The sequence below is a fragment of the Ranitomeya imitator genome, chromosome 1, assembly GCF_032444005.1.
Source record: "Ranitomeya imitator isolate aRanImi1 chromosome 1, aRanImi1.pri, whole genome shotgun sequence".
Classification (NCBI taxonomy): Eukaryota; Metazoa; Chordata; class Amphibia; order Anura; family Dendrobatidae; genus Ranitomeya; species Ranitomeya imitator.
The window spans coordinates 401,764,838-401,909,016 of record NC_091282.1 but is presented as its reverse complement, the minus strand read 5'-3'; the positions used below and the strand labels follow the sequence as shown (position 1 = coordinate 401,909,016).

At 43.8% G+C, this 144,179-nt stretch overlaps 1 protein-coding gene across 1 annotated transcript; it reads left to right on the top strand.

Annotated features, from left to right (window-relative positions):
• Positions 1-27,685: 27,685 nt before the first annotated feature.
• On the top strand, positions 27,686-123,752 carry SPTLC1 (serine palmitoyltransferase long chain base subunit 1). Its single transcript, XM_069762340.1, has 15 exons — positions 27,686-27,807; positions 36,984-37,091; positions 38,966-39,060; positions 60,958-61,051; positions 63,623-63,695; positions 65,029-65,161; positions 73,818-73,947; positions 77,341-77,430; positions 81,117-81,224; positions 85,933-86,028; positions 108,381-108,477; positions 109,694-109,748; positions 116,137-116,254; positions 120,377-120,450; positions 122,485-123,752. The coding sequence occupies exons 1-15, from the start codon at positions 27,754-27,756 to the stop codon at positions 122,576-122,578; spliced, it is 1,419 nt and encodes a 472-aa protein (XP_069618441.1). The 5' UTR covers positions 27,686-27,753; the 3' UTR covers positions 122,579-123,752.
• Positions 123,753-144,179: the final 20,427 nt, after the last annotated feature.

The window sequence follows — 144,179 nt, the reverse complement described above, 5'->3', positions numbered from 1 at the left end:
TCTTTCCTGCGGGGTGACCCTCAGGATTGGGCATTTGCATTGGCACCAGGGGACCCTGCGTTGCTTAATGCGGATGCGTTTTTTCTGGCATTGGGTTTGCTCTATGAGGAACCTAAACAAGAGATTCAGGCTGAAAAAGCTTTGTTGGCCCTCTCTCAGGGGCAAGATGAAGCAGAAATTTATTGTCAAAAATTTCGAAAGTGGTCGGTACTTACTCAGTGGAATGAGTGCGCTCTGGCTGCAAAGTTCAGAGATGGCCTTTCTGAGGCCATTAAAGATGTTATGGTGGGGTTCCCTGCGCCTGCTGGTCTGAATGAGTCTATGACTATGGCTGTTCAGATTGATCGGCGTTTACGGGAGCGCAAACCTGTGCATCATTTGGCGGTGTCGTCTGAACCGTCACCTGAGATAATGCAATGTGATAGAATTCAGTCCAGAAGTGAACGGCAAAAGTATAGGCGGAAAAAAGGGTTGTGCTTTTATTGTGGTGATTCAGCTCATGTTATATCAGCATGCTCTAAACGCACAAAAAAGGTTGATAAGTCTGTTGCCATTAGTACTTTACAGTCTAAGTTCATTCTGTCTGTGACTCTGATTTGTTCATTATCATCCATTTCCGCCGCAGCCCTGAGTCTTATGGATTGGTCATTTGCCAATCGCTGTGGGTTTAGTCTGGAGCCTCTGGAAGTCCCTATTCCTTTGAAGGGAATTGACTCTACACCTTTGGCTATGAATAAACCTCAGTACTGGACACAAGTGACCATGCGTATGACTCCCGTTCATCAGGAGGTGATTCGCTTCCTGGTACTGTATAATTTGCATGATGTTCTAGTACTTGGTCTGCCATGGTTACAAACTCATAATCCAGTCCTTGACTGGAAATCAATGTCTGTGTTAAGCTGGGGTTGTCAGGGGGTTCATGATGATGCACCTCCGATTTCTATTGCTTCATCTACTCCTTCTGAGATTCCTGTGTTTTTGTCTGACTATCGGGATGTTTTTGAGGAGCCTAAGCTCAGTTCGCTTCCTCCTCACAGGGATTGCGATTGTGCTATAAATTTAATTCCAGGCAGTAAATTTCCTAAAGGTCGTTTGTTCAATCTGTCAGTGCCAGAGCATACTGCTATGCGGGATTATGTTAAGGAGTCCTTGGAAAAGGGACATATCCGTCCATCTTTGCCCCCTTTGGGAGGTTTTTTTTTCGTGGCCAAAAAAGATGGTTCCTTGAGGCCTTGTATAGATTATCGTCTTTTGAATAAGATTACCGTAAAATATCAGTATCCTTTGCCATTGTTGACTGATTTGTTTGCTCGCATTAAGGGGGCTAAATGGTTCACTAAGATTGATCTTCGGGGTGCGTATAATCTTATACGAATAAAGCAAGGTGATGAGTGGAAAACCGCATTTAATACGCCTGAGGGCCATTTTGAGTATTTGGTAATGCCTTTTGGACTTTCTAATGCTCCTTCAGTCTTCCAGTCCTTTATGCACGATATTTTCCGTGAATATCTGGATAAATTTATGATTGTGTATTTGGATGATATTTTGGTTTTTTCTGATGACTGGGAGTCTCATGTTCAGCAGGTCAGGAAGGTGTTTCAGGTTCTGCGGGCCAATTCCTTGTTTGTAAAAGGCTCAAAGTGTCTCTTTGGAGTCCAGAAGATTTCTTTCTTGGGGTATATTTTTTCCCCTTCTACTATTGAGATGGATCCCGTCAAGGTTCAGGCTATTTGTGACTGGACGCAGCCTACATCTCTTAAGAGTCTACAGAAGTTCTTGGGCTTTGCTAATTTCTATCGTCGTTTTATAACTAATTTTTCTAGTGTTGTTAAGCCTTTGACGGATTTGACTAAGAAGGGTGCTGATGTTGCTAATTGGTCTCCTGCGGCTGTGGAGGCCTTTCAGGAACTTAAGCGCCGGTTTTCTTCTGCTCCTGTGTTGTGTCAGCCAGATGTTTCGCTCCCTTTTCAGGTTGAGGTTGATGCTTCCGAGATTGGAGCGGGGGCGGTTTTGTCACAGAGAAGCTCCGATGGTTCAGTGATGAAGCCATGCGCGTTTTTTTCTAGAAAGTTTTCGCCGGCTGAGCGGAATTATGATGTTGGTAATCGGGAACTTTTGGCCATGAAGTGGGCATTTGAGGAGTGGCGTCATTGGCTAGAGGGTGCTAGACATCGTGTGGTGGTCTTGACTGATCACAAAAATTTGATTTACCGTGAGTCTGCCAGGCGTCTGAATCCTAGACAGGCTCGTTGGTCACTGTTTTTCTCTCGTTTCAATTTTGTGGTTTCATACCTGCCAGGTTCAAAGAATGTGAAGGCGGATGCTCTTTCTAGGAGTTTTGTGCCTGACTCCCTTGGTAATTCTGAGCCCTCTGGTATCCTTAGGGATGGGGTGATTTTGTCTGCTGTCTCCCCAGACTTGCGACGTGCTTTGCAGGAGTTTCAGGCGGGTAAACCTGATCGTTGTCCGCCTGAGAGACTGTTTGTTCCGGATAATTGGACCAGTAGAGTCATCTCCGAGGTCCATTCTTCTGCGTTGGCAGGTCATCCTGGAATATTTGGTACTAGAGACTTGGTGGCCAGGTCTTTTTGGTGGCCTTCCTTGTCGAGGGATGTGCGTTCTTTTGTGCAGTCTTGTGAGGTTTGTGCTCGGGCTAAGCCTTGCTGTTCTCGGGCCAGTGGATTGTTGTCACCTTTGCCTATCCCGAAGAGGCCTTGGACGCACATTTCCATGGACTTTATTTCGGATCTCCCTGTCTCTCAGAAAATGTCCGTCATCTGGGTTGTGTGTGATCGCTTTTCTAAAATGGTTCATCTGGTACCCTTGCCTAAGTTGCCTTCCTCCTCTGAGTTGGTCCCTCTGTTTTTTCAGAATGTGGTTCGTTTGCATGGGATTCCTGAGAACATCGTTTCTGACAGGGGATCCCAGTTTGTGTCTAGATTTTGGCGGACGTTCTGTGCTAAGATGGGCATTGATTTGTCCTTTTCGTCTGCATTCAATCCTCAGACGAATGGCCAGACTGAATGAACTAATCAGACCTTGGAAACTTATTTAAGGTGTTTTGTATCTGCTGATCAGGATGACTGGGTTATCTTTTTGCCGCTGGCCGAGTTTGCCCTTAATAATCGGGCTAGTTCTGCTACCTTGGTTTCTCCTTTCTTTTGTAATTCGGGGTTTCATCCTCGTTTTTCCTCTGGTCAGGTGGAACCTTCTGATTGTCCTGGAGTGGACATGGTGGTGGATAGGTTGCATCGGATTTGGAGTCATGTGGTGGACAATTTGAAGTTGTCCCAGGAGAAGGCTCAGCAGTTTGCTAATCGCCGTCGCCGCGTGGGTCCTCGACTTCTTGTTGGTGACTTGGTGTGGTTGTCTTCTCGTTTTGTTCCTATGAAGGTCTCTTCTCCTAAGTTCAAGCCTCGGTTCATCGGTCCCTATAGGATCTTGGAAATTCTTAACCCTGTGTCGTTTCGTTTGGATCTCCCGGCATCGTTTGCTATTCATAATGTGTTCCATCGGTCGTTGTTGCGGAAGTATGAGGTACCTGTTGTTCCTTCGCTTGAGCCTCCTGCTCCAGTGCTGGTGGAGGGAGAATTGGAGTATGTTGTGGAGAAGATCTTGGATTCTCGTGTTTCCAGACGGAAACTCCAGTATTTGGTCAAGTGGAAGGGTTATGGTCAGGAGGATAATTCTTGGGTGGTTGCCTCGGATGTTCATGCTGATGATTTGGTTCGCGCTTTTCATAGGGCTCATCCTGGTCGCCCTGGTGGTTCTCGTAAGGGTTCGGTGACCCCTCCTCAAGGGGGGGGTACTGTTGTGAGTTCTGTTTTTGGGCTCCCTCTGGTGGTTACTGATGGTACTGGGTGACTTGTCTTTCCTGGGTCTCTGGGTTCCACCTGTTCCATCAGGATATGGGAGTTTCCTATTTAACCTGGCTTTGCTGGCATTTCCTCGCCGGTTATCAATGTATCCAGTGTGTCTTGTTACCTCTGCTCCCTGCTCCTAGAACCTTCTGGTCAAGCTAAGTTTGGATTTTCCTGTTTTGGCGTTTTGCTTTATTTGGTTTTTAGTCCAGCCTGCAGATATGTGATTCTTGCTGCTGGTTGCTCTAGTGGGCTGAAATTGCTCCTCATGTACCATGAGTTGGCACATGAGTTCAAGTAATTTCAGGATGGTTTTTTGAAGGGTTTTTCGCTGACCGCGCAGTTCACTTTTGTATCCTCTGCTATCTAGCTTTAGCGGGCCTCATTTTGCTGAAACTGTTTTCATACTGCGTATGTGCTTTCCTCTCATTTCACCGTCATTATATGTGGGGGGCTGCTATTTCTGTGGGGGATTTCTCTGGAGGCAAGAGAGGTCTGTGTTTCTTCTAATAGGGGAAGTTAGATCTTCGGCTGGAGCGAGACGTCTAGGATCATCGTAGGCACGTTCCCCGGCTACTTTTATTTGTGTGTTAGGTTCAGGGTCGCGGTCAGCTCAGGTTCCATCGCCCTAGAGCTTGTTTGTATCTGTGCTTGTCCTTTAGTGATCCCCTGCCATTGGGATCATGACAATATTGGTCAAACAAGTCATCCATTACATCCAAACTTAAAAACTTACCAACATGACATTCTGACTGCATCATCTTCTTGTACCTATCATTTTGGAACAAGCAGTATGCCACACTCTACAGCTCCAAGGAGCATTTAGCAAACACAGCCTAGAAAACTGCAATGGTAATGGGTGGCTTTTGCTAGAGTTCTGTGCAGAGCAGCAACTTACCTGTTATGATCAGGTGGCCTTGGAGCAGCATGAAATGACCTTCACTGGAGCAGTGGTAACTATACTGACCGCAAACCCTGATCCTATCACCGCAACTAGAAGTAGCCGTGGGGTGTGCCTAACCAGACCTAGACACCTCGACACAGCCGGAGAACTAAATATCCCTAAAGATGGAAATAGGAAAACTCTCTTGCCTCAGAATAGACCCCCAAAGGATAGACAGCCCCCCACAAATAATGACTGTGAGTAGGAGAGGAAAAGACACACGCAGACTGAAAACAGGGATAAGCAAAGGAAGCCACTTCTACCTAGAAAGGAAAGGAAAGTACAGGATACTATGCGGTCAGCATAAAACACTACAAAATATCCACAGCAGAAAAATACAAAAAACTCCACCACCTAATTAAAGATGTGGAGAGTATATCTGCGACTCCAGCGAATCCAACTAGACTGAGAAAAACATCAGGCACAGTCTAGCAGGAACAAAATAGAAACAAGATAGCACAGAAAATAAACACACAGCAGTGTGTCTAAAACAAAATGAAGCAAACACTTAACTTTGCTGAATTGGCAGCAAGCAGGAGAGGCCAGGCAGGACCAACACTTCCAAAGGAACAATGGACAACTGGCAGGGACTAAAGAGTCCTGCAAAGCTATATACCCCAGTCAGTTTTGCAATTAGCAGATACACCTGTCCAATCCTGCAGTCCAGGCACAACTGCATTACCCTCTACAACCACCGGAGGGAGCCCAAAAGCAGAATTCACAACACTTACCTTTACCAACACTTCTCTTACAGCAGAAAGACAGCCTAAAAATAATATGGATGCATCCTAAATCTAAACACTGGCTTCTGATAGACTATAATTTAGAACGCCTGATAGACCAACACATCTGAGTGATACCCAGTGCCAAATGTCACACTAAGGCAGGGGTCACACCTTTGAGTGCAATGCGAAAAAGTCAAGCAAGTCTCTCGCCTCAATACCCGCCACTGTCGTCGGCACTCGTGACCGGAACGTGAGGCTGCATGTGTTTCTATGCAGCTGAACGCTCCGGTCCACCGTTTTATGTGCTGCAAACTCAGGCTGCACTGAACACCAAGGTGAAAGAGTTGTGGCATCCAAAGAGAAATATTCCAGATAGTCCAACTCCAGTCAACTGCTCAGAAGACTCGCTTCCATGTGACCCTCCAGTCTAGACCTCAGATGTCCCACAGACACCTCCATAGAAGTGTTTTAAAAACATGTAAAAATCAACATCAAGCAGACCTCTAAAAAATCCTAGGATTCTCCTCAAAGAAGACCAAATACTGTTAGAAGAAGGGTCAGTATGTATAATTTCTGAACCTCACTAAAGAATTCGACATAGTGAGTAAGAATGGCCTGTGGCAAATGATGGAACAACTAGGATGTCTTCCAAAGTTCTTCAACGTGATTATCCAACTACATAACAGTCAACATGTTCGAGTCAAACACAAAAATTATCTTTCAGAGCTAGTGATGAGCGAGTGTGCTTGTTATTCGAGTTTTCCGAGGATGCTGAGTGTTCTCCGAGTATCATGGGTGTGCTTGTAGATTATGTTTGTGTCTCTGCAGCTGCATGATTTGCGACTGCTGGACAGCTGAACACATGCAGGGATTGCCTGTTTGTTAGGGAATCTCAACATGTGTTCAGGCTGTCTTACAGTCACAAATCATGCAGATGTGTAGACACAAACATAATCTACAGGCACGCCCAAGATACTCGGAGAACACCTGAGCATGCTCACAAAACTCAAGTAATGAGCACACTCGCTCATCACTACCCAGAACCCATTCTAATAGAAACAGTGTAAAACAAGGCTGAATACAATCACCAACTCTTTCACCATTTTTTTTTTAGCATAATCTTAATGGGCCACAGCAGACATTGAAGATGAGGATACATTCTACATCCAACACTGCACTGAATGTGACTAGGACTCACACAAAGATCCAATTCTAAATTATTAGGTGTATCAGGGTTCAATTTGATTCAATTTTAAGAACAGGAGAAAAAGTGTGCCAAATTCATTAACCCTTTCAAAACCTTTGAGGTACATTTATGTCAAAGGTTGTGTCTCTGCCTTTGATATGGGCTTGCACCGGACAATTCAATAAAGTAAAAAGTGATAACGTTTTTTTTAAAAATAAGGAAAAAATAAAAAAACACAAATTTAAATCACCCACGTTTTTGCCCCATAAAACAAAACTATTAAAAAAATTACACATATTTGGTAATCATTGTGTTCGTAAAAGTTTAATCTATCAAAATATAAAATAAATTAATCCGATCAGTAATTACCGAAACAAGAAAAAAAATCAAACTGCCAGAATTACAAAATAGTATCAATAAAAACGTCAGCTCAGGGCACAAAAAATAGGCCCTCACACTGCCCCATATCCCAAAAAAATGAAAATGTTACTGGTCTTGGAAAATGGTGACATAAACAAAAATATTTTTCTTATAAATTTCCAACTTTTTTTTCACCACTTAAATAAAAAAAACTATACATGTTTAGTATCTTCGCAATCATACTAACCTGAATAATCATATTGCCAGGTCAGTTTTACCATATAGTGAACATGGTAAGTAAAAAAAAAACAAAAAAACTATTGTGTGATTTTTTCCCGCTTTTCAGTGCATCAAATGATAAAATGAATGGTGCCATTCAAGAATACAACTCGTACAGCAAAAAAACAAGCTTTCATATGGCTGTGGGAATGGAAAAATAAAAATAAATTATGGTTCTTGGAATAAGGAGAGGAAAAACAAATGCAAAAACAGAAAATTGCAAGGCCATGAAGGGCTTAATCGGCTCATGCTACTTAATGAAGTTGGCACATCTTATTAGTGGTGTGTACCCCCATGTGCTTTGCCAGAAATGTTACTAGTAACATTTGTGGTGTAAGAAAATCTGCCACTTTTGATTAATTTGGCGGGTGTAGTAATGCCCCATTCCGACTCTTCCACAGCTCTGCCAATTTTGACCGGGCTGTTTGAAACCAGTGTGAAAATGAAAAACGTAACAACATTTTTTTACAACTCCGTACTGCACAAAAATTTTACAACATTTCAAAGGATATTATGCTGTTTTTTTTTACGAAAACACTTTGGCGATTCGCCATTTTATCTTTGTGGAGCTAGTGTGATATGCAATCTGGATATAGTCTTATGGAATGTCTAATTACCGCTTCCTCTATAAGTGGAACGAAGTCTGGTATCCGATACTGTGTCAGAAGAACACACTTTCCGTAGGTGGATGTTTGCAGTTTGTTCTATGTCAAACTCCTTGTGTTCAATTGTGATCCTGAAAAATCTGTTCCTTTACAAAATTATTTTGAAAGCTGAAAACCACAAGAAACTATATATACAAGTTTATGGGTGACAACTTGCTTCCACTCTCCTGACATTAACTATGAGTCACTCTTGGTATTTGTAGTGATGCCATGTGGCAGAGGATTTCACACGGTTTTCACCCGTACCTGTGGTCCAAAGGCACAAGATACATTACATGGGGCCAGAGTCACACTTATCGTATGAAAAATCGGTCAGATTCTCTCGCCCGAGAGCCACACAAATGTTCTCCGTATGGTCATCCGTATATAATGCGTTTGCAATGCGATGATGCGATTTCCTCGCACCTATGTATCCGTATGACATCCGTTTGACATGCATATGGCTTTACATTTCACACTGATTTTCCCCAATGAATTGAACGGTTCAATGGGCTGAAATGAGGAAAATGTGTGCGTATTTCTCGCAAGTCACACTGATGGTCCATGTTGTGCCCAATTTTTTCTCACACCCATAAACTTAGATTGGCGAGACTCAGGCGATATATGCGTAAAATCACAGTATGTTGCGATTTCACTTGCACGCAGAATACGGCCGAGAAAAAAAAGCGGTGATGGGTGCTGCCCCATAGATTAATACTGGTTCATGCAGCTTTACATGAACACCTGAGCCTTACACTATGGCTGGTCCGAATAACTAAAGCAATTGTTACCATCCACCTCTCGTGTCTCCCCTTTTCCCCATAGTTTGTAAGCTTGCGAGCAGGGCCCTCACTCCTCCTGGTATCTGTTTTGAACTGTATTTCTGTTATGCTGTAATGTCTATTGTCTGTACAAGTCCCCTCTATAATTTGTAAAGCGCTGCGGAATATGTTGGCGCTATATAAATAAAAATTATTATTATTATTACTGGTCCGAGTGCTATGCGATTTTTCATCGCATAGCACTCGCCTATACTCTACGGTAGTGTGACCCTGGCCTTAGGCCAGAGTCACACTAGACCGTAATACGGTCGAGTGCAATGCGATAAAAAATCGCATAGCACTCGGCCCAATGTTAATCTATGGGGCAGCTCCTATTATCCGTTGTTTTCTCGGCCGTATTCAGGATCTGAGTGAAATTGCAGCATGCTGCGATTGTCAGCGTATCTCGGCTGAGAATCGCCATTGCAAGTCTATATGTGCGAGAAAAAAATGGACTACACACGGACCATACGTGTGACTTGCCAGAAATACGCACTGGTGTTCTATAGAAAAGCCGGTAATTCAGCGCGGTGTACAGTAAATTCACATTGACAGGTTAGAATAGAACAAATAAAATTAATGTCTACACATAGTATAGGTATATATATATATGTCAGTGAGACACATATACACTGTGTTCCAAATTATTATGCAAATAATATTTCCTCATATTTTCTCTAAATTACCTATCTGAATTGCAGTCGTTGTTATTTTCCAGTCATCTACTATTCTAGTATAATTGCAATGTTTTGGAACAAACTGCCTATGAAAACAGTATCTTTAAAAAAAAAAATAAACACTCAAAATGCATGTTCCAAATTATTATGCACATTAGAGTTTTCAACCTTTTTTATTTAATTTTGAACAAAAAAATGGTCAATTGTGAAGTTATAAGCATTATCAGCTTATTACAAAATGAAATCAAACAGTTTTCAAGTGAAAACTTTATTCTAGGTGATATTACATTTGCACATAGGACCCCTTGTTCGAAAGAAGCTTCTGAACTCTCTTGTCCATTGAATTTGTCAGTTTTTGGATGGTTTCTGCTTCAATTGTTTTGCATGTGCACAGAATACCCTCCCAGAGCTGTTGCTTAGATGTGAACTGCCTCCCGCCATCATAGATACTCCTTTTGATGATGCTCCAGAGGTTCTCAATGGGGTTGAGGTCAGGGGAAGATGGTGGCCACACCATAAGTTTGTCCTCTTTTATGCCCATAGCAGCCAGAGATGCAGATGTGTTTTTTGCAGCATGAGACGGTGCATTGTCATGCATGAAAATGATCTTGCTGCAGAAAGCACGGTTCTTCCTCTTGAACCATGGCAGGAAGTGTTGTTTTAGAAACTCCACATAGATTATGGAGTTCATCTTTACCCCTTTAGGGATCATAAAGGGGCCGACAATCTCTCTCCCCATGATTCCAGCCCAAAACATTACTCCACCTCCTCCTTGTTGGCGCCTTAGCCGTGTTTTCATAGGGTGTCCATCAACCAGCCATCCTCCACTCCATCCATCTGGCCCATCGAGCGTTGCATGACACTCATCGGTGAACAAAACAGTTTGGAAGTCAGTCTTCATGTATCGTTTGGCCCACTGGAGCCGTTTCTGCTTGTGTGCAGTGGATAGAGGTGGTCGACAGGATGGCTTACGCACAGCTGCAAACCTCTGAAGGACCCTGCATCTTGTTGTTCTGGGGACGTTGGAGGCACCAGCAGCTTGAAAAACTTTGCTGCTATGACAGGGCATTTTTGCAGCTGCTCTTTTAACCTTACGCAATTGCCTGTTGGAAAGAGTCCTCAATTTTTCCTTATCAGCCCGCACACGTGTGTGCTGGGAATCAGCTACATAATTCTTGATTGTGCGATGATCACGATGAAGTATCTTGACAATGTTGATTGTAGTCATGCCTTGACCTAAATACTCCAAAATTTGTTGCTTCTCAGCAGCCGACACATCCTTTTTCTTTCCCATTTTGGCCAAAAATGTAGGCTGCTTAATAATGTGGAACAGCCTTCTTAAGTAGTCTTGCCTTTATTTGGACACACCTGCCAAACTAATTTGCAAAGGTATCTGCTTTCAGTGATATAAAGAGCCCTGACACACATCACCATCAATGAGTTTAAATGACAAACAAAAAAATTCTAACCTTATCACTCCTAAACTCTTTGTACATAATAATTTGGAACACAGTGTATATACATATATTTATATTTCATATACCGCTAGATAGCAGAAAAGCTGGCATTTCAATTGCCGGCTTTTGCTATCTCCTTCCCAAACCTGACAGGATATGATACATGGTTTACATACAGTAAACCATTTCATATCCCTTATTTTTTTTACATATTCCTCACTACTAATGTTAGAAGTGTCTGTGTGCTAAATTTGGGGGCTCTAGCTGTTAAAATAAAGGGTTAAATCACGGAAAAAAACTGGCGTGGGCTTCCGCGCAATTTTCTCCGCCAAAGTGGGAAAGCCAGTGACTGAGGGCAGATATTAATAGCCTAGAAAGAGACCATGGTTATTGGCCCCCCTGGCTAAAAACATCTGCCCCCAGCCACCCCAGAAAAGGCACATCTGTAAGATGCGACTATTCTGGCACTTGGCCACTCTCTTCCCACTCCCATGTAGCTGTGGGATATGGGGTAATAAAGGGTTAATGTCACCTTGCTATTGTAAGGTGACATTAAGCCTGGTTAATAATGGAGAGGTGTCAATAAGACACCTCTCCATTATTAATCCTATGTTCATAAAGGGTTAAAAAAACACACACACATTAGGAAAAAAGTATTTTAATGAAATAAAGACACATGTGTTGTAATAGTTTATTAAATGCTCAATCCAATTGAAGACCCTTGTCACCTGAAACAAAGTTAAAATAAAAAAACAACAATATCCCATACCTCTCCGGCGTTACAGTCATATACAATCATCAGAAGGGGTTAAATAATTTTACAAGCAGAAGCCTGCTAATGCGTGTGAACTCGAGCGTGGGAATTTTTCTGAATATTTTCTCACGCTCGAGTTTATATGAGTTTATGCCAGCAGCAGGCGAGGCACCGCAAGTCTAGGCAGCTACGTTCCCCTGCCTTCATTCATTCCCCACTTTTTACAGGCAGGAGCACAGCTGCATTAGCAGGCTCCCGGATGTAAAATTATTTAACCCCTTCTGATGGATTTACAGCGTGGGACATGACTGTAACGCCGGAGACGTATGGGATATTGTTATTTTTTTATTTTAACTTTGTTTCAGGTGACAAGGGTCTTCAATTGGATTGAGCATTTAATAAACTATTACAACACGTGTCTTTATTTCATTAAAATACTTTTTTCCTAATGTGTATGTGTTTTTTTAACCCCTTATGAACATAGGATTAATAATGGATAGGTGTCCTATTGACACCTATCCATTATTAACCAGGCTTAATGTCACTGTCACGGGGCTACCGCGACACAGAGGTTCCAGAGAACCGCAGCGCTCTGGGCCTTGTTCACACACAGTGAACAGAAGCTCTTCTCCTGTATTTTGACCTGGCTGCTTTGTGCCAGCAGTGCAGGAGTTAATCTTGTTGCTGAGTTGCTGTGAGCTGGGTCTCTCAGCTGAAGGTGATTTTGTAATCTCCTCCTCTATATAGACCCAGCCTTGACTTCAGCTATTGTCAGTGATCAGTTCAGTTGCCTGGCTTGGAGGGTGAAGGAGTGTGGTGTATTATGAGCTTGGAGGTTTATTTACAGAGATTGGTGTCTGCTGTTTTGGTTGCATGTTAAACCTGTTTTCCTTCCTAGTTTTTTCCTTCTCTTTCCTTCTATGTGTTACCTCTGTGGTTGTGTGAGCATTTGGGTAGTTTGAGACTTTAAGTTACCTTGTCTGTATACCCTGTTTATTGTTGTATTTATACACTGGTGCAGTCCACCTCCTTTGGGGGGTGAGGGGGCTATTGATAGGGCCTGCACAGGAGACAGGGATACGCTGGCGGCTCAGGCCTCCTAACCATCATAGGTACCCCTGAGATAAGGGAAAGTCAGGGCCCCATTATAGTGGCAGGGACAGGTGCGGGTCCCAGTACGCCGTCCTGCCCCTTTATCGCCGTTAACGGCGTGACAGTCACTTTACAATAGCAAGGTGACATTAACCCTTTATTACCCCATATCCTACCGCTACAGGGGAGTGGGAAGAGAGAGGCTAAGTGCCAGAATAGGCGCATCTTACAGATGTGCCTTTTTCTGGGGTGGCTGAGGGCGGATGTTTTTAGCCGGGGGGGCAATAACTATGGTCCCTCTCTAGGCTATTAATATCTGCCCTCAGTCACTGGCTTTCCCACTCTGATTTAACCCTTTATTTTAACAGCTAGAGCCCTCAAATTTTACACACAGACACTTCTAACATTAGCAGTGAGGAATATGTAAAAAAATAAGGGATATGAAATGGTTTACTGTATGTAAACCATGTCTCATATCCGGTCGGGTTTGGGAAGGAGATAGCAAAAGCCGGCAATTGAATTACCGGCTTTTCTGCTATCTAGCGCTATATAATATAAATATATGTATATATATATTTGTGTCTCACTGACATATACTGTATATATATAGACTGTATATATGTTTTTACGAATATTTGAGGCCATGGATCCATTTTATGTCCATTTTGCAAGCCGGCGAGAAAATCTCGCCGTACGGATGCCATACGAATGCCATACGGATGACACACGGATAATTTTTGGAGAAAAAATCGCATTCTCGCATTGAACACGGATCACTGTTCAGGAAATTTTCTGCGTATCTCGGCCATCAAAAACGGACCGTATTTTTATACGTTGTATGTGACTCCGGCCTTAGTCAGATAAACCTGCCAATTTCTAGAGGACTGAACGACAAAGTAAAAAACCTGATGACAAATTCCCTTAAAAAAAACACGGAGGCTCAGTGGGCTGAATGTTCAAACGCATGGGGAAGGAGGGAAGTTGGACGAGAAAGGTGTTAGCAAAACAAGCGTTCAGACGACAGCTATCGAATATGTATGGTGACACTAAACAGCACATGGAAAATATATTGCAATTCAAACATTGTTCATAAAAAAATTCAATAAGTTGTAATACATTTTCTTATACAAGCATTACATTTTACTATTAATATATAAGAAAATACCAAGTATATAATTCCTTTTATACTAGTTTAAAGCATCATATTGCTTGTTTGCCAATATTTTGGAAATAAATAACAATATGGTTGAAATAGCATAGCTCCCTTTGGTCCATACCTTGATGGACTTTGGAAATTGATGCCTCAATAGAGCAGAAATCTTGTGTACATTACGATTATCATTAAAAGAGCATCTTATTTAGCTATAGTAATCAACATAGTCAAATATTTATTTTTTTGTATGGAGAATTCCCCCAAAGCAATTGTCATAAAGGATGAGTGGCACACATACATCGCTAATTGGCATGCTGCAGCAATTAGTCGATAGACTTTACAGGAAGTAAAGAGCACATTGCATGTATTTATAACCACAATTAGTTGATACATTTCATGCAGATAAAATACGGTAATCTATAATATAACGCTGGGAGCGTCACTCTGTCCGAAGCCTCTATAGACTGCGCAAGCGCAAGCGCCGGCGCAGTGTGGGCCTCACAGAGTGACGCTCCCAGGAGATCGCGGTATGCGTAAACACTGAACGCACACTGCGATCTCCACCGGAGAGGCAGGGACCGCCAGGAGGGTGAGTATATTCACCTGTCCCCCGTTCCAGCGCTGCGTGCGGCTCCGTCTCCCGTCTCCTCTGCTGTGACGTTCCCAGTTCAGAGGGCGCGATGACGCGCTTAATGCGCGCCGGCGCCGCCCTCTGACTGAACAGTCACAGCCAGAGGAGCCGGAAGGTGGCGGCGCGCAGCGCTGGAACGGGACAGACAGGTGAGTATAGCAAGTGCTGGGGGCCTGAGCTAGCGGTGACTCCGGCACCTGACCCCCACAGCGCGCCGGTGTCCCCGCCTGCTCAGGCCCCCAGCACTCGGCGCCCAGCGACGATAGGTGAGTATGGTATTTTTTTTTTTTTTATATATATATGGCAGCAGCATACGGGGCATATATAATGGAGCATCTTATCGGGGGCATATAATACAATGGTGGCGCAGGATGGGAGCAGCACATGACAGAACGGGCGCAGGATGGTAGCAGCACATGACAGAACAGGCACAGGATGGCAGCAGCACATGACAGATCGGGCGCAGGATGGCAGCAGCACATGACAGAATGGGCGCAGGATGGCAGCAGCACATGACAGAACGGGCGCAGGATGGCAGCAGCACATGACAGAACGGGCGCAGGATGGCAGCAGCACATGACAGAACGGGCGCAGGATGGGAGCAGCACATGACAGAACAGGGGCGCAGGATGGGAGCAGCACATGAAAGAACGGGGGCACAGGATGGGAGCAGCACATGACAGAACGGGGGCGCAGGATGGGAACAGCACATGACAGAACGGGCGCACGATGGCAGCAGCACATGACAAAATGGGCGCAGGATGGGAGCAGCACATGACAGAACGGGGGTGCAGGATGGCAGCAGCACATGACAGAACGGGCGCAGGATGGGAGAAGCACATGACAGAATGGGGGCGCAGGATGGGAGCAGCACATGACAGAACGGGGGCGCAGGATGGCAGCAGCACATGACAGAACGGGCGCAGGATGGGAGCAGCACATGACAGAACAGGGGCGCAGGATGGGAGCAGCACATGAAAGAACGGGGGCACAGGATGGGAGCAGCACATGACAGAACGGGGGCACAGGATGGGAGCAGCACATGACAGGATGGGAGCAGCAAATGATAGAATGGAGGCGCAGGATGGGTGCAGAACATGTCAGAATGGAGGCGCAGGATGGGTGCAGCACATGTCACAATGGGGGTGCAGGATGGGAGCAGCACATGACAGAATGGGGGCGTAGGATGGGTGCAACACATGACAGAATGGGGGCGCAAGATGGGTGCAGAACATGTCAGAATGGGGGCACAGGATGGGAGCAGCACATGTCACAATGGGGGCGCAGGATGGAAGCAGCACATGACAGAATGGGGGCGCAGGATGGGTGCAACACATGACAGAATGGGGGCGCAGGATGGGTGCAACACATGACAGAATGGGGGCGCAAGATGGGTGCAACACATGGCAGGATGGGGGCGCAGGATGGGTGCAGCACATGACAGGATGGGGACGCAGGATGGAGCAGCACATGTCAGAATGGGGGTGCAGGATGGGAGCAGCACATGTCAGAATGGGGGTGCAGGATGGGTGCAGCACATGTCAGGATGGGGACGCAGGATGGAGCAGCTCATGACAGGATGGGGACGCAGGATGGAGCAGCACATACCAGGATGGAGACCATATACCAATATAGATGCTAGCCACCCGGGCGTAGAACGGGTTCAATAGCTAGTAAATGTTTATCTAGAAAAACTAATTGCTAGAGGAAACTGTAAAATTAATAAGTTCATTGAATTGTCAAAGTTATATAGCCTGGCAATAAAAGGCACAATTGATCTGAACAAGCACAAAGCCTTAAATTATATACCTAATGCCCAACACAAGCCAATAGCCCATGTGCCACAAGAAGTCACCAGTTTTATGAATGGCACATAGTAGGTGGCTGCCTTGTTACAGATTTTGCATTTTGGCCAAGGAACTACAATGCTTAAGGCTGGCATAATTGCAATCTCTTCTCTACTGTACTTTGTATACCTTATGGGCTTCCATCTAGTCTGCAGTAAGTATTGGTTGGTATTCCCAACGCTGTGCCAACACATGTAGACAACTATCTGTTATCTGGCCACATGTTATGTTGAATTTTTCATGCAGTTGGTTGGCCATAACATGCCATTGCCTTTGCATCATGACCTGCTCAGGGACCTCTGCTACCTGTCTAGGGTCTCAGGGACCTCTACTACCTGTCTGCGGTCTCAGGGACCTCTGCTACCTGTCTGCAGTCTCCTGGACCTCTGCTACCTGTCTGCAGTCCAGGACCTCAGCTACCTGTCTGTGGCCTCCAGGACCTCTGCTACCTGTCTGCAGTCCAGGACCTCAGCTACCTGTCTGCGGTCTCCAGGACCTCTGCTACCCGTCTGCAGTCCAGGACCTCAAGTACCTGTCTGTGGTCTCCAGGACCTCTGCTACCTGTCTGCGGTCTCCAGGACTTCTGCTACCTGTCTGCAGTCCAGGACCTCAGCTAACTGTCTGCGGTCTCCAGGACCTCTGCTACCTGTCTGCGGTCTCCAGGACTTCTGCTACCTGTCTGCAGTCCAGGACCTCTGCTACCTGTCTGCAGTCCAGGACCTCAGCTACCTGTCTGCGGTCTCCAGGACCTCTGCTACCTGTCTGCGGTCTCCAGGACCTCTGCTACCTGTCTGCGGTCTCCAGGACCTCTGCTACCTGTCTGCAGTCCAGGACCTCAGCTACCTGTCTGCGGTCTCCAGGACCTCTGCTACCCGTCTGCAGTCCAGGACCTCATGTACCTGTCTGTGGTCTCCAGTACTCAGCTACTTGTCTGCAGTCTCCAGGCACTCTGCTCCCTGTTCCTGGTCCCCCCATACGTCTGCTACCTGTTCCCATGTCCCCACCCGATCTTTGAGACCTTATGCTCATGGACATTTTTATAAAGATCCATTTTCAAAGATCCATAAAGACCCATCCATCCAAAATACAGACCTGTACACGTTCTAATGTACAAGCTACATGAAAGCATCTATGCTTTTTGCATGTGTCCATTGGCTGAGCTCCACAAAGACGGTGCTTTTTAAAGCTTCTCTATGGAAGCCTTAGGCGGGTGACTATGCTCCGACTGTTAGAATATGCATGCCTGACACCAGTCCATTCATTCTCTATGGGACTGACAGATATAACAGAGTACAGCACTTTTCTCTCACAAGTGCAACTCTGCATTTCAAAACACCATTTTAGGATTTGGTGAGGTTCGGACAGCAACACATGTTATAAAAGATAGATGATACATTTTTATGATGGGAATAACCCTTTAAAGGTGTTGTCCACTACTAGGACAACCACTTATTGATCGAAATGTTTGGCCCAAATAAAATAATAAAGCATATACTCACCTCTTGTGCTGGTGCCATTCCTACGGTGTCGGCAATGGTCCACCCGGGGCTCCTGTTCTTTTGTTGTGACACGTGATGTCGGCGCCCAATCAGCACTGGTGTCAGTGTCCCCGCCTTCGGACAAATCGAACATGAAGAGGAAGTCTGGGCTGCAGCTGATCCATCACTTCCTCTTCATTTTCGATTTGTCCAAAGGCGGAGACAGTGACGCCAGAACTTATTGGCCGCCAGTGTCACAACAACAGCACGGGAGTCTCGAGAGAATTAGTGCCAACACTGCAGGAACTGTACCGGCACGGGAGGTAAGTATAGGCTTTATAATTTTATCATAGCCAAGCAAGGGGTATCGGAAGTTGTCCAAGTAGTGGACAACTTCTTTAAAGTTAAATGGATTGTCCGATCCAAATCGATAAGTCTGCAGTCACTCTGTTTGACTGCAGACTTGTGAATCCTCCCAGCACACGCACTGTGTGCTGCAAGGATTTGCCAGTTTCTGAGCCGAGAACGGAGGGTAACTATGTGTTATGCATAGTCCCAGTCAGGGCCTAATTTGTATACAAGTGTATGGAGCCAAGCCATGCACACTGAACGGCTCTGGCCAGGAGTATGTATAAGGGCGCAGACAGACAGCTGTGCGAGGATCGCATGATAGTGCACGGACTGGCCCGGCAACTCTCCTAACCTGAGCGTGACAGCATGATGCATTTCTATGCAACTGTCATGCTCAGCTCAGGAGAGCCGATGGTCAGTCCAAGGGTTCCAATGCAATCCTCACATGAGAAATACGGCCGTCTGTCTGCCCCCTAACAACACATACATACCATCTGGTCCCGTCTCTGAAACTGGTGAATCCTCACATTGCCCAATGCATGTACTGGGGGAATTCATAAGTCTGCAGTCACACACAGTGGAAGAAGGAAAGATTGTGGCAACCACAAAAATGCGACACTGTGATCCAAGAAGTAAATGCAAAACGTCTTTATTAGAACATAGAATGGAGCTAATGGGGCACATGTGCAAATAGCATGCAGAAAGTGCAACTGTGCAAAACAACGACGGTTGGATAGGAATCCACCATGCATAATATTAATTTAACATAAATCACATATACAGAGTTAGGCAAAAAGTCAATAAAGGTATTACAGGATATCACCCCACATACACATAGGAGAAAATATATACTGAGACAGTACGATGTTAGAATATAGATTAAGCAAGTGTCCAAAATATATCTACCTATGTCTCAATCCAGTAACCATATTGGGGTAATAAAATAAATGATCAGCTGTCTCAAAGAAAACCTATCATTACAGGTGGGTCCCTGGTGATGTTAGCGGTGACACATGCCCCCAAGGGGGGGGGGGGGGGAACTAATAATGGGAACTTACCTGAATGCCGAAAAAGTTGGGGATCAAAAGCCGCTCGTCAGTCCCACATAGTGACTGCAGACGTATCGAGTTGAACCGCACAGCCCCTTTAAAATCTGTCCATGGCCAACAAAAGAAAACATAACTTAAATTGCCCATTTGTTCTGATGGTGCTTAGTGCTATTTCAAACCCAATAGTATACAACTGTATACCTCATATAATGTGACTTTGAGGCATATTTTCATAGAATAATATTTTCATAAGTTAAAGTTAAACGTTATAAGTGAAATATGTAGATAAGTGTTGTTAATAGACTAACTAAGTAACATACAACTGGAGGAAGTCAGAATAACATAAACAAACCCCCAAATAAAATATACTCTTTATTAATATTATTTAAAAGGCAAAGACAAACCACCATACTCCAAAACCAAAAAGGAATACTTAGTGGTAAATGGCCCCAGGACCACAATCAATACCCACTATTTTGCAAAAATGTTAGATAAGGGGAGGGTACAATACTTTCACTCAATAGTATACTCACCCTACCTGGCCACAGAGATTTGGCGCCCCTGCTCAATGTCGTCTCACTCTAGGACACCCTAAAGAAGCCCTAAACCACATGGGGTCTCTATTTTTTTATAACCAGTGCAGGCAAAGATGACAGCGGCAGTCACCAGCTGTCAGCTTTATCTTTATTGGATATCAAAAATAGAGGGGTCCCTACGCTGTTTTTTTTTAATTAATTAAATAAAAATGTTTAAAAAATTGCTGTGGGGTCCCCCCATTTTTGATAACCAGCCAAGCAAAAGCAGGCAGCTGAGGGCTGTTACTCATAGACTGGAAAGGGGCCTTGTATATTGGCCCTCCCCAGCCAAAAATAGCAGCCTGCAGCTGCCACGGAAAAGGTGCATCCATTAGATGCCCAAATTCTGGCGCTTTGCCTATCTCTTCCCACTTGCCCTGGTGCGGTGGCAAGTTGGGTAATATTTTGGGATATTTTTGTAATGTCAGCTGACATTAAGTCCAGGTGTTACTAATGGAGAGGCATCTATTAGAAACCGGGCGAGGTATCACTAGATGTGCTGCTGAAGAATATTGACAGCTAGTTGGTATACTTTGAAAGCTTTATTGAATAGGTTTTAGGTCAATGCGTTTCAAAGTCAACACAGGACCTCTTCAAGACAAAACCAGCCTTGCTTAGGTGCAACTTTAAATCATCCTATCAAAAAATCTTGGATATTTTCTTAATAAAATCAACAATTCTTTATTAAACACAATAATTAATAAAACACATAGATTGTAAGTAGTACATGATTAGACAATACATGATACCTTCAAGAAGTGATACAAATATTAGGGTACGTTCACACTAGCGTTGCGCCGCCCTGCGTCGGCGACGCAACGCGCGACGCATCGAAAAACGCGCGCAAACGCGTGCGTTTTGCGATGCGTGCGTCGTTTTTGACCAAAATCGGACGCACAGAAAATGCAACTTGTAGCGTTTTCGTGCGTCCGACGCCAGCGTCGGAAACGACGCACGTGGCGAAAAACGCAACCAAAAAGACGCACGCGTCCCCTATGTTAAACATAGGGGCGCGTCGCCGCTGCGTCGCCGCTGCGTCGCCGACGCAACAGCGGCGCAACGCTAATGTGAACTTAGACTTAGATAGTTCGTTAAAAATACATGATTATTCTCACGAAAACACCATCCTCATTATATTGGACTATGGAACTATATTCACCATAACGTTCTCAAGAATTGCAATCACAAATCTCCACAATTTATTCATACAAAATTAATACAGAAATTTTATATATATAGGGTGATTTTTCCTATTCTTTTATTATTACACTGCCATCTAGTGGGATGGAAAGATTTACATACTATTGGTGATTTAAACCATATACACTGCTGCAATCATTTCTATAGTTCTTTATTTGCAGATTAAGCCAAGCAATACCCATATATATCTCCTTTAAATTTCTATCATAATCACTGCAAAAGTGCATAAAAAAGAGGAATTTTTTTAAAGTGCAAAGTGCAATATAGTAGTATTATATTGGTGCAAGGCAATCCCCATAGCAAAAAGATGCATATAACCCTTAGGGCTCATACTCACTTGCGTGAAATACGGCCGAGTCTCTCGCATGTTAAAACCCGGCTCTGCCGTGGCACTCCAGAGCGGAGCGCACGGCCGCACAGCAATACATGGAGCTGCACGCTCCGCTCCCAAGTGCCGGCGGCAGAGTCGGGTGTTACCGAGCGAGACTCGGCCGTATTTCACGCAAGTGATTATGAGCCCTTAGGATGACATACCACTGAGTCAGATTTAAAGGACCACGTGTGGGAACCCCCTAACGCACATTTCGTGTTCTTGCTTCTTCCGAAGGGGTGTACTATGACCTCAGCTATTGATCTTTTATACCCCTCTAATTACCTCTAGTGCTGTACATGTTCCTAGTTTTCATACCCTCATCTTCAATGAAAAAACCATTTACTGTAAAAGCGTGGAACAATACATAGTATGCGAAATATATGGCAAAAGGCCACTAACAATGACTCATGACTCATTTTATAAAATTTAAAATTCCAGAGACCTGTCACATTTCTCCAGACACATCCACAAATAGCTCTGTGAATTTCCTACAAAGAAAACAAGACACACAATTTTATTCCCGTAAGATCGGAAATTCAACAGATCACTGATATTTATATCAGATGTAAAATAAGCTAGTACATTTATCAGCTCACATTTCAAAATGAAGTAATTGTTCTAGAGTGTCATTTTACATATTAACCCTTTTAGAACCAAACTAACATCAGTGTATAAAGGGTGTTCTAAGCAAAACATGCTTGTGACCTGAGGGTTGGATTCTGTAAAAATAATGTGACACTAGCCACTACTCACGGACAAGCCGTTAGGCTGGGTAGACAAGATGTCCGGTGTCAGATACCAAGAGGGCTTGTCATAAACAAAGGGGAAAGGTAAATGTGTAGTCAGGCCACAGTCCAAGGTCAGAATTTCAGGAAGGTAGCGGATCAAGACAAACGGATGGTCAAAGACAAAGTCCAAGGTCAGGCAACAAGATAAAAATACAGGAACACAGAGTTCAGAGCAAACACACACCACTTCACAAAGCTACAACTGGCAGTAATTGGAGGCAGTGAGCCATTTATATAGCCAGGTAATTACTCCAAATCAGGAGACACATGGAGGAAGCCTCAACATGCACCAGCCTCCGACTGGACGGCTGAGATGTTCATAACCGTATCAACAGCTCAGCACTCCACTGCCCTAGATTGGGCTGATGAATTGTCACTCACTGCGTCCAAACACACAGATAAGTGGAATTATGACAGTACACACTCTTCTAGGGTAGCCATCGGACCCAAGGTTTAACAAGACACCTCTGATGGCAGGCCCTGACCAGACAATCAGCCTTCACGGAGCGAGCTGTGCCTCCTCCGATGAACAAGATATTGGAGAGAATTTTGGACATTCCGAGAATCTACAATCCTCTACACCTCATATTCCATTGCCAAAAACAGGAGGCGGAGACGAGGCAGACACCACTGACGGGACAATCGCTTGCAACAGGGATCTGTAGAACACATTTGGGATGTGAAATGTCAGAGGAAGTCTTAATCTAAAGGCCACTGCATTAACTACTTCCAAAATCTCACACAGGCCAATAAATTTACTACCGTACTTTGCTAATGGTACTTTCAGCTTAACGGGAATCTGTCACCTGATTTTGGGCCCATAAACTGCGGCCACCGCCATCAGGGGCTTATCTACAGCATTCTGTAATGCTGCAGAAAAGCCCCTGATGTAACCTGAAAGAGAAGAAAAACAAGTTAGATTATACTCACCCAGGGGCGGTCCTGGTGCGGGGCGGTCCCGGTGCGGGGCGGTCCCGCTGCGGTCTGGTCCGATGGGCATCACAGGTCTGGGTCCGGCGCCTCCCATCTTCATACGATGTCATCCTCTTCTTTGCTTCCTGTAGCGGCTCTTGCGCAGGCGTACTTTATCTGCCCTGTTGAGGGAGGCATAAAGTACTGAAGTGCGCAGGCGCCTGGTCTCTCTGACCTTTCCCGTCACCTGCACACTGCAGTACTTTACGCTGCCCTCAACAGGGCAGATAAAGTATGCCTTGCACTGGAGCAGCGACAGGAAGCAAAGAAGAGGACGACATCGTATGAAGATGGGAGGCGCCGGACCCGCGACACCCATCGGACCGGACCGCACCGGGACCGCCCCTGGGTGAGTATAATATAACTTGTTTTTCTTCTCTTTCAGGTTACATCGGGGGCTTATCTGCAGCATTATAGAATGCTGTAGATAAGCCCCTGATGGCGGTGGCCGCAGTTTATAGGCCCAAAATTAGGTGACAGATTCCCTTTAATAGTTTTGGATGTTTGAGGTTCTCAATAACAAGCTTCTAAGGTGCTTATTGCAAAACCATCCTATCCTATATTCCACGGACCCCCCCAACATACATAAGGGAACTTTTCCTCCACCCCTTCGACATAAAGGAACTTTTCCTCCACCCTTTCGCCCAATAATTTCCGGCAAAGGATCTCTTAACAAGAACCTTAGGGATTTTCTAGATGAGCATTTGCAGAAGGGACAAGGGGCAGGCAGGGTTAGCACCTCCCTAGGGTGCTCCCACCTGCCTATCTGAAGGGGGCGCAGGCACGGAGGTGAGTGATGTCAGTCACTGAAACAGCTCACCCCTCCCTCTGTCCTGTGCCCTGGCCGTCGCTCCCTTCCTGCTCTCAATTGCATTTGCGTCTATCAGACACGAATGCAATTGCTGTGAGCCGCCACCGGCACAGGAGCAGAGTAGCAGTCATCTCAACTGCTCTATCGGGATCTCTAGCAAGTAGCAGGCCACTTTCGGCCTGCACCGTGTTGGAGAAGATGTATGTAGGGGACGTTAAATCGCGTGGTGCAGTGAAGTCATCGCGCCATCCAGCGTTCACTGCTGTACAACACAAAGGAGATGGAAGATGGGAGCCGGGTTTAGGTAATTATGAGGGTTTTTTAAAATTCTTATATTACTGTGCAGAAGGTACTACTGATGGAGGAATAAAATTAGTGGAGGGGCTATGCTGATGGTGGATAAAATGAGGTGGGGGCTGTGCTGGTGCTGATGGGGGAATAAAATGAGATGAGGGGCTGTGCTAATATGGGGTAATAAAATGAGGTGAGGAGCTGTGCAGTTGGGGGAATAAACTGAGGATCTGTGCAGAAGGGGGAAGAAACTGAGGGGCCGTGTAGATGGAGGTAATAAACTGACGGGCTGAGGAAGGAACGGATTCTGGCAATATTTTTGAGTTGGAGGTGACATGAGGTGGCAAGAGCTTGGACGTGAGGTTTGAAGGACACGGCAGAGTCGAGAGTTACTCTGAGGCAGCGGATTTCAGGTGTGGGAGAGAGCGTGATGCCGTTTACCATAATAGATAGATCGGGTTGGCTAGAATTCAATAGTTCCAATTAACAGGTTAAACAATGAGCAATCAACAATGTATGACAAAGTACAATAAAATATATCAAATACAGTACAACAAAGTGTTTACTAGTTAGAGTCCTCTTGAAGGAATCTTACAGAACAGTGGATTCTACTTCTCTATCGGGGGGAAAAGTTTGTGGATGGAGTTCCTGAGGTATCTACTGTACCTCTAGTATGTGTAGAAAGGTTAAGCATATACAATTAGCAATTAACAACACAGTGTTAATGATCAATTCAAAATGGAAGGGTAGTAAGAGAAGGAAAGCACAACAAAATGAGAACAAGATAGGTATATAGCATATTAGCTAATGCCCAAGAGCTAAGTTGAGAGTGGTGAATTCAGTTAGGAACCGTCTTATGAATTGTGAAGGAATCTAGTTCAACGATTGGTGTTAGAGGGCGGGTTGGTCTTTGAGTAGGGGACTTCCATCAAGGAGATAAAATTTGAGTGCTTCTTTGGGTGTGTAGAGAGGGATTTTTTTCCCTTTGAAGAAAACAAGCAACTTTCCATGTCCCTGAGAGAAGTGGTGGCTTTGTACAAATTAGATAACCCGGGTGCACGTCTCTAGTTAACATGAAACAGGGAGGTGCAAAAACCAGTAGTAGGGAAAATCAGTATGAAAGAAGGAAAGCACTACTGTAAAATATGCACACTACTCCTGAAAATCATAAAAAATTATGAGAAATCTTTATTGGCACACGAAACAGCAAGTGACATTAAAACATAATTAAAAAGAAATGCGGGTACAACCACTCCATAGTCCTGAAAATATAAAGATGAAGAAAACAGCAAATTGCAGTGTATATAACCCCTTATTAAGCAGGATATCTAGTATCATATACCAGGCGACACGTCTCCTTACTATTGGTTGGCTCACAGATTTCGGATCTCCCTCCAGTATAGTTTCTGGTAGCAAGTCCTGGCTCTTCCAGGTGACAAATAACACAATGGAAGTCCATGTAACCAGGGGAAACAATCCTCAAGAAAGTTGGGTGAAATCCAGATGACAGATCCCTCAACCGTAGCAGGGGGACCTAGCCCAGCCGGCAACTCATCTCCAAAACCCCATAGGCCCATTATCTACGACTCAAGGACCTCTGCCTAGATCCTGTCACCTCAACGTCGCTCCAACTGCTTGACTAAACATGCGGCTTCTTTTCCTCACTCCCCCTTAAATATTTGCTTTTGGCTCAAATAATGAAGAATATTCCATAAGCCCCTCACCTGGGACTGCATGTGAACCCCCTGTAGTGACAGCTTCATTGGGTAGACGAACCCCATCCACACAATGGGACTATTGGCTGGAAGAGCAATGGAATGATAGAGTGCCTTGATTACTAATCTTGGGTTTGGCCTTATGTATGCATACTAACTAGCCTGCATTTCTTCCTCTCCTTACTGTCAATGACTGGAAACACTGATTCTTGTGGCTGAACTGACGAGCAAGCAAATCACTAGTAAAACAGAGCAAGAAAGTCTCTGATCATCAAAGACAATGGTGTTCCGTGCTGGAAAGTCTGCATTCCCTAAAGCCGTGGACTCTGATTTCAGTCCATTTATCCAATAGTCTTTAGTAAGTGGCCAGCTCCTCATATGTTTAATCCAGGTCTGGGAGGAGATCCCTCAGGAGACCATCCGCCGCCTCATCAGGAGCATGCCCAGGCATTGTAGGGAGGTCATACAGGCACGTGGAGGCCACACACAGTACTGAGCATCATTTCATTCTCTTGAGGCATTTCCACTGAAGTTGGATCAGCCTGTAACTTCATTTTCCACTTTGATTTTGAGCATCATTCCAAATCCAGACCTCCATAGGATATTAGTTGTGATTTACGTAGATAATTTTTAGGTTTTATTGTTCTTAATACATTCCACTATGTAATGAATAAAGATTTACACCTGGAATATTTCATTCAGTGATATCTAGGATGTGGGATTTTAGTGTTCCCTTTATTTTTGGAGCAGTATATGTTGACCTGTCAAATACTCCACTACTCTCATAAATAATGGTTCACACAGATTGTCCCCATAGACTTGCATTAGAAGCGGAAAATGTGCAAGTATTGTGTTTTTAGTGCTTTTCCACAGTGGAAACTCATCAAAAATGCATATGACGGCATCAATAAATATGTGTGATGGTAAATATAAGGAAGTATAATAAACAAAGCAGCTTTATTAAAAAAAAAATGACATAACAAAAAAACCGCAGTCAAAAACATGATGAAAATGAATGTAAGATAAAAAACGCACTAAAAATGCAATGAAAAGATGCAAGTAATTTACATAAGGCAACGTGCCCACAGGACTGCGGTGTAAAAGGTGAAGACACAGCGCCCCCGGCACTTCAGGCTCCTCCTGGAAGCTGGTGCCACTAATTGCCATGTTGTGCCCAAGAGAGCTGCAGCCACTGCAGTGAGATTTGGTGCCAGCGTTGCTCCAGAGCCCCCACCCTCACAAGAACACCACAGACCCCGCCCCATACCAGGACAGACCCCGCCCCATACATGACTAGAAGCCGCACAACTCGCTGCCACAACCCGCCATGTGTGGCCTTAGCCCAATGACAGCCTGCTCTACGCCGCCTCCGCCAATAGCAATGATGGCCAGCGAACCGCGACAACCAATGAGCGCACACATCGGCAGCTTGGAACTTCCGCTTCTCTCCGTTACCACGGCAACAACACACCCAGCTCTACCGCCCGCCACTTCCGCCTCACCTCACGGCAGTCAGCATTGGGCAGCGCCAGCGAGGCCCCGCCCTATTCTCTCAGGATGCTCAGCTCCTCGCCTAGGTCCTTCCGTGTGATGACGTCACTTAGTAACCACCAATGGCCACAAAGCTTCTCCCAAATCCCCGCCTACCGACCTCTGTCACTTTCAGTCCAGGAAGCGTCCGGCTTCTTGGAGCTTCGCTGCAGCGCGGTGTGTCGGGAGTCATGGCGGCGAGTCAGCAGTGGGTGTTGGTGGAGATGGTGCAGGCGTTCTATGAGGTGGGTGGCGCGCCCTGAGAGACCCCGGTGGCGTCCCGGCCGCATTGTTCCTACTTCCGAGGAACTTCCGTGACAGGTGTGGGGAGCGGAGGCCGGCAGCTGCCTCATGGGGCGAGCCGGTGCAGGTGTCCGCCAGGGGGCAGGTCTGTGCGGTCCCTAAACTTTGTCCCTTTCCTGCTGAGCTGGCTGAGGGCTTGTTCTAGAGCTGACCTGTGGTCTTCCTCATTACCCCTCATCATAGTCAGCCCACCGGCCTCCTCAGGAGCCTGCGGCCACTGGACAGGAGCCGCCTGTGGCGTGACGGCTTCGCGGCTGCTGGGCTGGCGAAATGTCATCATACCACACCATGAAGTCACGCCAGCCGTCTAATGAAGGGACACTGATGGCAACAGGTAACGCGCTGGTCACCGCTCCTGTCCAGCAGCCACCGATTACCGGCGTGGCCAGTGCCACGGATTACATCAACGCTGATCATTGGGGGGTCCATTACACTTTATGAACTTTAGTTTAACCTTCTCATGGGACACATATGTTTGTACAGTTACATGTGGTAATACAGAAAACATAAGTTTTTTTTGTTTATATTAGCTGAAAAATAAATAGAAATATATATATATATATACTTTTTCATTATCTATTGGACCCTCTAGGGGACTTGAACCTGCAATCACTTGATGGCTTGTTCAGTACTGTAATATGGTGAAACCACCGATGAACCACAGGTCACACGCCGGCTGTACCGCAGATTCATAACCATTACAGGAAGTAATAAGGAAAAAGTGGCGGTATATGGCTTCATAGGTGTACAAACATGGCAGCGCCATCAGGGTCCCGTAGTCATGTTGGGGGGGGGTGCCAATGGGTGTCTGGACATTTTCACTTATTTCCAACCTCTTAGGTCACGTTCCCATGGTGACTGACCTACGGTTCGTGTTTCACATCCTCAACATGTTAATCTCTCTTGTGGAAATGCTGCGTTTTACCTGCAGATTTTCCCCATAGAGTTCCATTTAGATGTGGAAAATCTGCAAATTTTTTTACCTGCAGATTTTCCACATCTAAATGGAACTCTATGGGGAAAATCTGCAGGTAAAAAAAAACAAGGCATGTAATCTGCAGGTGTTTTTTTTTTTTTTTCACTAACCAAATCAACATGTGAAAATAAAATCGTAGCGTGCGCTAGTTTCTTCTGTAAATCGGAAACCCATTCAATTCTGTGTATGTGAAAGAAAGTGGATGAGATTTCAAGAAATCCCGTGCCCACTATGCACACACTCCAGATCACCTGCGTAGACAGACATGCGGTGCGTCTTTCCAGACCGCAGCATGTCTATTTATCTTGCGGGGACGTGAGCCTAATACAATGTATTGGACGCGGTGATTCAGCATGGTTCAGTGATCACATGCGAAATCATCTGTGTTCAATAGACAGCAGCGCTTTGGACGGAGCGGACATGTGCTATGTCCAAAGCGCTGCCAATTACTGACCGTGGGCACATAGTCTAAATGGTCCTGTAATAGATTAATAGCGACTGCTGTAAAACAAGATTGTATACGGACTGCACATGGAATGCACATGGATGACGAGTGAGAAAAAGTAGTTCTACTTTTCTGGATGAAACTCTGAACGATTTTTTTTTTTACGTTCGTCTGAACCTGTCCTTTGACTCTGGTATCAGTAAGTGAATGAGATTTCTGAAATCTGATGCACATGCTGCTTATTTTTATCGTGCGGCTTTTAACCATCAATGTGTTTTTTCAAACATGCAACCTGTCAATATTTTAAGCTTTTTTGCAAAGTTTTTCACCCATTTAAATGAACGGGGGGAAAAAAAAGACCAGTACTAATGCTCCGAAAAAGCATATAAAATGCAGTGTTTTTCAGTGCGTCATGAAAGGCCTGGGTTACATTACGAACATGTTTTATGGTATGACCGGTCCTTTTTATTTAAGGTTGCACTTGACTTTAAGAAGCACTGCTCCCATCAAAATTGTTATCCTGTTAATATATTGCAATCATCTTATATAGCACTGTGTACTTACAATTGCTCATTTTGCCTTTCTACCCAGCTAATTCTTCTTTTCCAGTAGGTCTATGACATCAAGTGATTAAAAACCGACTAGCTGAATCCTTCTACTCTCTTTATAGAAACAGGAGGTCAATTTTCCCTGTATGAGTTATTAGTCACTGAAAAAATCCCTGACAGGAAGAAGCGGAGCAGCTGGGTCAGGAGTTGGAGAGGAAAATGATAAACGCAGGGACAAGAGACTTCCTGTTTCTGTATGGAACAGAGAAAAGAAAATAACTGGGTAGAAAGGCAAAATGAGCAATTGTAAGTACACAGTGCTATATGATATGATGATTGCTATATATTCGGAGGATAAAAACTCTGATGGGAGTGCTTCTTTAAGACCCTGTTAAGTATAACTACTCCTTAAATGAAACTGTAACCCCTTTCTGAGAGTGCGAAGTAGTACTACAAGGCATTCATTCTTGTGGCAGCAGGAGTCACTTCCCATTCTCGTTAATAGGAGTTTCTTATGATGTGGTCTTGTGGGAAATATCAGGGTACTCCTGGGTGAACTCCTGTATTGATTGATCTTCCTGAAGTTGAGTCATTTTTTCCATGTTTTTCTTGAACTAAACTAGTAATTGATTAGAGGAACGTCACGCTCCGTCTATGGTGTATTCACTACTGTACGCAAAAGCTGACGAAAAGAGCATTCTAAACAAAGGGATCTCCAGAAAGAAAATGATTTAAATAAGTTCTTAACGCAAGCTGCAACAAATGGTTAATGGTTCACTACTGTACAGAACCTCACTAGGGGCAGGACTTCTACTTTCAACTTTCTTGGCTCATTTACGTAGGGCTGAGTACGTACAATAAATTATAGCATATCGTGTAGAACCGGTGAAGAAGGCCATGTCTTGTAATGTGTTCTGCTCTGTGCAGATTGGATCAGAGCCCCTACCTTTAGTGTATAAATGGAAAAGTCCCCCAGCATTTTTGTTAAAACGTATTTATAGGTCTCCATGCACCCAGTAGAAGCCCAAAAAGTGCCCTCGTGACTTCCATTGGGGTGCTAATGTCTGATTTTTCTTTTGTATAGGAAAGCAAAGTAGTCTGTACTTTCCTAAAAGTATGCTACGCAGCATCCATTACTTACACTGGGACCCGTATATATGTACATGTCATACCCTGCAGGTGAGACTCGGACTCCGTGCACAGTGGTGTAGAGATGCTGAGTGTAGTGCAATGGGAAGATCAGCAATGTGCCATAAATATACAGGTGGCCATGCTTTTTTTATGGGGCAGGCAGGAGAGATCTTATTAGCTTGGGCAGCCTGGTCATTACTTCATGCTGATCTGAATTTCTGTCATCCGGTTTGCTGGATAGTCCTGTTTTTGGATGTTACTTGGATTGTTCGGAGGTTGTTGTGCCCCGGCCTTCATATTGGGTGGGGCATTGTTATCCCAGTTTCACATCTTCATTCAGATTCTGGAATGTGTGCTGCTAGCAGCCTAAGGCTGGTTTCACACGTCCTGATATTATCAGGGCCGGAGATATGTGCTGTGCTGTGAACTGCTGTGACCTCATCACTTGCATTCTCCCACGGTCCTGAGGTCACGGGAGTTCATGCCGGCAGCGAGCACATATTCAGTGACGTCACCGCTAATTAATGAGCCTGCGCCCGCTGCGTATCATTCATTCCCCAGTAGTTTACACTGGGGATTCAAGGGAATCCAGGGATTCAAGCTAGAGGAGGCTAATTTGCATATTCCAGGAGCCTTCTGGGAAAAGCAAGGAGTCTCCCTAAGCTAGAAGATCGTTGGGTACAGCCGGGACCAGCTGCTTGGAAAGCATCACCAAACCAGGGATTCAAGCTAGAGGAGGCTAATTTGCATATTCCAGGAGCCTTCTGGGAAAAGCAAGGAGTCTCCCTAAGCTAGAAGATCGTTGGGTACAGCCGGGACCAGCTACTTGGAAAGCATCACCAAACCGCGCGCCGTAAGGCGCGCAAATTTTTGCCTGTAGGACATTATTGCAAGAGAGCTTGGCTGAGTAGATTACACAAGAAGGAAAACACACAGCAAGTCAGCAGGATCTAGGAGCAACATGGCAGATGTGACAACCTACATGGTGAGCTGCAGCATGTGCTACATGTTCACAGATCGACCAGAAGAAGAATCAAATTTCACCTGTCAGAAGTGTAGACTAGTGGCCCTTTTAGAAGAAAAGGTGCGGGGTCTGGAAGAAAGAATAGCAACTTTGAGACTCATCAAAGAGAATGAAGACTTTCTAGACAGAACAGAAGCATCTCTACTGGTCACAGAAGGTGAAAAAAGTTTGAGAACCTCCAAAAGCAGATGAGTGGAAGCATGTGACCAAAAGAAGCAAGAAGACCATGGAGAAATCACCAACCACACAACTGAAGAACCGATATCAAATCTTTGTAGAGGATGAAGATGGCACACCTAAGGATGAAGCAATACCAGCAAGCAAAAAAGAAAAGGGCACACAGCAACAAGTGACAGCAAAAAGTACAGCCAAGAAGCAACGAAGAGTGGTGGTGGTGGGAGACTCACTACTGAGAGGCACAGAAGCAGCCATCTGCAGACCGGACATAACCGCAAGAGAAGTATGCTGCCTTCCAGGTGCGATGATCAAGGATGTGACCGATAGGATACCAAAGCTCTGCAGCTCCAAGGACGTCCACCCATTTCTTCTGATACATGTTGGCACCAATGACACGGCAAGGAAGGACCTGCCGACAATCTGCAAGGACTTTGAAGAGTTGGGGAAGAAAGTAAAGGAACTGGATGCACAGGTAGTTTTTTCTTCTATCCTTCCAGTAGACGGGCATGGCACCAGGAGATGGAACAGGATCCTTGATGCAAACAACTGGCTAAGACGATGGTGCAGACGACAAGGATTCGGATTCCTGGACCACGGTGTGAATTACTTGTACGATGGACTCCTCGCCAGAGACGGACTACACCTCAACAAACCTGGGAAACACACATTCGCCAGAAGACTCGCTACACTCATCAGGAGGGCGTTAAACTAGAAGAAGAGGGGATGGGAAGAAAAACATTAGACTTGAACAAAGAAGACCCAGGAAAACATACTCAGAAGGGAGGTAAGAACATTTCTAAATCAATCCACAGCGAGGAGATTGGAACAAAACAAAATCCTCTAAACTGCATGCTCGCAAACGCCAGAAGCCTGACAAACAAGATGGAAGAACTAGAAGCAGAAATATCTACAGGTAACTTTGACATAGTGGGAATAACCGAGACATGGTTAGATGAAAGCTATGACTGGGCAGTTAACTTACAGGGTTACAGTCTGTTTAGAAAGGATCGTAAAAATCGTAGAGGAGGAGGGGTTTGTCTCTATGTAAAGTCTTGTCTAAAGTCCACTTTAAGGGAGGATATTAGCGAAGGAAATGAGGATGTCGAGTCCATATGGGTCGAAATTCATGGAGGGAAAAATGGTAACAAAATTCTCATTGGGGTCTGTTACAAACCCCCAAATATAACCGAAACCATGGAAAGTCTACTTCTAAAGCAGATAGATGAAGCTGCAACCCATAATGAGGTCCTGGTTATGGGGGACTTTAACTACCCGGATATTAACTGGGAAACAGAAACCTGTGAAACCCATAAAGGCAACAGGTTTCTGCTAATAACCAAGAAAAATTATCTTTCACAATTGGTGCAGAATCCAACCAGAGGAGGAGCACTTTTAGACCTAATACTATCTAATAGACCTGACAGAATAACAAATCTGCAGGTGGTTGGGCATCTAGGAAATAGCGACCACAATATTGTACAGTTTCACCTGTCTTTCACTAGGGGGACTTGTCAGGGAGTCACAAAAACACTGAACTTTAGGAAGGCAAAGTTTGACCAGCTTAGAGATGCCCTTAATCTGGTAGACTGGGACAATATCCTCAGAAATAAGAATACAGATAATAAATGGGAAATGTTTAAGAACATCCTAAATAGGCAGTGTAAGCGGTTTATACCTTGTGGGAATAAAAGGACTAGAAATAGGAAAAACCCAATGTGGCTAAACAAAGAAGTAAAACAGGCAATTAACAGTAAAAAGAAGGCATTTGCACTACTAAAGCAGGATGGCACCGCTGAAGCTCTAAAAAACTATAGGGAGAAAAATACTTTATCTAAAAAACTAATTAAAGCTGCCAAAAAGGAAACAGAGAAGCACATTGCTAAGGAGAGTAAAACTAATCCCAAACTGTTCTTCAACTATATCAATAGTAAAAGAATAAAAACTGAAAATGTAGGCCCCTTAAAAAATAGTGAGGAAAGAATGGTTGTAGATGACGAGGAAAAAGCTAACATATTAAACACCTTCTTCTCCACGGTATTCACGGTGGAAAATGAAATGCTAGGTGAAATCCCAAGAAACAATGAAACCCCTATATTAAGGGTCACCAATCTAACCCAAGAAGAGGTGCGAAACCGGCTAAATAAGATTAAAATAGATAAATCTCCGGGTCCGGATGGCATACACCCACGAGTACTAAGAGAACTAAGTAATGTAATAGATAAACCATTATTTCTTATTTTTAGGGACTCTATAGCGACAGGGTCTGTTCCGCAGGACTGGCGCATAGCAAATGTGGTGCCAATGTTCAAAAAGGGCTCTAAAAGTGAACCTGGAAATTATAGGCCAGTAAGTCTAACCTCTATTGTTGGTAAAATATTTGAAGGGTTTCTGAGGGATGTTATTCTGGATTATCTCAATGAGAATAACTGTTTAACTCCATATCAGCATGGGTTTATGAGAAATCGCTCCTGTCAAACCAATCTAATCAGTTTTTATGAAGAGGTAAGCTATAGGCTAGACAACGGTGAGTCATTGGACGTGGTATATCTCAATTTTTCCAAAGCGTTTGATACCGTGCCGCACAAGAGGTTGGTACACAAAATGAGAATGCTTGGTCTGGGGGAAAATGTGTGTAAATGGGTTAGTAACTGGCTTAGTGATAGAAAGCAGAGGGTGGTTATAAATGGTATAGTCTCTAACTGGGTCGCTGTGACCAGTGGGGTACCGCAGGGGTCAGTATTGGGACCTGTTCTCTTTAACATATTAATTAATGATCTGGTAGAAGGTTTACACAGTAAAATATCGATATTTGCAGATGATACAAAACTATGTAAAGCAGTTAATACAAGAGAAGATAGTATTCTGCTACAGATGGATCTGGATAAGTTGGAAACTTGGGCTGAAAGGTGGCAGATGAGGTTTAACAATGATAAATGTAAGGTTATACACATGGGAAGAAGGAATCAATATCACCATTACACACTGAACGGGAAACCACTGGGTAAATCTGACAGGGAGAAGGACTTGGGGATCCTAGTTAATGATAAACTTACCTGGAGCAGCCACTGCCAGGCAGCAGCTGCCAAGGCAAACAGGATCATGGGGTGCATTACAAGAGGTCTGGATACACATGATGAGAGCATTATACTGCCTCTGTACAAATCCCTAGTTAGACTGCACATGGAGTACTGTGTCCAGTTTTGGGCACCGGTGCTCAGGAAGGATATAATGGAACTAGAGAGAGTACAAAGGAGGGCAACAAAATTAATAAAGGGGATGGGAGAACTACAATACCCAGATAGATTAGTGAAATTAGGATTATTTAGTCTAGAAAAAAGACGACTGAGGGGCGATCTCATAACCATGTATAAGTATATAAGGGGACAATACAAATATCTCGCTGAGGATCTGTTTATACCAAGGAAGGTGACGGGCACAAGGGGGCATTCTTTGCGTCTGGAGGAGAGAAGGTTTTTCCACCAACATAGAAGAGGATTCTTTACTGTTAGGGCAGTGAGAATCTGGAATTGCTTGCCTGAGGAGGTGGTGATGGCGAACTCAGTCGAGGGGTTCAAGAGAGGCCTGGATGTCTTCCTGGAGCAGAACAATATTGTATCATACAATTAGGTTCTGTAGAAGGACGTAGATCTGGGGATTTATTATGATGGAATATAGGCTGAACTGGATGGACAAATGTCTTTTTTCGGCCTTACTAACTATGTTACTATGTTACAGCCGGTGGTTGTTGCATTAGCTACGCTCCCGGTTGTAAACTGTACATTCCCCAGATATGGATTACGGCATGGGACTGACTGTACCCCGGAACAGGTATGAATTTGTTGTTGGTTTGTTGTTTTTATTTTTTTTTTACAGGAGATCGAGGCTGTCGCTTGGATTACCAGTACAATAAAGATGGGAAAACTGTGTGGTGTATGATTTCATTAAAATACTTTATTTAGCGTGTGTGTGTTTATTTAACCTTTTACCAGCCAGAGCAGGGGACAATGGATGAAAGCCACGTTCCGCACCACACGCAGGGGAACAGCGCCTACAGTAGCACAGTGCTTGATAAAGGTCAGGTCTGTTGACCGAAACGTCGCTACAGGAGGCAGAATAAATGTAAGCTCTTATTTTTTCACCATCCATTGTGGCGCTGTCTTTTTGTTCTATGTGCATAGACCCATTCTTTTGAATGGGTCTACATTTGTTGGTGTCTTTGGTATGTGAGAAGACTGTCACCAGACGTACCGGAGGCACTGATGTGTGAAACCAGCAGCTTGTCCTGTGTGTATATGTAATTTGTGCACTGGATTTTGTTAACGTAATGCTTTGTATAGGGTGAAGTTTACAGCAATTTTGCAACTTAATGCATTGCGAGACCTGCATAACACCACCAATGGATTTTTCTGTATTTTTCTGCTCATGTGTGTGGGACCCTGAATGTACCTACTTCTGGACTCAATTCAAATCTTCCTTAGAAGGAATTCAAACATTATAATGTGATTTATGAGACTATAGGATCCACTATTAGGGTAAATTCACACTAATCATTTTTCAGGGGTATTCGTGGCAATGCGGCTGAAAATTACCATTACACAGTACGGTAATTGCAATAGATACAGCAGGGACATCCGAATTTATACATTCTCACTATTTTGTGGATTTTCCTGTAGTAGTTTAATGAGTAGTTTTAGGAATAATTGTGCACTAGGAAATGGCAGTATGTCAAAAATAATGTCTGTATTTTTTAAAATGTAGACATTTGACAATCTTGCTTCCTAAAATGTGACTTTTCTGCCAATTTTGTATTTTTGTAGGCACCTGCATATCACCTTATACTTGAAGGAATTCTCATCCTATGGATTATTAGACTCATATTTTCGAAAACTTACAAACTTCAGGAAAGGTCTGACCTTACAGAAAAGGTAATAAAAATGGGATACATTTTTGGCCTATTCATGTGTATTGATGGCTGGATTAAAATCTGCCTAAGGCCGGGTTCACATTTGCGTTCAGGAGGGCTGCGGATGGCTGTTTACTTCCTCCCTGAAGCCCCGCCTACTTCTGAATGCATCTTGCGTTTCCCTGTGTACCTATCTTTAACATTGGGTACGCAGGGACATTAATTGTATGCGGATGCATCCACATGGGGTGATTTGACGCGGGCGGCGGCCGCACAGGAACACACAATTTTGTGTTTCCTTGCGGTCGCCGCACACCTCAAATCGCTGTATGCGAACACATCTGCATACAACACATGTCCCTGCGTACCCAATGTTAAAGATAGGTACACAGGGAAACGCAAGATGCATTCAGAAGTAGGCGGGGCTTCAAGGAGGAAGTAAACAGCCATCCGCAGCCCTCCTGAACGCAAATGTGAACCCGGCCTTAGGCTGTGTTCACACATTGCATTTTTGCTGCTTTTTATGCAAATTATAAGCTGCATTTTACAGTACCTGCAAAAGCTATGAGATTTCTGAAATCTCATGCACACACAATGTTTTTTTCCTGACTGATTTAGAAAACTGCGTTTCTGCAAACGGCAGCATGTCGCTTTTTACAGCGTTTTTTTTTTTCACCCACATAAAGCAATGGGTAAGTTCAAAAACACAGTTATCTTTTTTTGGGAGAGGGGTGGACACTAAAATGTATCAACATGCACCAAGTGACTAAAAATGCAGCAAAACCTGCTTTTTTAAAGTTGCTTCTTTACTGCCAAGAGAACAGGTTTTGCCTGTGGGGGGAAAAAAAACGCAACATGTGAACATACCGAACAGGATTGCTTCAGGTTTTTCTAGAAAATCTGCATCGCAAAAGGCACCAAATCTGTAACGTGTGCATAAGCCCTAAAAGGGTATTTTCACCTGTTGCTTTTTCGTTTTTGCTGCCGAAAAAAGTGTTTTACAGTAGCGGCAAACTGAGTGACATTTCTGAAATCTCCTGCACATTCAGCTTGTTTTTTCCTGTGTAGATTTGAAGCAGAGTCATGTCTGCAGCATATAAATTCAGGCCATGCATAAACAGATGCACTTACACAACATTATGCCCTCCAAGAGACACATTTTTGGTGCAGAAATGCCAGCAGCCAATTCTTAACAAGGGCAGCTACCCTTGAAGGGGCTGTCCGGTCTAAAATGAAAAGTCTGTAGTCGCTCTGTGTGACTGCAGACTTATTAATCCCTCTGGAGGTTCTGTTCAGAATGCGATGGGAAATAAGACTTCTTTTCTAATCTAATAGTGGAATATGTGCTCAGATCGGGGCAGAAAAGATTCCAGCACTCTTGGAATGAACCACGTAGAGCAATAATTTAATCGTGTGGTCCAATGCGGTGTATACATCACGTGACACTTCTGTCAATCTAACCTTCATTAAACATGCACAAGTGATAGCGGACCATATCTGGATGCACATATCTCTCAGCGACGGCGGATGTAGTTTACATGGTGCTTCCTCCTTATCCTAATGGTCACTTGTGTATGTATGATAAAGACCAATTTGACCAAAGCATCATATGATTTATACTCTGTATCGGACCATATGATTAAAGAATTTCTCTACATACCGTAATTCATTCAAGCGTGTTAGACTCTTTTGTACATGGGGGAGGGAATAATTTTCCAGGGTTTTCCTGAGTGTCTTGTCAGAAGACAGATGGCGCTTATCGTCTGTACAATGTATACCATGAGTGGCTGGACGCGTCCGTGCTGACGTTTGTGCATAGCAATCGTATACATTTCTGTTGTAAATGTGGGCAGTAGTCGCCCTCCTGTAAACTAGGTCCTGTTATTGGATTTGCAGGAGAAAGAAGAGTTAATAGATGAGTGGCACCCTGAACCCCTTGTCCCTCCTGTCTCTAAAGACGACCCAGCTCTCAGTTATAATATTGTTTCCGGGTAAGTTGCTCTTTAATTAGTTATATGGATAGTTGCTGTTCTAAGTTAATATTGATCTAATTACCTGTAAGTGTATCACCAAAAGGCAGAATTTCAGGTCTTGACTATGGCAGGACGTTCAGTCCATTGTCCTGTCAAATTTGAGAAAAGAATCAAGCTCTACGGATTCGGGTAAAACCAGCTTGACCGCATGATAGAACCTCACTTTTCTACAATTGGAATTCATATGTTAATCATGTACGTCCTTATGTGTTAAGGCTTTATGATAGCACGTGCCATAAATGACTCATGGCAACGTATAGTATGTGGACACGAAGTTCACGTCTGTTGCCCACGGCATTTGAATAGATCATAACCTCCAGTACTCGGCAGCGGCCACAAAGCAAGGTTCGGAGCTGCGGTGTTCCTGTACTCTGCACATTGCTCAGGTAGGGGACTGAGATATCAGCTGATCAGTGGCACTACCGGAGATTTCTTCCCCCACCATGTTATTTAATAATATCTTAGTTCCAAAAAAAAACCTGAGGGTGGTTTGGGAGTGAAGATTCTTTACCATCCTGGTCTTAATTACCAAGTGTGTCTGATCACGGGATTTGAATACAAGGCTTTTATGTGTTGGCATTTCATTCCCATGCATATAACACCAATACTTAGGCAGATATTTTCCACACATCGAGGCTTCTGCCTTTTAGGGTATGTGCACACGTTCAGGTTTTTTTGCGTTTTTTTCGTGTTTTTCCGCGATAAAAACACTATAAAAACCTCATTAAAAACGCATACATTATGCATCCTATCATTTAGCATGCATTCTGCATGCTCTGTGCACATGGTGCGTTTTTTTCCGTGAAAAAAACGCATCGTGGTAAAAAAAGCAGCATGTTCATTAATTTTGCGGATTTTCAGCGTTTTTCCCGCTATTCTATGCATTTGGAGAAAACGCACAAAAACGCATCAAAAACGCATGCAGATTTCTGGCAGAAATGTCCGGTTTTTGTCAGGCTATGTGCACACGTCAGGATTTCTTGCAGAAATTTTCCTAAGTCATGAAAAACAAGATTCAGGCAGATCTATCAATGGGTCATAAACTTTAAAGGGAGCCTGTCACCAGAAAAAAAACCCTATTAACCTACAGATATAGGGATTGCAGGTTATTAACCTGCCCGGTGCCCGCAGTTAGCTGAACGCTGGGAAGGGAAAATTAACTTTATTCCCTCGGCAGTGTTCAGTCACGTGGGCAATGCCAGCGCGGGTTCGGTCACCGCTCTGTGTATAGAGAGCGGCGGCTGTAACCACTCCCCAGGGCCTTGACTGGCGCTGGCTTTGCATTGGGGTCGGCTGTCAATCGGGGCCAGGGACGCAGTTATAGCTGCTACTATGTATACTCAGAGCAGGGCCTGAACCTGTGCAGCCAATGCCCCCCGTGACTGGAGGCTGAACGCTGCCAGGGAACTGAAGTTAATTTTCTCCCAACAGTGTTCGGGTAAGTGCGACCATCGGGCACGTTAATAACGCTATTAACCTGCAGATTAACCCCATGTCTGCATGTTAATAGCTGTTTTTTTTCTGGTGACAGGATCCCTTTTACCCCTTCAAGTCACGGCCCTTTTTCATTTTTGCGTTTTCATTTTTCACTTCCCTCCTTCCCAGAGCCATAATTTTTTTATCTTTCCGTTAATATGGTCATGTGAGGGCTTATTTTTTGCGGGACGAGTTGTACTTTTGAACGACACCATTGGTTTTACCATGTTTTTTACTAGAAAACGGGAAAAAAATTCCAAGTGCGGTGAAATTGCAAAAAAAGTGCAATCCCACACTTGTTTTTTGTTTGGCTTTTTTGCTAGGTTCATTAAATGCTAAAACTAACCTGACATTATGATTCTCCAGGTCAGTACAAGTTCATAGACATCTAACATGTCTAGGTTATTTTTTATCCAAGTGGTGAAAAAAAATTAAAAACTTTGCTTAACCCCTTCATGACCAGGGGATTTTTCGTTTTTCCGTGTTCGTTTTTCGCTCCCCTCCTTCCCAGAGCCATAACTTTTTTATTTTTCCGTCAATTTGGCCATGTGAGGGCTTATTTTTTGCGGGACGAGTTGTACTTTTGAACGACATCATTGGTTTTAGCATGTCGTGTACTAGAAAACGGGAAGAAAATTCCAAGTGCGGTGAAATTGCAAAAAAAGTGCAATCCCACATTGGTTTTTTGTTTGGCTTTTTTGCTAAGTTCACTAAATGCTAAAAATGACCTGCCATTATGATTCTCCAGGTCATTACGAGTTCATAGACACCAAACATGACTAGGTTATTTTTTATCTAAGTGGTGAAAAAAAATTCCAAACTTTGCTAAAAAAAAAAAAAAAAAAATTGCGCCATTTTCCGATACTCGTAGCGTCTCCATTTTTCATGATCTGGGGTCGGTTGAGGGCTTATTTTTTGCGTGCCGAGATGACGTTTTTAATGATAGCATTTCGGTGCAGATACGTTCTTTTGATCGCCCGTTATTGCATTTTAATGCAATGTCGCGGCGACCAAAAAAACGTAATTCTGGCGTTTCGAGTTTTTTTCCCGCTACGCTGTTTAGCGATCAGGTTAATACTTTTTTTTATTTGATAGATCGGGCAATTCTGAGCGCGGCGATACCAAATATGCGTAGATTTGATATTTTTTTTATTGATTTATTTTGATTGGGGCGAAAGGGGGGTGATTTAAACTTTTATGTTTTTTTTATTTTTTTCACATTTTTTTAAACTTTTTTTTTTAACTTTTGCCATGCTTCAATAGCCTCCATGAGAGGCTAGAAGCAGGCACAAGCCGATCGGCTCTGCTACATAGCAGCGATCTGCTGATCGCTGCTATGTAGCAGAATTGCACGTGTGCTGTGAGCGCCGACCACAGGGTGGCGCTCACAGCGACGGGCAATCAGTAACCATAGAGGTCTCAAGGACCTCTATGGCTACAATGGAGACGCATCGCCGACCCCCGGACATGTGACGGGGGTCGGCGATAACGTCATTTCCGGCCGCCCGGCCGGAAGCGGTAGTTAAATGCCGCTGTCTGCGTTTGACAGCGGCATTTAACTAGTTAATAGATAAAAGCATTGACCCTTGGTCTTAAGTGAGCAAGAACTAATCTTTCCAAGGCCTTCATAGCGTGAGATGTTAAGGCTACAGGACGATAGTCATTTAGGGTTGCAGGAGAAGAAGTCTTGGGTACCGGCACCAGACAGGAAGTTTTCCATAACACAGCTACCCTCTGTGTTTGTATACTTCCATTAAATAGGCGTGTAAAGACAGTACTGGCGTTTCGGAATTTTTTCTTGCTATGCTGTTTAGCAATCAGGTTAATGCTTTTTTTTATTGATAGATCGGGCGATTCTGAACGCGGCGATACCAAATACGTTTAGGTTTTTTTTTTTATTGCTTTATTTAGGATGGGGCGAAAGGGGGGTGATTTAAACTTATATTTTTTATATTTTTTTCATATTTTTAAAAACATTTTTTTTACTTGTGCCATGCTTTAATAGCCTCCATGGGAGGCTAGAAGCTGGCATAGCCTGATCGGCTCTGCTACATAGCAGCGATCATTAGATCGCTGCTATGTAGCAGAAATGCAGGTGTGCTGTGAGCGCCAACCACAGGGGGGCGCTCACAGCAGGCCGGCATCAGTAACCATAGAGGTCTCAAGGACCTCTATGGTTATCTTCCTGATGCATCGCCGACCCCCGATCATGTGACGGGGGTCGGCGATGACATCATTTCCGGCCGGAAGCGCCGGTTAAATGCCGCTGTCTGCGTTTGACAGCGGCATTTAACAGGTTAATAGCGGCGGGTGAATAGCGAATTTCACCCGCCGCTATTGCGCGCACATGTCAGCTGTACAAAACGGCTGACATGTCACGACTTTGATGTGGGCTCACCGCCGGAGCCCACATCAAAGGGGGTGACACGGCATGCGCCGTACTATTACTGCGCATGTCGTGAAAGGGTTAACCTCCAAGGTGGTTTGCACGTTAATGACCAGGCCATTTCTTACAATTCTGACCAGTGTCACTTTGTGGTAATAATTTTGGATTGCTTCAACGAATGCCACAGATTCTCTATAATGTCATGAGTGCGGAGGGCACCACTAAATATATAACTGTTGGGGCTCACCGTGGACTTGGAAACATAGCAACTAAACCCATAGAGAAAGATCAAGTCCACACGGAAGGGAGCACCACAACCATATATAAAAAATACAAAATCTTTTATTAGTAAGCTTTTTACAAAGAAATGCAACACACAAAAGATACATCACACAGAAAAACGGATAAAAACATTAAAAGTGAAACAACAGCACAAATCTTGTACACAAGTCATATCCTGATATAATAATGTAGGAAAAGAGTGACAATCCACATCCCCAACTACTCCAGCATGGTCATACAATACAATATAATGGCCATTCTCTATAATGGTAAAATTTCTTGGGTTTGACTTGCGTTTATTTGTGTAAAAAAAAAAAAAATTAAATAAATGTATATGTGTGTGTATATATATATATATATATATATATATATATATATATATATATATATATACATACATACATACATACATACATACATACATACATACATACATACATACATACATACATATATACATATATATATATATATATATATACATACACATACACATATATGTATATGTATATGTATATATATATATATATATATCATTTTTTTTTTTTTTAAATGGAAATTTGGTAAGAACTTGGAAAAGTTGCTGTTTTCAAACTTTGAATTCTTATGCCCTTAAGTCAGAGAGTTATGTCACATAAAATAGTTAATAAATAACATTTCCCACATGTCTACTTTACATCCGCACAATTTCTTAAACTTTTTTTTTTTCTTAGGATGTTATAAGGGTTAAAAGTTGACCAGTGGTTTTTCTAATTTTTACAACATTTTTTTTACAAAACTAATTATTTTAGGGACCACATCACATTTGAAGTGACTTTGAGGGGTCTGTATGACAGAAATTGCCTAAAAGTGACACTATAAAAAAAAAAAAAACTGCACCCTTCAAGCTCTCAAAACCACATGCAAGAAGTTTATTAACACTTCACTTGCTTTACAGGAATTTTTGAAATGTGGGAAAAAAATGAACACATTTTCACAAATTTAATTTATACCCATTTTTAAATTTTTTTTTTTTTTTTTTTTTTTCAAGGGTAGCTGGAAAAATTTAACCCAATTACTCCTGAGCAAGCCGATGCCCCATATGTGGGGGTGGGGGGGGGGGGGGGAGAAACCACTGATTGGGCTGATGGCAGAGCATGGAAGGGAAGGAGCGCTATTTGACTTCTGGAATGTAAAATTTGCTGGAACAATTAGCGAGCACCATGTCCTGTCCTGTTTGCAGAGCCCCTGATGTGCCTAATCAGTGAAAATTCCCCACAAATGACACCATTTTGGAAGCTAGACTCCTCAGGGAATTTATTTAAATGTGTGAGCACCATGAACCCCCAAGTGCTTCACAGAAAATTGTAACATTGAGCCTGTGAAAATAAAAAAAAGAAATCATTTTACCCACAAAAATGTTTTAGTACTTTTTTTTTTTTTTTTTTTTTTAATTTCAAAAGGGTAACATGAGAAATTGCACTATACAATTTGCTGTGCAATTTCTCCTGAGTACGCCGATACCACATGTGTGGGAGAAAACTACTTTTGAGGCACAGTACAAATCTCAGAATGGACGGAGCGCCATATTATAGTGCATATTTTACTGTTATGGTTTGCAGGTGCCATGACCCACTAGGAGAGCCCCTGAGGTGCCAGCACTGCAGAACCCAAATTTCCCCCCATAAGTAACCCCATTTTACAAGCTGCACCTCTCAAAGAATTCATCTAGGGGTGGTCAAAGAATTTTATACCATTGGGCAGTGAAGAAAAAATAACTACTAAACACAACCGCCAAATTTTGTTTTAGCCCTAGATTTCACATTTTCATGCAATAAGTGGGTTAGAATGGTACCATAATTTTCCAGTCACCCATGACATCACCAACGAGAGAGGGGTAAAGAAAAGAAGACGAAGGCAAGTTCCCAGACCTGGGCCGGTCGGTTGGGGCAGGACACCATCTCTGATGCGGCTGGGATTGCTGGAAGCGCAGCTGGGTGGCCCAATGGGGTCTCGGCCATTGGTCATGCGGGAGTTTGCAGAGTCATCACCGCATGGTTATCCGGCAGCCTTGTGTCCCAGCGTGGTCATAGAGCGCGGCCGGAGACTATAAGTCGCTCTCTGATGACTTGGCCGGGACTTTCACCTGGAGCACTTCCGAGGGGCGGGTACGGGAAGCTGCAGGAGCGCGCTGGCTGGCAGATCCCCCTACAAGCCCAGTACTTAAGGGTGCTATGGATGCACAGTAGTCCTCTCCACAGCGGCAACAGCAGCCACAGGGGCTGCAGCCACAGCAAGCAGCATTTGGAGCCAGAGCAGCCTCAATGACCTCGACGTCAGATGCGACCACATTAGAATAGGAGTTCTGGGTGCTCCAGCGGGGCACGCAGGTCCAAACATTGTAGGACAAGTCGGTACACAGATTGGCTCTGTCAGGATGGAAGATTCCGTGGTCTCTAAAGGAGACCTTTCGGATGACATTCTGCCTCCTGTTCCGGTACCCTGGAGTGGTGAGTGAGCTACAAGAATGTTATTTTAATAATGCAAATATCTGTCTCCCTCTCTCCTTCTCTATCCTCTTGCTTTTCTGGTGGGATTCCCCTAGAAAATGCACAGGGAAATCAAATGCAGAGTCTGGCTAGTACATGGCCCCAAAAATTATGCCAAGCATGTATCAATGATACAGTGGCAAATGAGACCCCAGACTTCTCCTCCACAATAAGAACCCTCATCATGAGTGAGGTAGAAAACTCATTAAGGTCCCAGTCCCTCTATGAGGAAACACAATGCTGGGATAGGGCTAAAGTGTCTCCCGCATCGTCGACTGTATACTCGGATGAGTGGGTTCTGCAGGATACTTCAGATTTATCCTCGTCAGGAGACCACTCGGGAGCAGGTTATTGCTTCCCCCTAAAGGAGGTGGGACAATTTAGTTAAGGCCCTTAGGTCCACAATGGAACAAGTCGAACGAAAGGCCAAAAAGTCTGTCCAAGGGACCTTCAACAGGAAAAAATGTAGATGCTTCCCTATGAATGAGAAAGTGCTAAATCTCATTAATAAATGGGAAAAGCCAGATAAGAAGGGTCCCTTGCCATCCTCCTTTAAAAGGAAGTACCCCTTTGATGTGGCTACCTCGTCATAAAGCGCCCAAATTGGATGTCGCTATATCCAGGGCCACAAGAAGATCATCCCTTCCCTTTGAAGATGCAGGGTAAAGGTACCGTTACACTAAGCGATGCTGCAGCGATATAGACAACGAGCTGATCGCTGCAGCGTCGCTGTGTAGGTCACTAAGAGACGTCAAACACGGCAACAACAGAACGATGCAGGAGCGATCCAGTGACGTACTTATCGTTCTCGCTGGTTGTTAGCTCCATGTAAAAACATTGCTGACATTGTTGCTTTTGCTGTCAAACATGACGAATCACGCCGATCTGATGACCAAATAAAGTTCCGGACTTCTAGCTACGACCAGCGATGTCACAGCGGGATCCTGATCGCTGCTGCGTGTCAAACACAACAAAATGGCTATCCAGGACGCTGCAATGTCACGGATCGCTGTCGTTCTCGTTGTAAAGATGCTTAGTGTGAAGGTACCTTTACTGAAAGACTCCCTCGACAGAAAGGTTGACACCTTTCTTAAGGCTACCTGGGAGTCATCGGCAGGGGCTCTGAGGCCAGCTATTTCTGCAACATGTACAGCAATGCCCCTTATGGTCTGGCTGAGTAGATTGGAAGACCACCTGAGGTAAAATTCACCCAGAGACTCCATTCTGGCCACGCTCGCAGTCATCAAGGGAGCGGCGGCCTTCTTATCAGATGCATCCTCCGACTCCGCCATACTGGCTGCAAGATCTGCTGCATTATCCAACGCAGGCTAGACAGCAGTCTGGTTAAAAGTTTGCCCGGGGGACGTACAAGGAAAAGGGAAACTGTGTTCTCTCCCTTGTGAAGGTCAGTACTTGTTCGTTTCAGCTTTGGATGACCTCTTAGAAAAAGCTGCTGATAAGAAGAAAGGGTTCCCAAAACTTCCCTTCTCGTCCTTCAGGCAGTCATTTGGGAGGAAGAAATTCAGCCGAAGGATACTGACCACAGAACACAGTAGGTGGGAGGATCAGCCAAGGAAAGGCAAGGGGTACCTATTTGGTAATCCTTCCCAGGGTGGTAGGAAGCCCTCCAAATGACTCCCTACCCCAGGTGGGAGGAAGATTCTCCCTTTTCTTTCCAGCCTGGGAGAAAATATCCTCCAGCCCTTGGATTCTCAGCCTGGTAAGATCAGGGTTAAAGCTGGAGTTCTGGAGTATCCACCAGTCTGGGTCATTTTGACGGACCCACAAGCATCCAGCTCGGAGCAAGTAGCACTGAAATCAGAGGTACTAAGACTACAAGAGAAAAACGTTCTGCAGGATGTTCCAGCAGGAGAAAAAGGGAAAGGCTTCTTTTCTCCCCTGTTTTTAATAAAGAAGCCAGTCGGCTCATACAGAACAATTTTCAACCTGAAAGGCCTGAACAAGTTCTTGAAGATTCCCAAGTTCAAGATGGCGTCAACTCAGCGATACAACTGCTCTTTCCTGGTTGATATATGGCCATCCTGGACCATAAAGACGCGTATTACAACGTGCCAACACACTTCGCGTTCTGGACGTTTCTCAGAGTAGCAGTACCAGTAGGAGGCACCACAAGGCACTTCCATTACAGGGCCCTCCACTTTGGCCTGGCGGTAGCTCCTCGTGTGTTCACAAAACTAATAGCGGAAGTTACGGCCCACCTCAAAGAAAGAAACAGACTGGTCATCCCATACCTGGACGACTTCCTGACAGGGGGACGTTCTTTCAGTCATTGCCAGAGTCAAGTGAGAGACACAGCCACCATTTTGGAAAGCGTAGGGTGGTGTTTAAACCTAGAAAAATCAAAGTTAGATCCACAAAGGACACAAATCTTTCTGGGACTCTTACTCGACTCATGCTAGCAAGAATGTCGCCTACCAGATCAAAAGAAGGAAAAATTACTCAGTCTCCTCTCCAGGTCAATACAAGATCCGGCGATGTTCCTCAGGAATGCTATGTCCCTCCTGGGGTCCCTGATCTCCTGTATCCCGGCAGTAAAATCGTCCCAAATCCACTCGACAGTTGCAGTGGTATGTGTTGGAAAGCTAACGTTCCTTAAGGAGTTATCTGAAAGGTACACTGACACTGCCTCGGGAAGTAATACATTCACTCCACTGGTGGTTAAAAATAGAATCCCTTCAGGAGGGGGTCCCTTGGTTTCCTCATGTCACCAGGGTAGTTCCAGGGGGTGGGAAGCACATCCGGACAACCAGTTGGTCCAGGGAACATGGTCGGCGGTAGAAAAGGAAGGCTCATCAAACACGTGGGAGTTCTTAGCGGTAGAGAATGCATTGCAGAGTCTCCCACCATTCCTACAAGGCCATCATGTAAAAATTCTTTCAGACAACCAGGTGAAGATGGCATACCTGAATTATCAGGGAGGTACACTGTCCCGTTCCCTAATGCAGATTACCAAGTGGATTTTCAGTGTCACGGAGGAGAACAACCTTTCATTATCCGCTCTTCACATCAGAGGAAAGGACAATATAACAGCAGATTTTTTTGAGCCGGAAACTACTGCTACAGGGCGAATGGTCCCTCAAGACCTCAATATTCAGGCGGTTAGTGTTCATGTTGTGGTGTCCGGAGGTCAACCTTTTTGCTACTTGGCAGAACAGTAAAGTGGAGGGGTTCTGCTCCCTGGATCCCAAAGAAAATCCTCAGGCGGTGGGTGCCTTTCGGATCAGATGGGACTTCACCCTGGTCTACGCCTTCCCCCAAATTTGTCTAATTCCAGCAGTTCTTAGGAAGATAGGACAGGGCAAGAGTAGTGTTCATAGCCCCTTTTTGGTCCAAGATGCCCTGGTTCTTTTGGCTGAGGAGGAACATGTCAGTCACGGAACCATGGGTCCTTCCAGAGATCCCAGACTTTGTAGCTCAGGGACCTGTATTCCATTCTCAGGTGACTTGGCTGCACTTAACAGCATGGAATTTGAGAGGTCGGTGCTAGAGGGTGAGGGGTTTTCTCCCAACCTAGTCTCTACCTTGCTTGCTAGTAGGAAGCCGGTGTGATGCAGTGACCTATGTTACAGCCAGGGGGCGCAGTATGTGCTTTTTAGGATACGCATGGAGGCGTATCTGTAATGGTGATAATGAAAGTCTCTGGCATGCTTGTAAATGGCTGGTATGTGTCGCAGAGGGAGTCTACGCTGTAAGCCTGTAGTATTATTGTTCTGGGACCTGTAGTCCCACAAATATTTGTATAGTTAAAAGGGAGGTGTAGCACCCCAGGTAACTGGTTTTTACAGTGGTATTGACTTCCTCACGGGTAGGGTGATGCTATGCTTGGAAGCGACGAGGATCCCTTTAACAGGTAACAAGTACATACAACACTGTTCTGACTCCAGGCCAGAAGGGGGAGCTCGAGACCCAGATTGAGGGGAACTTCCCTACATATATTCTGGCTGGAGGAAGAGTTAGTCAGTCTGTCAGAAGGACAGAGACAGAGCAGTCACACAGTCTGAGAGTGGAAAGCTGGGGCCGTGCACACGTGGTTCTGCAGCTCCTGGAAAGAGTGAGAAACAGAGCAGTCTGTAGGAGACTGATAGGGGAGAAGAAGTGAAGGAGAGGATAGAGATGGAGAGGAGCTGTGACTGAGCTCCCTCCACACTGAAGCGCAGAATACCGGAGGCCGGAAGTCAGAGGTTGTTGGGGTAACTGTATGCCCCACAGCAGAAACCGGCGGGCAGGAGATTAGGGACACCTGTAAAAAGGCTTGAGTTGCCTCCATACGGATATTGTCCTATTATTAGGACAGAGAGAAAGAGAGGACCTTGTGTGAATCCTTAGGCAGCAAGGGACTTATACCACAGCGCAGTAAGGAAGGCTTCCATCTCCACCTGGCTAGTGGGATTCCGAATCGCTTCCAGGCTGGCCGGACCTCACGATCACCTGGGATCCGTACCCTGGACTGTGGCTGCATACTACCAGTAAAAGGTAAAAAGACTGCAACCTTGTGTCCTCTAATTATTTCCTGCACTTCACCATCTATAATCCTTATCAACTACACTGGGAGCCCTGGGGACCAAGTTCTACCTGTGGGGAACTATACCACCTCAGGTGGCGTCACGAACACTACTACCATAGACTTTACTCCCATATACTTTTCCCCTTTTATTGGACGTCCAGGGCCATGGACCGGGTCACTGTCACCGTGACACATCCCATGAAGAACCGGCCCAGTTCCGAGTACCCCACGGTCCTAGTGGGGGGGCTCCAGAGGCTTGCAGGGTTAGTCAGAGAGCTGGGTAGGACTGGCTAACCACACACACACCTCACACCTATGGGGTGGTTATAGGTACATAATGTGACCAGGGTTTGGGTCACATGTTGAGTGTATTGACCTGAATTGGTCAGTGTGACGTCCTGGATAGCCTGTGTTCTGTCCTCACTAGCTGAGGCAGGCTCATACGTAGCTATACAGTCAGCTAAACCGCTATACCGGGGTCCAATAAGGAGACTGTGGTTGAGTCTGTGCTTTATTAAACGTAGTGGTATATTGATGCGGTGAAACTGTGAACAATGATATACATAGAATCAGTGCATGGCATAGAACAGATACATAATACACATGATATACATTATGCATAACATTTAGAAAGCTAGTGACTAAACTAGGAGTACAACTGGTTAAACTAAGCTAATATAGAGCAGAAATATCTATAGGAAGCATAAAGACATACCGGCAATGCAATCGCAAGGGGGATGAAGTGAAGCGTCTTTCCTTGAAGGCAAACCGAAGAAAGTGAAAGGAAAAATGGAGGGAAATGGAGGCTGAGCTACCATAATGCATTGCAAAGGAGGAGGAGAATCAGACATGGATAATACAAAAACAAGATTGAACTGCCAACATAACTCTGACCGCTAGAGGGAGCCAAAGCACTAAAAACAAATAAAGATATGAACATCCATACTGAGAAACCTGCAATTACGCAAACAGATAATCAGGGTAACAATATTAGATGGCGGAGACAGAACAGCCTGTGTGTTGGAATGTCCTGGAGTGGACTGGATTCCTGGAAGCACCTGGTGAGGCTATGGACTGAAGGCCTGTGTTGGAAGTGCCTGGGTCTGAACTTCCTGAATAGCGCACGGAGAGGCCGATGGTCAGAATGTGAGGTCCTGTGAATGGCCTGTGTTGGAATGTCCTGGAGTGGACTGGATTCCTGGAAGCACATGGTGAGGCCATGGACTGATGGCCTGTGTTGGAAGTGCCTGGGACTGGACTTCCTGAGTGGCGCACGGAGAGGCCGTATCTGCAGAGCCTGTGATGGCTACTGTGTCAGGGAAGCTACAGTTCCGTCTGCGGGTCTGGACTATCTGAAGTGCCCTGGTCACAAGGAAGGTGATCCCAGTTAGGCAGCTTTCCTGGAAACCAGGACTGACAGGAGTGTGTGGAGCAGGAGCTCCTGTAAGGTAACTCCAGCTAAAGGGGGTTACGGGCAGAGAAGTATCTGCCAATGGAACAGACTGCCGATGGTTTGTGTTCTTTTGACGTTAATGAACTGTTCGCCGAGTTAAAGTGCTATGGACTATGTGTAGGCCTGAGATTTGCAACATGGCCTACGGTACGGTTTATGACTTTTAAATAAACCAAGTAGACTGTTTTTGTGAGAAATCGTGCCTGACTGCTTTAATCCCGTTGCCAAACGAGTGTCCCCCAACCCACTCAGGTAGCGCTATCTCACATCGGTCACTACAAAGATTTATGATAGGACTTGGAAAAAATTCTTTACATCTACGGGGTGCACTCTGGAACGAAAGGTACCCCTAAGACAAATCCTGGAGTTCCTTCAGAGGGGGCAGGAACAAGGCCTGGCGGTTAGCGCCTTGAAAGTCCAGGTTTCGGCCTTAGGCGCTGTGTATAATTACTACCTCGTGGGTATTTAGTGGGTGGTCAGGCTTATTAAAGCATGTGCTAGATCCAGACGAGTCCCTGTAGCCAGGACCCCTCCATGGGACTTAAACTTGGTTTTGAATGCTTTGACAGAACCCTCCTTTGAGCCTCTGACTGAAGGGTCTATAAAGTTGATTACCCTAAAGACTATACTCTTTGTATGGCCGGAGTCACACTAGACCCGTAATACGAACGAGTGCATTACGATAAAAAATCGCATAGCACTCTGCCCAATGTTAATCTATGGGGCAGCTCCTATTATCCGTTGTTTTCTCAGCTGTATCCAGGATCCGAGTGAAATCGCTGCGATTGTCAGCGTATCTCAGCCGAGAATCGCCAATGCAAGTCTATGGGTGCGTGGAAAAAAACGGATTACACATGTACCATCAGTGTGACTTGCGAGAAATGCGCATCGGTGTTCTATAGAAAAGCCAGCAATTCATCGCGGTGTATAGTAAAATCACACTGACAGGTTAGAATAGAACAGATAAAATTAATGTCTACACATAGTATAGGTGTGTGTGATAGATATATATATATATATATATATATATATATATATATATATATATATATATATATATATATATATATATATATATATATATATATATATATATATATATATATACACATATACATATACATATACATATACATATACATATATATATATATATATATATATATATATATATATATATATATATATACACATATATACACATATATACATACATATACATACATACATACATATACATTCTATGGAAAAAAATCGCATCCTCGCATTGAATACGGATCACTGTTAGGAAATTTTCAGCGTATCTTGGCCATCAAAAACGGACCATATTTTTATACGTTGTGTGTGACTCCGGCCTATCCCTAACATCAGCACGTAGAGTGAGCGATATACAGGCTCTATAAGCAGACCCTCCCTTTACCATGGTAATGGACAATAGAGTAGTCTTAAAACCGGACCCGGCCTATCTACCTAAAGTAGCATCTAAGTTCCATAGGTCACAGGAGATATCTCTGCTGTCCTTCGTCTGTCCTGATGCTAAGAATTGTAGGGAAAAAAGTTTCACACTCTAGACATTAGGAGGTGCCTTCTTCACGATTTGTCAGCAACAGAACTTTTGAGGAAGGATAGGGCTCTGTTTATCTCCTTTCAGGGCTCTAGGAAAGGAATGAGAGTTTCAAAGGGTACCCTATCCAGGTGGATAAGAAAGGCAATCAAATTGGTCTGTACAGGCGCAGGAAGACCAATCCCTGACGACCTGGGGGCCCACTCTGAGAGCGATTGCAACATCTTGGGCAGAAAGAGCAGATGTGTCCATAGAACAGATCCGTAAGGCAGCTAAGTGGTCGTCTACTTCCACCTTTTATAGCCACTATAGACTGGATCGCTCTGCCTCTTCTGATCACATGTTTGGGAAGAGGGTTCTACAGGCTGTGGTCTCTCCCCAATTGAGTAATTCTCTGTAATTCTCTCGTTGGTGCTGTCATGGGTGACTGAAAAACACTTGCGGTATATTATTTACCGATAATGTGTTTTTAAGGAACCCATGACAGCACCCTTATATTCCCTCCCGTTACTAAGTCATCACCTTCTGGTTGGTGGTTTATTGTATATAGTACACCACATATGGTTGTGGTTAAAGATAGTTTGTATAAATGTATTTAGATATGTGTACACTAACTTGGAGGTCCTCTCATGCTTTGTAATCCACTGATGCGGAGAGAGGAGCCACCCTTTTTATCTTGAAGGTTTCCTGACCTTGAAGGGCAGATCTCCTCTCTCCTTGGTGCTGTCATGGGTTCTGTAAAAACACATTACCGATAAGCAATATACATATTTTCACTTCACCCATGACCGCACACCTGAGAAAGGGTCAGGACAGGAAACCTACTGAAATAAAAGGGCAGTACCTTTTCCCCGCTTTAGCTGGGTTTCCTGTCCTGACAGGAACCCTCGTGCCGAGACACAGGTGGGTTGAAGGTTTTATTATTTTATTTTTTATTTTTTTTGTTCCTACTTGCCCACTCCAGTCCCAGCACTGGAAGAACCTTCAGGTGCTGGAGGCACCACCCAAGGGGCCTTAGTGTGAGCGGCACAGGCGCAGGCCGGGTCGGCTGTTTTGGATCCGCCACACTGCTCTCAAGCCTCAGTCTTCCAGCCACAGCTTCGTAATGAGCCTGGCTTCCAAGGGCTCGCTCCGCTGATGTCACGGACAAGGTATGCTGGGAATGGGTGTGCCCAAGTGACATCCGAGGGGGTGTGTTGGAGGCAAAATGGTGGCACCCTGGGCGAAAAAGCAGGCTGGGACGTGTGGAGACTAGGCGCATCCTGGCGGGTGGACAATGGGAGGCGGGGTCATTGTTTCGGGCACCGGAGGAGGCGGAAAGCGCGGTGGATCCCTTATAAAATGGGAGATGACCACAGAAGAGGCTCTTATGTCTAAAACTCCCCATCATGGAGAATCTGAGAGAACAGCAGCAGCAGCAGCACCTGCAGTAGCTTTTGCAGCAGTTGCCAATATCAGTGCCTTGTCATAGGCTCGGGCGTACTAAGGAGCGGGCGCACTACGGAGCAGCCGCTCCAAGTGGCAGGAGTGGCAGCCGTCCCGATCAGAGGTCACAGGACTCCTCAGTATACAGGTGGGACGTCGTATGTACCCTCTATCAGCCTCTGAATCTATGAGAATGTCACCTTTTGTTAATAAGGGCCATTTCTTGCTTAAATCACTAGGGGCCTAGGAAGGCTAGCGACAAAAAGAATAAAGAGTGTGCCCTTTGTAGGACCCCGCTTGCAGTTCATTGACAGAAAACTATACGGGATGAGACCCCTGACTTCGCCATGAGGCTTAGGTCCATGATCAGGGCTAAGGTGCAAGGTTCCCTAAAGACCCTGTCTAAAAAAGGGGAACGAGAGCTCAGGAGGTCGTTACGGAATCTGAGGCATCTCCACAGTCTGTTAGAGAATGCCATAGTGAATCCCTGTCCTCCTCCTCCTCCTCCTCCTCACCATGGACAGTGATACAGGTGTGGCCGACCTTGCTTTCCGGCTGAGGATACAGATAGGTTGGTTAGGGCAGTCAGATCAACAATGGGCCTGAAGGAGGAGAAAGCTCCTAAATCCCTAGAGAATATAATGTTTGGGGGTCTAGAGGAAAGGCGGAAGTGCACCTTTCCTGTTAAATCCAGAATACGAGTGCTCCTAGCTAAAGAGTTGAAGAAGCCGGAAAGATCTGGTAGCCTGCCCTCATCTTCAAAGGGGAGATACCTCTTTGAGGAGAGAGACTCCAACAGTTGGGATAAAATCCCTAAAATCGATGGGGTAGTGGCGAAATCCTCTAAGAGGTTAGCTCTGCCCTTTGAGGATTCCGGCACACTTAGAGACCCATTGGATAAAAAAAGCTGATGGGTTCCTGAGGCACACCTGGAAGGCAGCCACAGGGGGTCTGAAGCCAGCAAAAGCTGGGACTTGTACTGCTCGCTCCCTTATGATCTAGCTGCAACAAATGGTGGAGCAGCTTTAAGAGCAAGGTCCCAAGAGATGAAATCTTGGCTAATATGACTCTGTTGCAAGGAGCAACAGCTTTTCTGTCAGACACCTCAGCAGACTCTGTGAGGTTGGCGGCTAGGTCGGTGAGCCTGTCCAATGTGGCTAGATGGGCCTTTTGGCTGAAGGGGTCTCCCGGAGACCTGCCTTCAAAAAATCGACTGCTCCATCCCATATGGCCATTTTCTCTTTGGACACACACTAGAAGACATTCTAGAGAAGGCAGGAGACAAAAAGGGGTTTCTCTGCTTAAGCTAGGAAGCCTTCCTTTTAGAGGAGTAAGATTAATAGGGGACATCCTCTGGGAGAAAAGAAGAGCTTGGAGTTGAAGGATAGAAAGGAGTCTGGAGATATGTTCAGAGGACCCTGTACATCTACCAAAAAAGCCCTCCCATTGACGTCAGGTCAGTAGTAAGGGAAAGGCTCTCCCTCTTTCTCCCTGTCTGTGTAAAAATCTCCCCCAGTCGCTGGATCTTAGGTATCATCAAAGACGGTCTGAAAATAGACTTTGTCCATCCACCTAGCCAGACCTTTGTATTAACACCCCGCAGGAAATCACTAGGAGAACAGCTGGCCCTGGAGTTAGAAATCTTGTAACTCTTACAAAAGCGTGTTCTGTGCGATGTCCAGGTGGAAGAGATAAGAAGGGGATTTTATTCCCCCCTCTATTTGATAAAGAAGCCGGTTCTCTAAGAACTATTATCAACCTGAGGAAGCTTAACCGATGGATTATGAATTATTCCTTCAAGATGGAGTCAGTGAACACATCTATAAAGCTGTTATTCCAGAATTCTTTCATGGTGGTTATCAATTTGAAGGATGCCTATTATCACATCCCAATCCATTGGGGTCATCTAAAATTCCTGAGGGTGGCTCTGTATGTCCAGGTACGGGTCAGACATTACCAGCACACAGCCCTTCCATTCGGACTGTCAATAGCTCCAAAAGTATTTACCAAGGTAATATCGGAGGTGATTGCCTACCTTCATTCATGAAACACCGTTATCACCCCATTCCTAGACGACTTACTTATAGTCGGAAGGTCAGAAGATCACTGTGCAGAACAGCTGAGGGAGGTAACTGTGGTCCTAGAAGAGCTGGGCTGGATGGTAAATACCCTCAAATCGGGACTAAAACCAGAAAGAATACAGGCCTTCCTGGGGTTGATTTTGGACTCAGAGCGCCAGATCTGTCTCGTGCCAGAGGACAAAATATCCAAGGTAATGGTCCTGGCACTGTCAACGATAGATCAGCCAAGAATGACACTAAGAAAAGCAATGTCCTTGCTAGGATTCCTAACATCTTGTATCCTGGCAGTACGATGGGTCCAATTTTACCTAAGTCAGCTACAGTAGAAGGTCCTGTTTGCACAGAGGTTGTTAAAGGGAACCTGTCACCCCGTTTTTTGAGATTGAGCTATAAATACTGTTAAATAGGGCCTGCGCTGTGTGTTCCTATAGTGTATGTAGTGTACCCCGATTCCCCACCTATGCTGAGAAATAACTTACCAAAGTCGCCGTTTTCGCCTGTCAATCAGGCTGGTCAGGTCGGGAGGGCGTGGTGACATCGCTGGTCCTTCCTCAGCTCTACGTTGGTGGCGTAGTGGTGAACAAGCAGCGCGCGATCTCCGCTGTCATCCCTTTCGTCGGTGGGGGCGGCCATCTTCCTGGGGCCGCGCGTGCGCAGATCGAGTGCTCTGCTGCACGGGGCTTCAGGAAAATAGCCGCGGGATGCCGCGCGTGCGCATTAGAGATCGCGGCGGCCATTTTCCCAAAGCCGAGTTTGCATCTCGGCTTTGGGAAAATGGCCGCCGCGATCTCTAATGCGCACGCGCGGCATCCCGCGGCCATTTTCCTGAAGCCCCGTGCAGCAGAGCACTCGATCTGCGCACGCGCGGCCCCAGGAAGATGGCCGCCCCCACCGACGAAAGGGATGACAGCGGAGATCGCGCGCTGCTTGTTCACCACTACGCCACCAACGTAAAGCTGAGGAAGAACCAGCGATGTCACCACGCCCTCCCGACCTGACCAGCCTGATTGACAGGCGAAAACGGCGACTTTGGTAAGTTATTTCTCAGCATAGGTGGGGAATCGGGGTACACTACATACACTATAGGAACACACAGCGCAGGCCCTATTTAACAGTATTTATAGCTCAATCTCAAAAAACGGGGTGACAGGTTCCCTTTAAAAGGGCATTTTGAGGTAAAGATACATCTTTTTTCTGCAATAATGGATTCCCTGTCTTGGTGGACAGTAAGAAAACATTTGTCGCCAGGAGTCCAGTGGATAAGACCAGTGGAAGATGTTATCACAACAGATATGAGCAATACCGGATGGGGGGCACATCTATAGTCTCACTCTGTTCAGGTGACCTGGTCTCCTCTAGAGAGGGGCCAAGGTTCTAACTTTTAAATGCTGTGGAAAGAGCCTTGAGACACTTTCTTCCCTTCCGCCAGGGTCACCATGTCAGTCAATGTCAGACAATCGAGCAGTCGTGGCTTATGTCAACCACCAGGGGGGGGGGGAACAAGGTTTAATACCCTAATTATGGCAGCAGACATCCTACTCCAGCTAGTGGAGCAAACGCCTACTGTCCCTTATGGCACTTCACATAAGGGGAATAGACCACACAAAGGCAGACTTCCTGAGTCTTGAGAAATTGAGACAGGGAGAATGGTCTCAACTCTAAATTCCCAAATTTTCCAGCAGAGTGCCGATATGAGGGCGGCTGGAGATAGATCTGTTTGCCAGCTTGCACAACTGAAAAGTGAAGAACTTCTGTTCATTAAAACCAAGGGAGAAACCATTTGCAGTGGATGCTCTTCAAATTCCCTTGAGTTTCAGGATGGCCTATGCATTTCCTTCATTAACGATGATTCCAACAGTCGTGTGGAAGATCAGGAAGGATCAGGCAAGGGTGATTCTCATTGCTCCATTCTGGCCGAAGAGACCATGGTTTTTCCCTTCTAAGGCTAATGTCTGATCCATGGATTCTGGCCGAAGAGACCATGGTTTTCCCTTCTAAGGCTAATGTCTGATCCATGGATTCTACCAGAGATCCTGGACCTTCTTACCCAGGGACCGGTCTACCACTCAAGTGAAGGGCTTCCATCTAGCAGCATGGAATTTGAGAGGGCATTACGGAATCGGCACTGGTTCTCAACAGGGCTAATCTCCACTGGGCTAGTCTCCACCCTGTTGAAAAGTAGGAAACCAATTACATCAAGGATCTATGGTAGAACATGGAAGAGATTCCTGGAGTTTTTATTGCAGCCCTGGTTGGGTCCATTCTAGAGTTTCTGCAGTCGGGGTTGGAACTAGGGTTAGCAACTAACACTCTCAAGGTGCAGGTATCGGCCCTGGGTGCCTTGTATAATTGGAACCTACCAGCAAATAAATGGGTATATTGGTTTATAAGATCCTGTAGTAGATCCAGACTGGTTATAGTCCCAAAAATTCCTCCTTGGGACCTGAACCTAGTTTTAGAGGTGCTAACTTGAGACCAATTTGAGCCCTTACAGGATTTATCTGCGAAGTTCATCACACTTAAGATGGTTGTACTAGTGGCCCTGACATCAGGGTGAGCGATACACAGGCCCTGGTCTTTATTCCCCACCCTACACACAGGTGTATGACAACACAGTTGTTCTAAGGCTGGACCTGGCATATCTCCCCAAGGGGTTTCTTAAATTCCATAGGAGCCAAGAGATTACCGTACTTTGCCCTCTTTTTGTAATAACCCTAAAAATCCAGGAGCAAGAAAAATTCCATACCTTATGTGGGGAATTTCTACTGTTTAAGCACAACAGGGGCTCTCCAAATGTGACATGGCATCCGCTCTCAATTCCTGCCATTTTTGTGTTCAAAACGTCAAATGGTGCTCCTTCTCTTCTGAGCTCTGCCGTGTATCCAAACAGCAGTTTTCTCCCACATATCGGCATACTCAGAAGAAATTGCACAACAAATTTGGGTGTCTATTTTTTCCTGTTACCATTGTGAAAATAAAAAATTTGGGGCTTTTAAAGTAACATTTTTGTGAAAAAAAATGCTAATTTTTTTTTTCATTCTACATTGCATTAATTCCTGTGCAGCACCTGAAGGGTTAATAAACTTAGGCGTGCAGATTTCAGAATGGTGTCACTTGGGTATTTTCTGTCATGTAGACCCTCCAAAGTCAATTCAAATGTGAGGTCCCTAAAAAAAAAAAATGGTTTTGTAAATTTTGTTGGAAAAATGGATAATTGATGATTAACTTTTAACCCGTCTAAATTCCTAACAATTTTTTTTTTTTTTTAAATATTGTGCTGATGTAAAGTTGACATGTGGGAAATGTTATTTATTACGGTAACTATTTTGTGCAACGACTTTGATTTAAGGGCATACGAATTAAAAATGTTTCAAAATTGCAACATTTTGAAAATGTTTTCCAAGTTACCGATACTTTCACAAACGCAAAAAAAATATTGAACAAATTTTACCATGGTCATTGAAGTACAATATGTCACGAAATAATCAATCTCCGAATCACTGGGATCCATCGAAGCGTTCCAGAGCTATAACCTCCTAAAGTGACACTGGTCAGACTTAAAAAATTAGACCGTCGTTAACTTACAAAGTGGCTTCGGTACTTAAGGGGTTAAACACAGGTTGTAATGTAACAAAATAGGTAAAAAGCCAAGGGGGTGAATATTTTTGCAAGCCACTATATGTTAAAATTAATTGGATCATTCAAAATTGCGACTTGTCCTACATAAAAAATAAAATCCAAGCCATCGTATATCTGTCTGGGGGAACAAAATAAAAGGTTATGACTATTTAGAAAAGGAGAGGTAAAAATAAAACACATGTAAATCCTCAATTCCTTCCAGATCCCCATACTGCTTCTCTTCCGGTGCTGCCCTGGTCTCTGTGATTCCTCCTCCGGCCAGACGGGCATGTTACTGTGTCACAGGTGTGATTGGGTGCATTGGTCAAATGTTTATTTTAGAGCCTTCTATAGGAAATAATAACATTTCAGGGATAGAAAACCCCTTTAAATTAGCAGAATCGACAGCTAGGTTTACATAATTTGTCTGGAATAGTTCTTGGGTGTATTTTCTTCTTGTTTCTGGCTTCCAGATGCTTTCAATTTGGATCCTTTGATATGTATTTTTGTCTTGCAGCCCTCCAAGCCACAAGATTGTTGTCAATGGGAAAGAATGTATTAATTTTTCATCATTTAATTTTCTTGGCCTTCTTGATAACGATCGAGTTAAGGTTGGTAACGATCTGTATTGTTCTCAATCATTGTGTAAATATGACATGAGTATAGTAATATAGTAATACACTAAATTCTGAAGAATATCATACAAATTGTTCTCTTTTATTATTGACTGACAGACACTATGATCTTGCTTCCATATGTCCTTTAATATTTCAACATCCGGTATTACACAAGGTCGCCTGATCTCAAAGCCACCACCTCCCTTCCACGGCTAACCGGATACCTGGCATCAACATCTGACTGCTGCAGCCAATCAACTGATACTGATCGACGGAATTAAATGGCTGCAGCGGTCATGTGATTTCCCCCCGTCAGATGTTGAGTCAAGGCTCCTCATGGAGTTAAAAAAATAATCACACCCCAGTGGCACAAACAAGATTCAGTTAAAATGTAATAAACTTTCTGAGGAAGATTCACCTTGTTAAAGGGAATCTGTCACCAGGATTTTGCCACCCCTTCTGAGAGCATTATGATAACCACACTAGTCCCATAGATATGATCATGGGGCTAAGAAGAGATCCCACAAAATTCTTATGAAATCAAAATATTTTTATTGACAATAGATAAAAAACAGTTGATATATTCCAAGATAACCATAATAGGGGACGCCAATAAATAATACAGACACCGATACTGAGCATAAATATATAGCAACTACCTACATTTAATACATAGTAATGGATAACAGAGATCCTAGATCAGTGGTGCTAAAAATATTCCAGCTAAAGTCTATCCTATAAAAAGATAAATGGAGATCTGCAACAAATCTATATACCCGGGACCCTATGAAGATCTGGATCCCAATACCAAAGTCAGAGTATCAAGAATACCCCAGGCCATAATAGGCCAAATACAATAGGCTAAGCCAGTCTCGATATGCAGGGGAATATTGTGCTCAGAATAGCTATTTTGTAAGGTATATATTACCTGCTGCAGAGCTTCACCAGGCGTCATCTCACCCCCAACGCGCGTTTCGCCACCAACTTCTTCCGGGGCGTCACACTGGTGTTATAGTGGGTGAAGTGATTGTTGGGATATTTGGTGATTTATTGAGAGCATTTTGATGTAGGGCTAGAGACCCTGATTTCAATGATGTGTCACTTACTAGGCTGCTTACTGAAGTTTTGATAAAATCACTGTTCTGCTTTTTAAGTGGCAAAAACCTGGTGACAAATTCTGTCTAAATGTTTTCTGGCGTCACACTTAATGAATATTTAAAGATGGTGGAAGTCTGCAACCTGTGCCCCCATTATTTTACCACACCGGTATGCATTTCTACCATACCAGTAGGAAGTGACCACCCCCTCCAGCCGTTATAAACTAATAGAGCCACCTTGTGCAGCAGTAATGCTGCATTCTAACAAGGTGGCTCTTTTAGTTTTTGGTGCAGTTATTTCCAAAATAAAGCGTTTTATAATTTCGCCAAAATACCTTTCTTTAGACAGGGAGGCAGGTCTTAACCCCCCTGCTGCAAACGCCACACTGCTGTCACTGAAATCTTCTTCGGCGCTGGGCGCCGCCCCCTCCGCTGTTTTCCCATGAAATCCGGCACCTGTGCTATTTATTACTGGCTGCACAGGCGCAGTCTGTGAGACTGCATGTGAGGTAAGACGGCCAGAGCTCACTGCGCCTGCACCAGCCAGTACTAAACAGCGCAGGCGCCGGATTTCATGGGAAAACAGCGCTGAGGGAGCGGCGCCCCTGAAGATTTGAGTGACTGCAGTGTGGCGTTTCCAGCAGGGGGTTAAGACCTGCCTCCCTGTCTAAAGAAAGGTATTTTGGCAAAATTATAAAACGCTTTATTTTGGCAATAACTGCACCAAAAACTAAAAGAGCCACCTTGTTAGAATGCAGCATTACTGCTGCACAAGGTGGCTCTTTTAGTTTATAACAGTTGGAGGGGGTGACAGTGGCCCTTTAAATCTTTATTGGTTACATATGTAAAAACAAGAAATGAATTCTAAAAGGCAGGGGAGTGAAGAAATAACCTCCAAGAAAATTGGGAAGGAGACAGCAGAATATCCAAAAAGGGCCTGCACTGAGACAGTTATTTGAAAGGAAAAGGATTCCAGATATCCAAGGTATAGAAGGGCAAATAGCAGTGGAGACTAAACCGCTGTAGGCCCCAAAAAGAACCTCCCTATTTGTAGTGCATTTAAGCCAAAGGTATGCAAATAGTCATGTATATAGGTAGGGAGGGTGCTGTGCCCCCATGTACTTTGAAATCTCCCATTCAGTGAACATGTCTTATACGGAACATGCCTTCCTAAAACTAGCAATTATTTAAATTTTAATATATTAAAAAAAGAGATTTTTTTTTTATATATATCTAAAAGAAATGACAAAATTATTGGAATTTTTACTACATCCACGAAGATTAAAGTGAACCTGCCAGCTTGCCTTGTGGCATGAATACCCTTTCTAACAATTTTTTCTTTTTTTCTTTTTTAAAACAATTTTATCATTTTGGCAATATGTTAATTAGTGGGTGACTTGTCATGTGGGTGGTTTTTTTTTTCCCCTGAAGCAATTGTCCCACTAATCATCTAATCTTGTATTTGCAGAGTGCAGCACTGGCGTCACTTAGAAAGTATGGTGTTGGAACATGTGGTCCAAGAGGGTTTTATGGTACATTTGGTAAGTAGATTACGTGTGGGGTCTCTAATGCAAAATCAGCACCAGCTGAATATCGGGACATTGCAGCACATACCTGCTGTGCCTACTTATTGCAGAAGGAGACCCACTTCTGAGACACCCATGTGCTACTTAGGGCCTCTAGTCAGAGGTTCAGGCAGACACTTTCTGGCATTGTGCTGAAAATAGCTGTTTGCATATTTCACAATTATTTATTATGTCCATTTTTCCTTTTGATTTTTTGCTTTACTTTACTTGTCTGTGATACCTCAAGTGGCCATTAGAGGGCAGCCTTTCCCTACTTTTCTGATCAGTGGAAACAACCTATTTCTGCATAATAAGCTTTACATTTCCCCTAAAATACCATGTAATGTTATACAGATTGTGTATGTAGTATCTGCTACAGAGAATAACTGTAATGCCATACTTTTTAATTTTCTTATAGTTAGTGATTAGCGATGAGTGAATTGATTTGTAGGACCCTAGTCTAGCTGTCATGTCATTATTCCATGACCCCTGGATGGGAGCTAAGCGCACCTTCTTCTATTTCCCCAGCGTCTCTTCTGATTTGCTGGTTCACCTCGACTTCTTTGTTGTGGTGTGACGCACACATGACTTCGCTCTGGGCCTACTATTTCTAAAAGTTGCTGAACTCTCCAGAAAGCAGGAGGCAGTTGGCAGTGCTCCCATCTGCTGGTCGCTGACTATTTATTATTATTATTATTATTATTATTATTATTATTTATTGTTATAGCGCCATTTGTTCCATGACGCTTTACATGTGAGGAGGGGTATACATAATAAAAACAAGTACAATAATCTTAAACAATACAAGTCATAACTGGTACAGGAGGAGAGAGGACCCTGCCCGCGAGGGCTCACAATCTACAAGACTATTGAGGTCTTTCATATCACCTATATTTTTCCATGTTTTCGAGATATGTCAGACATGATCTGTGTCACTCCCTGGATCTATTGGGTGCTACCAAGACCAGAAGGGTGCGGCTCTCCATAAAGAGTTAATTTTGGATCCTTGTTTATTTAAAGGGGTATTTTGAATTCAGAATATTTGTTGTATATCCTTCTTGTAAATTATAGTGTGGGGGAAACCATAACGGTTTTATGGGCAGTTTTCGGGGACATGAATGCCCCAAGGTTAAAGAACAATATGTGCTCTTCACAAAGTGTGGAGATTCCACACAAACCCATTTCAAAGCTAGCACTGCTTCTTCACACATCTTTAGGATGTTTTCTGGAGGGTCCACATATGTCTGCCACCTTTTTCTGTGGAAGTAGCTGACCACACTACTTAACTCCTTCACAAACTTTCTTGCAGATGTACATTTGGAACTGGAAGAAAGACTGGCCAAGTTTATGAGGACAGAAGAAGCAATCATTTATTCCTATGGATTTGCCACCATTGCAAGTGCTATTCCAGCTTACTCGAAACGGGGAGACATAGTGTTTGTGTAAGTGCAGAGTTTTCCTGGTCTGTTATCATCGTACTTCTAGATCTAAATGTGTAAAAGAATTCCATGGCCTATAAGTGCTGACATCCTCACTGCTGAGTGGCACCCTCCCACTGAAATCAGTGGGTGTCTGTGGTCTATTGCTTCAGCTAGCCTCCCTGCCCGCCTGTAGTCTGATAGCATGGCTAGTAAGCTGTTTAATAGCACTCAAACTTTACAGAGGTTATTTAATGACCTATTTGTGGCGTATCGCTGGAATTGTTACACCGGTGATGAAACAACAAAGTTTGACTCTTCTTTCTCCGATTTGGCTCTAAAATTTAAAATTTGCTTTTGCCATCAGTGGATCTGATTATTACATGTGATCTCTTGGCAAGGGTTATTCTCAAGTTGTCCTTCCTTACACTATGTTCGCACTTTTGGTGACTTTTTGATGCTGCATATTTTCTGCGCCGATTAAGTAAAATACGTTATTTGCATTTTTTTTTTTTAAAATACGGAGTGTAAAAAACGGACCAAAAACTCATCATGGGAACGTGTCGTAGCCCTTTCATTTTTCTTACTTCTTGGTTTGTAGCAGGGCAGGCACAGCTCCTTGACTGATCTCTCTGATGAAAAGTAGAACTCTCCCATTAGTGGAACTATAAAACTTAGCACAAGTTTTGCTGTGACACATTCAACAGTCAGTGGTTGTTCTGGAGTGTACACTGCTATCATTACGTTCACACATGGGGATAACAAGGTTTTTGAACAAGCTCAGAGCTGTGATTAGCAGACCTGCTCTGAGAGCTACTGTCAGGCTGGTGATTTATAACTGCATGTCTTCAGGAAGTGAGCAGCTAACTGCTGTATAGAAATCAATGTCCTGGAGACAAGTGAAAAGAAGGTCTGGCACATCCATCCATATAACCTGAGCTTTATTTCTAATACATTAAACACACATACTCGTGTATAAGCCGAGGAACCTAATCTTGCCTCGAAGAACTGGGAAAACTTATTGACCCGAGTATAAGCCGGGTATGCATTGTCCCATCATCCCTATTCTGGTATGCATGGTTCTTCATCCCCATCGTTGTCTGCATAGCTCCTTATTCCCATACTTGTATGATGCATGGCTCCTCATCCCCATCCTTGTATGCATGGCTCCTTATTCCCATCCTTGTATGCGTGGCTCCTTATTCCCATCCTTGTATGCATGGCTCCTTATTCCCATCCTTGTATGCATGGCTCCTTATTCCCATCCTTGTACGCATGGCTCCTTATTCCCATCCTTGTATGCGTGGCTCCTTATTCCCATCCTTTTCTGCATGGTTCCTCATCCCCATCCTTGTATGCATGGCTCCTTATTCCCATCCTTGTATGATGCATGGCTCCTTATTCCCATCCTTGTATGCATGGCTCCTTATTCCCATCCTTGTATGATGCATGGCTCCTTATTCCCATCCTTGTATGCATGGCTCCTTATTCCCATCCTTGTATGCGTGGCTCCTTATTCCCATCCTTTTCTGCATGGTTCCTCATCCCCATCCTTGTATGCATGGCTCCTTATTCCCATCCTTGTATGATGCATGGCTCCTTATTCCCATCCTTGTATGCATGGCTCCTTATTCCCATCCTTGTATGATGCATGGCTCCTTATTCCCATCCTTGTATGCATGGCTCCTTATTCCCATCCTTGTATGCGTGGCTCCTTATTCCCATCCTTTTCTGCATGGTTCCTCATCCCCATCCTTGTATGCATGGCTCCTTATTCCCATCCTTGTATGATGCATGGCTCCTTATTCCCATCCTTGTATGCATGGCTCCTTATTCCCATCCTTGTATGCATGGCTCCTTATTCCCATCCTTGTATGCATGGCTCCTTATTCCCATCCTTGTATGCGTGGCTCCTTATTCCCATCCTTTTCTGCATGGTTCCTCATCCCCATCCTTGTATGCATGGCTCCTTATTCCCATCCTTGTATGATGCATGGCTCCTTATTCCCATCCTTGTATGCATGGCTCCTTATTCCCATCCTTGTATGCATGGCTCCTTATTCCCATCCTTGTATGATGCATGGCTCCTTATTCCCATCCTTGTATGATGCATGGCTCCTTATTCCCATCCTTGTATGCATGGCTCCTTATTTCCTTCCTTGTATGCATGGCTCCTTATTCCCATCCTTGTATGCATGGCTCCTTATTTCCTTCCTTGTATGCATGGCTCCTTATTCCCATCCTTGTATGCATGGCTCCTTATTTCCATCCTTGTATGCATGGCTCCTCATTCCCATCCTTGTATGCATGGCTCCTCATCCCCATCCTTGTATGCATGGCTCCTTATTCCCATCCTTGTCTCCTTGTCTTCATGGCTCCTTATTCCCATCCTTGTATGATGCATGGCTCCTCATCTCCATCCTTGTCTGCATGGCTCCGTATCCCCATCCTTGTCTGCAGGGCTCCGTATCCCCATCCTTGTCTGCATGGCTCCTTATCCCCATCCTTGTCTGCATGGCTCCTTATCCCCATCCTTGTCTGCATGGCTCCTTATCCCCATCCTTGTCTGCGTGGCTCCGTATCCCCATCCTTGTATATATGGTCCCCCATGAGAAAAGCATAAAAAAACAAAAACATCCTACTTGTCTTCCCTGCTCACCCTTGCAGCATCTCTTCCCACTAATTAAGGTAATGAATATTCACCTCTCTCCAGCCTATAGGAGTGGAGAGAGGTGAATATTCATTTTTAATGAGCGGGCACTCGTGAGAGCCTGCTGGAAGCCGGTGTCTGCGGCTGTAACTCTGCGCGTGCTGTAAGAGAAATAAATATGCATTGCCAGTGCAGTGTATATTCACTTCTCTTTAGCAGCAGGCACAGGCTTTAGCTGCAGCTGCTGGCTCCCGTGACCCGCTGCTCCGCCGCTCCCCCTCCCCCTACCACAAACTGGGACAATGGCTTGTGTATATGCTGAGGGGGGACATTTTTCAGCACAAAAAAATGTGCTGAAAAACTCCGCTTATACACTAGTATATACTGTATGTAGGGGGAGATTAAAATAACTGATGTGTTTCTGGCACATTGGTCTTAATCATAAGTGACTGGTAGGTTAAGAGTTAACCTATCTTCTGGAATGTACTGCACATTCTGACCAGGTTCTGGAGGTCAAGCCCCATGGTAATGAGCTGCACACCATAAAAGATGAAAACTGTAATTGCAGGCGAATTACAGCAGAGAGAAAAGGAAATCAATTGCATTCTTGTTTATTTTCATGGATTCTTAGTAATTACAGAACTTGTGAATACCCCTTGAAATATCTTCAAGAGTGGGTATGATCAGGTGGCCAGATCGGCATGGTGAATGTTGTTAAGCCCCCATCATTTTCTCTGTGACTTAATGTTAATAATCTGCGTAACACGGGTTTACTGCTTTAGTAATGATGCGGCTTCCTGGAAGGAAAACCTTGCTGAGAGAAACTGTATCAATGGGTGATCTGACTAACTGTTCGAACCTGTATTTTCACTTTGTAATCCAATCCACGTTTTCCTCGTTGCTAAATCATTTGGATAGATCACTATTGCTCAAACAGATAATGCATCTTAAAGGATCATTCAAAGGCTTCTGTCTTCCTCATCAGTTTAAACAATCCAAGTGAAGTCATGTTGCTTTTGTTCCATAATTTGATACTATAACACACATTCCCATTTTGGTAGAAACAAAAATCTAGTATATATTTTGGATTATTATTTATTACTAGATGGTGGCCCGATTCTAACGCATCGGGTATTCTAGAATATGCATGTCGACGTGGTATATTGCCCAGCCAAGTAGTATATTGCCCAGCCACGTTTTATATTGCCCAGCCACGTACTATATAGCACAGCCCACGTAGTATATTGCACAGCCCACGTAGTATATTGCACAGCCCACGTAGTATTTTGCACAGCGACTTAGTATATTGCCCAGCCACGTAGTATATTGCACAGTGATGTAGTATATACCACAGCCACAGAGTATATAGCACATCCCAAGTAGTATATACTCACCTTCCGTCCGCAGCTGTCACCGCCGCATGTGCTGCGCTGGTTCCTGCTGTCGCAGCCATCATGAATAATCGCGGCCGCAAATTTAGTCCCCGGCTTCTGGCGGCGGTAGGCCCAACAGCGCCCATGGTCCCGCCGGCTCCGCCTTCCTCATTGCGACTCCGCCCCTTTGCAGCGCTTCTGGCGCGGCCTGTACGGAGGGGCGGCGACTTGCTCTGCATACTTCCTGGCCTCCCCTGCCCTTTTGCCTATACCCACTGGCTGGCCGCGACCAATGAATATCCAGGACAGACAGAAAGAAAGACGGAAGTTCCCCATAGACAATTATATAGATAGATAATTATACATTTTTATAGCGACATTTATTCCATGGCGCTTTACATGTGAAAAGGGGAAAATATAGACAAATACAATAAACATGAGCAAAAAACAAGGCACTAACCGGTACAGAAGGAGGGAGGACCCTGCCCGCGAGGGCTCAGTCTGCAGGGGATGGGTGAGGATTTATTAGGAGAGGGTAGAGCTGGTCGTGCAGCGGTTCAGTAGGTTGAGGATCATTGTAGGCAGGTCGGAAGAGGTGAGTCTTCAGGTTCTTTTTGAAGGTTTCTATGGTAGGCGAGATTCTGATGTGTTGGTTAGTGTTCCAGAGCATGGGGGAAGCGCGGCAAGTCTTGGATGCAGTTGTGGGGAAAAAGAGATGAGGGGAGTAGTGAAGGAGATCTTGTGACGATCGAAGGTTGCGTGTAGGTAAGTACCGGGAAGCCATGTCACAGATGTATGGAGGAGACTAGTTGTGGATGGCTTTGTATGTCAGAGTAAGGGTTTTGAACTGTAGCCTCTGGACGATAGGAAGCCAGTGAAGGGCTTGGCATAGGGGAGAGGCTGGGGAATAGCAGGGAGACAGATAGATTAGTCGGGTAGCAGAGTGTAGGATGGATTGGAGTGGTGCTAGAGGGGAGGCCAGAGAGTAGGAGGTTGCAGTAGTCAAGGCGGGAGATAAGGGTGTGCACTAGTGTTTTTGTGGTTTCGTTGTTGAGGAATGCGCGAATCTGGGAAATATTTTTGAGTTTGAGACTGCTGGAGGGGTAAGGGCTTGGATATGTGGCTTGAAAGAGAGGGCAGAGTTGAGGATCACCCCGAGGCAGCGGGCGTGTGGGACTGAGTAAAGTGAGCAGCCATTGACGTTGATTGATAGGTCTGGTGGAGGGGTAGAGTGAGATGGGGGAAAGATGATGAATTCTGTTTTGTCCATGTTCAATTTTAGAAAGCGAGCAGAAAAGAAGGCAGTGATAGCAGACAGACAGTGTGGGATTTTGGTGAGTAAGGAGGTGAGGTCAAGTCCGGATACGTAGATCTGCGTGTCATCGGCGTAGAGATGGTACTGTGGTGAGGTTAGGGATGAGGTGGGACGGGAGCGGATCAAGCGTGCAAGTGGTGAGATGTGATCTAGACAGGAGGGTGGAGATCTGATCTTCTGTCATGGTGGAGAAGCTGGTTTTGGAGGAACAGGGTTGAGCAGCTAAGAGCGGCATTGGGCGCTGCGGGCCAAAGCTTTCTCTGATCGTATCGATCTTCTGTTTAAAGAAAGAGGCAAAATATTCAGCAGAAATGAGGGGGGAGGGAGGAAGTGCTGGGGGACAGAGTAGAGAATTGAAAGTGTTGAAAAGCTGTTTAGGGTTGTGAGACAGGGAGGATATGAGAGATGAGAAATAAGTTTGTTTTGCGGCAGTGAGCATGGACTTGAAGCTGGTGAGAGACTGCTTGTATGCGATGAAGTGCTCAGCAGAGTGGGATCTCTTCCATCTCCGCTTAGCGACCCTGGAAGCCAGTCTCAGTTCTTTCGTCAGGCTGGTCAGCCAGGTCTGTCTGTTTGGACGAGTTTTGCTATGCATGAGGGGGCGGCCGAATCAAGTGTAGCTGTTATTGTGGTGTTATAAAAAGTGGCAGCAGCATCTGTGTCATGAAGGGAAGCTATGTCTGTAAGAGGGAGAATGAACTCAGAGAGTGATTGTAAATTGAGGTGTTTGAGATTTCTGCGAGGGTGAGTGAGTTTGTGGAGTGGGGGTTGCACACTAGGAGAGGAGAGGGAAGAGAATTTCAGTAGCTTGTGGTCAGACAGGAGGGGTGAGTTGGTGAGATTTGTAAGGGAACAGAAGCAGGTAAAGATAAGGTCTAGTGTGTGACCATCTTTGTGAGTGGCCGCAGAAGACCACGGAGTGAAGCCGAAGGAGGCAGTAAGCGATAAGTTTAGAGGCAGCTGAGGTGGAAGTGTCAATGGGGATATTGAAGTCACCCATGATAATAGTGGGGATGTCAGCAGAGAGGAAATGAAGTAGCCAGGTGGTGAAGTGGTCGAGAAAGGTGGAGATGGCTAGTTCTGGGGGGCGGTAGATGACAGCTGGTTGGAGGGAGAATAGATGCGGACGGAGTGCACCTCAAACGAGGAAAGAGTAGTGGAGGGTGGTAGTGGGACTGGAGTAAAGGGGCAGGTGGTGGACAGGAGCAAGCCAACTCCTCCACCACGTTTGTTGCTGGGGCGAGGGATGTGAGAGACGTGGAATCCGCCATAGGAAAGCACAGCTGGAGAGGCTGATTCAGAGGGGGTGAGACAGGTGTCAATGATGCCGAGGAAGGAGAGTTTGTTAGTGATAAATGGCAGTTTGTTGCAGATGGAGCGTGAGTTCCATAGTGCTCCAAGTAGGGGGACTGAAGGATTGGGGGCTGGATGAATGGATATGAGGTTATCCTGGTTAGGAAAACCTGTAGAGGATTGTGGCAGGGGGTTAGAAATGAGTGTGGGGAGGTGTTGAGGAGGGCCAGGATTTGGGAATACGTCACCAGCGATGAGGAGCAGCAGACAGCGTTAAAAGGTGGGAGCAGGATAGAACATGATGCGGCCGTGTGTGTCTGGAGAAAGAGGATTGTATGTGGAGGAATAGCTGTGAGGAGGAGGCGAGATGGCTGGGGAGGATGGAGGGTGAAATTACTAATTCCTTACTAGGTGGGGGGACTACAGGAGGTAGGGAAAAAAAAAAGAAAAATAGGTGTGAAAGAGAAAAGAAACCAAAACATTGTAGTGGTTTAATATTCCGTTACCTTACAGTCAAATTTCAGTCCAGTTCAAGTCTAATTCAAAGTATAGTAATTAGAAATCTGTAATTTGAAAGATACATGGATCAGACTAAAGTCTTGATCAGACTCCTTGGTCTGAATATATCCCCAGCAAGGGCAATGAGGAGGTGGGTGGATATGGCGAGACCAAATGTTGAGTTAAGCAAAGTTCTTAAAGAGAGGGAGGGGTTGGAGTGATCACTCAAAGATATGCCAGAATAACATGATGAGAGACATGAAACAGGTCATGGAAACAAGATGATGGGTAAGAAAGCATACCAGAAAAAGATTATGCGCTGCACATAGACACTCAAATGCCAGGGAAACCATAGAAAGTCGATGCATTATACAGAGATTATGGAGGAGGTTAGTCTTGATTATTAGAAGAACGGAGAGCAGATTCATACCCATGACTATAAGTGTGCGGAGATAATGGTCTAACCCAGACATAAATTGACTGGACCATCTTACTATAAAATGGAAAGCACTGTACAGAACATATGAAGGGTTTATTTGGTGAAGCTTTTGCGTCAGGGCTTTATAATGTTAATGTATCACTTTCTACTGGTAGAATTTCTTCCCAAATGATTGGAAATTCCCTCCAGCTGTACACTGACAGCAGGGCTCCCAGGTACATGGTGGGCCCCACACTTAGTTTACAGTAATGGCATGTCATTACTCTATGGCAGTGTTCCCCAACTTCGGTCCTTAAGAGCCACCAACAGGTCATGTTTTCAGGATTTCTTTAGTATTGCTCAGGTGATAATTGCATCACCTGGACAGGCAAGCATTCAATCACCTGTGCAATACTAAGGAAATCCTGAAAAGATGACCTGTTGGTGGCTCTTGAGGACCGGGGGTTGGGGAACACTGCTCTATGGGATGGGAGTAATGTTTTTTGCCTCTGCTTCCTCTCGAGTGTTGAGAAGCCTATGTGTAGTTCTGAGCTGCAGCGTCTGCAGTTTTCTATGGAAGCGTGTACTTTGCCTCTTGTTTTTCTTTCTTCCATTGTAGCATGCCCTTTATTACTGGAGTGCAGCTGTGACGCTCTGGGGCAAAGTTATTATTTTTATTTATGTATGACTGAAACCATGTGTGCAGCCCCGTACAGCCTAAACCCCCAAATATATTTTAATATAGACTGATACTGATCCAGTGCAGGGAGAGAAGTGAACTAGTGGGAGCTGGAAGCTGCCAAAAAACTTTACATTCCCTAACTTTAATATAAAAGTTTACTAGAGTAGACAAAGTGTAAGTTCGAGGTGCAAAGTTGGATCTTTTGTGTTTTCGGGTCACTGCTTTTCATGCACTTGCTTGACCCACGTAGGGCTTCTGACATCATCATGAATCACAATTAGCATTGTTTACTGCAGTTTTTCTTAATTATATGAGTCTAGATTAATGATCTGTTGAAAATGACACAGGAGTAGTTCTTTATTACACATGAAATATGTTGTAGGGCTGGGGAACTATAGTACAGCCAAGGCGCTTATACTATTGTAAGCGCTGTCCTTCTTTGTGATTCCAGGGATGAAGCTGCATGTTTTGCTATTCAGAAGGGGCTTCAGGCGTCAAGAAGCAACATCAAGTACTTCAGACATAACGATATGAGTGACTTGGAGCGATTGTTAAAGGAGCAGGAGCTGGAAGATCAAAAGGTGAATAATTGTGGGTTATAAATGATTTTGTGATGGCTAATGTACAATTGGTCAAGAGGTTGATGGACCTATGTCTTTTTTTTTTTTTCATGTTAATTGCTCACTGAATTTACCAACTAAGCATAATATTTACATAAATCTACTTCACAAATTTTAAAAAAATTATTTGGACTTCAAGAAAAGTCTCACAATTAATATTTGTTATATGTAGCATCTCTTTGAATTGTCCTGCTTTGTAATACACTAATGCCCGTTCCAGTCTACAATGGTTAGTAAAGACATCTAAAAGTGTTTTTTAAATATAATAAAAATGTAAGATCTAGGTGAAGTGTTTGTGGGTGCTTCTTGCCAAAAGCTGAGAGCAAAATGAGCATGGTAATTAGCTGTTTGACATTATACCCAGGCTATAGACCTAGACTTTTTATCTTGCTACAAAACAAAAATCTGAGTTATTGCTTTCCATGAGAATACATTAAAGGGGTTGCCGCTTTTCAGAAAATGTTCAGTCCAAGTTTGATAGTGAGCAGCAAACTGTTCGGTATTCGTCTTCCCTGGGTCTCCACTGCTGATCACGGCATCAGTCATTGCCTATGGCACGGACTTAACATCAAAAGCACCGCAGCCAATCACTAAGATCATATACTTTAAAGGGAACCTGTCACCCCCAAAATGGAAGATGAGCTAAGCCCACAGGCATTCTGGAATGCTGCAGATAAGCCCCCAATTGTATCCTGAAAGATGAGAAAAAGAGGTTAGATTATACTTACCCAGGGACGGTCCCGCTGCGGTCCGGGTCCGATGGGCGTCAGTCCGGTCCGGGGTCTCCCATCTTCATAGGATGACGTCCTCTTCTTGTCTTCACACTCCTGCGTAGGCGTACTTTGTCTGCCCTGTTGAGGGCAGAGCAAAGTACTGCAGTGCGCAGGAGTCGGGAAAGGGCAGAGAGGCCCGGCACCTGCACACTGCAGTACTTTGCTCTGCCCTCAACCGGACAGGCAAAGTATGCCTTCGCCAGAGCCGCATCGTGAAGACAAGAAGAGGACGTCATCGTAAGAAGATGGGAGGCCCCGGACCGCAACACCCACCGCAGCGGGACTGCCCCGGGTGAGTATAATCTAACCTGTTTTTCTTATCTTTCAGGATACATCGGGGGCTTATCTACAGAATTACAGAATGCTGTAGATAAGCCCCTGATGCCGGTGAGCTTAGCTAGCTCAACTTCCATTTTGGGGGTGACAGGTTCCCCTTAAAGGGAACCTGTCACCAGGTTTTTCCCATATGAAGTAAGGCCAGCACCTTTTAGCACCCTGTGACTGCAATCTAATATGTTGTATGTATGCCCCCAAATTCTGCTTGCAAGGCAAAAAAAGACCTTTTATTATACTTGTCTATGGGCGGTCTGGTCTGATGGGTGTACCTGGTCTGGATCCGTTGCCTCTTCTCTTCCTTCGATCACGATCTTTCTTCTTTGCTTCATCCTACGTCATCCACACAGTCTCCTGGGCAGGCATACTTCCTCTGCCTGCCGAGGGCAGAGCAAAGTACTGCAGTGCGCATGCGGAGGGAAAGGCCAAAGAGCACCTGTTCATTCGCACTGCAGTACTTCACTCTGTCCTCAGTAGGGCAGAGAGAAGTATGCCTGCCCAGGAGCGTGGTGCTGGAGACTGTGTAGAAGGTGTAGGACACGTCATCCACAGGAAGCACAGAAGGACTGAATAGCAAGAAGAGAGGAGGCGCCAGATCCAGACCAGTGACGCCCATTGGACTGGACCACCACGTAAGTGAATATAATAAAATCGCTTTTTCTCGTCTTGCATGCTGGATGAGGGGCATATATAGATCTTATTAGAATTCTGCTATGAGGACTCATGTACTAGCCTTACCTCTGGGGAAAAACCTGGTGACAAGTTCTCTTTAAACATTGGCTGGGGACCAGCGTTAAAGACAACACTAGTCTGGCTCTGCCCCAGTCAGCTTTTGTTAACACCGCTCCAGATAATTGACAAGTCTTGGGCTATGGGTGAGACCTGTCGATCACCTCCAGCAGTTCTAGGAGGAGCTGACCAGGAAGAGAACCAGAATAGTTTGTCTGGATGTGTGATTGTGGGCATATAATGTTAGCAACCCATCACTGTGCTCAGTATTTGGGCCAGTAGGTGGTGCACCTTATAGTGTTGACCATCAGCAAACATGTCTTTGTATGACTCTTCATGGTGCTCCTACGTGTAGATTAAATTCACGATCTACTTGTCAACCAACTAGAGTAATGGTTCTTGTTTTGAGCTGAACTTAGATTTGGTTGTGAAACCTCTCTTTCTAGTGTATAGGTATGAAACGTAATTGCCACTATTTACAGCTTACTTCTCTGATGATAGATGACCGGGAGCCCTGAACTAACGGCCTGCATTAATAAATAGAATAGACTTTGTGTTAGCAAGTTGTTAATAAAAGGAATGATTCTGAAACAGTCTGTCTGCTCTCCAATGCTAGAGTTGTTCCACCGGGGAAAATTATCTTTTATGGAAACCTCTATATTAAACTCGCTTTTACTGATGTCAGTTTATGGCAAGTCTTTCAGCTAAATCATGTATCCATGTAAATCTCACTTGTGGCAATATATGATAATTATTTGACTACTTTACAACACTAGAAAAATGAGGCCTAGTAACCTCAACTGGCCAATAAAAGTAGAAGTAATAATAAGTTCTTTGGATTCCGGGTCAGTCTCTTTAAATGTGGTGTAACAAATTGCATACAAATGTAACATGAGGATTTAATGTACACAGCTCCAGTAAAGAAGTCAATTATCCCACTAGGTTTATAGCTCGTGCATCCAAAGGTAGAATAGATAAAACAGTGTTATTTGTACTTGTTACTTTTCCTGTGCGAAAACTGGACAGACAAAAAATGAAAGCGGTGACAACCTAGCCCCCCACCGCAAGGGAACACACGTGGACTTGTAAATGTTATGGGTAATATGCTTGTATAATTTGTGGAATTCCTGTGTATGGGCCATTACCCAGGAGATCCATGTGTATTGAAAAATAAAAATAAAGCTTTGATAAAATATGTGGAACAAACATGGATTTATGACTATTTTTACTTTTCCGTTTTCTTGGCCTTTGCAAATTGACTTTGCTGGCTGCAGCCAAGAACTGAGCGTTGCGTGATAAATGGCCTCAGTGGTGTAAGTCATTAGGAAAAGATCACTTTGCTTGTGGCTGAGAACAAAACCCGCTGTGGGAATAGTAATCTGTGAAAAGGAAAACTAGGTGACAAGCTAGAAAACAAACAAGTGATCGATCTGTACCGTACTTGTGTGTCTAAAGGTTTTTTTTATTCTTTACTTGTTGTATATAAACATTAATAGTTTTGTATTGTTCCTTCCTTTAGAATCCACGTAAAGCCAGGGTGACCAGACGATTTATTGTTGCTGAAGGAGTCTATATGAACACTGGTGACATTTGTCCTCTTCCTCAGTTGGTACGAGACTTTCTGTATTCTGTGATGTATTTAAATCAGGCCTTAGAAGTGAAACTGTGTGGGCAACAACCATTTCCCTTTACTCCAAAAACCAAACCTTTTTGGGTTGGCCAAACATTTTTGTGATCTAGGTTGGATACACACAGCCGACATTCACGGTCCAATTATGGACTGCAGTGCACAGACTAGTAATGGGCCTTCTGACCTGAGCTCAACCGTTTTATAGAAATGTAAGAGACTGCTGAATTGGGTCCAGCAGACCTGTGTGACATGGGCATTGAGTATAAGCAGTAGTGATGAGCGAGCCTGCTTGTGTCCTAATCGAGTATTTTCGGCCAGCTCGAAAAATATGCTACAGTCACTGCAGCTGCATATCTCAACAGCTGCAACATATGCAGGGATTGTCTGTTTGTTAGGCCCATTTTTAAATACACATTTTTATGTAAAAAAAAAAAAAAATACACATACTTGGTATCGCAGCATCCGGGACAAACCAATCTATTAAAGTGTCACAAGGTTAACCCCTACAGAGAACGCTGTAAAAAAACCACACAAATGTCATCTTGTCGCGCAAAAAATCAAGCCCCTAAACAGCTCCATCAACGGAAAACTTAGTTATAGCTCTCAGAGAAAAGTGATGTATACATTCATACAGCGCGTGTGCAGCGTCCTGCTTCCATACAGCGCGTGTGCAGCGTCCGGCATTTATCCAGCGCATTTGCATTGTACCATAGATAGATAGAGATATATATATATATAACGCTGCGAGCGTCACTCTGTCCGAAGCCTTAATAGACTGCGCAGGCGCGACGCTCCCAGCGTTACATTATAGAAAAAATGCCGCCGAGATCAGGGGGTCGGGAGCACGGGGACGCCGTCTACATATGTGCGCCCTGATTATGCAAATAATCCGCCGCCATAGTAAGTTTTTACTTACGCTATTCGTTTCGGGCGCCATTGTCTTGCTCTTCCTGGTGCCGGAATCGGCGCCTGCGCAGTCCGCGCTTTCCGGCGACATTTTCTTGAAGACACACTGCTGTGTGTCTTCAAGAAAATGGCGCCGGAAAGCGCGGACTGCGCAGGCGCCGATTCCGGCACCAGGAGCAAGACAATGGCGCCCGAAACGAATAGCGTAAGTAAAAACTTGCTGTGCCATGAGGCTGTGGCACTTCATGCCACAGCAATTTGTTACTTACGCCATTCCTTTCCGGCGCCATTGTTTTGCTCCTCCCGGTGCCGGAATCGGCGCCTGCGCAGTCCGCGCTTACCGGCGCCATTTTCTTGAAGACACACAGCAGTGTGTCTTCAAGAAAATGGCGCCGGAAAGCACGGACTGTGCAGGTGCCGATTCTGGCACTGGGAGGAGCAAGACAATGGCGCCGGAAAAGAATCAGGTAGCGTAAGTAACAAATTGCTGTGCCATGAGGCTGTGGCACTTCATGCCACAGCTATTTGTTACTTACGCCACCTGATGGGGGTCATAAACCTTTATGGAGCAGCGTATGGGGCATATGGATGGGAGCAGCACATGACAGAACGGGGGCACAGGATGGGAGCAGCATATGACAGAATAGGGCAGCACATGACAGAACAGGGGTGCAGGATGGCAGCAGCACATGACAGAACGGGGGTGCAGGATGGCAGCAGCACATGACAGAACGGGGGTGCATGATGACAGCAGGACATGACAGAACGGGGGCGCAGGATGGGAGCAGCACATGACAGGATGGGGACGCAGGATGGGAGTAGCCAGTGACAGAATGGAGGCGCAGGATGGGTGCAGCACATGTCAGAATGGAGGCGCAGGATGGGTGCAGCACATGTCAGAATGGAGGCGCAGGATGGGTGCAGCACATGTCAGAATGGGGGTGCAGGATAGGAGCAGCACATGACAGAATGGGGGCGCAGGATGGGTGCAGCACATGACAGGATGGGGACGCAGGATGGAGCAGCACATGACAGGATGGGGGCGCAGGATGGGAGCAGCACATGACTGAATGGGGGCGCAGGATGGGTGCAGCACATGACAGGATGGGGACGCAGGATGGAGCAGCGCATGACAGGATGGGGACGCAGGATGGGAGCAGCACATGACAGGATGGGGACGCAGGATGGAGCAGCACATACCAGGATGGAGACCATATACCAGTATAAATGCTCGCCACCCGGGCGTAGAACGGGTTCAATAGCTAGTATATATATATATATACTAATCTGCACTGACTGCTTATGTACTATACTATGTGTACATATACAGTGTTGTAGTCCTGGAGCCGTGCTCAGGGTCACACACTGCAGGGTGACTATATATTGGTGTCTGCAGTCACGCTGAGGATCACTGAATTATTGCCGCAACTTCCACATGCATACAGATCGGGTGACGCTGGAGCCAATGCCTCCACTGACAGAGCAATGTGGTCTGTATGTAAAAATGTCACAGTACCTCAGAAAAAGCCTGCAAAGAAACAAGACACAGGAATCAGATCATGCCCTGTCACATACCTCCTGCCCCGACCCTGGCTCTCTGCTGACCTCATCGCTCCTCTACGGCTGAGTGTAACGGGTGCACTGAGATGCCGACACTTGTACACATCTGAAGTACATATACCCAAAGCAGGAAATGGATAACCGAGCAATAATACAAATATATAAAGGGCTTTATTGTAATTGTAAACATACAAATTATATTTTATAAAAACATAAACCTATACTTATAAAATTCAGAGTGCAGCGACACCTTAGTGCCACGTTGGAGCAAGGTTATGGTGTACAAGTCTATATAAATGCCAAAAAGTCAGAAGAAAATATACAACATGTAGCTATATATACTTATAGGTTTATAGTCATCCCATATAACACCCAGGAGGATGCTAACTGATAGTCACACAAGTGTTTCACTTGAGTGATCTAAAGTGCATATGAGTGGTATATACAGACCTACTAACGGAGAACACGTGCTAAACGCGCGTTTCGCGATGTGCTTCTTCAGGGGGTGACTTCTTCTCTGCCTGCAGGGCCGCCTCCACCTCTGGGCCCCGGTGCAGCTGCATCTGCTGTATGTCCGCCCCTGGTAGAGCCACGGTGTCACTCCTAAATGGGAGTTGGCTGCCACCCTCAGTATATTGCATTCACAGACCAAACTTCTCCACTTACCGTACAGGGCTTGGTAGGTGTTCATACGTGTTTGGCTTGCTACCCCAATAGCTATGCTGCTGGCTATGGGATTGTATGTAAGGATTGATGGAGGATGTGGATTACACACCGCAGTTGTAGTTCACAGCAGTAGAAAGTTGCTGAAGACTTATGTTGTTGCTAAATATTTCTCACGTGGCAGTCATCCATATTTTACGAAGTTATATCTGTAACCTGTTTTCCTTGGATTGGGAAACTACTGCCTTTGTCCTCTACTAAGTTGCCGAAATGCTGCATGTTTAAGGTGGCAAACAGATAAAATATTTTTCATAGAAAAGGAATTGCAGCAATGCGTTATGTTTCTTTTCCTACTTATGTGGTGACTATTCAAAAGTAATCACCGGCTGCAAATCGTTTTTCTCTGCCATAATATAAACTATCTCTCGGACTCTATTGGAACAGTAATTCATGAACTTTTTTTTTTTCATCCAGTGTTTACATCCCTTTCCTTTTTTATTAAAAATTTTAACTCTTGATGTTTTTGGAAATTACAGGTTGAGTTAAAATACAAATACAAAGTAAGAATATTCCTGGAGGAAAGCCTCTCGTTTGGCGTTTTAGGGGAACATGGACGTGGAGTTACTGAACACTTTGGAATAAATGTAAGTTTGATCAGTTGAAGCCAAAAATACAATTGATGTACTATGGACTACCATATTATATGGGTAGATCACTGCTATGTTTAGAAATGGGTGAGCAGCTCTGGAGCACAAAAAGCTGCTATAGTTAATTGCCTGGCACACACATGTAAGAAACTTGGCAGTTTTTTTCTGATTTGCTAAATGAAAGAAGAAAAGGATTTCTAATTTTACCACCCTCTATGATGTCCATATGCCTTATTTATTTGATTTTCCCTTTGTAATACCTAACCAGTGGATCTGTTATTATAAAACCCTATCCTTAAAAAGTACCCCATTTACTGATGACCTGTTCTCTTTAACATACATGTACGGTATATATCACCATAGTGGTTATTGTTGATCTGGCATCATCTTTGGAAGTCCCAGAAGTTACCTTTATTGTCTCTACCCTCCTGGAGTCAAATGAGAACAATTAAACTCATTTGACGTGTTACTTGCTTTTAAACCATAGTCATAGGATGTAGCGCGGACAGGGTCATTATGTGGATTGCATCAAATAGTTTTTATGTTTTGGAATTGTATGGGCTGAGGCGTGACCTTGCCAAAGCATGAGCAAGAGAGTGATATTTTAGAATGCACAATGGGGCAGCGTTCTGCTTTCAGCAGAGGAAATTTGAAATTAATTTTATAGCTGGAGAATGGCTTTTTAGTTCATTTTACCTTATCAAGTAAAAGACTGCATGGAGGAGAGCCCCATGAATGCTGGTGGTGAGCTCTTTGAAACCTCTGCACAAATCATTGTTATTTAACATATGAACCCTAGTTATAAATCCTTGGTCTGTGTAACTAAGTAATGTTGTTTGTTCTATAAATCTGCAGACCAAGGCTGCCTGCATTCATCCCTAGCCAATTAAAACTGATTTATGGAGTTATTACGTATAGTAGAAACTTCCGGTCCCATGCTATTGTCACAACTATTTCTTTCCAGCAAGACATGCTGAAAGTGCTGCTTTATGTACCTCGTCCTAGAACCGCACCTTCTAGCTTCCCCCTCCTATGTCACGAATAAGTTGAGCATCACACGGTACTGTCTTCTCTCTTTCACCAACGTCACATTCCGCAGCCCTTGAGGGATATTTAATGTTAGCTTGGCGCAGTTTTACACGCATCCCCTGTCCACAAGGGCATGGGGTGTGAGAGAGGGTGGCCCATATGACCGCCAGCATGACACAACACTCGCTCAAAACTCTGACGGGCTGAGTGACCCCTGTGCAGAATATGGGTGATATAACCTCATGCCAATCAACTGTACCATATCTGAGTCGAGATTCTGGCCCTCCCACAAATTGTGAAGCTGAGACATGACACCTGGTGCAACTGGTGGTCCATCTTCAAAAGCTCCAAATGGAAAAGCTCACACCCCAAGCATCTTGGCTGGTACCAAGGCCTTTCTGGCAGGAAGGACCCTCTCCTGGGAGCCCAAGCTGCTTCAAAGATCTCCCTCCTGACATACGGGAGCCATTATTTCATACCAGATCGGAGGGTATGGAAACTAGGACCATCCCGGGGGTGGGAAAGGGAGTGACCAACCAAGGTGTTAATTGCTCATGCAAGGCTGTAGCCCTTGTTCTCTTCTAAGGGAGCCACACCATGTATTTTGTTGGAAGAAACCAGAACCCGCTGGCACCCCACATCTACCATGTGGCTGCCAGCACCAAGGCCTAACAACCAACTGGTAATTGTTGTATCTTCTGCCTTTACTCATTGTACTATCACCTGTATTTGCATATCGGACGACCGTATATGTATATCCATTGTGTATATAGCGTGCACTTAAAGGGAATCAGCCAGGTAAGGTCTTTGTAGTGTAGTAATAGTATCCTTAAATAGGGCTTGGGCAGCCCTTTCAGGATAAGGAATTTTTATTTTTCTACGTGACCCCCATTGCCTTGCTGTAAACCCAGGACAAATTTATTGCCTCGTGCCAGCATCTCAAGCATGTGTAAATGATGAATGAATAATCATCCCTTCCCCTGCCCATAATCCCACCCCTCTGTGCTGACGTCAGAGTTGGACTGCCGTATGCCAGAAGATTGCATCGCAATCCTCGGACTGGCCATTGTATCTCCTGACATTGATAGTGATAGCTACCTAGAATTACATACGGTCATGCTCATGTCAGGAGATCAGACGGCCAGTCTGAAGATTGCGATGCGATCCTTGGGCATATGGCAGTCTGACTGAATCAGTGACACTGGCTGGGAGGGGTGGTTGGGATTATAGGTAGGAAAAGGGGTGACTATTCATTAAACATATATACTCTTGGCTAATCAGTGAGGACTGTGCAGAGGGGTGGGCCAGATTATGGGCGGGATAGGGATGAATATTCATTTATCATTTACATATGCGTGACTAGCCGGCATGAGACAATAAATTTGTCTGGGGCCAAACAGATTAAATGGGGTTGGGAATCAATTGAACATTACCCCCATAGATATCAAATGAGAGAACACCCATGCAACATGCAAGTGCCCTCAAGGAATTGTTTCTGCACTCCCATGTTACCATGGGTAAGTGTTCTCATTTGCTATCAATGCACATGCACTTTACCGTTCTCTTTTCTTTTCATCTTGCCATTATGGCATAATGAATTACCCTCAGAAGATACTCGGGTGTGCTTCTTGATTTCAGCCTAAGCACCTTATTATCCCCCATAATCAGGTGGGGTCTCTGTGTGCGATGCATGTATTCTATGAAATTCTGTGGAATGAAATCCCAATTTATCGGACTCCTGCCTTATGACTGATAACTTCTCTTACCCAATTTCCTATTCCCGGGGTGATCATTTGAATTCTCTTATGTTTACCGCTTGTCATTTATTGCCATATGTATTGAAACTGTTATATAAAAAGGTATTCAATAAACTTATACTATATTGTTACTGATATAAACACAATCCTCAGATCAGAAAGCATGTTCTCAATCCATCATACCCTAAACTCAACGGTGCGGGGGGAGGAGGAGGCTATCGAAGCCAACGCTCAAGGAATATAGCCACACAAGAGGAAAAGAAGAGCACAAAAAGTCCCAGAATAAGATATCAAATTTATTCGGTAACTATACAATACAAATAAATGAGTAGTAGTAATCAATTGAAGATGAAGATAAATAGTAAATATCCTACGTGTAAAGCACTGGATCCTCCAATGTTCTAGTGTGGGGGGGGGGGGGGGGGGGGTAGTGTCAGACAGCCCCCTGAGGAAGCCCACGCAAAATGCGCGTTGGGGCTGCTACACTGGGTCCTCAGGTGGTGAAAATGGGTAAGGGTAGCTTTTGGCTCATCTAAAATGTTTATCGTTCCCTTAAAGTGACATACACTTTTTTTTACCAGGAGGTCTTATATGACTCCTTAGTGTTGGCTCTGTCCACCTACTATTTTTAATATATTCCACCTGTTAACTCTGTGAGGTTTATCTGATATTAGGTGAGCATTAGACTGTGTATTCTTTTTGTCTGTACTTACACTTATAATAACATGGGAACACCCACTGTTGGGTAGCACTTGCACTTTATTCTATTTTTGATTTGCTGCTATCTGCTACCCCACCTCCACTAGAACATTGGTGGATCCCATGCTGTACACCTAGGATATTTACGATTTAGCTTTATCTTCAATTGATTATTACTACTCATTTATTTGTATTGTATTGTTACCGAATACGTTTGATATATTTTTGTGCTCTTCTTTTCCTCTTGTGTGGCTATATTGTTACTGATGAAGTCAGCACTTTTTGTTCAACTATTTATTTGGAGTTTCTTCTTTAAAAAAAAAAAAAAAAAAAAAAAAAATTTGACCATAATTTATTCTGATAGAAAATATGCTACTGACACTATTTCTTTATTTAACTATCAGTGTTCCTGTGATCCCTTTAAGAAAGTAAGGATTGGCCTCATTAATAGCAGCCAATTCTAATTTCTTAAATGGGAAACAGACAGTAATTATATATTCTGCACAGTTTTGATATACTGTATGTGGATCCAATGCAAATAGGGCTTCAACTTACACAATTTTTTTCTTAAAGGAAATCCATCAGCATGCTTATACTAGGTAATCTGGGAGCAGCATGATCTAAGGACGGAAACCCTGATTCCAGTGATATGTCACTTTTGCTTTTTGTTGCTATTTCAATAAAATCAAAAAGTGTTTTATAAGCAGGAGACTTTCAGTACAGGACTAGTTATCTTGTGGCTTGTAGCCCTCCATCTCTTTGTAATCCGGTCCCCAGCACTGATCAGTAGCTTACTGTCAATGTATAGTGTACACATAAAGCTGCCAATCAGTGTTGTACTCAAGGTTATACAGAACGCCACATTCTGAGCTCTGCTAGATCTGCAGCAGAGAAAACTGATAGTAACAAAATGACACCATGCAGACAAGCAAGTGATACATCGACATGCTGGATTCAGACTCTCTGCTCCTACATCATGCTGCTGATAGATACTCTTTTTAAAATGAAAACTTACAATTGTTGCCTTAATTTGTCTTGGGCTCCCTTCAATTGTGAAGTGTTCACTCATCACCAGCATTCCACATTTAATTTACCATATGATCTAACGACTAAGTCACAGGAATACTTTTCATACAACCGAATCGTGGGATCTGCCGTGCATATTATGCCTGTTTAAAAGAAAAAATGAAATTGTGTAATGTCTATTCATCTTTCTTTAGATTGATGACATTGACTTGATAAGTGCAAATATGGAGAATGCTCTTGCTTCCATCGGAGGTTTTTGCTGTGGCCGATCGTTTGTTATTGATCATCAAGTACGTATATGTTTTCTAACTTCAAATGATATTCACGCTAATTTTATATACCGTATATACTCGAGTATAAGCAGAAACAACTAACCACAAAAAACTGGGAAAACGTATTGACTCGAGTATAACCAGGGTATTCATTGTCTACTCATGCCTTTCCTGGTATGCATGAATCCTCATCGCTCTCCTGGTCTGCATGGCCTCTTCATCCCTATCCTGGTCTGCATAGCCTCTTCCTCCCCATCTTGGTCTTCATGACCTTTTCATCCCCGTCCTGGTCTGCATAGCCTCCTCCTCCCCATTCTGGTCTGCATGGCCTCCTCCTCCCCATCCTGGTCTGCATGGCCTCCTCCTCCCCATCCTGGTCTGCATGGCCTCCTCCTCCCCATTCTGGTCCGCATGGCCTCCTCATCCCTATCCTGGTCTGCATGGCCTCCTCCTCCCCATCCTGGTCTGCATGGCCTCCTCCTCCCCATCCTGGTCTGCATGGCCTCCTCCTCCCCATCCTGGTCTGCCTGCCCTCCTCATCCCTATCCTGGTCTGCATGGCCTCCTCATCCTCATCCTGGTATGCGTGGCCTCCTCCATTTCCTGGTATGCGTGGCCTCCTCCTCCCCATCCTTGTCTGCGTGGCCTCCTCGTCTCTATCCTGGTATGATTGGCCCCCATTTCCATCCTTGTATGCATGGCCCCGAACAAAAACATAAAAAAACAACAAAAAAATTCACATCCTACTTACCTTCCTACGCTTTCAAACAGCGTTTTGTTCCGATGCCAGTAGGTGCTTTATGCTTGTAAGCAGCACATGGCAGGGACGTCATGCACAAGCAGAGCACAGCTGCCAGAATACTCCCAGCTCCCCAGGCAGGGACTATTTGCATGGAGGGCAATGAGTATCCATTGCTATTAAGTAGCACGCAGTGTCAGTCGCATGGGAGTGGAGAGATGTGAATATTCATTTTTCTAAAGTAGCGGGCACACGTGACTGCCCAGCAACTGCAGGAAGCCGGCTGATGCGACTACAGTGCCCACTATTATGGAGAAATTAATATTCACTGCCAGCACATTGAATATTCATATCTCTTTATCAGCGGCCACAGGCTTCAGCTGCAGCAGGCCGGCTCATGCCTCCTGTGACCCGCTGCTCCACTGTTGCCGCTCCCACTCTATCGTCTGGCACAGTCACTCGAGTATAAGCTGAAGGGGCGTTTTCAGCACAATAAAGTGTTGAAAAACTCAGCTTATACTCGAGTGTATACGATATATATATTTTTTTTATTCTATGTTTTATTTTTTATATCTTCCTATATTCTCTGTCGAAAAGATAAATGGTTTTAGACATACTTATGAGTAGAAGTCCAACAGACGAGTTGTCTATTTTTTTTTTTAAATTCGTTTATTGAATTCAGGAAAGATCATACACATTTTGTTTGTATTTATCATTATCCATTGATTACAGGAAATCACCATACATAGCCATGTATAAGATATTATAAGGATAATAAATTGTGCATGTTAATCATTAATGCCTTATTTTAAACCTTAACTGTAACTACATTAACTTCTAATAAAGCCTCTAATACTAACGTAATGCCGCTTACGAAAAAGAGTTCTAAATAAAACCCGCTCTGTTGGTAAATAGTGTCTAGAGAATCATACACCCTTTTCTTATGCGTATATTGAGTCCTTTTAACTTATATAGTATGACAGGATGAATTCCATCTTCCCCATATCTTCTCAAATTTAGTTGGACAACCCCTATTCTGATATAGCGTCCGCTCATACGGAATAATTGAGTTTACTAAGTCAACCCATGCTCTAAGAGATGGACCAGAACCTCCCATCCAACGCAGCGCCAACACCTTTCGTGCCATAAACAGTGATTCCCTCAGAAATATTCCCGTGTGGTGATCCCAAGCCTCCGCCTCCCATACTCCAAACAAACATACCAGTGGCTCAAGTGGAACAGGGATCGACACCAAAGATGTCAATAGTACCGTCACTTCTCTCCAATATTGAAAAATAACAGGACACTTCCATATCATATGGATAAAATCTGCGTCACCAGAGTGACACCTCAAGCAGTCTGATGAATGAAGACGGCCCATTTTAAAAAGACGAGTCGGGGTCAAATAAGATTGATAGATTATATACAGTTGGATCATCTTATTATTGATTGATGGGGAGACCTTAGTTGGAGATTCCAAGATTTCATCCCATTCTTCTCCCAGTGTATCCGGAAGAAGTCTCCCCCACTTTCCCTTAATTGAATCTATGGCAGATTCTTCACCTATGGATATCAGGTAGGTGTATAGAGAGGAAATGAGTCCCTGGGGGCCCTGTGAGTTAAGAATTCCTATTAACGGCAGAGTTGAAATAGCTCTACCCGCACCCGTGTTTCGTATATGTGATTGGAAGGCAGATCTTAGTTGCAGGTAGCGGAAAAATTGAGACTTCGGTATATTATGAGTATTTTGTAATTGTTCAAAAGAAACAAAAACCCCCTGGCTATGTATATTGCTCACCGTGAGAACGCCATGTGATATCCAAAATTCGGTAGACGGGTGACCCAATAATCCCGGAAAGTAACTATTGTTCCATAACGGCATTTCTGCTGCTATATCGACATATTGTGTCACTTTTTTAATTTGTCTCCATATTGATCGTGCCAGGCGGAGCAAAGGAAGCAAACGAGGGACAGCAATTTTCTCCATCTCTAAAAAACCCATCGGGCAATCAACTTTAGCTGAATGTAATATATGGCTTTCAGAGTTGGGAAGAGATTTCCCGGGCATCCACTCACTTATCATTTTGGCCTGCCCAGCAAGGTAATACAGATAGAAGTCCGGCAAAGCCGCCCCGCCCCCCTGTTTGGGTCTCTGCAGGGTGGATAATTTAAGTTTAGGTCTAGCCTTCCCCCATATGAAGGATGTAGTAAGGGAGTTTAGGGTTGCAAAGAAAGATTTAGGTATTAAAACGGCACTATGTTGAAAACAGTAGCTCAATTTTGGGAGTAAAATCATTTTGATCAGGTTGATACGACCAGCTACAGATAGCGGGAGCTTGTCCCAGGTAGCATATTTAGATTTAACCACGTCAATTAGTGGATATATATTGAGATGTAAATCTAGGTGACTGCGCTGAGTCATATGTATCCCGAGGTACTTAAAATTGGAGACAATGGGCAGCAGCGAGAGGGTTTCAAGGCTTGGCATTGGGGTATGAGAGAGAGGCATCAGAGCAGACTTGTCCCAATTTATACATAGGCCAGAAAACTTACTAAATTTATCAATCATCGTTATTACTTTTGGTAATGTATCTTCTGTCTGGTCCATAAACACCACCATATCATCAGCATAAAGACCTATAGTGTCCACCCGATCAGCAATATGTATCCCTTTAATATCTACAGAGGACCTCATCCGTATTGCCAAGGCTTCTATTGCCAAGGCAAATAAAGCTGGGGAGAGAGGGCATCCCTGGCGAGTTCCCCTATGCAGAGAAAATGGTGCAGACACAGAGCCGTTTACCACCATTCGCGCCCCAGGCTTCGCATATAATGTACCTATCCCTCTCAGAAATTTATTCCCAAACCCATATTTCCGTAGACATGCAATTAGAAAAGACCACTCGAGGGAATCAAAAGCCTTGGCTGCGTCCAGCGAAGCCAATGCCCACTTATTGTCCGGTTCTAGTGAACTATATTGAATAACTGATTGCACCCGCCTGATATTAATAGAGGTATTTTTCCCGGGCATAAAACCAGTTTGATCTGGGTGTATGAGATCCAATATGATCGTATTCAGTCTAGTAGCTAGAATTTTCGTAAAAATTTTATAGTCAACATTCACCAAAGAAATTGGTCTATATGATCCACAATCTAGAGGATCCTTCCCTTCCTTCCTGAGCACGACAATATTAGCATCATAAAATGTTTCAGGTACAGATTCACCCTCCCATATTCCCCTAAGTACCTTTAGCAATATAGGTGCCAATTTATCACGGTATTTCCTGTAAAATTCAATGGGGAACCCATCAGGTCCCGGGGCCTTCCCAGTAGCCATATCCGCTATTGCATGTTCTACCTCTTCCAGGGTGAATTCAGCCTCCATAAGGGCTCGTTGAGATGGGCTTAGCAAAGGGAATGTTATATCTGATAGATAATCCAAGCATTCATCAACATCAAGACCACTTTTAGACTTGTATAACAAAATGTAGTAATCGTAAAAGCTCTGAAGTATTTTATCAGTAGAGGATACCAACGAGTCATCAGACGCCCGGATCTGCAATATTGTGTTGGAGGTGTTATGTTGCCGCACCAAGAAGGCCAGGAGTGTGCTGGCTTGATTGCCCAGCTCAAAATAGGACTGCCGAGTAAAAAATAGTTTGCGTTTTGACTTAGCATCTGCATGCTGGTTATATAGTCTCTGGGAAGTAAGCCATTCAATTCTATTACTGCTGGACTGATTAGCTATATAAGTGGCCTCTGAGTCTTTTAATCTTTGCTCTATCTCCTCGTCCTCCCTCGCCGTTACCCTCTTGATATAGGAAATAGTTGAAGACAAGCATCCTCTCAGGTATGCCTTCAGGGTATCCCAAAATAAACCAGAGTTTTGGAGTTCCGAATGTGTTAGAGTAAAAACGTTTAACTGATCAACCGTCCTATCACTAGAGTCTATCAATTTCAACCAAAAGGGATTCAATTTCCAGAACCTATTACTATTATCGGATTGCTCATATTTAAGTTTTAGAATAATTGGACTATGGTCCGAGATCCCCCGATTACCATGTTCAATGCTATCCACCCGTAATGCCAACTCACTCGACCCAAATATATAGTCTATTCTAGATAGAGATTGTCTAGTTGACGAGTGGCAGGTGTACCCTCTAACTTCCGGATGATTTATTCTCCATAAATCTAACCACCCGCTCCCGTTCATAAACAATGCTAATTGAGAGGGTTGTTGAGGTAAAGTGTCCCCTGGTGTTACGTCATCCAGTCTCAATCTATCCATGGATTGATTCATAACTAAGTTAAAGTCCCCCATACAAATAACCTTGGCTTCTGGATATTTTAAGGAGAAGCCTAGAGCCATACGGAGGATTGACACATTAGCAGGAGGAGGATTATAGATGCACAACAACACATACTCTCGTGAATTAATAAATGCATGCACAAAAACGAAACGGCCTTCTGGATCACGTCTCGCCTCCCTGGCCTCCCATCTGACCTCCTTGTGTATCAGCAGAGAAACCCCTCTAGAGTAGCTAGTGTGGAATGTGTGCAAGGACCATTGTACCCACGATTTCTGCATACATCGAACTGTGTCCCTTGTTAAATGTGTCTCTATTAGTGCCACAACATGAGGGTGGTATTTTTTTATCTGCGAAAACACCTTAATTTTCTTTCGTGGGGTCTTTATACCTCGTATGTTCCAGGTCATACATATAATTTCAGCCCCCATGTTTACTCTCAAAGGGAAAATTAATGCATATCATTACTATTCGGGTGTAGTTCAGCGGCATTACACAGAGCAAAGAGTCAGCATTAGCGGCAACTATACTTAGTAAACAACTAAATCTAATACATAAAACCAAATTGAACAAAACTTGAACAATAGAGGAGTATATTTCCATACTCCCACAGTCAAATTGAAAAAGGGATACCCTCACTGGATTCAGTGTCCGGTATTGTTGACATTTCCTGCACCCAGACAGAGAGCTCTATCTATACTGCCATTAGTCAGGGAACCCAGGTCAGGAGTCCTCCGCATTCGATCCCACACGGGACCGCAGCCACTCGATCGCCTCCGCTGGGTCTGTGAAAAATAAGGAGGAGCCCTTATAAATAATACGGAGCCGGGCCGGATAAAGCATAGAGTAGACAATGTTCTTCTCTCTAAGTTGTTTCTTGACATCTATAAATCGTGCCCGCTGCTTTTGAAGCTCCATGGAAAAATCTGGAAAGATCGATATGGTAGCATTATCGAATTTAATGAGGCCCTTCTGTCGCGCCAAGCGAAGGATGGTGTCTCTGTCTCTACAATTAAGGAGACGCGCCAGAAAAGGTCGCGGAGGGGCTCCAGGAGGGAGAGGTCTCGTCGGGACCCTATGGGCCCTCTCCACTGAAAATGTTGAGGAGAATCCATCTCCCAATGAAGACTTAAGCCATTCCTCCAGAAATTGCTCAGGCTGCTGGCCCTCTGACCGCTCCGGGAGACCTATAATTCGGATATTATTGCGGCGCAGCCTATTTTCCAAGTCGTCTGCCTTTTGCTTCCAGGCATTCACGGATCCAGCAGCTTTATTCAGTTTAGCTTCCATAGGGGTGATAGTGTCCTCTATATGAGACACCCTCGTTTCAACCTCTGAGATGCGCCCTCTCATAGCCTGCATGTCATGTCGCAGGCGCCCCACCTCAGTATGCACATTTTCTATTTTCTCCGTGAGAGATGATCTAGTGAGAGATATAGCTTGCATCAACTGTTCTGATGCCTGTTTAAGAGTCAGTTCATCCTCTCCTCTCTCCTCATTACCATCAGAGGGGCGACCTTTGCGCTGAGATTGTGCGGGGTTATTTCTAAGACTGCGCACATTATCAGGAGGATCATCCTTGGCATATTTTTTTAATTTTTCAGCGGCTGCAGCTCCTCTAGGGTGCTGCATGATGAGTGTTCACAAGAAGATTATGCAAAGCGACCTCAGAGGCAATTATGGGGAAGTTCAGAGATAGTCACTGTAACACGCAGGCTGTGTAGTTTCACAGTTACCACCGGGGAAGCAGCTAGAAAGGGGTTAATCCCTGTAGTGTTATGGCACTAGTAGGGACAATGTCCACCCGACAGGGGGGCGCAGGTCCCACTTTTTCAGGGCCCACACTGCACCACCCCTACTTCTTCAGGCACACTCTCACTGCCCAGCACCGCTGATGTAATTAAAAGCGCAACTCCCTATCTGCCAGGGTGTGCGCTATATTAATGGCCGCTGCCCCAGGCACGTACCGACACCTGCCAGTCCTCACCGCTCCTGCGTGCAAGCTCCCCGTCTCACTCTCCAGCACCATTCACCGCCGCTGCTTCCAAGATGAAAGGGATTCAGCAGCGAGCAGCGCCGTGTTCCATGCTCCCTCTCTGCTCCCACGTGCAGGTGCCCCGCTGCTCTCACCAGCGCGGTCAGCCGCCGTTGCCTCCGGGATGATAGGGGGCTCAGCTCCAGCAAAAGGCAGCGCCGCGTCCTGTGCTTCCTGGCGCGTGCTCTGAAAATGGCCGCCGTCACCTGCGGGGATCTCCTGTCCGCTCCGGTTCCTGCGGCTCCCGACTCCACGGATGTCTGTAGCGGTCCCCCAAAGATCTAGAGGGCTCTCTGGTATGTAGGACTCCGATTCGGGTTGGCACCACTCGGTCCCAATCAGTATTTGTGGCAGATATATCTCAGGATATACGGAGCTCTCTTAAGATGCTTCCGTCTTCTTCGGCTACATAGCCACGCCCCCCGAGTTGTCTATTTTATTTTATATACAAGTGCTTATCACTAAATTAGAATATCATCAAAAAGTTAATTTATTTCAGTTCTTCAATAGAAAAAGTGACACTCCTATATTCTATAGAGCCATTACAAACAAAGTGATTTATTTCAAGTGTTTATTTCTGTTAATGTTAATGATTACGGCTTACAACTGTGACGCCCAGGAGACCGGGATGCCCAGCACCGGACCAATGGAGTCTGTCTCTTGAGGGGGATGTCACGGGTGGCTTGACCCGGTGCTGTGGCCTCAGGCAATGCACAGTGTAAGGGGTATCATGAGGGGACAGGCACTTACTTGATCAGCAGCAGGTTCTCCCAGCGGTGACGATCCCGATCCTGGATAGATGGCTATTGTCCAAATGAAAGACTGAGGCACTGAAACGTTTAACCAGTTTACTTTAACATAAAAGGATTTACAACCAGTCCTGTCACCGGAGTCTGTATGGGAACTCTGAGTTACTTTGACCCTGCCGGGGTCTTCGCCTCTTATTGTGCGCAATTTCTGTGTGGCCTTGCTGCTGTATGTGAACTGGCTGCCGGCCCAATCTGTCCCCTCCGGGTCCTGGTTCGACGGGCAACCCAAGTCCTTTTATCGGTTTACCCCCTCTGGGAGTACCGCTGAACTCTGTGTCTGTTGCTGCGTCCGGCCCTAGTGAAGCTGATATCACCTCACGTTTTTCCGGTTGCTGTATTATATATAATGAATACAGCCACGGATCCGGTATCCGTCTTTGCGCCTGTTCTGGGTAGTGATTAATGCTACCCGGTTCTCACAATGTCCTTTTTCTCTATCCCTCTTCTCCTCAGGCCGGTGATTTAGGCCTGGTAACAATCATAGGGCTGTTAGAAATTCAGCTGTATGACCTCTCACTTTCAGCTCCTTAGCCCAACTGCCATTTCTTCTCTCAGACCAGAATGGATCAAGGGGAGTCTCTGGAGCTCCCCCTTCTGGCCGGAGGTGGTAGTGCAGTCTTGCTATTTTAGTATTTGTACTTACTGTCAGTAACTATTTTTGTGGCAAATACCCCTAGGGGTGCCACATTCCCCCTTAGTTAAGAACAGTACTCCGGGACTGTGGGACAATAACATTTTGAAATAACAATTAATATGTACAGAGTCTTAAAAATGAAAAGTTACAAAAACCACTCAAGGAAACAAAAATAGAGTTCTGTAAAAAAGTCACTTCAAATAGCGTCCATTAATACAGTTCTATCCTTGAAGGTATTAGGAAAGGCACTGTACTTAGTGTCCAGGAATTTAGTTCCATTTTTCCAACGGAGTTATCAATATAAAGTCTAAAGAAAGTTCAAAAAGAGCAAAAAGCAAAGTTCAAAAAGCAGTCTTTCCGGAGCTTTGATTTAGTGCCTCCGGGCTGATAAAAAGTTCAAGAATATGCAATAAGTTCATACAGACAAGTCTCTGTAGGCACTGGGCTTAAACGTTGCAGACTGATAACAATGACTATACTACATTTTCTGTTTAACTATATACGGCATAACATATATACAATTCACATTATGAGCTTTATAGTTGGTAATCTGCATACCTGGCCGGTAATTGACCCTGGGTACTACGCTGTGATCTACGTAATAGCGGTGTCTCTTCATGTGGTGTACTACTGTCTACTGCGGATGTAGTATCTGCCCGCTCTGCTAAAGATAATTCCACGACTATGGAGTTGGCAAGTCCACCGTGAATGGGATTACTCTGACCAGGAATCTGTTCTTCCTGGCCTGGAACCTCCTGTAGTACGGGGTCAGCCTCTTCCTGTCTTGGGACTTCTGGTATTGGGTTTGGTGTTGGGTAAAAGGCCACCATGGGAACCACTACTGCACCATGGTATGTTAGTAGGGTTTTGGGAAAGTCTCCTATACAGGTGTGATACACTTCCTCTTCTTTTTCCTTTACTGGTTGAACCTGTATGGGTTGAATAACTTCTGGTTCTGGCTGGACAACGTCTGGCTCTTTCAATGCTTCCGGACACAATTTAAGATTGTCTCTTGACACTAGTACAGATGTTAAGCCTCCGTTTTTGCTAATGAGACACATTTTAGGATTATCCACTCTTGTTGGTAAAACTGTGTAGGGTACGGCTTCCCACTGATTGTCCAGTTTATTGGTTCGACGATTTCTCTTGAGCACTTGGTCACCCGGTCTTAATGGGGTCGCTAGAGCATTCTGGTTGAAAGTTCGCTCTTGTCTTTCTCTAGTTTGCTGAAGGCTTCTTTCCACACTCTCTTGCACTTGGCGATACTGCTTTTGCCGTATGATATCCCAATTGGAGTCTTGAACTTCTGCGTCTGGTTTCAGAATTCCCATTTCTAGATCGATTGGTAATTGGCCGGGTCTTGCACGCATAAGGTAAGCTGGGGTGCAGTTGGTGGAGCTCACCGGGACATGATTATACAGATCCACCAAGTCAGGCAATTTCTCTGGCCATTGATTCCTTTCTGTCTCAGGTAAAGTCTTTAGTAGGTCTATTACAATATGGTTCATCTTCTCGCATAAGCCGTTTGTTTGTGGATGATAGGCCGTCGTCCGGATCTTTTTGCAACCATACATATTACAGAATTCTCTGAAGATCTCTGATTCAAAGGCTGTACCTTGGTCGGTGAGAACCTGTTCCGGATATCCATGGGGTCTACAAAAGTACGTTTGGAACGCTTTGGCTGCTGTTTTTGCTGTCAGATCTTTTACGGGTACTACTACCAAGAAACGTGAATAATGGTCCACGATGGTCAAGGCATAGACATAGCCGGACCGGCTTGGTGTCAACTTCACGTGGTCCATGGCTACAAGTTCAAGTGGTTGTTTGGTGATTATGGGCTGCAGTGGTGCTCTTTGGTTCTTTTGATCGTTTCTTCTGAGGTTGCACGGGCCACAATTTCTGCACCACTGTTCGATTGATTTTCTCATCCCGACCCAATAAAATCTTTCTCTTAGAAGTACTTCTAACTTTTTCCAACCGAAGTGACCAGCACCATTATGGTAAGCTTCGAGGACCATCTTCACATCTTGTTTAGGCACAATAATCTGCCAAACCAATTCATGTGTTTTCGGATTGGTGTATCTTCTACAGAGCTTCCCTTGATACAGGAACATTTTGCCTCTCTCTTTCCAGAGTTGATGCGTCTCTTCTGGGGCATCCTCATCGGGATATGCACTTTGCTCAGTCAACAGTTCCTTCACCAACTTCACAGCCGGTTTGCTGTCTTGGGTGTCAGCCCATCTATGGTGTGCTAACGGATTAAAATTCACCTCTTGTTGTTTCTGATAGGTACTTGACTGATGACGTTTTGCCTTGGGACGATGGAAGGCTGGTAGTTCAATTTCTTCAAGCTCCCCCGTTTCCTCTTCTACATCTCTCAAGTGTGGCATCCGGGATAGGGCATCGGCATTTCCATTCTTGCGACCTGCTCGATACTTGATTATGAAGTTGTAATTAGATAACCGGGCTATCCATCGCTGTTCTAACGCACCTAATTTGGCTGTGTCCAGGTGGGTCAACGGATTGTTGTCAGTATAGACAATAAATTCTGCAGCGGCCAGATAGTGTTTGAAACGCTCCGTCACAGCCCAAACTACTGCCAGTAGTTCCAATTTGAAGGAGCTGTAATTTTCTGAATTTCTTTCAGTAGGCCGGAGCTTTCTACTTGCAAAGGCGATGACTTTCTCCCGACCTTCTTGCTTTTGTGACAGCACCGCTCCTAGTCCCACATTACTGGCATCGGTGTAGAGGATGAAAGGTTGATGGTAATCTGGGTATGCCAGAACCTCTTCTCCAGTTAGTGCCTTCTTTAGTTGTTCAAAGGAGTCTTCCCTTTCGTCGTTCCACTGAAAAGGAGGGTTTCGGTTTGAAGGTTTCTTCGTCTGCCCTACCAAGGTGTCTTGCAAGGGTGCTGCCAACTTGGTAAATCCTTTTATAAATCTGCGATAGTAACCCACCAATCCCAGGAATTGTCTCACTTCTTTTGCGCTGGTAGGTCTTGGCCAATCCCTTATGGCGCTTATTTTCTCGGGATCTGGTGCTACTCCCTCCGAGCTCACGATGTGTCCCAGGTACTGTACCTTTGGCTTGAGAAGGTGACATTTGGATGGCTTGACTTTCATGCCATACCTGGATAAGGCTTCGAACACTTCTGCCAGGTCTATTAAGTGTTGTTCGTAAGTCTTTGAGTAGACGATCACATCATCTAGGTACAGGAGGACGGTCTCGAAGTTCTTGTGTCCGAGGCAGCATTCCATCAGCCGCTGGAAGGTACCGGATGCGTTGCAGAGTCCAAACGGCATGCGATTAAATTCACATAGACCCATTGGTGTGGTGAATGCCGTCTTTTCCTTATCTCTCTCAGCCACAGGGACTTGCCAATACCCGCTTGTTAAGTCTAAGGTGGAAAAATAATTAGCAGATTTCAAAGCAGTTAAGGACTCTTCTATCCTAGGCAAGGGGTAGGCGTCTTTATGGGTGATGTTATTAATCTTCCGGTAGTCTACGCACATTCTCATGGTTCCGTCCTTTTTTTTGACAATCACTAGAGGGGCCGCCCAGGGGCTACAGCTGTCTCTTATTACCCCGGCCTGTTTCATTTCCCTCAGCATATCTTTTGCACATTGATAGTGAGCGGGCGGTATGGGTCTATATCTTTCTTTTATTGGGGGATGGTCACCTGTGGGGATTGTGTGTTCTACCCCTTCTATCCGTCCGAAGTCCAATGGGTGTTTACTGAAGACTTGTTCATATTCCGTCAATAGCCTATACACCCCTTGTTTTTGATGGGTAGGTGTTGAATTTATGCCCACGTGTAGCTGTTGGCACCAATCCTCCATTTCTCCATCTGAGCCATTGCCTTCCACCTGACAGGTTGGTTCTAAGGGCTCAATGGTTGTGATGGCATTGTTGTCAACAGTATATAGCTTTGCCATTGTAGCATACCTTGGCAAAGTGACCTCTTCCTCTCCACAGTTCAAAAGTCGTACCGGCACTCGTCCCCGGTGTACCTCGACTATCCCTCGTGCTGTGAGTATAGTGGGCCTGCTGTCGGTGTACACTGGTTCTATTAAGGCTTGATAATCTCGTCCCTTAGTACCAATGGCTGCTCTACACCATACCAGCATTTCTGTTTTTGGTGGGATTACAATAGACGTTGGATCACTTACCCTCACACTGCCGATTTCTCCACCTGCAACTTCTACCTGTTGCCTTAACATCAATACTTTTATTTCCCTCCGGAGAACTCTCTGCTGGCAGGATTGGGCAGTTTCAGCAATTTGCTGTAAGACAGAAATGACTTCGGAAAAGCAGTTCTCTAACACATTCATTCCTATCAATACAGTTGGTTCACAGTTCCGCCGGTCAACATCAACAACAATTATACCCTGCTTCTTCAATTCTACTTTACCAATCTTTATGGTCATCTCCCTGAATCCTAGTTTCGGTACCAACTTACCATTACTGGCCCATATATCTAGTTCAACATCAGAGGGCCCTTTATCAATATCTGCATCAGCCCAGTACCTCTTATAAAGGATATACGGTATAGATGAAATCTGGGAACCTGTGTCCAGCAAAGCGTTGAGGGGAATTCCGTCCAGCACGATAGGGATAATGGGTCGTCCTCCGATGTACCTGTCGTGCCAGGGTGTTGGGCCTTGAAAGTTCATTCCTGCGAAGCGGCCCGCATTCCCAGGGGATTCCCGTTTAAATCACAATCTCGTGCAAAGTGGCCCGGCTGCTGGCAACGGCGGCAAATGGGCTGTCCATCCGGTTGGTAGCGGTCGCGGGGTCGTCCTCTCCATGTCGAGTATCTCCGGGGTCTCATCCATGGAACATCCTCTCTACAGTTTGCCAACTCCATCTTGTGTCCTCTCATCTCCTGCATGGTTTTAGCCATTGAAGCAACAACATCAGCTAAAGAGTCAAGCTTTTGTTGAAGAGCCTCATTAGTACTGGGCCCCAGGGGCTTAGCAATGGCCCCAGACATAGCTGATGTCACTGGCACTCCCTGTTGTTGAGGTGCCTCTGCCATGGGTTGCGCAGGATCCTGATCCCGAGGTGCCTCTGCCAGCTGGAGACGTATAGCGCTCTCCTTTAATTGGGCAAATGTCAATTCAGGGTTCTTAAAAACAAGCATGCTCACATGCCCCCGGTGAGAAGGGGTGTAGAGTCCCTCAATAAATTGATCTCTTAGCAGTTTATCCGCTCCGTGTTAAAAATGGGTTCAGCCAGTGTAAGTGATTTAAGGGCTTCCTGCAGGTTTAAGGCAAAGTCTCTCACGCCCTCATTAGCTTTTTGTTTGCAATTAAAGAATCGTATTTTAGCTTTGCTGCTGGCCGTGGTTTCAAATGTAGCTTTTAATCCAGCAAATATGCGTTCAACAGTGCCTTTTAGATCAGCTGCCCAAGCTGTGACTTCTCGCTTAGCATGGCCACTTAACTGCATCATCAGGAGACTAACACGCTGAACTTCACCCACAGGGAACATGTCAAAATGGGCCAGCATCTTTTCTCTGAAATCGTCAAGGGTATTAGGCTCACCTTCATACATTGGAAGCCATGGGCCACCCGGGGTATATGGCATCAGCACCGGCATGATGGGCGCCACTCCTTGCACCGCTGCGCTGCCGGACTCTCTATTGACACTCTGTCTTTTAGCTGCATTAGCGTTGCCGGGTGCTGCGGCGTCTCCGTGCTGCGACATACTGTGCCCCCTTAGTTAATCCGGACCCTTCCGGTCCTCCGCTTCCGTCGGGATAGTGTAGATTCGTTCCGCTGTGCAGCAGGATCGATTTTCCCCTTGCTCTGATGTCAGAGCGCTCAGCTTGGTGCCGCCCACAATGACACGCCCCCTGCTGCTCCCACCCACCGCGCTCTGTAATGGCGGATTCTGAAGTTTTTCAGTTAGACTGGGGCTCAGGTGATGGCGTAGCTCAATTAACAGTCTCGTGCCTAACTGTTATGAAGTGATTACCTCAGGGGATGGCGGCCATCTTTACTCCATTATAACCAATGGGGAAAAGTCACTTTCAATAGTTTTCAATGGGGAATGGATTTTTCTTTAATAAAGTCAATTTTCAAGATTTTTCATCCCAGTTTTCACAGTTTTGGGCTCCAATCACGGCACACAATACCCGGTATACGGGCTGGCTAGATCCTGTTCGTGACGCCAATTGTGACGCCCAGGAGACCGGGATACCCAGCACCGGACCAATGGAGTCTGTCTCTTGAGGGGGATGTCACGGGTGGCTTGACCCGGTGCTGTGGCCTCAGGCAATGCACAGTGTAAGGGGTATCATGAGGGGACAGGCACTTACTTGATCAGCAGCAGGTTCTCCCAGCGGTGACGATCCCGATCCTGGATAGATGGCTATTGTCCAAATGAAAGACTGAGGCACTGAAACGTTTAACCAGTTTACTTTAACATAAAAGGATTTACAACCAGTCCTGTCACCGGAGTCTGTATGGGAACTCTGAGTTACTTTGACCCTGCCGGGGTCTTCGCCTCTTATTGTGCGCAATTTCTGTGTGGCCTTGCTGCTGTATGTGAACTGGCTGCCGGCCCAATCTGTCCCCTCCGGGTCCTGGTTCGACGGGCAACCCAAGTCCTTTTATCGGTTTACCCCCTCTGGGAGTACCGCTGAACTCTGTGTCTGTTGCTGCGTCCGGCCCTAGTGAAGCTGATATCACCTCACGTTTTTCCGGTTGCTGTATTATATATAATGAATACAGCCACGGATCCGGTATCCGTCTTTGCGCCTGTTCTGGGTAGTGATTAATGCTACCCGGTTCTCACAATGTCCTTTTTCTCTATCCCTCTTCTCCTCAGGCCGGTGATTTAGGCCTGGTAACAATCATAGGGCTGTTAGAAATTCAGCTGTATGACCTCTCACTTTCAGCTCCTTAGCCCAACTGCCATTTCTTCTCTCAGACCAGAATGGATCAAGGGGAGTCTCTGGAGCTCCCCCTTCTGGCCGGAGGTGGTAGTGCAGTCTTGCTATTTTAGTATTTGTACTTACTGTCAGTAACTATTTTTGTGGCAAATACCCCTAGGGGTGCCACACAACCAATGAAAACCCAAAAGTCATTAGCTCTGTAAATTGGAATAATTAACAGAAAACACCTGCAAAGGCTTCCTAAGCGTTTAAAAAGGTCCCTTAGTCTGTTTCAGTAGGCTCCACAATCATGGGGAAGACTGCTGACTTGACAGATGTCCAGAAGGCAGTCATTGACACACTCCACAATGAGGGTAAGCCACAAAAGGTAATTGCTGAAGATGCTGCCTGTTCACAGTGCTGTATCCAAGCATAGCAGCGGTGCTCCAAGTGCGCCAAAATTCTGTGGAGAAAATCTAATCTATCTGAAAATTTCATCCATTATAAGTTCATGCTAAAAACATACAACTCTGCCCTTCACCTCTCCAAACAAACCTATTTTAACACCCTCATCACCTCGCTGTCCAATAACCCTAAACGTCTCTTTGACACTTTCCAGTCCCTACTCAACCTAAGAGTGCAAGCCCCAACCACGGATCTCCGCGCTGGCGATCTGGCCAATTATTTGAAAAAAAAAATTGACCACATTCGACAGGAAATTATCTCCCAATCCCTTCATACCATGCACTGTCCTCCCTCCCCCACTGCATATAGTTCACTCTATGACTTTGAACCAGTTACAGAAGAAGAAGTAATTAGGCTCACCTGTCACCTAACAAAAATATTCAATCTTTCTCTCACTTCCGGTATAATTCACTCCTCATTTAAGCATGCCATCATACATCCATTACTTAAAAAACCATCCCTCGATCAAAACTGTGCCGCTAATAATAGACCTGTCTCTAATCTTCCCTTCATCTCTAAACTCCTCGAACGCCTGGTCCACTCCAGTCTTACCCGCTATCTCTCAGATAACTCTCTTCTCGACCCTCTTCAATCTGGTTTCCGCTCTTTACACTCTACTGAAACTGCCCTCACTAAAGTCTCTAATGACCTACTAACAGCTAAATCTAATGGTCACTACTCCATGCTAATTCTCTTGGATCTCTCCACAGCATTCGACACTGTGGATCATCAGCTCCTCCTCACTATGCTCTGCTCCATCAGCCTCAAGGACACCGTTCCCTCCTGGTTCTCCTCCTATCTCTCTGACCGATCCTTCACTGTATCTTTTGCTGATTCCTCCTCCTCTCACCTTCCCCTTACTGTAGGGGTTCCTCAAGGATCAGTCCTAGGCCCCCTCCTCTTCTCTTTGTATACCGCCCCTATTGGACAAACAATCAGTAGATTTGGTTTCCAGTACCATTTCTATGCTGACGACACCCAATTATACACTTCTTCTCCTGTTAGCCGACCTTTTTAGAAAACACCAGTGATTGTCTTACCGCTGTCTCTAACATCATGTCCTCCCTCTATCTGAAACTGAACCTGTCAAAAACTGAACTCCTCTTGTTTTCTCCCTCTACTAGCCTTCCTTTGTCTGACATTGCCATCTCTATGTGCGGTTCCACCATTACTCCAAAGCAACTTGCCCGCTGCCTTGAGGTCATACTTGATTCCGTGCTTTCATTCACCCCCCACATCAATGGCTCGCTCTTCTTATCTGCATCTCAAAAACCTTTCTAGAATTTGCCTTTTTCTTACTTTCGACTCTGCAAAAACTCTTACTGTTTCACTTACTCATTCTCGTTTGGACTATTGTAACTCTCTACTAATCGGCATCCCTCTTACCAAACTCTCCCCGCTCCAATCTGTCCTGAATACTGCTGCCAGGATTATATTCCTCACCAACCGTTACACTGATGCCTCTACCTTGTGCCAGTCATTACACTGGCTACCCATCCACTCCAGAATCCAGTGCAAAACTACTACCCTCATCCACAAAGCTCTCCATGGCTCAGCACCACCCTACATCTCCTCTCTGGTCTGTCTACCACCCTACCCATGCCCTCCGCTCCGCTAATGACCTCAGGTTAGCATCCTCAATAATCATAACCTCCTACTCCCGTCTCCAAGACTTTACATGTGCTGCACCGATTCTTTGGAATGCACTACCTAGGTTAATATGATTCATCCCCAATCCCCACAGTTTTAAGCCTGCCCTAAAAACGCATTTGTTCAGACTGGCCTATCGCCTCAACGCATTAACCTAACTATCCCTGTGTGGCACATTCACAAAAAAAAAGGAAAAAAACAAGCTTAACCCCTTCATGACCTTGGGATTTTTCATTTTTCCGTGTTCGTTTTTCACTCCCCTCCTTCCCAGAGCCATAACTTTATTATTTTTCCGTCAATTTGGCCATGTGAGGGCTTATTTTTTGCGGGACGAGTTTTACTTTTGAACGACATCATTGGTTTTAGCATGTCGTGTACTAGAAAACGGGGAAAAAAATTCCAAGTGCGGTGAAATTGCAAAAAAAGTGCAATCCCGCACTTGTTTTTTGTTTGGCTTTTTTGCTAGGTTCACTAAATGCTAAAACTGACCTGCCATGATGATTCTCCAGGTCAGTACGAGTTCATAGACACCTAACATGACTAGGTTATTTTTTATCTAAGTGGTGAAAAAAAATTCCAAACTTTGCTAAAAAAAAAAAAAAAATTGCGCCATTTTCCGATACCTGTAGCGTCTCCATTTTTCGTGATCTGGGGTCGGTTGAGGGCTTATTTTTTGCATGCCGAGATGACGTTTTTAATGTTAGCATTTCGATGCAGATACGTTCTTTTGATCGCCCGTTATTGCATTTTTAATGCAATGTCGTGGCGACCAAAAAAACGTAATTCTGGCGTTTTGAATTTTTTTCCCGCTACGCTGTTTAGCGATCAGGTTAATGCTTTTTTTTAGTTGATAGATCGGGCGATTCTGAGCGCGGCGTTACCAAATATGTGTCGATTTTTTTTTTTTTTTTTTTTTTTTTTTTATTGATTTATTTTGATTGGGGCGAAAGGGGGGTGATTTAAACTTTTATATTTTTTTTTATTTTTTTAACATTTTTTTCATCTTTTTTTTTTACTTTTGCCATGCTTCAATAGCCTCCATGGCAGGCTAGAAGCAGGCACAACCCGATCGCCTCTGCTACATAGCAGCGATCTGCTGATCGCTGCTATGTAGCAGAAATGGAGGTGTGCTGTGAGCGCCGACTACAGGGTGGCGCTCACAGCCACCGGCGTTCAGTAACCATAGAGGTCTCAAGGACCTCTATGGTTACAATGGAGACGCATCGCCGACCCCCGATCATGTGATGGGGGTCGGCGATGACATCATTTCCGGCCGCCCGGCCGGATGCGGTAGTTAAATGCTGCTGTCTGCGTTTGACAGCGGCATTTAACTAGTTAATAGGTGCGGGCAGATCGCGATTCTGCCCGCGCCTATTATGGGCACATGTCAGCTGTTCAAAACAGCTGACATGTCCCGGCTTTGATGCGGGCTCACCGCGGAGCCCTGCATCAAAGCAGGGGATCTGACCTCGGACGTACTATCCCGTCCGAGGTCAGATAGGGGTTAAACCATAATCAGGTTCCTCGCATCATGTTCTCATACACTTTATGCGGTTATTAGCCCTCTGTGTCTGTACTGCTACATACTTAGGCAGTGAACTGGTTCATGCAGCTTTACATGAACAACTGAGCCTTACACTATGGCTGGTCCGAAAAACTAAAGCAATTGTTACCATCCACCTCTCGTGTCTCCCCTTTTTCTCAGTTTGTAAGCTTGCGAGCAGGGCCCTCATTCCTCTTGCTATCTACAGTATTTTGAACTGTGATTTCTGTTATGCTGTAATGTCTATTGTCTGTACAAGTCCCTTCTATAATTTGTAAAGCGCTGCGGAATATGTTGGCGGTATATAAATGAAGTTATTATTATTATTATTATTATTATTATTATAGTAATGGAAAGTTGAGTGGAAGGAAAAAGTGTGGTAGAAAAAGGTGCACAAACAACTGGAATAACCGCAGCCTTGAAATGATTAAGAAAAGGCCATTAAAAAATTTGGGGGAGATTCACAAGGAGTGGATTGCTGCTGCTGGAGTCATTGGTTCAAGAGCCACCACACACAGACGTTTCCAGGACATGGGCTGCAAGTGTCGCATTCCTTGTGTCAAGCCACTCATGTCTAGAGATGAGCGAATTTGCTTGCCAAATAAGCTTCAGAGTGAACCCGGCTTTCTGGATTGCGCCGGCAGATTAGCTAATCGGCGCCACTGCTCCATGTGTCGCTGCTGTGTGACAGGCACGACACATGCAGGGAGAGCCTGTTTGCTGGGCTCTCCAGCTTGCTGAATAAGAGGGAACCTGAGAAAATTTGCTCATCTCTACTCATGACCAAGAGACAATGCCAGAAGCGTCTTACTTGGGAAAAGAAGAACTGGAGTGTTGCTCAGTGGTCCAAGGTGTTATTTTCAGATGAAAGTAAATTTTACATTTCATTTGGAAATCAAGGTCCCAGAGTCTGGAGGATGAGTGGAGAGGCCACAATCCAAGCTGCTTGAGGTCTAGTGTGAAGTTTCCACAATAAGTGATGGTTTGGGGAGCCATGTCATCTGCTGGTGTAGGTCCACTGTGTTTTATCAAGACCAAAGTCAGTGCAGCTGTTTACCAGGAAATTTTAGAGCACTTCATGCTTCCCTCTGCCGACAAGCTTTTTGGAGATGGAAATTTCATTCTCCAGCAGCACTTGACACCTGTCCACACTGCCAAAAGTACCAAGACCTGGTTTAAAAACAACATTATCACTGTGCTTGATTGGTCAGCAAACTCGCCTGACCTTCACCCCATAGAGAATCTATGGGGTATTGTCAACAGGAAGATGAGACACCAGACCCAACAATGCAGACGAGCTGAAGGCTGTTATCAAAGCAACCTGGGCTTCCATAAGACCCCAGCAGTGCCACAGGCTGATCGCCTCCATGCCATGCCGCACTGATGCAGTAATTGATGCAAAAGTAGCCCCGACTAAGTATTGAGTGCGTTTACTGAAAATACATTTCAGTAGGCCAACATTTCAGATTTTTAAAATCATTTTTCAAGCAGGTGCTAGTAAATTAGAATACTTTGAGATAATGACTTTTGGGTTTTCATTGGCTGTAAGCCATAATCAACATTAAAAGAACTAAACACTTAACCGCTTTCTGCCAGCTGACAGAATAGGTTGTCAGCTAGCAGTATCCCCCGCTTTGAGGTGGGCTCCGGCGGTGAGCCCTCATGAAAGCCGGGACATGTCAGCTGTTTTCATCCGCCTGCGCCCATTAACTAGTTAAATGCCGCTGTCAAACTCTGACAGCTGCATTTATCAAGCGCTGCCGGCCGCGTGACCGAAAATACGCGCACCGCTGACCTTGTCATGTGATCGGGGGTCATCAATGCATTGCCATCACAACCAGAGGTCCTCAAGACCTCTATGGTTGTTGATGGCAGATTGCTATGAACGCCACCCTGTGGTCGGCGCTTGTAGCAAGCCTGTAATTCTGCTGCATAGAGGTGATCTGTGCATCACCTCTATGTAGCAGAGGCGATCGAGTTGTGGCAGCTTCTAGTCTCCCATGGAGACTATTGAAGCATGCCAAAAAGAAGAAAAAAAATGTGTTTTAAAAATATGGAAAAAGTAAAAAAAAAATATATATATAGAAGTTCAAATCGCCCCCTTTCTCCCCAATCAAAATAAAACAATAAACAAAAATCAAACCTACACATATTTGGTATCGCTGTGTTCAGAATCGCCCGATCTATCAATAATAAAAAAAAAAATTAACCTCATGACTAAACGGCGTAGCTAGAAAAAAATCAAAATGACAAAATTACTTTTTTTGGTCGCCGTGACATTGCATTAAAATGCAATAACGGGCGATCAAAATAACCTATCTGCACAAAAGTTGTATAATTAAAAACGTCAGCTGAGCACACAAAAAATAAGCCCTCAGCCAACCCGAGATCACGCAAAGTAGAGACGCTACGGGTATCTGAATATTGCACAATTTATTTATTTTTCTTTTAGGAAACTATGGAAATTTTTTTTTTTTTTTACCACTTGGATAAAAGAGAACCTAGACATGTTAGGTGTCTATGAACTTGTAATGACCTGGAGAATCATAATGTCAGGTCAGTTTTAGCATTTAGTGAACTTAGCAAAAAAGCCAAACAACAAACAAGTGTGGGATTGCACTTTTTTTTGCAATTTCATCACACTTGGAATTTTTTTCTTATTTTCTGTTACACGACATGGTAAAACCAATGGTGTCGTTCAAAAGTACAACTCGTCCCGCAAAAAATAAGCCCTCACATGGCCATATCGACGGAAAAAATAAAAAAGTTATGGCTCTGGGAAGGAGGGGAGCGAAAAAGTGAAAAAAGCTCCAGGGGTTAAAATAGATCACTCTGTTTGTAATGAGTTTCACTGTTTGTATTGAATAGCTGAAATAAATTACTTTTTGATCTAATTTTGTGTATGTATGTATGTATGTATATGTATGTATGTATGTATATGTATGTATATGTATATATGTGTGTATATATGTATATATACGGTATGTGTATATATATATTTAAATATAGTGTATGTATGCATATATACAATGTATATGTGATTTAAAAATAAGCAACTTTCAAAATATAATAAAAACATCAGTAATAAGGGAGGTCCCACTGTTTAGAGCAGAGAGCAGTGTGACTGTTATGCTGTAGGTGCAGAAAGACTGCTGCTATGTCAACTTGACCTCAACGGAAACAGCAGAATTGCTGGCAGGGGCAGAACAGGTATGTTCTCGAAGCGCTCCATAGGCTCACAAAATATAATGTATGTGACTTTTAAAAATAAAAGAACTCAAAATGTTAATTTTTCTGTATTTATAATAGAGACTATCTGGCCAAGGATACTGTTTTTCAGCATCGCTTCCCCCTTTGCTAGCGTCTGCTGCTATCGAAGGCCTTAATATTATGGAGGAAACTTCAGGTATTGTTTTGTTTCTAAGGCTTAGTTTGCTTTGTGGATTATAGCATACCCATCCATGCGCTTAAATAATTCATAATACCGATCAGTTGTTCTTTGCTCCAGTCATAGGCAAATGTAAACAGTGAATGGTGCAGAACAATACAGCTCCATTTGTGTAGTGGCCACTGTTAGGTGCTGCAGAACAGCTCATAATATACAGTCTTCAGAGCTGTGATCTCCCAACGTGCCTCGGATGCAGTACATATCTCATTTGGAGAAGTATCACCTTTAGATGAGCTACATTAAAGAAACATTACTATTTCAGGAAAAAAATATCCAAAGCTAACAGGTGGCTGGTCATTTGACTTTGTCAGGCCAAAGTGCCTGTTTAACATTTTCTGATTTTTAGTTTTCTCTAGCAATAGTTAACATGAAATTTATTAAAGGGAACCTGTCACCCCCAAAATCGAAGGTGGGCTAAGGCCACCGGCATCAGGGGCTTATCTACAGCATTCTGTAATGCTGTAGATAAGCCCCCAGTGTATCCTGAAAGATGAGAAAAAGAGGTTAGATTATACTCACCTGGGGCTGTCCTGCTGCAGTCCGGTCCGATGGGCGTCGTGGTCCAGGGCCTCCCATCTTCTTATGATGACGTCCTCTTCTTGTCTTCATGCTGTGGCTCCGGCAGCCTGAAGACAAGAAGAGGACGTCATCGTAAGAAGATGGGAGGCCCTGGACCGGACAGCCCGCCCAGGTGAGAATAATCTAACCTCTTTTTCTCAACAATCAGGATACATCGAGGGCTTATCTACAGCATTACAGAATGCTGTAGATAAGCCCCTGATGCCGGTGGGCTTAGCTCACCTTCGATTTTGGGGGTGACAGGTTCCCTTTAATTTCCTCTTGACCATTATTCATTCTTGTTCTTTTTTGACATACCCTGTCACCAGTTTTTTCATATAATTTCTTGCTCTGCTGTGATTCCTGTTCAGTCCCTGATGTGTTTACTTTGCTATTAACATGATTAAAATACTGATTTTACTTGATTATTCTTCATTTTGCCTTGTATCTTGGGTAGAGTTTAGCGTTTACAACCTGAGAGAACCCCAATGTGCTTCAAAATCTTATTTCTGGTAAAGCAATACTTTCTGATTGCTTTTGCTGGGAAGTGACATGTATGTATTTTTTTTTTAATTAAAATTAGATATTGTGTTTTGTTTTTTTTGTTTTTTTATAGAAATATTCCACACCTTAAAAGAAAAGTGCCAAAGAATCCATAAAGCATTGCAAGGGTATGTAAAATAAAATAGCCCCTTCCCTTCATTCACATCTTGCCCTTTTCTGTTTGAACTGTATTGGCCTTTGTCTTTATTTTTTATCTTACAAAATAACTTTGACTTTTAGTGAAATCACTTTATTATTGCAGCATAGGTCAAAGACCGCTAAAGTGTGGTTCTGAGCTTAGCTGGCAAACAGATTAAATAGGGATGTCGGCATGTATCCCGTAGAGTAGACTTCTAAAATAGCAGTTGGTAGTGTGATTTGATTGGGATTGCAAAAGGATTGCCTTTTCCCATTCAATCATTTCATAAGATGCACATCTATTGCAGCCTATGTGCAGAGCTCAATTCTTGTCCTGATCTATTCTGCATCTAAAAACGGGTTATTGGCTTTTCTAACCATGGAAGTTTTTCTTTTGTGATGCAAAAGTCACGTTGCCACATATATAGCAGAAATCTGCTTTGTTAATGCAATCACCAGGCATCTCTGATAAATAAATATAAATAAGCCAAAAGGTTAACAAATAGTGCTGTGTGACGGCTAGAGGGAGTGTCTTGTAAAGCCAAGTAATACAGTTTTAATTAGGATTTCATCCCTGGGGCTGACAGGTCAGGTTTCCATTGGTTAACCCCTTTCTGACATCAGAGGTAATATGTCCTTGTGCCCTGGACCTATTTGACCATGGACGACGGAATATTACATCAAACAGGGTGGTTCGATCGTGACCAGGTATCATGACGACATCCGGGTTACCAGACCTAGGAAACTTGATGAGCAAGTTTGTCAGTTGCAGAGCTGCTGCATCCCCATGCTGTAGAAGCGATCAGCCTGCAAAAAATGATTGTCCTATGGTCAGACAAAGTAAAAGTTAGAAAAAAGTAAAAAAAAAAATAATAAAAAAAAGTTTAAATTGTAAAAATATTTTTCAAGAAAGGATATTGTATCTAAATATTTGAATGAAGAAAATATAAACAATAAAATTACATACCGTATTTTTCGCTTTGTAAGACGCACTTTATTTCCCCCAAATTTGGGGGGGAAATGGGGGTGCGTCTTACAAAGCGGATATACCGTTACAGGCTGGAATGAGGTGTCCACCGCCGCAGTTGTCCGCCACCGCGGTTGTCCGCTGCCGCCTGCCACCACGGTTGTCTGTTGCCGCCCGCCACCGCTGCCGCGGTTGTCTGCTGCTGCCCGGGGTGATGGTGGAGGCTCTGGTGCTGCGGGGGGCTCTGGCGAAATTTTGTGAAAGGCCAGAGCCCCCCGGCAGTTCGTCCATGCTTTCCTGTGTGATGGACTCCGGGAAAATGGCCGCCAGAATCTCGGGAGATGAGATTTCAGCGCTGAGATCTCATCTCTCGAGATCTTGGTCCCAAGATCTCCATCTGCGCATGCGCCGTCTCCCGGCAGCCATTTTCCCGAAGTCCACCGCACAGGAAAGCATGGACGAACTGCCGGGGGCTCTGGTGCCCCCCCGCAGCACAGGTGCCCCCCTCGCAGCACAGGTGCCCCCACCCCTGCAGCAGCGGAGACACCCCTGCAGCAGCGGAGACACCCCTGCAGCAGCGGAGACACCCCTGCAGCACAGGAGCCCCCCTGCAGACCCCCTCATTCCAGCCTGCAGCAATGTTCCACTCCTGCCTCCAGCAACGACCCTGATCCACCGCAGCCACAACCCCTGGTAAGCAATAAGATGCATGGATTATAAGAAGCCCCACCAATTTATTAAAAAAAAGTTTTTTTTCCTATTTTTCCTCTCAAAATTTGGGGTGCGTCTTATAATCCGGAGCGTTTTACAAAGCGAAAAATACGGTATATTTGGCATCGCCGTGTCCGCAATAACCTGACCTATAAAACTGTACTACTAGTTAACCCTGTTAGTGAACACCATAAAAAAAATAAAAAAACGATGCTTTATCCTCATACTGACGAACAAAAAGTGGAATAAAACGCAATCAAAAAGACTGATATAAATAAACATGGTACCGCTGAAAACACCATCTTGTCATGCAAAAACAAGCCGCCATACAGCTCCATCAGTGTAAAAATAAAAATGTTATAGCCCTCAGAATAAAGCAATTTAACATTTTTTTTCTATTAAATAGTTTTTATTGTGTAAAAACGCCAAAACACAAACTATATAAATGAGGTATCGCTGTAATCGTACTGACCCAAAGAATAAAACTGCCTTAATAATTTTTACTACACACGGAACGGCATAAGTAAGTGCTCAGTGTAGAGCTCCTTATAAATATGATCCCAAACGTTATGTAGAATGTTTCCAAAAAAAAGCTTCCACTCCGTTCACAAAAAAAGCAAGTCCTTACTCAGGTTCGTCATCTGTTGACGGAAATATAGGGGGTTTCCATGTTACTGGTAGCACAAAGGCTCTGGAAAAGCTAAATGGCTCCTCACCCGCCAAAAGAAATTCAGCAAAATCTCCGCTCCCAAATCCAAATGCCCCCTCCCTTCTGAGCCCCACAGTGTACCTAAACCACATATTGCGTCCACACGTTTGGCATTTCTGAAGCGATGAGAGCCCGCCTAACTTACGGGTTCATGTCTCCAGAAGCATGGACTGAGCATAACGTACTGGTCACAACGGCATTTTGCTATTTTCAGTCATGAACATACATTACTTCCTGTTTCTGGTAAACACCCATGGAGTCAAAATCATCACTACACCTGTAGATAAATTCCCCAAGGGGTATAGTTTCCCAAATGTGGTCACTTGAGGTTGGATTCTGCTATTCTGGTAATTAGGGGCTCTGTATATGGAGTCCTCAAACTGTTCTAGGAAAATCTGCACTCCAGGAGGCAAATAGCGCTCCATTCCTGCCGAGTCTCCATATGGCAAAGTAGTACTGTACAGCCACATATGGGATATTGTCACGTTCAGTAGAAATTGTCGGATAAATTATGATGCCATTTTTACCCACTTCTTGTGTAAAAATGTAAAATCTGGGGCTAAAACAAAATTTTGGTGTTAAAAATGTATTTTTTGTCTTCACTGCCCAATGGTATAATATTCTGTGACACACCCTTGGTGTCAATGATCACTGCACCCCTAGTTGAATTCATTGAGAGGTGTAGTTTGTAAAATGGGGTCACTTATGGGGGTTCTGCTGTTCTGGCACCTCATGGCCTCTCCCAGTGGGTTATAGCACTTGCAAACCATAACAGTAAAATCTGGCGCTCCTTGCCTTCTGAGCTTTGCACTGCGCCTTAAAAAATGTTTCCCGATTTACATGTAGGGTATTGGCACACTCAGGTAAAAATGAACCTCAGTTTGTTGTAAAAAAATAAATACATTTTTCCATTGGAAAAATTAAAAACTTAGGGCCAAAATAACTTTTTTTTTTTTGTGGAAAATTTTATTTTCTTGGCTCAACATTAAAAACTTATGTGAAGCACCTGAGGCTTCAAGGTGCTTACCATGCTTCTAAGTACATTCCTAGAGGGGTCTAGTTTCCAAAATGGTGTCACTTGTGGGGTGGTTTCCACTGTTTTGGCACATCAGGGGCTCTCCAAATGGGACATGACGTCCGCTAATAATTCCAGGAAATTTTGCATTCAAAATGTTAAAATGATGCTCCTTCCTTCTGAGCTCTGCTGTGCGTCCAAACAGTGGTTTTCTCCCTCATATGGGGTATTTCAGGAGAATTTGCACAACAATTTGTATGGTGCAGTTTCTCCTGTTACCCTTATGAAAATTCAGTATTTTGTGTTAAAAACATGTTTGTGGGGAAAATTTGATATATATATATTTTTTTTTATTTTTATGGCTCAGCGTTATAAACTTCTGTGATGCACCTGAGGGTTCAATGTGCTCACCACACAACTAAATCAGTTCCCTGAGGGGTCTAGTTTCCAAAATGGGGTCACTTGTGGGGGTTGCAACTGTTTAGGCACATCAGGGGCTCTAAAAATACGATATGGCATCTGCATATTATTCCAGCAAATTTTGCATTCAAAAAATCAAATGGCACTCCTTCCCTTCCAAGCGCTGCCGTGCGCCCAAACAGTGGTTTTCTCCCGCATATGGGGTATCTGCATGCTCAGGAGAAATTACACAAGTTTTGGGGTCTGTTTTTTTTCTTATCTGTGTCAAAATAGAAAAAATTTGGATCTGAACTCAATTTTTTGTTCTAAAACGTTATGTTTTTTTTTTTTCTGTGAAGCACCTGAAGGGTTAATAAAATTCTTGAATGTGGTTTTGAGCACCTTGAGGAGTGCAGTTTTTAGAATGGTGTCACTTTTGGATATATTCTGTCGTTCACATGTAAAGCGCCATGGAATAAATGGCGCTATAATAATAATAAAAATAATAATAATATAGACCCCTCGAAGTGACTTCAAATGTGATGTTGTAAATTTTGTTGGAGAAATGAAAAATCGCTGGTAAACTTTTAACCGTTATAACTTCCTAACAAAAAAAAATTTTGTTCCAAAAATTGTGCTGATGTAAAGTAGACATGTGGGTCGATCGGGCATCAGTCGAACATCCCTTCGGCGGATATTAGCTCCTCACAAATGGCACCCTTACAAAATCCACCTGCTGCAGCATCTCAACGAGGATGACCCTGATCGGCACACTGAATTTGCAGAATGGGCAAAACAAAAATTGGAACAGGACCCTCAGTTTACACAGAACATTATGTTCAGTGATGAGGTAAACTTTTTTGGGTGGGCCATTCATATGGTTGCACCTAAATAACATGGGAATGGTGACAGTATTCTTGCGTAGGGTGTCTTGCATTGAAATCTGCTGCAATGACCCGGGTACTGCATTCACCAGACATCAACACAATTTCTATCCGCTCCTCACGTTTTAACCTCTGTGACATGTCAATGCCTGCAAACAAAGAGAAACTTGTAAATAACGCAGGAAAGAATAAAGTTACGTTAAAACCAAGCACACCATTGTTTTTCTTGTGAAATTCTCAATAAGTTTGTGTCACATGACCCTCTTCCCATTGGATAAAGTAAAGTTGGATCCAAGAGGCCGACTTCAAAATGGCCGCCATGGTCACCACCCATCTTGAAAAGTTTCCCCCTCCCATATACTAAAGTGTCACAAACAAGAAGTTGATATCACCAACCATTCCCATTTTATTTAGGTGTATCCATATACAAAGCCCACCCTGTATCTATCTATAGATATATCTATCTGTGTGTGTAAACATTATTCTTCAATGTAGTATGTGAAAGAGGTTGGACTAGGAAATGACATCACAATTCACAATTTTTGTTAAATAATATATCTTTTTTTAGCTTACAAAAACGCATACAAATCCACATGCAAATCCGCATAAAAAAATGCATCAAATCCACAGGCAAATCCGCATAAAAAAATGCATCAAATCCACAGGCAAATCCGCAACGTGTGCACATGCCATAAGAGTGTATGGTAATGCACGAAGCAACAAAGATCTGTGCTAAAGAAATAAAGCAAAAGCAAAAAATGCAATGGCAGACAGAAAAAATAGCTTAAAGTGTAAATCAGATCAAGGAACGCTCATATGACCATAGGACATGTCTCAGCAGATATATGAGTGATTGGGAGAAGGCAGTATGCCCGTATTATGCCCCGCTTGTTACCCGACGTGATGGCTTCATCAGGGTTTCTATTGGTCACACCATGATGATGCACTACTGATGGCTCAACAGGCTTCTGATGTCTCTATACTGAAGATCCAATCTTCAAATTGCATCAAAGTCTCTCATAGACAATTACCACTCTATCTTGAAAATTAGCACCAATTAGCAATTATAATAAGTTTTCATTTTCAGCATCCCAAAATAAGGTTGGGTTTAACTATTTCTATGACTGAACCAATTTAGCTATAGACCAGTGTAAATGTTTTTCTCGACTTATAGGTTATAAATATTCATCAGCGCACAAGAAAACAGTGTGAAAATTTCACATGCTACCAAACACAACACATGCATGTTCCTTTAACAAAGATCATCTGTACAAGTGGTGTTCGCATTTTGTGTGAGGCCCTCAGGCAATGTTGAACTTCACAAGTGTGGCAGATGTCTTCAGTCCTATTTTCCACAACTAAAGACACCCAGCAGATGCATCTTTTATCCACTGAATGCAAGAATCTTGTGAGACCGGGTTCACATGTTGCAGTATGAGTCGTGACTTATTCACTTTAGGCCGGTTTCTCGCAGTTCCTGATTCCTCAACTAAGCTAACTGCTTTACATATGACTGTGAGGCAGTTGGCTCAGGTCAGGAGACCCATTGGTCTGGATGGATCTACGGATCCGAGCACAGTCTGTATTTTACAAATGTATGACACCAGCCTTGGGTTGTCTTGCCTGATTTTCTTGTCCTAATTGTATGTTTTCCTAAAGATGTTTTTCCTTCTATTCTTTTTGTTTTTTGTAGTGTGGAGGGTTTGAAGGTTGTTGGTGAGAACTTTTCCCCTGCCTTTCATCTGCAGTTAGAAGAAAGCAGCGGATGCCGGGTAACAGACTCAAAGCAGCTGCAAGATATTGTAGATCACGTAAGTGCTGCAAATGACCACTGATTTATTCTTGAACTGACTTTTAAACTTCTGCATACCTGAAAACATAAAGTATTCTAATAGATGACTGTAATCATTGCCAGACCCAGCAGTGTTCTCCTTGACCCTTTCAACCATTTCCTTGGAGACTAGTGTTATGATTTTACACATAAATAGGCACAGCATACAATAGTGAAATCTGAACCTTTTCTCATGACACAAGTCCTCATTTCGAAGTCATGGTGTGGTTTTGGTTAAATCCTCCAAATTATAGCAACAAGGAATTAAAGTAAAACTTTCCTTTTCCCTACACCTTCTCAACAACTCGACCAGAAGGAATCCTTTATTTTTCAGGCGAAGGAAAACTTTAAAACTTAACTAGAATTTTGTCCTTCTATGTGATCTTACCATTTGGTGTATTGCTAATTATGCAAATTGTCTCTTCAGAGAGGAAGAGAACTAGAACTCTAGTGCCCTCTATTGGAAGGTAGCAATCCTACAAGTCAATGTCGACCCTTTAACGAGCCTTGTCACATGACTTGGGATAATAGCCAAACCAGAATCTCAATTTGCAGACACTGTTTCGGGGTACTGCCCCTTGTCAGTGCAAAGTGGAGATCTGGTTTGGCTGAGTGAGAGGCGTCTGAACGATATCCAAGACGTATCATTTCTCCTTGCAGAGATTGACATGCCAATAGGTGGCACTAGAGTTCTAGTTCTCTCCCTCTCTGAAGAGACAATTTGCATAATTAGCATATTTCTCAGAGGAGCATTGCGGCTTTAAGTCTCCTCATCTCGGTATGCTTAGCATGTCAATCTCCGCAAGGAGCCTCTCGCAATCGCGTCGATGGGTTGCTATGACCGCTTTTCCTATATGCTGCAATAATATAGTATTGCGGTATATGGCCAAAAAAAAACAAAAAAAAATCCTACCATACGTTCCCAGGTTCCAAAGTCCCCTATTGGGACTGAAGAGTTAAAACTTATATACAGTACAGAACAAAAGTTTGGACACACATTCTCATTTAAAGATTTTTCTGTATTTTCATGACTATGAAAATTGTACATTCACATTGAAGGCCTCAAAACTATGAATTAACACATGTGAAATTATATACTTAACAAAAAAGGGTGAAACAACTGAAATTGTCTTATATTATAGGTTCTTCAAAGTAGCCACCTTTTGCTTTGATGACTGATTTGCACACATTTGGCATTCTCTTGATAAGCTTCAAGAGGTATTCACCAGGAATGGTCTTCCAACAATCTTGAAGGAGTTCCCAGAGATGCTTAGCACTTTTTTGCCCTTTTGCCTTCACTCTGCGGTCCAGCTCACCCCAAACCATCTCGATTGGGTTCAGGTCTGGTGACTGTGGAGGCCAGGTCATCTGGTGTAGCACCCCATCACTCTCCTTCTTGGTCATACAGCCTGGAGGTGTGTTTGGGGGGTCATTGTCCTGTTGAAAAATAAATAATGGTCCAACTAAACGCAAACCGGATGAAATAGCATGCCGCTGCAAGATGCTGTGGTAGCCATGCTGGTTCAGTATGCCTTCAATTTTGAATAAATCCCCAACAGTGTCACCAGCAAAGCACCCCCACACATCACACCTCCTCCTCCATGCTTCACGGTGGGAACCAGGCATGTAGAGTCCATCCGTTCACATTTTCTGCGTCGCACAAAGACACAGTGGTTGGAACCAAAGATCTCAAATTTGGACTCATCAGACCAAAGCACAGATTTCCACGGGTCTAATGTCCATTCCTTGTGTTTTTTTAGCCCAAACAAGTCTCTTTTGCTTGTTGCCTGTCCTTTAGCAGTGGTTTCCTAGCAGCTCTTTTACCATGAAGGCCTGCTGCATAAAGCCTCCTCTTAACAGTTGTTGTAGAGATGTGTCTGCTGCTAGATCTCTGTGTGGCATTGACCTGGTCTCTAATCTGAGCTGCTGTTAACCTGCGATTTCTGAGGCTGGTGATTCGGATAAACTTATCCTCAGAAGCAGAGGTGACTCTTGGTCTTCCTTTCCTGGGGCTGTCCTCATGTGAGCCAGTTTCTTTGTAGCGCTTGATGGTTTTTGCCACTGTACTTGGGGACACTTTCAAAGTTTTCCCAATTTTTCGGACTGACTGACCTTCATTTCTTAAAGTAATGATGGCCACTCATTTTTCTTTACTTAGCTGCTTTTTTCTTGCCATAATACAAATTCTAACAGTCTGTTCAGTAGGACTATCAGCTGTGTATCCACCAGACTTCGGCACAACACAACTGATGGTCCCAACCCCATTTATAATTCAAGAAATCCCACTTATTAAACCTGACAGGGCACACCTGTGAAGTAAAAACCATTCCTGGTGACTACCTCTTGAAGCTCATCAAGAGAATGCCAAGAGTGTGCAAAGCAGTCATCAAAGCAAAAGGTGGCTACTTTGAAGAACCTAGAATATAAGACATATTTTGAGTTTCACACTCTTTTGTTAACCTTTGTCTGGCTGAGTAGGTACAATTGTAACTATTCCGTTTTAAAATTGCATTAACTTTTTTTTCGAAAAGCCGTAGAGGGCTGAAATTTCGTGACATCTCTGCAGTTTTGGTCCAGAATATATTGGCCAAATTTCAATAAAATATATATGAAGGTACAATTGTACCTCTGCAGCCTGTTAACGTTGTAAAATTATGCAGCCTGACAAAGGTTAAGCATATAACTCCACATGTGTTAATTCATAGTTTTGATGCCTTCAGTGTGAATGTACAATTTTCATAGTCATGAAAATACAGAAAAATATTTAAATGAGAAGGTGTCCAAACTTATGGTCTGTACTGTATAAAAACCTAAAAATGTTAATACCCACCCGCCCCTTTTTCCCAGTTAAAAATCTATATGAAAATACTAAAATGTACCCAATTATCACTGCTCCTGTAAAAACCCAATATATCAAAATATAAAATTATTTATCCCATACAGTACATAATGCAAAGAAGAAAAAATTTAAATGTCCAAACTGTCACTTTTTGTTGCTGCAACCCCCACAAAAAACAATGGTGTGGGTTTTTTGTTGTTGTTTTTTTCCCTTTGTTTTTTTCACCATTCCACTGCATTTTCATTTTATATTTTTTTTTCCCGTGAACTATGTGGTAAAATGAATAGTGTCTTTTTCAAAGGTATGACTTTTCTCTCATAATGACTTGTTGAAAAGGGTAAGGGAAACGGCAAAAATGAAAATTGTCTGCCTCCTTAAGGTCTGTGTATGTGGGGCCCCCGGCTCGGCAGAGCGAGCGCTCACATGTATGAAGGTCATGCATAATAACCAAACCATCAATCGGCCGGAAGCTACCTATAGGGTCTTTTGCTAGATGTTTGCCACCTTCTTTTTCTCCTATTAGCCATTGAAATATATCGAGCGTATGGCGTTTTCAGGATTGAGAGCTACTGCCTGAATGTTTTTTTGTCAAAAGCTCTCATGTTTATGACCATCTTGAACTGGTGATCATGTTCCCATCTCAGACATTTATGACATATCCACATTTATGTGTGACTTTAGGACACTTGCTGGGCATTTTACTTTCTACTAATTATGAGAAATATCGTGCTGTGTTGAAGATGAGCTAAGCCCACCGGCATCAGGGGCTTATCTACAGCATTCTGTAATGTTGTAGATAAGCCCCTGATGTATCCTGAGATATGAGAAAAAGAGGTTAGATTATATTCACCCAGGGGTGGTCCCGCTGCGATGGGCGTTGTGGTCCGGCGCCTCCCATCTTCTTACGATGACGTCCTCTTCTTGTCTTCACGCTCCGGCGCAGGCATACATTAGCTGCCCTGTTGAGGACAGAGCAAAGTACTGCAGTGTGCAGGCGCCAGAAAAGGTCAGAGAGGCCCGGAGCCTGCGCACTGCAGTACTTTGCTCTGCCCTCAACAGATAAGCCCCTGATGCTGGTGGGCTTAGCTCACCTTTTGATTTTCCCTTTAATCCTTGCCGTGGTTTTTTGTTTTTTTTTTGTTAATGATTTTACGTAGCTTAGTCTATATTAGTAGTATAGGACACGCAGTTATAGGTTTGGCATTACTGTTTAAATGCACAACATCTGGGCATTACATTAAACCCAACTTATTCATGTTTCAGTGCATGAATAGGAAAATTGCATTAACTCGAGCTCGTTATTTGGAAAAAGAGGAGAAAAATCTCCCACCACCAAGGTCAGTAACCCTGTATTATTCCTCTGGAAATCTGTAATAAGAGTATTTTGTTTTACTTTGTTCGCTTTTCTTAGTGTAATATTTATTATAAGTGCTGTATCGGAGTAAAAAGAAAGATGCATATTTAGAAAGATTAAAATGTCTATAAAAAGTGGGGAAATAAAGAACAGAGTTGCAGTGTTGGAAGGGTACAACCATCAACATGCACATTGTCTATTGTCATTCAAATGATATAAAGTAGACCTTGGCAACTAATAGATATTTCTGAGTCTTGTGTAATTGTAAAATTTAGCAATTTTACAACTGCATAAAACTATTTATCCACAGGAAAGACTAAAAAATATATCTGGTACTAGTGCGACTTAATTTTCAATTGCATGGCACTGTTTGTATGGTTAGCCATAAAAGCTATGGACAACTTTTGACATTAGGACATTATTTTTACTTCTGTTAGTGGATCCATTTTCAGTCCGCAATCTTCATTCCTTGGTTTGATTGTAAACTCCCTGGATACACAATTTGCAGCCAGATTAAGTTTCAGAATTTTCTTTTGTTGGAGTGTCTGTATCAGTAATATAGGTTGGGTGTGAGATCTGTGTATATCCAGGGTGCTTCTGTCTTAGTTAGCTCTTACATCAGCACAGATTCTATCCTGTACTTATTTCATTTCTCCACATTGAGGAACTCTAGCTACAGCTCCCTCCTCATATCCTGTACAGCGTTAGAAGGGACCTCTATAACAACCATATTAGCACTATCTGCTTTAATTCATATGCAAATAGGGAGTCTTCGGTGTACCCTTGCATGGTCAAGAGTTTGGTGCACAGCTACGCTGCCTCATTTGCAAATTGAGGCCCTTCCTCCGCTTCTGATTGACCATGCTCACTTCCCATAGTGCGCTCTGTCTGAATGCTGCCGGCGTGTGCACCCATGTTCTCCTTCCCGTCTCCTTTTTTGTAATCCCGAAATCTGCTCTAATATACCCGGAAGTGTAGCGAGTAGGAGAACGTGCACATGCCTGCAACATTCAGACACTGCTTGCTCCAGGAAGCGAGTACTGTCAATCAGAAGTGAAGGACAGACCCCAATACGCAAATGAGACATAGCCGTGCAACAAACTTCTCTTGGCCACGCTAAGGGCAGAGTTGCCAGCTTGACTTTTTATTTTTTCTTGACAGCTTATTAATATTTTTTATGGACACATTTGGAAAACTATAATTAATCTTTGATTAGAAGTGATACATACAGGTCTACTCTACAGCCTATAATTCTAATATGAAAAAATTAACTGCTTCCACTGCGAATTATAAAAATATCATAATTACAGATAAAATCTATACAAGCTTCTTCAGTCTCAAAAAAATCTGACACTTCGCATTTTTTTACGGACAGTACAAAAAATGCCCTATTTTTACAGACTGTCCAGGGATCTCTGGATGGTTGGCAACCTAGGCCAAGGATGTCCAGAAGCCTCCTCAATTGAAAAAGTCTGCTTTTCCCCAAAAAGCCTATGCTTGGCCAGTCAACACCCAGCTATTCCATTTAGCTTAGTATCAAGTAGGAGGTAGACACAGGTCTGAGTTTCATGCCCGTTTTTACCTATGATTCTTCCTTCTACCATATTGGTATTAGTTTTCCGACACCAGGGACTGCTTTATGATGTCTCATGGTTCCTGTGTCTTCCAATGAAGCGTTCAAGAAGTGAAGATTTTGGGTACTCACTGTAAACTTTCTTGTACCCTTCATTGGGGACACATCAACACCTTCCCTTGTATGGGGGTCTTGATTTTGTTCATCCTACTGCATTTGCACTAACCGAATACGTGGGTGTCTGCTGACCAGGTGCAGGCTGTTGGGCAGGAGCCAACTTTTTTCCAAGATATATTCTTAGTGTCCGTCTCCAGGTGGCAGCATATAACCCATGGTTGCTGTGTGTTCCAATGAGGGTGTTCGGAGAAGAGATTTTACGGTGAGTACCAATAATCCTCATTTTGCCTGTAGTGAATGACCTGCTCTTTCCTTGGTATCTTGCAGCATAAGAGTGATAGTGACTGTGGAGCAAACAGATGAAGAATTGGATATGGCTGCCTCTGTGATCAAGCAAGCAGCGACTTTGATACTAAATTAACTTTTCCTTTTTTATATTGCTCCATTTCTGCTAAACTACGGACATGCTAATGATGGTAAGCTCTTGTTCAGTGTGAGGATTCCGAGAGAAGATGCTACATCCGTAGCCTTACAACAGCGTACGTTCCAGGTCTGAGGAAGTAAAAAGAGTGAACTAGCGATGGGGAAAATAAAGACTAGAGGAAAACCAAATATTGGTGCATGTACAGATTATGTCATGGACCTTTTAAGTACTGTTACGCTGTGATTTTTTATTTTATTTTTTTTTTGCTTACTTCCAAATAACTTTATATATAAAAAAGAAAGATTCCCCACAGAGATGTATACAAAAACAGTTTGTCTTTTTTTATTATTGTTAGCTGGAACAAAAAAGAATTCTCTTCTATTGTGCTTACTAACAAAACCTCCTATCTAGAAGACATGTATATTTATAGATGCACGTTCTGCGCATATCATTTTGATAGGTGTGGGCTTCTGTAGAAATGTGTTCTTACGGTATATGCAATGGAATACATGCACACTTTTTTTTTTTTTATGTTGAACCTTTTCCAAAATTTCAGATATTTCGATGCGAGAACAGGAAATTCTTTATTAACCAATCTGACTATCACTATTTTATACTCCTGATTGTGTTAAAAAACAAACTATGAATAAGTATATAGAATAACTAATTTTTTTATAATCTACAATGCCTATTTCTTACAAGTCTAATTTGTGCTGATATCATTTCATTTTTTTTTTTTAAAGATTTGGCTTTTATAGCTCTAAAGATACACAGATGACAGTGTAAATGTATTTATCCAGACATATCATTTACAGCAGTAATGCACAGGTATTTTCCTTCCAGTTTTAATAGTAGTTCTGAGCATCTGTAGCTTATGCTCCTAAGTGAAGTATTTTCTACTTCTCTTCATGAAAACATAGAAATGTTTGTCTCTGTATATACTAAATGTGAGTGGATGCAAGTTCACCATTGTAGAACTTGTTAGTGCCATACATAAGGGCTGTATTTATCTACATGATTCCTTCAGGGTACAAGCACATTACCAGGCACCTATGTCTTTTACAAACATGTCCTATCCATAGAAAAGCAAAGTTGACAACTTTCTGACCATTTTTACATTACATTGTGACTTAAAACTGCATGATGGAAGTTGCGTTCAGTTCTCTGCTATAAAAAAAAAAAAAAAAAATATATATATATATATATATATATATATATATATATATATATATATATATATATATATATATATATATATATATTATAATATAATATAATTTTCATTCATATATTCATTCTCAAAGCCGTGGTGTTAAAAAGAAGTAACACAAATCGCCTGCAAATGGGACATTTGAATGTCACGCCATCAAGTATCTGTCCTTCAGTGTAGAAAACCATTTAGGGCTTTAATGCGCCACTACAGCATTTTATTATTTTCATTTCAGCGCTGGAGTGGTGCCACTAATCAAAGTTCCCTGCCCCTAGTATTATACTCACCAGCCTTTTGTCTCCGGTCCGGTCCCGTCCCGCCATCTTGTGATCGCAACTTGTAACTCAGCAGAGATCAGAGGCAGTGGTCACAAGTTCTCCATGTAAGTAGCCTTTTTCTGGCCTTGTTGTGGCTCTCATAGATTTACATAGAGGAGTGCATTTCGGATTGCCCAGCGAACATTGGAGCGATCCGGCAAGTCACAACCTGAAAAAACTGATTGGTGCGGCACCAAGAATAGATGAAGACGGCGGCTGGTAAGTATAAGGCTAGGGACAGGGAACTTACATTAGTGACACTACTCCTGCTGTAAAATAAAAAAAAAAACTAAAACAAAAAAACCCTATGGAGTGGTGCTCTAATGATGATCTGATCTGTACCTAGTTGTGCTAATGATGGCAGCTATACATTACTGTTTGAAAGGTTACTTCATGCCGTCATTTCATGTTTATGCTGTTGTCCATCCGCCATGTCTATTTTTATATTAAGCATATTCATACATGATGGCGTTTGCAACCAGAGCTTTATATTTGCTAGTTATTGCTGCCATGTTACGTTTCATTGAACAGTATGAACAATGTGCTACATGTTTTTTGCCTAATACAATTATATATTGTGTATTATGTGCACCTACGCTCTTCAGAGCTAAATTCAAGGATTTTGTTTGTCAGTTAAAGGGAATATATCAGCGGGTTTTTGCTATGTAATCTTTAGACAGCAGGAGATAGAGGCTGAAATAAAGAATTCAGGGATGTGTTGCTTGTCAAAGTGCACAGCTGTTGTTTCCTACTTGTGAAGGATTAATCACAAAGAGATTAACATTGCGGACTAGTCCGACCCTGCCCCCTGCGGTGATAAGCACCTCACTGTCTGTTGACTTTGTACATGGAGAGCCTGGTGGGGGCGGGGTTAGCTTTCTCAGCTCTGCTGTATTGCTAATTCTAAAGGCTCTGATTGTGTCAGGACGGCTGCAGCCAGTATTCTAAGTGACACATGTTTGGATTCAGCTTCTCTTTATCTACATGATGCTGCTCTCAGATAAGGTAGCAAAAACCTGCTGACAGATTCCCTTTTAATAATTTATAAAGTGTATTGTGAGAGTAGATTTTAGCAAAAGTTAGGGCTAAACACACTAATGGGAGCTATGTACTGTTGAAGCTTTAGTAATTGTACAGTTTACCTAGGCAGCTGCCCCACATACCAGCTGCTATCTCCTACTGTCGCTTTGGGTGGGAGAAGCAGATCAGAATAAATATCTATTAAGTTATGTGCCTGATAAACTACTACTGTTTTTATTGACTATTTTGATGAATTTGAACAAAATTTTATGAAATGTGTCACCAGGTTTCATCATACAACCTGCATATATTAATAAATAAATCTTATACCTGATGAGGATGCGCTGCTTACTTTGAAAAGCCAAGTTAGTATGGCTATCATCAATTTAATAATAAGTATATAACACATATATAGGATTATAAATTTGTATACATCATATATTAAAGGGGGGGGGGGGACTGAACCTGCAGATATGGTGTTAACCTGCAGGTTAATAGTATTTGGAACCTGCCCGGTGCCCACACTCAGAGCCCTGCTGCCGGGAGGAAATAACGTTTATTCCTCCGGGTCGTGCTCGGGTTTCAGTCACGGGGGTGGCACTGGCACAGGTTCAGTTACTGCTCTTTCTATAGAGAGTGGCTGTTGTAACCACGCCCCCAACACTGACAGCCGGCTCTAATACGGTCCCTGCTGTCAGTCAGTGCTGGGAGCGCAGTTACAGCTGCTGCTCAACATACGCAGAGCGGTGACTGAACCTGCACCAGCGCCACCCCCGTGACTGAAACATGACTGCTGCCCAGAGGAATAAAGTTTATTTCCTACCAGCAAGGGGGGGAGGGTCTAAGTGTGGGCACTGGGCAGGTCCTAAACACTATTATCCTGCAAATTAACCCCATTTCTGCAGGTTAATGGCCTTTTTTTCACTTGACAGGTTCCTTGTGAAGAACTTCTTGATTAGTCTCCCCTGGTTTCTAGCGCTGCTCTGGTTCTCTTCTGCCCACGTGATCTAAAAACACTCGCACAGAGGTTTATGATGTGTGGGATGGAAATCACTTTCTCAATGTAAACGCTTTTTTATGGACAAGCATGGCGCTCCCGATCCTAGAATCACGGCTCAGACACATATAAAGCTGTCACACTGGGGAGACTTGTGGCCAGTCTGTGTTCGGACCGATTTGCACAGATGTCTGGAGCAGCCGATAGAACCAAAACGAGGTGCCATAGTCTCATAGCCTTAGTTTGGAAAAGAAGTACGGCCCCGCACTGGACTCCCTGTATAAGCCTTCATAGCCGAAGAGCAGTCACGTGGACCAGAAGGGGATGAGCACTGCGCTGAAATCTGGGGAAGATGGCGATCTGTAAATATTTTAATGCATTTGCACTACATCACAGACACAGGGTTTAGGGAGAAAGTACCGAGAATTCTTCAACATGACGGAAATACAACCAGTCTGGCATGGATTTTCAAAATATATTTGCCATCCTCACCATGTTTATGCAATAATGTAATCAGTTTGTATTGTAAAATCAGGTGACATCCTCTTTATAATGTGGAGAAAACCATAGTACATAACTAAATACACTGAAAAAATGTAAAATGAAGTATCTGCAAAGTTGCTCAACTTTGTATAAAGATTTAAAGCAAACCTGTCTCCAGATTTGACCGATATGAAATAAGACAACCACCTTTCAGCGCTGATATATAGCATTCTATAATGCTGTATATTTGCCCTCATCACGACCTTCAAGACCTGAAAAAGACCGTTGTATTATACTCACCTGCGGGGCAGTTCAAGGGGTGTCGCTGGTCTTGGTCTGGCGCCTCCCTTCTTCTTGTGGCCGTCCTCCTTTGTACTTCGTGTGAATAACTCATCCCAACGTCATCCACACAGTGTCCCGGCATCGCGCTCACACTGGCGTACTTATCTGCCCTGATGAGGGCAGAGCAGAGTTCTGCATGCGCAGGTGCTGGGAAAGGTCAAAGATCCCGACGCATGCCTTAGTCAAGACTGAGAAGTCACCTGCGCAGGAGCACAATTTGTTACACTATGTGGATGAATTAGGGACGTGTCATCAACATGAAGCAAGAAGAAGGGATGTGCCGGACCAATACCAGCGGCGCCCATCAGACCAGACCGCCGCAGGTGAGTATAATAAAAGGTGTTTTTCTTGTCTCGCAGGTCAGGTTGGGGGCAGATATACAACATATTAGAATGCTGTATACGTGGGCTGAAAGGTGGTGGCCGTGTCTCCTATCGGTCAAACATGGTAACAGGTTCGCTTTAAACTTTGTTTTGCAATTTCTTTGCATTTCAAGGACATGGGACAATACTTCTAAACAGTTGGGGTTGCAGGGGTACAATAGCCTTTTCAATGGCCCCTTAATGAAAATGTTAAAATGTACATTTATTTAGTAGCTATAGTAAGAGTCAATTATATATGTGTGTTCTTATACCACCCTATCTCATGGTAAATAATCTTTTAATCTATCGTTTGTAATTACTGATATTTTGTACTAAATTTCCTTTGGCTTTTTTTTTTAAACATGTGCCTTTTTGTTGCTGCTAAAAAGAAAGAAAAAAGTAAACTGCTAAAATTGGATTTGAATTTTGTTTAAATAAAACAGTGCAAAAATGTATGTGGATCTGTTATTATAGCGCCATGACAAAAAACGAGTGCAATAATCATGAACCATATAAGTCACAGACTGATACAGGAGGAGAGAGAGAGAACCCTGCCTGCGAGGGCTCACAATCTACAAGAAATCATTTGGCTTAACTGAACTATGAAATATCACAAATTGACCAATAATGAATGTGATGATGTGATGGTTTGCTCTACTACCACAATTAAAACAAACAATCCTGAAATATAGAATAAACCCAACCCCACCTCCCCATACTTTTATTTTTATAAAAAATATAGGTGTGAGGAGGGGGAAGTGAATGCCCAGCAGTTTACGTTCAAAAGTGCCTTCAAGCAATTTTGGATCAAGGTGTAATGTTTTTTTTTTTTTTCATTCATTCATTTTTTTGTGAAAGTCTGAACCAAGCCAAACCCTAAATTCATAACTGTTCCTGAAAATGAACATTTTAGAACTGCTGAGTTCTACATTCTACTTGCAGATGAAATCAAAATTGTTCAACCCTTGTAGCAGATTTGGTTTATTGCAATCAGCAGAAAGTTTGAATGTTTAACTTGTAAATCTATTAAACAAGATCTATATTAAATTGCTCGGTAATATAACAAATTCTCCAAATGTATCGCAAAATGACACTTTTACCAACCACTGCAGTATTACAATTATTTAACTCCTTGATGAGCGTCTATAGTACTTAGTAGAGCTCATTTTGTCTGTTATGACCTGCTGCTAACATGATCCATAGCCAGACACCAGTTTTGCAGTGTTCCTCAGTATTCTTAGCCCATTCCTCAAAGATTTTTAAGCAAGTTGAAATTGCAACAGAGACCCTGATTCCAGAGATGTCACTTACTGGGCTTTTTGCTATAGTTTTAATAATTTGATAAAACAGTGATTTTTTTTTTTTTTTCACTAGAGGATCAGCTAACCTGCTGCCATGTAATCCCCATATTCATGAGCTCTGTATAACTCACCCCCACTTTCTGCCTACCCTTTTAAAAATGTGCAATCAGGGGTGTGGGTAGTGTTATAAACAGATTAGCGTTCAGAGAACTGGTAGATCTGCAACAGATAAAATGGTAATTTTATCAAAATGACAGCATGCAGCCCAGTAAGTGATAATCACTGCAATCAGGGTATCTTTCTACAACATGCTTCTCTCAGATGGGGTAGCAAACACCAGGTCTTGCCACATAACTTAAGGTACCTTCACACATAACGATATTGTTAACGATATCGTTGCTATTTGTGACGTAGCAACGATATCGTTAATGAAATCGTTCTGTGTGACAGCGACCAACGATCAGGCCCCTGCTGGGAGATCGTTGGTCGCTGAACAAAGTCCAGAACTTTATTTCGTCGCTGGACTCCTGCTGACATCGCTGGATCGGCGTGTGTGACACCGATCCAGCGATGTCTTCACTGGTAACCAGGGTAAACATCGGGTAACTAAGCGCAGGGCCGCGCTTAGTAACCCGATGTTTACCCTGGTTACCATGCTAAAAGTAAAAAAAAACAAACACTAGATACTTACGTACAGCCGTCTGTCCTCCAGCGCTGTGCTCTGCACTCCTCCTGTACTGTCTGTGAGCCGGAAAGCAGAGCGGTGACGTCACCGCTCTGCTTTCCGGCTCACAGACAGTACAGAAGGAGAGCAGAGAAGCAGAGCGCAGCGCTGGAGGACAGACAGCGGTAGGTAAGTATCTAGTGTTTGTTTTTTTTTACTTTTAGCATGGTATCCATGGTAAACATCGGGTTACTAAGCGCGGCCCTGCGCTTAGTTACCCGATGTTTACCCTGGTTACCGGCATCGTTGGTCGCTGGAGAGCTGTCTGTGTGACAGCTCTCCAGCGACCAAACAGCGACGCTGCAGCGATCCGGATCGTTGTCGGTATCGCTGCAGCGTCGCTTAATGTGAAGGGGCCTTTAGGATAAGAAGCCAAACCAGAAACTTAATTTGCAGACGTGTTTCAAGGTGTTTGCTCCTCATCAGTGCAATGCAGGAGAGGACTGGGTTGTTGTCTCTTGCTTTGCACTGATGTGGGGAAAACACCCCAAAACTTGTACCTGCAAATGGAGTGTCTACACTGTGTTCGAAATTATTATGCAAATGATATATTTCTCGGATTTTCCTAAATGGTCGGTGCAAATGAGTAAGTCTAATAAAAGTCATCACCCGATAGATTATACATCGAATTTTATTGAAGAAACCTCCCAATGATAACAGTATAATCTCCAAAATAAATAAAAAGTCAAAATGCACTGTTCCAAATTAATAGGCACAGTAGAATTTCTATATATTTGATATGTTTTAAAGAACTGAATTTGCAGCATTAGGAGGTCACATTCACTGAACAAAACAGCTATTTAACTCCAAAACCTCCTAACAGGCCAAGTTACATGTTAACATAGGACCCCTTTGATATCACCTTCACAATTCTTGCATCCATTGAACCTGTGAGTTTTTGGAGAGTTTCTGCTTGTATTTCTTTGCATGAAGTCAGAATAGCCTCCCAGAGCTTCTGTTTTGATGTGAACTGCCTCCCACCCTCATAGATCTTTTGCTTGATGATACTCCAAAGGTTCTCTATAGGGTTGAGGTCAGGGGAAGATGGTGGCCACACCATGAGTTTATCTCCTTTTATGCCCATAGCAGCCAATGACTCAGAGGTATTCTTTGCAGCATGAGATGGTGCATTGTCATGCATGAAGATGATTTTGCTCCTGAAGGCACGTTTCTGCTTTTTAGACCATGGAAGAAAGTTGCCAGTCAGAAACGCTAAATACTTTGCAGAGGTCATTTTCACACCTTCAGGAACCTTAAAGTGTCCTACCAGCTGTTTCCCCGTGATTCTGGCCCAAAATGTGACTCCTCCACCTCCTTGCTGATGTCGCAGCCTTGTTGGGACATGGTGGCAAACCACCAACCATCCACTACTCCATCCATCTGGACCATCCAGGGTTGCTTGACACTCATCAGTAAACAAGACTATTTGGAAATTAGTGTTCATGTATGTCGGGGCCCACTTTAAACATTTCTGCTTTTGAGCACTGTTTAAGGGTGGCTGAATACGAGGTTTCTGCACGACAGCAAGCCTTTGAAGGATCCTACACCTTGAGGTTCGAGGGACTCCAGAGGCACCAGCACCTTCAAATAACTGCTGCTTTGTAATGGTATTTTGGCAGCTGCTCTCTTAACCCCATGAATTTGTCTGGCAGAAACCTTCCTCATTATGCCTTTATCTGCATGAACTCTGTGCTCTGTTTGTCACAAATCTCTTCACAGTATGATGACCACTCTTAAGTTTTCGTGGAATATCTAATGTTTTCATACCTTGTCCAAGGCATTGCACTATTTAATGCTTTTCAGCAGCAGAGAGATCCTTTTTAGTTCCCATATTACTTGAAACCTGTGGCCTGCTTAATAATGTGGAACATAATTTTTAAGTAGTTTTCCTTTAATTAGAATCACCTGGAAAACTAATTATCACATGTGTTTAAGATTGATTTCAGTGATCCATTGAGCCCTGAGACACAATACCATTTTTGACACTTAAATCCAATTTGCATAATAATTTGGAACACAGTGTAGTTTGGCTTATCCGAAGTCATGTGGCAGGGCCCTTTTTAAAGGGTCGATATTCACATTTAGGATTGCTACATCCAATAGGTGGCACTTGAATTCCTGTCTTTTTTTTCCTCTCTGAAGAGGTGATTTGCATATTTAAATTTCCAGTGTAACATTGCCTGAATTATTAGTCTCCTTACACCAATTTGGTGCTCTTCACAAAGCAAAATTTTACATCAAAGGGTATGTGCACACATTGCAGATTTGGCTGCGGATTGGCAGAAGTTTTCCATCAGGTTTACAGTACCATGTAAACCTATAGAAAACCAAATCCACAGTGCACATGCTGCGGAAAATACCGCACAGAAACGCTGCGTTGTATTTTCCGCAGCATGTCAATTCTTTGTGTGGATTCGCAGCGTTTTACATCTGCTCCACAATAGGAATCCGCAGTTGTAAAACCACAGGTAAAAACCGCAGGAAATCTGCGGTAAATCCGCAGGTAAAACGCAGTGCGTTTTACCTGCAGATTTCGCAAAAATGGTCGGAAAAATCTGCACATGAATCCGCAACGTGGCCATATAGCCCAAGACCTTCTAAACAAGTTTAGAAATAATTTCCAATTATTGCTCAGTGTAAGGCTGTTTGCACACGTTCCGGATTTTTTGCGGTTTTTCGCTATAAAAAGCGATAAAACTGCGAAAAAACGCATCCATTAAGCATCCTATTAATAGAATGTAATCCGCAATTTTTGTGCACATGTTGCGTTTTTTTTCAGCGAAAATTAAGCATCATGGTAAAAAATGCAGCATGTTCATTAATTTTGCGGATTTCCCGCTATTTAATGCATTGGGAAGCTTTGGAAAAGGCTATGTTCACAGGTCAGGATTCTTTGCAGAAATTTCCTGAACAAAACCGGACTTTTCTGCAGGAAAGCCACATGCGTTTTTTGTGCATTTTTCGCGTTTTTTTCCCCCAGAGCTTTCCAATGCATTAAATAGCGAATAATCCCCAAAATTAATGAAAATTCTGCATTTTTTACCGCGATGCGTTTGCGGATTGCATTCTATTAATAGGATGCTTAATGAAGGCGTGTTTTTCCAGGTTTTATCTAGTTTTTATAACGAAAAAAAGCAAAAAATCCAGAACGTGTGCACACAGCCTTAAATGTTCCCCAATTTAGTTTTTCTGGGCCTTGGGGTATGTTTCCACCTTCAGGATGGCCGGCGGTTTCGTCTGAGCGGCTTTGCTGCTCTGCGGTAAGCCCCGCCCCCTTCTGGGACGCGATGATGCCGGATGTGTTCACAGCACACATCCGGCATCATCGCACCCATCACATAGGGCCCTGTGCTATATCTTGCGGCGACGCAGCGTCGCCGCAAGATATACGGACATGCTGCGATCTGAAAAGACGCGCCGCATGTTCGGAGTCGCAGGGCCGCCGCGTGCGTGTTACCATGCATAGTGGAAACGGGATTTCATTCAATCCCCTCCACTATGCTGTAACATCTGGACGTTGCGTGTTTGACGCTGCAGCTCTATGCAGCGTCAGACACGCAGCGTTTCCTGCACGTGGAAACATACCCTTATAGTCCCTCTGTTTCAACCTCTTTCTTCTACTCATATTTTTTTTTTTTTGTACATAGCTATTGGTTGTTATTAACATGGGCAAGGGCAGGATTATTTAAAAAAAAAAAACACCACTGGACCACATGCACACATTGAATATTTGGTGCGTTTTTTTTACTTCAGTATCTGTAAGCCAAAACCAGGAGCAGAACAATCCGAGAAAAAAGTATAAACGAAACACGTCACCACTTCTGTATTTATTACTCACTCCTGGTTTTGGCTTACAAATACTGATGTAAAATACTGATCAAATACACGTGTGTACGTGACCTTATACAGTGGGGGGAAATAATTATTTAATCCTGATTTTGTAAGCTTGCCCGCCCACTGACAAAAACATGAACAGTCTATATAAGGGTAGGTTATTATTATTTATTTATATATCACCATTAATTAGGTTAATTTTAACATTTAGAGAATATAAAAAAAATCCAGAAAATTACATTGTATAAATTATATACATTTATTTGCATTTTGCTGTGAGAAATAAATATTTGATCCCCTACCAACCATTGAGTTCTGGCTCCTACAGACCAGTTAGACGCTCCTAATCAACTCGTTACCTGCATTAAAGACAGCTGTCTTACATAGTCATCTTTATAAAAGACTCCTGTCCACAGACTCAATGAATCAGTCAGACTCTAACCTCTACAACATGGGCAAGACCAAAGAGCTTTCAAAGGATGTCAGGGTCAAAATCATAGACCTGCACAAAGCTGGAATGGGCTACAAAACCTTAAAGGGACACTGTCACCTGAATTTGGAGGGAACAATCTTCAGCCATGGAGGCGGGATTTTGGGGTTTTTGATTCACCCTTTCCTTACCCGCTGGCTGCATGCTGGCTGCAATATTGGATTGAAGTTCATTCTCTGTCCTCCATAGTACACGCCTGCGCAAGGCAAGATTGCCTTGTGCAGGCATGTACTACGGAGGACAGAGAATGAACTTCAATCCAATATTGCAGCCAGCATGCAGCCAGCGGGTAAGGAAAGGGTGAATCAAAAACCCCGCCTCCATGGCTGAAGATTGTTCCCTCCAAATTCAGGTGACAGTGTCCCTTTAAGATGCTGGATGAGAAGGAAACAACTGTTAGTGCAATAGTAAGAAAGTGGAAGAAATACAAAATGAACTGTCAATCGACATCGATTTGGGCCACCATGCAAAACCTTACCTCATAGAGTATCCTTGATCATGAGGACGGTGAGAGATAAGCCTAAAACTGCACGGGGGGAACTTGTTAATGATCGCAGGGCAGCTGGGACCACAGTGGCCAGGAAAACAATTAGTAACACATTACGCCATAAAGGTTTAAAATCCTGCAGTGCCCGCAAGGTCCCCCTGCTCAAGAAGGCACATGGGCAGCAGGCCCGTCTGAAGATTGCCAATGAACACCTGGATGATTCTGTGAGTGATTGGGAGAAGGTGCTGTGGTCAGATGAGCCCAAAGTTGAGGTCTTTGGCATTAACTCAACTCGCCATGTTTGGAGTAAGAGAAATGCTGCCTATGACCCAAAGAACACCGTCCGCACTGAAGGTGGAAACATATTTTGGGGGTGCTTCTCTGCTAAGGGGACAGGACTACTTCACCGCATCAGTGGGAGAATGGATGGAGCCATGTACCGTAAAATCCAGAGTGACAACCTCCTTCCTTCCGCCAGGACATTAAAGGGAAGGTACCGCGTTTGTAGATCATTAATTAATCAATGTAATGTAGCATAACATGCTGTTATAACCCAGATTTGAATGCATGTAAAACAGATTCTGTGTGTTATATGAGTAGAAAGAAGGAACTGGGGGCTGACATCTTGGTTTTGCAGCAGTAGCAGGGCACTATCAGTGTCAGATTACGGCACCCCATGGACATAGGAGATAATAGACCGGCTCGGACCCTATCTGTAACATTGCAGCAGCATTAGCAGTGAGCTGGGCACGCCTCTGTGGGCTGCACAACTCACTGCTGTAGGTGTGACTAGCTGCCATTTTATTATAGTCCAGTGCTATGTGCTGAGCTCCACTTGCTCTCTATCGCAGGGCAGAAGCACTGACTGCTCCTCTGTACTCCAGGCACTGCAGGTTCTGGGCAGACACACTCTGCCGTGTGTGCTTCCCTCTGCTCTGTCTCCGCCTCCCCACAATCCCAGTGATCTCCGGAAAACTGCACTCTCCCCCTGTGTTGCTCTCCCTCTCTGTGCGGCGTGGGGGGGGGGTCTCTGTGCGGCGTGGGGGGGTCTCTGTGCGGCGTGGGGGGGTCTCTGTGCGGCGTGAGGGGGGCTCTGTGCGGCGTGGGGGGGCTCTGTGCGGCGTGGGGGGGGGCTCTGTGCGGCGTGGGGGGGCTCTGTGCGGCGTGGGGGGGGCTCTGTGCGGCGTGGGGGGGGCTCTGTGCGGCGTGGGGGGGGCTCTGTGCGGCGTGGGGGGGGCTCTGTGCGGCGTGGGGGGGCTCTGTGCGTGTGTGCAAGCATCGTCCGATGGGACTACAAGTCCCATCGGACGATGCCTGCTACAATGACAGTGATTGACACATTAACCAATTATGGGACAGTAATAGTCCCATCATCCGGCTAATGTGTTGAATGAAAAAAAAAAAAAAAATACTCCATACATACATGCATGCTACATACATACATACATGCATGCTACATACATGCATGCTACATACATGCATGCTACATACATGCATGCTACATACATGCATGCTACATACATGCTACATGCATGCTACATGCATGCTACATGCATGCTACATGCATGCTACATGCATGCTACATGCATACATACATACATGCTACATACATACATGCATGCTACATACATACATGCATGCTACATACATGCATGCTACATACATGCATGCTACATACATGCATGCTACATACATGCATGCTACATACATGCATGCTACATACATGCATGCTACATGCATGCTACATGCATGCATGCTACATACATGCATGCATGCTACATACATGCATGCTACATACATGCTAATGCATCCTAATGCTGCTCCATGCACACCAGATGTCTTCACTCTTCTTGGGTCCAGATGCTGCTGAGCCCACTGTGTTCTGCTCCTCTGTAAATAAGCTGTCACTCTGATGCAGTAACTGCTGGTGACAGCAGGTCACAGGGCAGTCACACACAAAATGGTGCTGCCCTGTGATGCTGCTCTTCATTCTTACTGTTGGGGCAGTAACTGCTGACATCACCATTTCCCTCCCCTTTTGGGTGGTCTAATATCCCTGGGGCAGAGTTGCTAAATCTTACTATAGCTGCTTGAGGTCTAAAACGGAAAATGCTCCCCCTAGTGGTAAATATGTATATTTGTAGAAAAATATATAATATTTTCCATATAGAAATGTTTGCAAACAGTGCAAACATTGCATTAATACATTTTAATTACTATTTTAAGCTTAATTTCACAAAAAAACAAAATACAAGAAAACTGGTGGCACCTTCCCTTTAAAAATTGGTCGTGGCTGGATCTTCCAGCAAGATAATGACCCAAACCATACAGCCAAGGCAACAAGGGAGTGGCTCAAAAAGAAGCACATTCAGGTCATGGCGTGGCCTAGCCAGTCTCCAGACCTTAATCCCATAGAAAACTTATGGAGGGAGTTGAAGCTCCGAGTTGCCAAGCAACAGCCTCAGAATTGTAATGATTTAGAGATGATCTGCAAAGAGGAGTGGACCAAAATTCCTCCTGACCTGTGCGCAAACCTCATCATCAACTACAAAAACGTCTGGCTGCTGTGCTCTGCTTTACGGCCGGCCGGCGCTGACAGTCAGTGCGGGAAGCTGACGCCGGGGGACGTGACAGACATCGGAATGTCAGTATGTACTGTTTTTTAAAAAAAAACTTTTACAATGGTAACCAGGGTAAATATCGGGTTACTAAGCGCGGCCCTGCGCTTAGTAACCCGATATTTACCCTGGTTACACGGGGACTTCGGCATCGTTGAAGACAGTTTCAACGATGCCGAAGTCTTTCCCCTGATCGTTGGTCGCTGGAAAGAGCTGTCTGTATGACAGCTCCCCAGCAACCACACAACGACTTACCAACGATCACGGCCAGGTCGTATCGCTGGTCGTGATCGTTGGTAAGTCATTTAGTGTAACGGTACCTTAAGACTACATTCCCACAATTAGAATTTGATGAGTTTATGATGTTGCAGATTTTCCACACCATTTCTGTATCTAATAGCTACATTAGATTACTTGCAGTCTTTAAATTGCGTCTTTGAGTTGTTTTTTACATGCATTTTGATCATGTTCTTGACTCTGTTTTTTTCTTTATGAAGCACCTCTGGTAGTTTACGCATTTTTTTTTTTTTTTTTTTGTTAAGGCAGATGTCTGAGATTTCTATAATTCCCACCTACTTTCATGGAACTGTAAGATGCTGCATTTTTTACAGTGTCAAAAACTTTGTGAGAACTTAACCTAACTTCCCTGTGATCCCGCCCTAAAGAAGCCAAGGGTTATACTCCAGTTACACTGTCTTGATGGTTCTTAGGCCGGCGTCACACTAGGCGTAAGTAAATACGGTCCGTTTTTTACGGCCGTAATACGCAGCAATTGTCCCAAAACACTGTTCCGTATTCAATGTGACGATGCGATTTTTACGCACAAATTTATCTGTCATCCGTATGGCTTCCGTACGGCGATTTTTTTTTTTCTCGCAGGCTTGCAAAATAGAAATATCATGGATCCATCGGCTCAAATATTCTTAAAAAGATATACAGTATATATATATATATATATATATATATATATATATATATATATATATATATATATATATATATATATATAATCAGTGAGATATATATATATATATATATATATATATATATATATATATATATATATATATATATATATATATATATATATATATATATATATATATAATTCAGCGCTAGATAGCAGAAAAGCCGGTAATTCAATTGCCGGCTTTTGCTATCTCCTTCACAAACCCGACAGGATATGAGACATGGTTTACATACAGTAAACCATCTCATATCCCTTCTTTTATTACGTATTCCTCTTTACTAATGTAAGAAGTGTCTTTGTGTTAAATTTGGGGTCTAGCTATTAAATTAAAGGGTTAAATCCTGGTAAAAATGGGCATGGGCTCCCGCGCAATTTTCTCCGCCAGAGTGGGAAAGCCAGTGACTGAGGGCAGATATTAATAGCCTAGAGAGGGTCCATGGTTATTGCCCCCCCCCCCCCAGCTAAAAACATCTGCCCCCAGCCACCCGGTGGCGCAGTGGATAGCACAGCAGCCTTGCAGCGCTGGAGTCCTGGGTTCTAATCCCACCTTGGACAACATCTGCAAAGAGTTTGTATGTTCTCTCCGTGTTTGCGTGGGTTTCCTCCGGGCACTCCGGTTTCCTCCCACATTCCAAAGACATACTGATAGGGAATTAAGATTGTGAGCCCCATAGGGGACAGCGATGATGATGTGTGCAAACTGTAAAGCGCTGCGTAATATGTTAGCGCTATATAAAAATAAAGATTATTATTATTATGTAGTTCCCCATGGCTGTGTCTCCACTAGCCGGGTCTCAGTCCTTCTCGGCCCTCATCCACATGTGCCTCAATTGACAAATGGTATGGTTTAAATATTAGACGTTAGGACCGGCCCAGATAGGGTCACTGTGATGTGGTGGGATGGCTTTTACAATTTGTTTTTTTACCAAAATTGTTAACTAAGCATCGGAAAATAATTTTCATGCACTCTTGCTGTTTATTTACTGCAGGATATTTGCTTATTATGTTTTTATCCTGGGTTTTGTCTTAGCTTTACCTCGCCTACATTCCCCTGTAATTGTTCCAAAATTCTCCATAAAATTCTGTTCTAGCAAAACAATATTAAAAACAAAATGCTGCTTTGTGTGATTTAGATGGGGTAATAAAATGGTCAATAACCTGATGGCTTGTAGGTACTGCTTTATCACCAGAAACACTAAGTCAGCAAAGCAAGACTTTAAAACCACCAAATTACGACCAATTGTTTCAGTCCATTTAATATCATGCATGTACCAGAGTCTCTGCTAGTAGGTTAAGCGGTTTTCATTGGGAGACATCATTATTTGGAAGAAATGCATGAGGTATTTATTAAAAAGGAACAGTTGTTTGAGCTTTGATTTTACACTTTTGAAATCTGATCTGGGTCCAATCACAAAAGCGTGTATTGTCTCTCCTTATGTCACTGCATCTGGACACGATTACTCTGCTCGCAGGGAATTGGCATCTAGTGATCTATGAGGTGTCAGGTCTCCAAATTTACTAACATAAATTCCGAAATCCTTAGAAAAGTGCTATAAATGCTGGATAAAGCAAGGATTCTATTGGTAGACTATGAAAGAATGTACTTGCCCACAAGTCTGAATAAGGCCAGAGAGCTATGAGCAATGCATTGCCATTGTTGGCTACCACTTTGAGTCTGAATAGTGAAATTAATAAAAGCATATTTTCCAGACTTATTTTTTTGTGGTATGCTTCTGACATAACAAACAAGGTGTGTGTTGAAAGCGAGGTTCTGGAGATTTTCGATGTTTGCTGCTTGTATCGGCTCCTATTCGCTGTCACATGGAGGCACCTGCAAGCAATCATCTCATTCTGCTTGGGCTGTTGAAGGCCAATTGTAAAACTTGGCTGAGGATGGGAAATAGATCCAAATTCATTTTACCATTGGAGCAATTTTTCATGTAACCAATCGGTAAGAGAAATTGTATACAAAGAAGTTTTGTTTACTAACAAAGGAGAAACAGGAGTTTTATGGTAGAAAAACTTGACAAATCTTTATTAATATAATCACATGTATATTGACAAACAATTTAAAAATATATATATATATAATGGTAAAGGACACCAATGAGCAACATACAGCACCATATAAATATGAACGTCCAACGAAAAGGACCAGAAATATGAGATAAATAACCCTATCCAATAGTGTGTCCAAACATATCCCCACAAGACCTCTAGGGGGAGGACAACAGAAGTTCTGTCCCAATGGTTAATGCATGATGTCCACAGTTCATAATAGCTCCGTCTCACATGCCACCATGTAGGTACAAAGTTATAACATAGGTATTAGACAGAATAAGGGTTAACCTTACCGGTGCCGTAATGCGCAACTGGACCCACCCCGACGTACGTTTCGCCGCTTTACAGCATGGCTTTCTCAAGGGGAGAATCCAGTTCTGTTATACCAAAGAGCTTACAACTGAGAGACAAACAGCATAACTCCATATCTCCTTTACTATCTTTTCACCCTTTAGGCATCTTTTTCACTCCCCTGCCATTGTTGGGTGCAATTAGGGCAGACAGGGAGAGCCGCCGACGAGCGGGGGCGCCAAAGCGCAGGACATCGGGTGCCAACCTCCACTGTCCGGCAGGGTGAGGTAGGTTATATATAGGGACAGGCTCCTCCCCGGGGTGCTTCTGTATTTTAGTATATTGGTGTTGGTGTCAATTCACATTTTTGTATTTAAATTGTTTTAGACATTAATTAAATTGAAGTTTTATACTCACATATTAGAGTCTAGCGGTGATTACAAGATTAGAATCTCTAATTAGGTATTTCTGTACTGGTTAACCCCTTCAAGACCCAGCCTATTTTGACCTTAAAGACCTTGCCGTTTTTTGCAATTCTGACCAGTGTCCCTTTATGAGGTAATAACTCAGGAACGCTTCAACGGATCCTAGCGGTTCTGAGATTGTTTTTTCGTGACATATTGGGCTTCATGTTAGTGGTAAATTTAGGTCAATAAATTCTGCATTTATTTGTGATAAACACGGAAATTTGGCGAAAATTTTGAAAATTTCGCAATTTTCACATTTTGAATTTTTATTCTGTTAAACCAGAGAGATATGTGACACAAAATAGTTAATAAATAACATTTCCCACATGTTTACTTTACATCAGCACAATTTTGGAAACAAAATTTTTTTTTGTTAGGAAGTTATAAGGGTTAAAATTCGACCAGCGATTTGTCATTTTTACAACGAAATTTACAAAACCATTTTTTTTAGGGACCACCTCACATTTGAAGTCAGTTTGAGGGGTCTATATGGCTGAAAATACCCAAAAGTGACACCATTCTAAAAACTGCACCCCTCAAGGTACTCAAAACCACATTCAAGAAGTTTATTAACCCTTCAGGTGCTTCACAGCAGCAGAAGCAACATGGAAGGAAAAAATGAACATTTAACTTTTTAGTCACAAAAATTATCTTTTAGCAACAATTTTTTTATTTTCCCAATGGTAAAAGGAGAAACTGAACCACGAACGTTGTTGTCCAATTTGTCCTGAGTACGCTGATACCTCATATGTGGGGGTAAACCACTGTTTTGGCGCACGGCAGGGCTTGGAAGGGAAGGAGCGCCATTTGACTTTTTGAATCAAAAATTGGCTCCACTCTTTAGCGGACACCATGTCACGTTTGGAGAGCCCCCGTGTGCCTAAAAATTGGAGCTCCCCCACAAGTGACCCCATTTTGGAAACTAGACGCCCCAAGGAACTTATCTAGATGCATAGTGAGCACTTTGAACCCCCAGGTGCTTCACAAATTGATCCGTAAAAATGAAAAAGTACTTTTTTTTCACAAAAAAATTCTTTTAGCCTCAATTTTTTAATTTTCACATGGGCAATAGGATAAAATGGATCCTAAAATGTGTTGGGCAATTTCTCCTGAGTACACCAATACCTCACATGTGGAGGTAAACCACTGTTTGGGCACATGGTAAGGCTCGGAAGGGAAGGAGCGCCATTTGACTTTTTGAATGAAAAATTATTTCCATCGTTAGCGGACACCATGTCGCGTTTGGATAGCTCCTGTGTGCCTAAACATTGGCGCTCCCCCACAAGTGACCCCATTTTGGAAACTAGACCCCCCAAGGAACTAATTTAGATGCCTAGTGAGCACTTTAAACCCTCAGGTGCTTCACAAATTGATCTGTAAAAATGAAAAAGTAATTTTTTTTCACAAAAAAATTCTTTTCGCCTCAATTTTCTCATTTTCACATGGGCAGTAGGATAAAATGGATCATAAAATTTGTTGGGCAATTTCTCCCGAGTACGCCGATACCTCATATGTGGGGGTAAACCACTGTTTGGGCACTCGGCAGGGCTCGGAAGAGAAGGCGTGCCATTTGACTTTTTGAATGGAAAATTAGCTCCAATTGTTAGCGGACACCATGTCGCGTTTGGAGAGCCCCTGTGTGCCTAAACATTGGAGCTCCCCCACAAGTGACCCCATTTTGGAAACTAGACCCCCCAAGGAACTTATCTAGATGCATATTGAGCACTTTAAACCCCCAGGTGCTTCACAGAAGTTTATAACGCAGAGCCATGAAAATAAAAAATAATTTTTCTTTCCTCAAAAATGATTTTTTAGCCTGGAATTTCCTATTTTGCCAAGGATAATAGGAGAAATTGGACCCCAAATATTGTTGTCCAGTTTGTCCTGAGTACGCTGATACCCCATATGTGGGGGTAAACCACTGTTTGGGCGCACGGCAGGGCTCGGAAGGGATGGCACGCCATTTGGCTTTTTAAATGGAAAATTAGCTCCAATCATTAGCGGACACCATGTCACGTTTGGAGAGCCCCTGTGTGCCTAAACATTGGAGATCCCCCAGAAATGACACCATTTTAGAAACTAGACCCCCAAAGGAACTAATCTAGATGTGTGGTGAGGACTTTGAACCCCCAAGTGCTTCACAGAAGTTTATAACGCAGAGCCATGAAAATAAAAATAAAAATTATTTTCTCAAAAATGATCTTTTAGCCTGCAATTTTTTATTTTCCCAAGGGTAACAGGAGAAATTTGACCCCAAAAGTTGTTGTCCAGTTTCTCCTGAGTACGCTGATACCCCATATGTGGGGGTAAATCACTGTTTGGGCACATGCCGGGGCTCGGAAGTGAAGTAGTGACGTTTTGAAATGCAGACTTTGATGGAATGCTCTGTGGGCGTCACGTTGCGTTTGCAGAGCCCCTGATGTGGCTTAACAGTAGAAACCCCCCACAAGTGACCCCATTTTGGAAACTAGACCCCCAAAGGAACTTATCTAGATGTGTGGTGAGCACTTTGAACCCCCAAGTGCTTCATAGAAGTTTATAATGCAGAGCCGTGAAAATAATAAATACGTTTTCTTTCCTCAAAAATAATTATTTAGCCCAGAATTTTTTAATTTTCCCAAGGGTAACAGGAGAAATTTGACCCCAATATTTGTTGTCCAGTTTCTCCTGAGTACGGTGATACCCCATATGTGGGGGTAAACTACTGTTTGGGCACATGCCGGGGCTTGGAATTGAAGTAGTGACGTTTTGAAATGCAGACTTTGATGGAATGCTCTGCGGGCGTCACGTTGCGTTTGCAGAGCCCCTGATGTGCCTAAACAGTAGAAACCCCCCACAAGTGACCCCATTTTGGAAACTAGACCCCCCAAGGAACTTATCTAGATGTGTGGTGAGCACTTTGAACCCCCAAGTGCTTCATAGAAGTTTATAATGCAGAGCCGTGAAAATAATAAATACGTTTTCTTTCCTCAAAAATAATTATTTAGCCCAGAATTTTTTATTTTCCCAAGGGTTACAGGAGAAATTGGACCCCAAAAGTTGTTGTCCAGTTTCTCCTGAGTACGCTGATACCCCATATGTGGGGGTAAACCACTGTTTGGGCACACGTCGGGGCTCAGAAGGGAAGTAGTGACTTTTGAAATGCAGACTTTGATGGAATGGTCTGCGGGTGTCACGTTGCGTTTGCAGAGCCCCTGGTGTGCCTAAACAGTAGAAACCCCCCACAAGTGACCCCATTTTAGAAACTAGACCCCCCAAGGAACTTATCTAGATATGTGGTGAGCACTTTGAACCCCCAAGTGCTTCACAGACGTTTACAACGCAGAGCCGTGAAAATAAAAAATCATTTTTCTTTCCTCAAAAAGGATGTTTTAGCAAGCAATTTTTTATTTTCTCAAGGGTAACAGGAGAAATTGGACCCCAGTAATTGTTGCGCAGTTTGTCCTGAGTATGCTGGTACCCCATATGTGGGGGTAAACCACTGTTTGGGCACACGTCAGGGCTCGGAAGTGAGGGAGCACCATTTGACTTTTTGAATACGAGATTGGCTGGAATCAATGGTGGCGCCATGTTGCGTTTGGAGACCCCTGATGTGCCTAAACAGTGGTAACCCCTCAATTCTAC

Excerpts from the sequence above, each read along its gene's own strand:
- SPTLC1 (XM_069762340.1), top strand. The coding sequence starts at position 27,754 with ATGGCGGCGAGTCAGCAGTGGGTGTTGGTGGAGATGGTGCAGGCGTTC. Across the intron at positions 73,948-77,340 it reads AGGAGCTGGAAGATCAAAAG|AATCCACGTAAAGCCAGGGT; the intron begins GTGAATAATTGT and ends TCCTTCCTTTAG. Across the intron at positions 77,431-81,116 it reads TTTGTCCTCTTCCTCAGTTG|GTTGAGTTAAAATACAAATA; the intron begins GTACGAGACTTT and ends TGGAAATTACAG.